At 40.7% G+C, this 121,896-nt stretch overlaps 3 long non-coding RNA genes across 3 annotated transcripts; 2 read left to right on the top strand and 1 right to left on the bottom strand.

Annotated features, from left to right (window-relative positions):
• Positions 1-5,450: 5,450 nt before the first annotated feature.
• LOC133235238 (uncharacterized) lies at positions 5,451-49,288 on the bottom strand. Its single transcript, XR_009732494.1, has 3 exons — positions 48,913-49,288; positions 7,106-7,223; positions 5,451-5,947 (listed from the first exon to the last, which is right to left on the bottom strand). It is a non-coding gene; the product is annotated as an uncharacterized LOC133235238 (long non-coding RNA).
• On the top strand, positions 38,766-46,191 carry LOC133234943 (uncharacterized). The gene is made up of 2 exons (XR_009732374.1): positions 38,766-39,239; positions 45,929-46,191. It is a non-coding gene; the product is annotated as an uncharacterized LOC133234943 (long non-coding RNA).
• Positions 49,289-55,481: 6,193 nt separating the features above from the next.
• Positions 55,482-72,524, top strand: LOC133235237 (uncharacterized). The gene is made up of 4 exons (XR_009732493.1): positions 55,482-55,780; positions 57,325-57,454; positions 64,543-64,630; positions 72,183-72,524. It is a non-coding gene; the product is annotated as an uncharacterized LOC133235237 (long non-coding RNA).
• The last annotated feature ends 49,372 nt before the right edge of the window (positions 72,525-121,896 follow it).

The raw sequence follows: 121,896 nt of genomic DNA, 5'->3' as shown, positions 1-121,896 counted from the left end.
GCCTGGTGTGCTGAGATTCATGGGGTCGCAAAGAGTCAGACACGACTGAGCAACTGATCTGATCTGATCATATGCATTTCTACAGGACAATTGAGGTCTTTAAGACTTTTCATATGTGGCTTCTATTACAACAGAATGCCTATAATATATAGTTTTTCAGAAAAAAGAGACTTTCAGCTTCTCTCATGGTAAGTTCCAAGTCTTTTAAAGAATGATTAGTGGCCTGTAATTGAATTAGGGCAATATCTCCAGCTCTGAATGGAAAAGACTGAAGTCCAGATTGGGACAAGGAACTATCATAGGATTGCTAAGTGTGAAAACAGCCAAGTTAGAGCTGGACTTTCAGTTTCCTGTGTCTTCCCACTGACCTCTACCTTAACTACTCCCTGTTGGAAAGGCAAGTGTGATGATTACTTTTAAATGTCACCTTGACTGGGCTAACTGTGGAAAATTCTTCAAGAGACAGGAATACCAGACCACTAATCTGCCTCCTGAGAAATCTGTATGCAGGTCAGAAAGCAACAGTTAGAACTGGATATGGAACAACAGATGGGTTCCAAATCGGGAAAGGAGTACATCAAGGCTATACATTGTCACCCTACTTATTTAAATATAAAGAGTATATCATGAGAAATGTTGGACTGGATGAAGCACAAGCTGGAATCAAGACTGCTGGGAGAAATATCAGATATGCAGATGACACCACCCTTATGGCAGAAAGTGAAGAAGAACTAAAGAGCCTCGTGATGAAAGTGAAAGAGGAGAGTGAAAAAGTTGGCTTAAAGCTCAACATTCAGAAAACTAAGATTATGGCATCTGGTCCCATCACTTCATGGCAAATAGACGGGGAAACAGTGGAAACATTGAGAGACTTTATTTCGGGGGGCTCCAAAATCACTGATGGATAGGGAGGCCTGGCATGCTGCAATTCATGGGGTCACAAAGAGTTGGACACGACTGAGCGACTGAACTGAACTGAAAATCACTGCAGATGGTGACTGCAGCCATGAAATTAAAAGATGCTTGCTCCTTGGAAGAAAAGTTATGACCGACCTAGACAGCATATTAAAAAGCAGAGACCTTACTTTGCCAAAAAAGGTCTGTCTAGTCAAAGCTATGGTTTTTCCAGTGGTCATGTATGGATGTGAGAGTTGGACTATAAAGAAAGCTGAGCACCGAAGAATTGATGCTTTTGAACTGTGGTGTTGGAGAAGACTCTTGAGAGTCCCTTGGACTGCAAGGAGATCCAACCAGTCTATCATAAAGGAAATCAGTCCTGACTATTCACTGGAAGGACTGATGCTGAAGCTGAAACTCCAATACTTTGGCCATCTGATGAGAATAACAGACTCACTGGAAAAGACCCTGATGTTGGGAAAGATTGAAAGCAAAAGGAGAAGTGGGTGGCAGAAGAAGAGATGGTTAGATAGCATCACCGACTCAATGGACATGAATCTAAGCAAACTCCGGGAAACAGTGAAGGACAGGGGAGCCTGGTGTGCTGCAATCCATGGGGCTGCAAAGAGTTGGACACGACTGAGTGACTGAACTGAACTGGACTGGACTAAAGGATACATGGATCACCGGTAAAACATTATCTCTGGGTGTCTCTGTGAGGGAGCTTCAGGAAGAGATTAACATTTGAATCTGTAAGTGGAGTAAAGATGGCCCTCACCACTAGGGGTGGACATCATCCAATTTGTTAGGACTTGAGTAGAACAAAAGAGCAAAGTAAGGGCAGATACGCTCTTCCTTAGCTTGAGCTGAGACATCCATCTTCTGCCCTTGGACACTGGTGTTCCTGGTTCTTAGACCTTCAGACTAAGACAGGGACTTAAACCACTGGCCCTCCTGGTTCTTGAGCCTTTGAACTCGGGCTGACTTACACCACCAGCTCCCTGATCTCGACTATAGGTGGCAAAATTGGGGGACTTCACAGTATCTGTAACTGCATTAGCCAATTCCTGTAACAAATCTCATATATATTTATACGTGTCCTAGAGGCTCTGTTTCTTTGGAAAATTTTGACTAATACAGGGATATCTCAGGCTCTGAGGTCACACAGATTCTACTTTGAAGCCTAAATTCACTCTGTACATCACTCATCTCACCTGGAAAGTGGGTTCACAGAAGGTACCATTGTACTGGCTGGGATTACTGTGGTGGTTAAATGAGAAAATGTATGGAAAATTCCAAATCAGTGCTTGGCACATGGTGACTACCCTACAGACGTCAACTGCTTTTAACAACACAGAGTAGAACCGGCTGTCACTGTGTTGGGTTTGTCCCCATCCCAGAAAAAAGCCTAGGATCCCTATAAACTGAAACAATCAGACATTACCAGATTGTGACCTGTTTGTTTTTCAGACGCTGCTGATCAGTTTCAACTGAGACCCAGTCATAGCCATAATCAAACATCAAAGGCATGTGGGCAATAACATACTCCCTTTTTGTTGTTGTTTTCCACATAAGTGTATCTAACTGAATTAATTGGTTGGCTACGAGCATATGGGAGCCTTGACTAACTGGGACCAAATCTCTGAGACTGCTGAGCAGAGCAGTTAGGATACAGTATCATGCCTCTGTCCTACTGAACACTCCTGGTAAATCACTCAACCTCTCTGTGCCTCTGTTGCCTCATCTACAAAATGGGGATAAAAGAGGACCTACCTCTTTGGTTGTGAAGATCAAATGAGATGCTACACATTAAGTGTTGGGCTAAAGAGGCCCCCTCCTAAGTCCTCAGTAGTTGGGCCATTAGTATGATTTTTATTTCCCCTGCCGTCCCTACCATCTCACTGAGGAGCTTGGTTCTAACCAGGAACAGGATATACAAATGTCATCTGAGGTTCATGGTGTTGTAAAGTTGGATTAACAGCATCATGCAGGCTGAGAGGAAGTCCAAGATTTCTCCTCTACCATAACATCTCCACCTTGTGACTAAGCAGGTGGGGGTGTAGAGGGGGAAAAGACCTACATGTTGGGGTCTCTGGGCCATTGAGTTTATAGGCTTGGATTTCTCACATTAACTGAGCTTAAAAGGATTAGAGCATGAGAGAGGCTTGGTCTCTCCTGACTAAAATTTCCCATCCTCTCTGTTCTCAGACTCTCCTTGACTGGCTGGTTGTAAGAGATTTCCTATTGTCTCACTTCTTATTTGTAAAGAGCTCCAATCTGATTCTGGATGCCGGTTCTACAATGAGGATCAGAAAAAGTCATATATGAAAATGAGATGTTCCAACTTGTACTGTGCCTGTGGACCCCAGGGTGTACTTATTACACTGTGGATGGCTGGCTCTGACCTCCAAATCTCTGAATTCAGCCAGTCCTGCCCAGCAATCTTTACCTTTCTTAATTACCAGACAAAGGAATTTAATGCAGAATCATGTCTGAACGTCACTGTAAGAAACTTGATTCTTACTCAGGCCTGCATCAATATTCTGCTTGTTTTGAAACTTGTTGCTTAAGTAAGACAACACTGGCTCTGGTGCTGCAGGGCCTGCCTTTGTTCAATCCATATGGGCACACCTCCCCACCCTCCCCTGCAAAGTCATTTCCTGAGACAGGCTTTAATATCAAGAGATGCACTTAAAGCCTACTTTTAAAATCACTTTAACTTTTTAACTAAGAGAAGAAATAGGAAAAAAGCATAGCACTGGAGAAAAAAGATACCACTTAAGTAAAGAAATTAAAAAAATCATAATCTTGAAACGCCAAGCTTACTGATTTGGTCAAGTGAAGAACACAAGCTATTCAAAACCCACTGGCCAATTTGGTAAAAATTTCACTGAAATGTGATTTCTACTATTTAGACCAAACTCTCAAGGAGGAGGGCCTCCACGGTGGCACAGAGATAAGAGGATCTGCCTGGCAATGCAGGAGACACAAGAGATGTGTTTTCGATCCCTGGATTGGGAAGATCACCTGGAGAAGGTAATGGCAACCCATTCTAGTATTCTTGTCTGGAAAATTCCATGGACAAAGGAGCCTGGCAGTCTACAGTCCATGGGATCGCAAAGACTTGGGCACTACTGAGCATGCGTGCACATATTCATTCACTCAGCCTCAAGGAGGGAGGTAGCTTGGTGTAATGGGAAGAATATAGATATTCCTATCAGACAACTTTGGTTTGAAATTTGGCTCCATCAATCCAGCCAAGTGACATTAATCTCTTTGAGGCTGGTTCCCCAATGAGAATAGTGATAATGTATATAACCTGCATAGCCCAATTATTATTAATGATCATTGCTATTGTCTTTATCTCTTCTGACCCTCAATCAGTAAAGTGTTCAGTTCAGTTCAGTTGCTCAGTCATGTCTGACTCTTTGCAACCCCATGGACTGCAGCATGCCAGGCCTCCCTGTCCATCACCAGCTCCCAGAATTTACTCAAACTCATGTCCACTGAGTCAGTGATGCCATCCAACCATCTCATTCTCTGTCGTCCCCTTCTCCTCCTGCCTTCAATCTTTCCCAGCATCAGGGTGTTTTCCAATGAGTCAGTTCATCACATCAGGAGGCCAAAGTGTTGGAGTTTCAGCTTCAGCATCAGTTCTTCCAGTGCATATTAAGGACTGATTTCCTTTAAGATGGACTGGTTGGATCTCCCTGCAGTCCAAGGGACTCTCAAGAGTCTTCTCAAACATCATGGTTCAAAAGCATCTATTTTTCGGTGCTCAGCTCAGTAAGGTAGGGAAGATAACACTATTATTTCATAACCCTGTTGTGAAGATTATTAAACTAGATAATTCAAAGGCTACACATTTAGTGTGTATGATGTGTCAGGTACTGTTCTAAGTACTTCACATGGATTTATTTATTTACTTCTTACAACAAGACCATTTTACTGAGGAGGAGGAATCTGGGGCTCAGAAAGATTAAGTACATTATGCAAGGTCGCACGCCTGTAAGGGGTGAAGCTGGATTACTGTATGTGAAGGGCTCAGCCAGGACCAGGCATACAGTAGACACTCAATAATGGGGCAGTATTCATGGTGCCATGTGTATAGAGAACCTTTCCTAAGGGGCTGCCTTGGGAGTATCAGAATTTTGGCTGGCTGGAAATTCCACAATGGTTAGTGTGTTAATATTGATGGAAGTTCATTCTTTCATGGAATATGGGTTTGGGGTTGCAGTGGAGGACAAAAAGAACTATCTCTGAGCTATAAACAGGAGTGGAGATATCTTTAAACAGGGGTTGAGTCAGATTCATTCAGTCAGGTGGTCCCCAAATTAGTGTCACCTGTCTACAAAGAAACTGAATAACTGTCATACTTAGAAAATTTCCTGTTTAGTCCTGAGAGAATGATTATGCTGCAAAGAAGCAGTTGTTAAGACTGGGTAGGGGGAAAAAAATCTTCTCTTGTAAGTTACATTTTGATGGGCCAACATTAGACACAATAAAGGCAGTGATATTTAAATTGATCAGGGACAGATGTTTAACATATTTTATGTAAGAATTGTAGACACAGTTAACTGCCAAAACAGACTGTTTCCTGAAACATTGGACAGATGGAACTAAGAAGATGTACTCCTGAGGAGTGGGAACTCCTCAAAGTGACCCTAATTTAAAAAAAAAAATTTTTTTTTTGATCAAAGCACTTCGGTGATTTTTAATTCTGTTTCTGTACTTTGTTCACTTTGTCGTGGCTACAAAGGTATTTGGGATGCAACATTTTTCTCTTTCTCTCTCTCTGAGCATGTATGTGCTACACATGTGTGAGTATTCCTGGTTTCAAAAGCATGCTTTGTTTTATTTTCTATCATTCACTGTGGGAAATTGAGTGTGCTGTACACATTGTTGGCTGTCTCCCCAGCATCTGCTCCCCTCCCCCTCCTCAGCAGTCCCTGATTTCCATTTGGGAATCTGGGGTTCCAGAGATGCTGATTCTACTTCCATTTCCAGATCTTGTCACCATTCTGCTGGAAAGTCTTGCCTTTGATTGTTCCTTTTCTCATTCAGAGTAAAAAAAACAAAAAACAAAAAAACAACAAAGTCGTCATACTGGTGCTGCAAGGCTTGACGCAGTGGGGCTCTGTTATCCAGCCTCATCTCCTACAGCCTCCCACCCATCTGTGCTCCTTTTTACTGCCCCCTCTTACTCTTCCTGAAACATTCCAGGCACTGCTATATCTGCCAATATTCTCCCACCTCTAGGACTTTAACTCTCTGATCTATTAGAATAAAGCAACTGAAGACTGAGTTGACCAGTTTCCCCTAAATCCCTCATTTGGCTCACAGGGGGAAAAAAAAACTCCCGATACAATCAGTAATGCTAATTAAGTTAATTAATTAAATCAGATTACTTTCTGTGAGAAATGGGAACACATTTTCATTCCCATTAATGCTTTAAGAGGAATGTTCACCAACATTCTGCCCTGATGTGTATGAAGTCTTTCTTCTTGTGTTCTTAAAGAACAATATACAATTCAGTGCTGCAGAGAAAGCCTGGTTGAGAGCAACTGCAAGAGTTATTTACTGGGTGGGGTTTCAGTCTTGCGTTGGCTATTCTGCTGATATTCACTTAATGAAACTGACAAATAAAAACAAAATCTGTAAAGTATGCCAACCAATGCCTGCTTCACCAATCCAGCTTTTTGGCTTGCCTCAAGTAGTTTTAATAAAATATGTTAACTACACCAGTGTCTTGAAAGAATTCATGCTCTGTAAGCTAGCTCTCTCAATTGCTCTAAGTTTTGGAAATAGGCCGGTGAATTTAATGAACTATTTAAAATAATACTCCAGGAGACTTAAATCTTGATAATTATGCAAGGAGTTGTATTTCAGGTATATTACATGTTTTGAAAATGACGCATTTTGCCTAGAATTCTGATCATTGTATGTGCAATGAGCTATGGTCACCAGGATCGAATTTAAATCACGTTTTCAATTCACAGATGACCAAAAATGAAATTCATGCAACTAACAGTAGGGAGGGATGGTGCTACCACTCTCTTGAGTTTGCCTTATAATGACTCTGTTTAATTTCCTGTTTTAAAGAAAGAACCTGAATGGAATTTCTTCTTCAGGGATTATTTGGTTTAAACCTGATCCTCTCACATGCTTTCCTAAATCTCTCCTTTGAGGATTTGGACTCCGGACTCACCTGAAGGTATCATTTCAGTTTTTGGATGAGAGACACGCTCTTCATCATCCCAAAGCAATCCGAGAAAGTCCTTCTCTGCCACAAATGGCACCAGCAAGTGTACAAAGCCCACTTTGTTCTGTGAGAAATGAAAACAGATTTTAACAGTGCATCTTTGGATTGAAGTAGGAAGAACTTATACAGGGACATTAACGCAAGTCAGAATCATTAACATTCATAACAATGCCACCGTTGCTGTTATGCAGTTGGTGTCCAATGTATCTGGGTCTTGTTTCATTCAATAACATAATACCTGCATTTGCCCGCTCTCCTGCTCTGGACATTTTTGCTATTAAATTCAGTGAGGACTATTAGTAGTCAAACAAGTGTAAGGCTAAAGCTTTCATTACTTCTTTTGCCATGGGTGGTTAGGGGAGCAAAAGACCTCCTGGCCCATCCACCCTATCTTTCCAGTGGAAAGATAGTTCCTTGATAACAATGAAGGGTCAGTGTCTGAGCAATTTCTTTGGGATTGTGTGTAGGTTGGTTTTAGCAATTCAGAAAAGGATGACTCATTTTGATTCACAACACAAAAAATACATGCAAGTCGACTTATTGAAAAGTTTATTGGCTAGACATAGTTATATAGACAGGAATTTCTATACAGTATCAAGTTAAGCAAGCAACTCCAACAAATTCAATTAATCATTGTGAGGCTAAACTAAGAGTAATTTAAGATTAAAAATAAAACACCACTAGGAGAAATAAAAAATTATAGTCTGATAAGATAACAGTACAATGTATTCTACTCCTTTAGCTCAGGGTTTCCAATGACTAGATGGTGCCTATGCACACAGCAAGAGCTTCACAGCTCTGTGAAACCCTGTCTGGCACATAGCTTTCTTAGAAGAATTCAGAATTAAAAGCCAGAGTAATCTAGTTCTAATAATGAATATCAGGTTTTAAATGAATATTTGAGTAACTCACTTACTAGGTTACTATGAAGTGACCCTTAATTACACATTGATATAACAGTCCATGGAATTTCAAATCATTCATCTAGAAGCCACAGAGAGAAAAACTACTAAAAATGTTAAATTTTGAGACAATCATAGATTCATACACAATTGTGAGAAATAGGATGAAGAGGTCCAGTGTACTTTTTACTCAGTTTCCCCAAATGGTAATATCTTGTAAAACCATAGTTCAATGTCATAACCACAGTATTGACACTGATACAATCAAGATACAAAATATTTCCATCAACACAGCAATCTCTCAAGTTGTCCTTTTGTAGCCATACCCACTTCTCTCCTACCTCCATCCTCTTCATCTCGGGCTACCAGTAATCTGGTCCCCATTTCTACAAGTTTCTCATCTCAAGAGTTCTAATCAATGGGATAATATAGTAAGTAATCTTTTGGGAAACTGCCAAATTATTTTCCAGAATGGCTGTACCATTTTACATTCTTACTGAAATATACAAGTGATCTATCTCTGTATATGTTCTCCAGCATTTGGTGTTGCCTCTATTTTAATTTTAGTCATTCTGATAGATATGTAGTGATACTTTATTGAGGTTTTAATTTGCATTTCTCTAACAACTGATGTTGAATGGTTTGCCTTGGAAAAGAATTGAGATCATTCTGTCATTTTTGAGACTGCACCCAAGTACTGCATTTCAGACTCTTTTGTTGACTATGAGGGCTACTCCATTTCTTCTAGGGGATTCTTGCTCACAGTAGTAGATATATTGGTCATCTGAATTAAATTTGCCCATTCCCACCCATTTTAGCTCACTGGTTTCTAAAATGTTCACTCTTGCCATTATATAATAATAGTTTCTATAAAGCCTTGGCCAGATACTTTCAATATGTGTATCAATTTGGTATTGAGGTCTGTTGACTGCTTTTTCCATACAGTTTAAGGTTTTTCTCATCCTCTGTATGGCTAGTAATTTGGATGTATTTTGAATATTATATTATAAAATTCTATGTCTTGTTTGAATCTGATGAAAATTATTGATATTTTTGTTTTAGCAGGCAATCAAACTGGTTAGGTTCAGACGACAAATTTCAATCCATGAGCACTGTTTCTAATATCTTTTTAATTTTCAAAGCCTTTACAGTACTATTAAGATCTGTCCCCCATCTGCATCACTCAGTGGTTAGTCTGGAACCCTATCCACGGTCTATCAGTTAGTTCAGTTCTCACAAGTCTTCGATCTGCTGATTAGAATCAGACTCCTGCATACATAACTCAGGGGAAGCCCACGTGTTCATAAACCACTTTATGGGTTTTTGTTTTTCTTTGAGCTCTCCTCTCCAGTCTCCTAGGTGCTTTCATTTGCCTTGGGTTCTTCTTTTGGCCTCTGGCCTGGGAGTTGGGCTTTAGTTACCCTTTCTGTCTTGCACATTTGTGACCCATGTTCTAGGCCCAAGTGGCAAAGGACAGAGGAGGAACCAAAGGCAATGGAAGCACTGTCCCACTCTCTTGGGACCACATTTCCATCACTGAAGAGAAAGGTGCCCTTCCCTAGAGTTTTGGTTCCTGCTAGCTCCAGGCCCAGTTTTTGTCACTGTTATCATGGGAATGTCTACAGAATATGGTGGGAATGAACGAAGAAAAGGAAAAGAAGGTAAAACCATTTTCTACACTGTCTCCAGCATTATAAGTCCCTTTTCCCTTCTTCTCAAGTTTGGAGGAGAAGGCTTATTCTGGAGCACTCTCTGTACCCCCAGGGCTCTCTATGGGGTTTCAGGTTGTACTGGGTTCAGCCACGGTGATGTTCAAAGGGAAAAAAATAATTAACACAACTATTCTGGTGGCATTTCAAATTCTAGTCTCCTTCCCTAAACTACCTGGTACTAGTTACTTTTCAGAGTCCTCAGATAGCTGCTCCATGCATTCTGCTTATATTTTACAGTTGAGTTCAATGGGAGATATAGCATAGAATGTACTTACTCCTTCTTAACTGGAACATGAATCTTAAAATATGCATTTTCAAAAAAATTTAGTGGAATATAGTTGATTTATAATGTTGTATTAGTTTCAGGAGTACAGAAAAATAGTTTCATTTATCAGATCAGATCAGATCAGATCAGTCGCTCAGTTGTGTCTGACTATTTGTGACCCCATGAATCGCAGCATGCCAGGCCTCCCTGTCCAACACCAACTCCTGGAGTTCACTCAGACTCACATCCATCGAGTCAGTGATGCCATCTCATCCTCTGTCGTCCCCTTCTCCTCTTGCCAGCATCAGAGTCTTTTCCAATGAGTCAACTCTTCTCATGAGGTGGCCAAAGTACTGGAGTTTCAGCTTTAGCATCATTCCTTCCAAAGAAATCCCAGGGCTGATCTCCTTCAAAATGGATTGGTTGGATCTCCTTGCAGTCCAAGGGACTCTCAAGAGTCTTCTCCAACACCACAGCTCAAAAGCATCAATTCTTCGGTACTCAGTCTTCTTCACAGTCCAACTCTCACATCCATACGTGACCACAGGAAAAACCATAGCCTTGACTAGACGGACCTTTGTTGGCAAAGTAATGTCTCTGCTTTTGAATATGCTATCTAGGTTGGTCATAACGTTCCTTCCAAGGAGTAAGCGTCTTTTAATTTCATGGCTGCAGTCACCATCTGCAACATCCGCTGGATCATGGAAAAAGCAAGAGAGTTCCAGAAAAACATCTATTTCTGCTTTATTGACTATGCCAAAGCCTTTGATTGTGTGGATCACAATAAACTGTGGAAAATTCTGAAAGATAGGAATACCAGACCACCTGACCTGCCTCTTGAGAAATGTGTATGCAGGTCAGGAAGCAACAGTTAGAACTGGACATGGAACAACAGACTGGTTCCAAATAGGAAAAGGAGTACATCAAGGCTGTATATTGTCGCCCTGTTTATTTAACTTATATGCAGAGTACATCATGAGAAATGCTGGACTGGAAGAGACACAAGCTGGAATCAAGATTGCTGGGAGAAATATCAATAACCTCAGATATGCAGATGACACCACCCTTATGGCATAAAGTGAAGAGGAACTAAAAAGCCTCTTGATGAAAGTGAAAGTGGAGAGTGAAAAAGTTGGCTTAACGCTCAACATTCAGAAAATGAAGATCATGGCATCCGGTCCCATCACTTCATGGGAAATACATATATCCACTCTTAAAAAATATTCTTTTCCCATATAGTCCATTACAGAGTACTGAACAAAGTTTCCCTGTGCTATAGAGCAGGTTCTTTTTAGTTATCTATTTTATATACAGTACAGTGTATATGTCAATCCCAATCTCTCAATTTATCTGTCTCCCTGCTTATACCCTGGTGACCGTAAGTTTGTTAAACCATGCATTTTTAAAAATCTATTAAACATCTATCATAAAAAGCCCTACACCATATTTGAGAATTATTACCAGTCAAAAGCAAGGTGGCTTTTTCCTAAGAAAAGAACAATGATAGGTTTATCAGTCTTTTAGTCATGACGTGCTGCTGCTGCTAAGTCGCGTCAGTCGTGTCCAACTCTGTGCAACCCCATAGACGGCAGCCCAACAGGCTCCCCCATCCCTGGGATTCTCCAGGCAAGAATACTGGAGTAGGTTGCCATTTCCTTCTCCAATGCATGAAAGTGAAAAGCAAAAGTGAAGTTGCTCAGTCGTGTCTGACTCTTAGTGACCTCATGGACTGTAGCCTACCAGGCTCCTCCATCCATGGGATTCTCCAGACAAGAGTACTGGAGTGGGGTGTCATTGCCTTCTCTGAGTCATGACATAGGTACCATTAATTAAAAACTTATGGCTGAAGATCTTAGATTTGCTAAGCATCTTTAAAAAACTATATACCTGGATGATACTATTTTAGCTCTTGGTTGAAATTTACTCAAGACAGTGATTAAAAACAGGCTTTGGTTTTTATCCAAAGTTGAGAAGAGAAAAAGTAATCTAAAGTTTGCTTTGTTATCTTCTACAGTCCTACTTTGGAGGACACTGCCCGCTTGTTCCATGCTGTTTAAATAAAACATTCCTCTTTGAATTTCATGTAAAGAAAAGGTTCATCACTTCTTATGAACTCACATGCCTCTTATACAACTTTTCTTTTTTCCATGCCTTTCAGGAATATAAGAACCTCATATAGAACCTCATATAGTCTTTGTTCTGGCTCTTGTGTCACTGGCTCTCCTTAGCTAGTATTCTCAGAACAACTGCTTTTCCTTTATCATGTTACAGGGGGCTTATTAGTTTATACTTATTTTATTGATAGACACTAAGTCATAAGTGAACAAGATGTAATGGTAGGATTATTAATCTCTCCTTTTTCTTTGCCATTTCATTTTTGCTTTTTCTAAATTATGCTTTTAAAATAATGTTTTTTGATGAATACACAAGACTATATAATTTTCTCTCTTTTGTATATTCTTAAAATTTCTCACAATAAAAATTAAAAGTTGAAAATTAATGAAATTATAATAACAGTGTAGCACTGGTACAAGAATAAAAAGATAATCATTGAAATAGGATAGGTAGTCTTGATGCAGATCTAGCTAGCACATTGCTGACATAGATGGATAGGTTGAAGATACAATCTACAATCATAAGTCAGTAGGAAAGTTACAGCCACTGTGGAAAAGAGCGTAAGGTTCCTCAGAAAACTGAAAACAGAATTACTATATGATCCGGCAATCCCTCTTCTGGGCATATATCCAGACAAAACTCTAATCTAAAGATACACGCACTTCTATGTTCATAGCAGCACTAGTCACAACAGTCAAGACATGGAAACAACCTAAACGTCCATCAATAGATAAATGGATAAAGAAGATGTGGTGCATAATATATAGTGGAATACTACTCAGCACAAAAAGAATGAAATAATACCATTTGGAGCAATGTGGATTGTCCTGGAGATTATCATGCTAAGTGAAGCTAGTCAGAAAGAGCAAGACAGATACCATAAAACCTATGATATCACATAGGTGGCATCTAAAACATAATACAATGAACCTATCTAGAAAACAGAAACAGACTCACAGACAGAGAGAACAGAACTGTGGTTGCCAAGGTGGAGGGTGGGGAGAGGAATGGATTGGGAGTTTGGGATCAGCAGATGTAAATTAATATAGATAGGATAGGTAAACAACAACGTCCTATTGGTAAACCATAATGGAAAAGAATATAAAAAAGAACATGTGCATGTGTATTTATATGGTAGATATATAATACATACACATAACTGAATCACTTTGCTGTATAGCAGAAATTAACACAACATTGTAAATCAATGATACTCTGACCAAAAAAACAAAAACAAAAACAAAATATATCAGTGGGAAAGATTTTTTTTTTGTATAAATAGATATATGGTAATGCATTAGTTATTTGTGGGAAAAAGTTTTTCTTTTCATTGAATACAAAACCTGAAAATCAATTCTAGGTACATGTAAGAGTTAAATGGAAAAAAAAGTTAAACCATAAAAATCTGAAAAAATAAGTGATTACTGACTCTCTATTTGGGAAAAAATTTTTTAAGGTAAGAACAAAAGACAACAATCCCAAAGATTAAAGATTTTATCACTTAAATTCACACTTTATATTTTGAAAATAACTAACAACAAACTATGAGTATCTGCAGCAGATATGTTCACCTAATAAATGGACTAAATGAACAGTAATATTCAAGAAGATAAATAGTCAAATACCCTGATAATTTACAAAATAAAATGGCTAATAAATACATAAAAATTCTTTAATAATAAGGTGCTTTAGAGAAATTAAAACTGCTAGACATAATTATCTACCAAATATGATAAATGGTCTTACAGAGAATGTGATGAAACTCTCTTTCTAATAATAAAGACAAAGTTGTTTTTTTTGTTTTTTTTTTTAGCCTGCGAAGAGGGCGCTGGACTTGGCTTCTCTGAACGCGCAGGGACAAACGGGTCAACAGCCCCACACTGCAAGCCGCCATTGTCAAAGCGCAAGACAAAGTTTTAATCAGTCTTTTTGGTTAAGAGCACTAAAGCTTTAAAATACTACACATGTGATTCAATATATTCACTTCCCTAAGTTTATTTCAAGGATATAAAATTAATGTATATATTATTATGCTATGTATGAATTATACATATATATATATGAATGTAAGTATGGAATCATGTGATACTTTATAGCACCTCTTACACAATGATGCAATAAGAAATTGCAAATATACTTGAAACAAATGAAAAATAGAACATCTGAGCATAGAAACAAGAGATATGAAGAAGAACCAAATAGAAACAAACACAAGCACACACACACACACACACACACATACACACACACATTCACTCACCCATCCCAATGTTCATGTAAGTCTTAGAAAGAAAAAATCTGGAAACAGTATAATTGTCCCAAGTTATAACAATAGTTCGGTAAACTATAGCATATCCATATAAGGAATATTTTGTAGTTAATATGAAATGATGTTTTAAAATATGATTTTTCTCCAGGGGCTGGGGATATGAGAGGCATGATTTGTAAAGCTTTTTTTTGCCATGATGAAAAAGCTCTGAAATAGATAGTGGTAAGGTGGTTCATATGGTAAAGAAACTTCCTGTAATGCAGGAGACCACAGTTTGATCCCTGGGTCAGGAAGATCCCTGGAGAAGGGAATGGCTACCCACTCCAGTATTCTTGCCTGCAGAATTGCATGGACAGAGGAACCTGGTGGCCTACAGTCCATGGGATTGCAAAGAGGTGGACATGGCTGAGCGACTGACACTTTCACTCTTCAATGATTATACAACAGTGTGAATTTTCTTAATACCACTGAATTGTACACTTCAGTTCAGTTCCTCAGTCGTGTCTGACTCTTTGCGACCCCATGGATGCAGCATGCCAGGCTTCCCTGACCATTACCAACTCCCAGAGTTTATTCATACTCATGTCCATTGAGTCAGTGATGCCATCCAACCATCTCATCCTCTGTTGTCCCCTTCTCCTCCTGCCCTCAATCTTTCCCAGCATCAGGGTTTTTTCCAATGATTCAGCTCTTAGCATCAGATGACCAAAGTATTGGAGTTTCAGCTTCAACATCAGTCCTTCCAATGAACACTCAGAACTGATCTCCTTTAGGATGGACTGGTTGGGGACTTTAGGATGTCCAAGGGACTCTCAAGAGTCTTCTTCAACACCATAGTTCAAAAGCATCAATTCTTTGGTACTTAGCTTTCTTTATAGTCCAACTCTCACATCCATACATGACTAATGGAAAAACCACAGCTTTGACTAGATGGATCTTTGTTGGCAAAGTAATGTCTCTGCTTTTTAATATGCTGTCTAGGTTGGTCATAACTTTCCTTCCAAGGAGTAAGCATCTTTTAATTTCACGGCTGCAGTTACTACCTGCAGTGATTTTGGAGCCCCCCCAAATAAAGTCTGCCACTGTTTCCCCATCCATTTGCCATAAAGTGATCGGACCGGATGCCATGATCTTAGTTTTCTGAATGTTGAACTTTAAGCCAACTTTTTCACTCTCCTCTTTCACTTTCATCAAGAGGCTTTTTAGTTCCTCTTCACTTTATGCTATAAGGGTGGTGTTATCTGTATATCTGAGGTTATTGATATGTCTCCCAGCAATCTTGATTCCAGCTTGTGCTTCATCCAGCCCAGCGTTTCTCATGATGTACTCTGCATATAAGTTAAATAAGCAGGGTGACAATATACAGCCTTGACGTACTCCTTTTCCTGTTTGGAACCAGTCTGTTGTTCCATGTTCAGTTCTAACTGTTGCTTCCTGACCTGCATACAGATTTCTCAAGAGGCAGGTCAGGTGGTCTGGTATGCCCATCTGTTTCAGAATTTTTCACAGTTTATTGTGATCCACACAGTCAAAGGCTTTGGCATAGTCAATAAAGCAGAAGTAGATGTTTTTCTGGAACTCTTGCTTTTTCAATGATCTAGCGGATATTGGCAATTTGACCTCTGGTTCCTCTGCCTTTTCTAAAACCATCTTGAACATCTAAGTTCACGGTTCACGTATTGCTGAAGCCTGGCTTGGAGAATTTTGAGCATTACTTTACTAGCGTGTGAGATGAGTGCAATTGTACACTTAAAAAGGATTAAACTGATAAATTTCATGCTATGTATATTTCACCAAGATAAAAAGGAATTTGGTGATACAGGAAAATACTTATAATAAAAAAACTCAAAATGACAACAACAAACCCAGATACTATGTTAAAAATGACTTTCTATTCATATTACAGCAAATACATTGCTATTTTTTTTCTATTAGAATGCACTGATTCACAGTTGGTGATGTGGATCTGAATCATCAGAGGAGCTATATGGCCAAGGCCCATTCACTTTATATATACTAAATCATCATTTGCAGGGAAAGACTTGTTTTTATTTGAAGATTATATTTTAAAAAATAAATTCTACAACTGACTTTAATGTATACTAAATCATCATTTCCAGGGAAAGGCTTGTTTTTATTTGAAGATTATATTAAAAAAAATTAACTCTACAACTTGGAAGGAAAATTATGACCAACCTAGATAGCATATTCAAAAGCAGAGACATTACTTTGCCAACAAAGGTCTGTCCAGTCAAGGCTATGGTTTTTCCTGTGGTCAGGAAAAACCTGTGGTCATGTATGGATGTGAGAGTTGGACTGTGAAGAAGGCTGAGCACCAAAGAATTGATGCTTTTGAACTGTGGTGTTGGAGAAGACTCTTGAGAGTCCCTTGGACTGCAAGGAGATCCAACCAGTCCATTCTGAAGGAGATCAGCCCTGGGATTTCTTTGGAAGGAATGATGCTAAAGCTGAAAGTCCAGTACTTTGGCCACCTCATGCGAAGAGTTGACTCATTGGAAAAGACTCTGATGCTGGGCGGGATTGAGGGCAGGAGGAGAAGGGGACGACAGAGGATGAGATGGCTGGATGGCATCACTGACTCGATGGACGTGAGTTTGAGTGAACTCTGGGAGTTGGTGATAGACAGGGAGGCCTGGCGTGCTGCGATTCATGGGGTTGCAAAGATTTGGATACGACTGAGCAACTGAACTGAACTGAACTGAATTTTAATACTAAGACCTATTCTTTCAGACTAGGTAACCTTTAAGACAGTGACTAAGAAGAAAAAATAATTGTACTATATCATTTCGAAACTATCCCAGGTGAAAAAGATGGGCACACAAACCAAACATACACAGAGATTTCCTGAAAAGTTAGGGCTTCCCTGGTGGCTCTGACAGTAAAGAAACTGCCTGTGATGCAGGAGACATGGGTTTCATTCTGGGGTCAGGAAGATCCCCTGGAGAAGAGAATGACTATCTGCTTCAGTGTTCCTGCCTGGAGAATTCCATGGACAGAGGATCCTGGAGGGCCATAGTCTTCAGAGTTGCAAAGAATCAGATGAGACTGAATGACTTTCAAAGTTTTTTGTTTTTTTTTTTCCAATTTTACTGAAAAGTTACACACAGAAATATTTCTGAGATGGGATAAAAACTGATATTTCATTATTTTTGTTTGTGTTTATGTCAAGTTTTCTACACAGGTACTAGGTTCAGCAGCAAATTCCAAGTAAATAGTCAATGAATTTCTTTTTTGAATAAGAGGTTTTCCATTTTAAAACCAGAGGTTACTCCAAATACCAACTTCTACTACACTGAATGTGCTCCTTGTCACTGCAGCCAAATGTGTTCTATCTGTGACCAGAGTCAGCTGAAAACTGAAAAAGAATATCTACCTTTGTTTAGGGATTTGAGAGGACAAGTGACCAGTCTGCTTCCTCCCACCATCCAACTCCAATCCCCTTTTCTCCCTTTCTTTCTCAACTCCTGTCCACTGAATCTTACGACCACTGAATGTATGGCCCATTTTGGTTTCAGCCTTATGTTTAGGGTCAGGGATACATCTACACAGGTTCTTGGGGGTGCTTCTATGCGGGTGGCTTCTTTGTTTTGATTTTACCTCTTTCTTACTTTAAGGGTTTGATATTAGTCAGGGAGAGAAAAAAAAAAAAAAACAACCACCAGGTCCAGAGACTAACACATTTTGGCTAACACTTCGCATTTGTACCTTATTTTCTAGCGTTCACTATACAATCCTTATGCCCACCTCCATCAGATTTCCATTCTATAAAATAATTTTTCTTGTAAATCACTTCTTTCAGATGAGTGTTAACTACCGTCTAATGTTAATAATGTAAAGCCTAACCTGGCTTTCCATTATAACACATTATTGTAACATTTATGTTTATATTGAAAATGATGAAGTTCAAGCTTAATTTCCTCCTTTCCTTTAGTGGATAGAGACTCTAGGCTCACAGATGTAGGGTTAACTATTGTTAACTGCCTAGCACCATGTCTGGTTTACTATAGGGTGTTTGCTAGTTCTCCTGTATTGGCTTCCTAAAGTATACACATTTTTACAGCCCTCTGCTTCTCATAAGATTATGGGAGTAAAGTCTTTGAGTGATGAATGATACAGGAAGAAGGCGGGCCACAGCCTTTAAAAGAATGACATAGCTGTTGAGGACATGACAGACTGGTTAGGATCAACTAGGTCCAAGATGGTGGACAAGCTGACTTTAGCCACTAGACCTCGAGCCCCAGGACATGCTGTTCCACATCAGCATGCCAAATGACACACCCACTGTACTATGACAGTTTTGAGGCTACTTATGAAAATCCAAAAAACTTGGTGGTGGTCCAATTCCTGGAAATTCCTGCTACTTCCCCCAAATAGTTGGAAAAATCCTCTACTCATTACCCTATGATATTATTCACCCCAATAAAAACTGACAACCCCATACCCTGGTGCCTCTTGCATTCTGATATGGCCCACACTCTGTATACAGAATGTGTATTTCCCTGAATAATCTTTCACTTAAAAAAAAAACAAAAAACAAAAGAAAAAACAGCAACAAAATACTTTCCAAATTTAGGAGCTAGACAGTCAGTCATTTAAGAAAGGTTTTGAAATCCATATCAAGTGATCTTTTTTGCTGGATATTTTCCATTTGCTCCTCCAGATCCACTCTATACCTTGACAAAGCTCTGTGCTCTCAGGAAGCTGATCATGGCCTCCAGCAATGGGCTCCCTTGCTCTCTGACTTTCTGTTGAATATGGCCAAATCAAGAACATTGCCAAGAGGTCCGAGAGTGAAACTATTATGTGTATTTCCCTTTTCCTGTCCTTGTTCCTCCCTCTACAGGTGGCTGTCTTTACACTGAATGATCCATCTCCCATGAGGCAGCCTTCAAGGGCACTAGACTACCCGTCTTCAATTCCAGTGATAACCAGATTCTGCCTTCTTGCTCCTTTACCTTTGGGCTGGTACAGCTCCTGAGTAGCTAAGCACAGGTTCCACACCACCCCTTGCTTGTTCCCTTAGTCTATCTTCACTTTTATAAGCTGCTTTGCACTTTCATTAAGTCCTCCCCAAATCTCTCATGGGAGAGAGCCACATGAATCTTGCCAAGATTTTGAGTCACACTACTTTTGAAGTAAAGCAAGTTTTTTCCCATTAAGCCTTCACTGAAGAGTAAAGCACACTCTGCCAGCTGAATGGCGGTGATGGCTGCAAGATGAGGCCTCTTTCTGCGATCCTGTGGGATGAGGAATGCTTTAGAGCAAAGAGCATGTGAACGCAGATGGGCACACTGAAGTCAATCAATATGCACAAAAGGCATGGTGCCAGTGTTCACTTCAACCCTCAATGACTTTTCTGATCTAAGTAAGCATAGCTTTAAAACGACTGACCCCTTAGACCTTCCGTCCAAAGGTCACAGCAACATCCAAATAACTCAACATCCACCTTGCAAGTATGGTGGCTGTTCTGGCTTAGGTAACCCACACAAAGTGGGTGCTGACTGTCAAATACTCTGTTACTCAGTCTACAAATCCTCTACATTTAACCTCCCTGACTCCCCATGAGGCTGATACTATTGCTGTTTTACAGATGACTAAAACTCAGAAAGGATACTGAAGGAGCAGCAGAAGCAGCACAGTCATATGCAGGGCTGAGGCTCTGAAGGCTTAGAGAATGTTATTAGAGATACAGCTTTGGTGATGAAAGCCTTAGAGTTAAGTCCTAGCTCTCCTGCTCTGGTTGGGTGACCTTACCTAACTTTTATGAGCCCAACTTTTCTCATCTACAAAGAAAGAGAAAGCATTTCTATATTACAGGTGAATTTTGACTACTATAAAGAATTAACATGGAGGAAATAATTCTTCAAATACTTAAGAACTGTAAAAATATGATTTATTCTTTTGTTGCCTTCTTAATCCTTTTCCACCTTGGAGGTAATGAATATGATTCCAGTTTCCATTTCCATGAGAAATCCAAAGACAGACCAGTGAGGCTCGACTTTCTCAATAGAAATAGTAAAAGTAATAATGACACCAGCAAAAACAATAGTAAGTTTGCTTCTAATAACTCAAATTCATTGGCCAATTGTCACATACTGAGCCCTTTACTTGGATTATCTCATTTAATCCTCACACCCATTCTGTGTATAGATATAGTGAAGTCACTGTTGTTTTCTTGGATGGAAAAACCAAGGTGCAGAGAGTTGAAATAACTTGCCCAAGGTCACACTGCTATACACACATATAAATATGGTTTGCATTATCCATTCACTGGATCGTTCTGGAATACAGCAAAAGGTATTTCATAAGTCTCTGTTGGGATTATTCTAGAACTCTACTGCCTACAGCAGTAATGAAGAAAAGTAGACTTTTGTTTTCAGTAACATTTACCCAGAGTAGCAGTGGAGGAAGCAATCAAACCCATTTTTGTGTGGCCTGGAGAAAGCTACAGCTTTGCAGGTTTATCTTCACCAAGAAAGAGGTCTGTTTTGTGGGGCTAAGGCATGTGCTTCTCTAAATATTCTGATGGTTGAATCCAGCCTGAAAGCAAACATTTCAAAGCCTTTGGCAGAAGTAGTTTAGAGAGAGGCTTCCAAGCCATCAGGCCAGCAGATGATGTTTACTTCTTGTGACATAATAGTCAAGTCAAATTTTATTTCATAGCAGTCACTTTCATGTCCTGAAAATAGAAACATCCCTTCAGATGACCATAACACCCCTGCACAACCCAAATCCCATTAAATAAATCTGTGGCTTTCCCTCTTTTGTGGATAACAGGCAAGATAAGTCCTTTAACCTCCCGAGATGCTTCTTTCATTAGCAGCAGTGTGTGTGCCTGTGTGTGCACGTGTGTGTATGTGTGTGTGTGTGTGTGTGTGTGTCTGTGCAGGCTTCTTTATGCAGATCGATTATGGTCAGGTTCAAAGGTGTGCCACCTGATTCAATAAGATGATTTGCAGAGCCCAAGTGGCCTCCTGTAAAATGCCTGACAGAGGACAAAGATGGGTAGAAATACGAAAAGGACGTGCTTTCACACAGGGACCATACACTTTTCCGAGTCCTTATGCAACTGTGATTTCACTGTCTGTCTCCCCACCCCCAACTTCTCAATGAGGGAGTGAGGAAAACTGAGCCCAGGCAGTGTTCCAGCTCAGTACTGGGGAGAAAGGACAAGATTTGGGATCAGTGGACTTGCACTTAAATTTCTGCCCTGCTTTTATAGCTGGGTGACCCTGGGCAAGTTACAGAACTTCTCTGAGCTCGCTCTGACTTATTCATGCAATATGCCTAATATAGACTTAAAAGCCTATACATGGTACAATTTCATTTATATGACATTTCAAAGGAGGCAAAACTTCAGGGACAGAGCAACAGTGGTTTTCAAGGGACAAGGCTAGGTGTGGCAAGTCAGTCTACCAAGTTTTAGCTTAAGGAAGAGTTTCGAGGTGACGGAACTGTTCATTGTGGTGGTCACGTGACTCTGCATTTATGAAAACTCATAGAACTAACTGTAGAGAAAAAAACTGAAGTTTACTGAATGCAAATTTGAAAAGATTCAGATGATAAAAAGATAACTGGGCTAATAAAGATGCTTTTTTCATGGGGTTGCTGGGTGTTAGCACACTCAACAGTAAAGTAACAGTCAGAACTATTTTTTTACATATTCCTAACTAGATATTTCTAGGTTTGTGACTGCTGAATCGAAGGACAAGAAGTGGAACCATATTTAATGTCAACTCTTCAAAATGGTGAGACGGAAGTCGAGCAAAATCCTGGGCTGTAAGTGAAATGCTGATGTGTTGACAGTTGAAAATAGACAGGGGACAGGAATCGGGGGAGAGGAAGAATCCATATAGACTTCTACGCGATGACTTTACCAATAAGAGAACTCGAAAACCTCTTTGTCCTCCCTGTCTGCCCATTTTCTCTTCCACTGGAGCCCCCCCTTTCCTGTCCCATCAACTCTAAACTTTCTCACCAAGTTTCACACAGATCTAGTTGTTTCTTGGTTATTTGTTTCGGGCACAATGCCAGCTGGCTTGATCTGCTTACTGCCACAGAAAACAAACCTCTCCTCCATTTCTCATGTGTTACCAGCCTAACAAATAAACTACTGTCTACGTTTTACACTGATTCCTGCAAATGACCCGGCCCCTTCCACGCAGAATGCTTTCTGCAGGCTGAGGTTTTAAAAAGATGAAATATAACTGACAGGCAGCAGTGGGGTCCCCTGAGCTGGCAAAGGGTATTTTTAGCTGCTAGGTTTTATTAATTACACTGGTTGCTGTTGGCTGTGGCTCTTGGTTTCTGCTGTCTTGCTGAAGAGAGTGTGTGGCTTTGAAATATAATTAAATCTGTCTGAAGGGTCCCAGCTCTGGTGCTTAGCAATTTCATCGTCACATCTTTGTATTTAGGGTGTTGTGGATTTTAGATGTTTTTATGGTAGGATACAGGGAGAGAATGGTTTCCCCTCTCTTTGCACAGTTTGAGTTCTCTTCTGCCTTTGCCTGGGAGATTGGCTCAAGCTTTGCAGCTTCTCCCCACTTTGTTTGAAGGACATGATTACCATGCACAAAACATAGAGTCTTTGTCATATTCTTTTCCATTATGGTATATTCAGGATGTTGAATACAGTTCTCTGTGCTATATAGTAGGACCTTGTTGCTTATCCATCATCATATTAGTTTGCGTCCGCTAATCTCAAACTCCCAATCCTTCCCTCCCCTCGTCACCTCCCCCTTGGCAATCACAAGTCTGTTCTCTATGTCTGTGAATCTGTTCTTGTTCTGTCGATAGGCTCTTCTGTGTTGTATTTTAGACTCCACATTTAAAAGATATCATATGGTATTTGTCCTTCTCTTTCTGATTTACTTCACTTAGTATGAGAGTCTCTAGGCCCATCCATCTTGCTGCAAATGGCATTACTCCATTCTTTTTATGGCTGAGTATATTTCATTGTATGTACTGGGTTGGCAAAAACATTCGTTCGGGTTTTTCTGTTAACATCTCATGGAAAAACTTGAATGAACCTTTTGGCCAACTCAATATATACCACATCTTCCTTTTTTGAGAGGCAGATCTGATTTTTTAAATTTATTTTTATTGGAATATAGCTGCTTTACAATGTTGTGTTAGTTTCTACTGCACAGCACAGTGGTTCGGCTATATGTATAGATGCATTCCCCCTTTTCTGGATTTCCTTTGCATATAGATCCCCACAGAGCACTGTGTAGAGTTTCCTGTGCTATATGGCAGTTTCTCATTAGTTACCTATTTTTATACTATATCTTCTTTATTCGCTCAGCTATTGGTGAATGGTTCAGTTACTTCCATGTCTTAGCTGTTGTAAATAGTGCAGCTATGAACATTGGGGTGTGTGTATCTTTCAGAATTAGTTTTCTCCATATATACAAGCTATATAGGGAGAGTTTTCTCCACTCCTGGGAGTGGGATTGTTGGATCATATGGCAGCACAAATTTTATTACAAAATGTAGAGTTTTAGAGCTCAAGTAACCCTCTCTGTAAATGGGAGTTGGGGATGTAGACTTGTTCTGGTGATGCCGGGGGTAAAACTAGAAACTGGGATCTGGGCTGTGGAGGCTTCTAATTGGGAAGGCTGTGACATGTGGTGATCTCCCTGTCATGAGAGGCATTCAAGTGGATGGCCACTTGCTGAGGATCCTTGAGAGAAGTTTTATGCATTCCAAAGGGATTGGTGCTTTCAAAGTTCCCCCAAGCCCCAAAATCTGTGAATCCATATGATTGCTTCCACTGAAAAGTAAGATGCTGATTCAGGGAGGGTGTGGAATCAAACTGTCTTGCAAGTTACTTAACACAGTACTGGGCTGGATAACTTCTGTCTGTCTAGGTCTACTTTCTACACTTTCAGATTTTTTGGTCTTCCCAGAGGTTGACAAATACGGGTCTTATCCACAGGTTTCTGTGCTCTCTGGTTTCCAGGTGAGTCTAGCAAGTAGGGAACCCAGGATGGGCAGAGGAGAGTGAGGTGGAGGGTTTATTTCCTCCCCTCTCCCACTATGGATTTGACACATAATGGATGTATTCCTTGGACAAAGGTAGCTCACCTCTCTCTGTCCTTTCCACTTCCTTTACATGTCCTTTCAGGCTTAACAACAGTTCTCTTGTCACTCCTCTGAGGTCCTGCCCTACCTCCTACAATTTCTCTACACCTGCCTACTCCTTGGAAACTGTCCCTCTGTTGGACTGCCCTCAAGGATTTCATTTGAACAGATCACCTCTTTGCTGGCAAGACCCTGAATGACACAAATATTGGGTTGGTCAAAAAGTTTGCTTGCATTTTTCTGTAAGATGTTATGGAAAGACCTGAATGAAGTTTTTGGCCAACCTAATATTAAACATCTACTGTGTGCAATGCCCTCGAGTGCTTTCCAGTGTAGTTATGGAGATAAAGTGAAGATCTTGGGGGATAAACAGACACATTTTTATTGTGGTGCTTGTTGCTACGTAAGCTCTTGTAACCCAGGGAGATGAGGACTGTGCTATGTGAGCTAACAAGACCAAATACTGTTCAGAATAAAACCAACCAACTCTTACAGGAATGTAATCAAATAAATGTGTTAGTTTTTTTGCTTTCTGACAAACCAGATTGGCTGAATATTCCTTCTGGACTAGCTGTTTGGCATGGTGTTCAGATATAGTCTCTGACAGCATCTGTATAACGACAAGGCTAACTCTGGGAGAGCAATGCCCAGGGGGTCCGGTGCTTCCTGGCAGCTACAGGGTAAAGTGGGAGGGCAGGGATCAGAACACAAGGTGGGGCTGGATCCCTGGATAAGGTGAGGATACTGACCTGCAGGACCTCCCAGCTGCTCGATCATCAAGCAGAAAGAAGGTGAATTCCCTCAGGAGGGAAGTGCCTGCAGAATTGTTCACAGGAAGAGAAAGACAGTGTTCCTTCTGGGAGGAGTGCAGTGAGGAAGAAAGACGTCCCCGTGTCTTCACGAGACACGTGATGCAGCACAAGTCGTGTCCCACCAATACCCTGTTTTGTGGAATCCGGCAAAGTGCCTTGTACTCAGTTCGAGCACAAAACTATCTGCGTGCATAGCTTTGATTTTTCTGTCCAGCCCTTTCACTTTTCCTCGATACTAAAAGCTGTATCAAGTCAGGGGTTATGTCATCTGTGTTCACTTTATTTTTTAAGATCTCCAGGTCTTTACAAAGTTTCTGATACATAGAAAGTGTTTAATAAATAACTGTGGCTCATGCTCAGTTGCTAAGTCATGCCTGACTCTCTGTGACCCCATGGACTGTAGCCCTCCAGGCTCCTCTGTCCGTAGAATTCTCCAGGCAAGAGAATTCCACTGGAATTCTCACTGGAATACCCACTAGAGTGGGTAGCTATTTCCTTCTTCAAGGGATCTTCCAAATCCAGGGATGGAACCCGTGTCTCCTGCACTATAGGCAGATTCTTTACCACTGAGCCACCTGGGGTGAAAGTCACTCAGTAGTGTCTGACTCTTTGTGACCCAATGGACCACAGCCCACCAGGCTCCTCTGTCCATGGAATTCTCCAGGCAAGAATACTGGAGTGGGTTGCTATTCCCTTCTCCAGGGGATCGTCTCGACCCAGGGATTGACCCCGGGGTCTCCTGCATTGCAGGCAGATTCTTTACTGTCTGAATCATGAGGGAAGCACTAAATAATTGTGGAATGGAAGGAAAACTGATATGCCTTCCTTCACCTTCACATCTCTCCTTCTAGTCAAACTGTACAAGTATGACACTGTCTTTCCTCTGATGATTTCTAAGGAGTGTCTGGGGGTGAGTCTGAGAATTGTAGGAGTGTTCATTAACAAAAGAGGTCCTTCTTGATTGCTGTCCTATAGATAGCACGAAAACCCTATGTACATTCATCTGTACATGGAGCTCCCACTGGGCTACTGCTTTGTCATCATTACTGCATAGTGTGACCCTTGAAAGAAAGAGGTCCAGGAATGTGGAACAGAATTAAATCATTGAAGAAAAGCCTTCAGTTATCAGGGCACATCCCATAGTTGGCCCAGCAGCAGTCTCACTGGTCTTACAAATGGGGAAATGAAGCCCTTCTCTCTCTTAGTTACATTTATCATATCCTGTTCTGTGCAACCTATAAAAGTGCCAGTCCCTTCTATTGTAATCACTTTCTATTCCCTAACCTTGTAACCAAACTCTATTTTCTTCATAGTGCTTATGACTACTTGAAATCATTTATGATTTATCTCCTCTTTCTCTAGGACCTAAGCTTAAGTGCAGGGACAGCTGTATCTGGCACCTAGAACATGTTGGGTGCATGGAAGGTACTTAATAAGCTTTGTTGAATGAATGAATGAGTGAGAGGGTCATTTTACAGTGTTATGTGGTGTTATGTTGCTATGCTGGTTCCTAATAATATATACAATTCTATACTACACAACTCTACACAACTCTTTTGCTATATGGATACTTGTTCATTTGGATAAGGAGGAATTTTTCACTTCAGCCACATAGGATATTTGGAACTCATTTTCTTCCATGAAAACATGACCCTGGCTTTGAAGTCAATTAGTAAGCAAGTCTATCTCATCCCTTTTGGTGAATTCTCCTCTAGGCTCTCCAGCTTCCTCTGATCTATCCTAGTTCAGCAGAAATACTGTGTAATGTAGAACAGCGGAAGGTAAGGGGTATCACCACCATTTGTCATAAAATTCACTTTGGTCCCTAAGTCAGAGATGACCACTGGCCTACCAAACTCATCAAGCTGTCTTTCTGTGCAAACAGGTGCTCCATTTCTCATGCCCCTGTGCAGGTAAGTGTGGTCACAAGGCTGAGGCCTGCCCAATGTAACATGGGTGAAAGTCAAGTCTATGGAAAGCTCCCCTCTCTCCTCCTCTGTCTGCTAGACTCAGACCTACCAAGGGCTACAGGGGAAGGTGGACCCATAAGACAGAAAGAGCCTGGGTCTCTGATGGAGCCCCCGCTGAAAGCTAATCTTTATGTGAGTGAGAAATAAAATTATGGAGTCGAGCCACTGAGGTTTATCTGAACAGGTAGTTAGGCAGGTAGTCAGATACCCTAAATAGTATGTTCCTACACAAATTTGTCCTCTAGCCCTTAAATATTCTATAAGCTTTGCAGAATAGGAGACAAGAGGAGTGCCGGCCTTTTTCCAACCACACTTGCCTTACATCTGCTAACTCCAAAGGGCCACCCTGAGTTCTCCCCAAGAAAAGAAAGTGTGACTGGATGTTTCCACTACAAAGCTTCTGGCAAAGATGACATGGATTTTTTTTTTTTTTTTTAAGTTTCTTCAAGCTAGGACCTCATAGCAGATGAATTAATGTACAAACTTTTAGTGATGGAAACACATGCTGTGGGGTAAAACTATATGATACAGTGAAAAGCATCTTTGGACCAAGAGAGATACTATCTATTTCTAGCCCGTATGGTTCTGTCCTATCCAGCTGTGAGTGGCTTGGACCCCTCTCCTGCTCTTTCTAGGCTTCATGGGGGTACTGAAAGGATCAAGCAAGACAAAGTACATTAAAATAGGTTCAGGTTTTACCAAGCACAATGGGAGAGGTAATTTGATTTAACAAACCTTTATCAGGATTTGTTTGAGGGGGTTGGATTAAACGGGACAAAACGTAGCCTCTGCCCTCTAGTATCTTCCAACCTACTGGAGGAAATAGATCACTGAATAACAACCAAGCCCTAAAGGACCAACTGATAGTAAACAATCAGCAATGTGGTCTGGGTGTGTAAAAGAGATTCATCTTGAGAATAAGAAAGGCTCCAATTGTGTTCCTAATGTTCTTAAGAATAATGGCAAAATTTCTTAACATGACTTACAAGGTCATGTATGATTTGTGCTCTTCCCATCACTTCTTTGGCTGTTACTCCTGGCACTCTATAAACAATATGCTATGCTTCAGCAATAACCACCTATTTTGAATTTTTAAACTTCCCATATTTTCTCCTCTAAGTCTTTGGACCCTCCTTTATCATCTCTCCTATTACAAAATGTGTTACATATCTTCTATGCTCATGAGTCATCTCCTCCAGGAAGTCTCCCTTGTCTGCCTTAGTCCAGGTTAGATACTCATTGTATCATTTAGCATACTACTGGCTATAAGTAACAGATAATGAAATACAATGGCATTAGCTCATAACTGGATATCACATATCTGGATATAAACAGATCAAAGACTAGTTCTGTGCTACGATAATGTTGAAAACTGAATACAACTTTTCTGTAATTCTCTTAGCTTTTGCCTGATGGATACTGCTGCAGCTCCAAATTGTGGCCTCTCACAAAACAACCAAGAGCACAAAGGGAATCAGACACCTGTTTAAGATGATCTTACTCTTCAAAGAAAATCCTTCCCAGAAGGCTTTGGCTTTCCCTAAAATCTCCCTGGGCAGAAGGGGCCTATAAATACATACCATAGTTGGAATGGAGGCTGCATTTTCAGGGAAAGAGTCTCCTCAAGCATGGAAGAATGCAAAGGGTATGATTATTGGGTAAGCCGTTGACAGCACCTCCCTCTGGACTTTCACAATCACTAGTTTCCCCAAGGTCTGTCATTATATTGTATGTGATTACTTACTTGACTATCTACTAGCCTATTATCTTTGTTAGAGAAGGACAGTTTTATTGAATGAATGAAAAAAGAAACACAGCATTATTATTACTGGTACTTATAATAACAAAACAACAAATTGAAATCACTTCAGCCTATGAATAGCTATTTTTGCAACTCTTTAGTGACCAGTGGCTCCATAGTGAAATCCTAACAGGTTAAGACCTCAACCTTAAGGGCTATAAGTTATGAAAAAACAAAACCGAAATAAAGCACAATTCCTGAGTCTCTACCAGGTGGTAAGATGAGGTGGGGACAGTACTTGAGACCTAGTGGGAACAGAGAGACCTGAAACGACCTGGTAGAGGCCAAATAGGAGTATATATCATTTTGGATTCTACTGCATGTAAGAAACAGAAAACCCAAGTTAGTTTACACAATAAGGAACATTTATTCTCACAGCAAGACATCTCAAAGCAAGGCAGTTCCAGGGTTAATTCTGCTTCATTACCCATAGCCTGCTTTTCCCTATAGTTGCAAGATGGCCACCATAGCTCCAAAGCCACCAGAAGAACGCATTTTCCCCTCTGCCTCTTTTTCAGGGAAAAGATACTTTCACCAGAAGCTTCCCAACAGCCTTTTATTTTTCATTAGGCAGCACTGGGTTACATGCTCATCTATAAACCATTCACTGGTATGGCCAAAGAGATGACCATGATCAAATGAAATCAATAAAGACTTATCTTTGTTAAATATGGACACTGCAACATGATTATGAGCTCTTCTTCAAACAAAAAAGGAAAAACTGGAGTGGCCGCTGGACATGCAACCAATGCTATCTATTACAAATGACTTCCTTGCTTTCAAGACATGGAAGCAACCTAAACGTCCATTGATAGAGGAATGGATAAAGATGTGGTACATATATACAGAGGACTGTTACTTAGCTATTAAAAAGAAAGAAAGAATGCCATTTGCAGCAGCATGGATGGACCCAGAGATTGTCATACTGGGTGAAATAAGTCAGACAGAGAAGGAGAGATACCATATGACATCCCTTATATGTAAAATCTAAGAAGAAATGATACAAATGAACTTACTTACAAAAGACAAAGAGACTCACAGATTTAGAGAATAAACTTATGGTTGCCGGGAGGAAGGATGGGGGTAAGGGCTATTAGTTACAGAGTCTGGGATGGACACATACACACCGCTATATTTAAAATGGGTAACCAACAAGGACCTACTGTATAGCACATGGAACTCTGTTCAATGTTATGTGGCAGCCTGGATGGGAGGGGAGTTGACGGGAGAATGGATACAGGTACCTGAATGGCTGATTGCCTTTGCTAGTCACCTGAAATTATCACAGCATTGTTAATCATCTATACTCCGATACAAAATAAAAAGTTTAAAAAATGGCTACCTTGCAAATTCCAACTTTGGAAATGAGTAAGTCTTACAAGGCTGAATCTCACATCATACCCGGCACTATAAAACCCCTCACATGAAAGAACAGCCTGGATCACAATGTGTGTCCATTGGTTTCTTCTGCTGCAGTCTCACAGAGAGGTTCATATCATTACTTTAGAACTAGGACATCAATACAGAGTAATTTATTACATTCACTTCCTCTCAGTTACTTCTTTGCAGAAGGGGTTGTTTAGTTATTTCTAAACACTGGGAGTTATGTGCCCTGAACTATTCTAGAAAAGTAAGACAGTGGTACTCACTCTCTGCTCCTCTGGTTTAAGTCAGAGCCCTAACTTCCTGCTTCACAGGAATCTAAACAGCATTTCTGGGCTTCCTTGGTGGTCCACTGGTTAAGAATCCACCTTGCAATGCAGGGGACAAGGGATCAGTGCCTGGTCCAGGAAGATTCCATATGCTGCATGGCAACTAAGCCCATGCACCACAACCACTGAGCCCATGCGCAGCAAGTACTGAAGCTGACACACCCTAGAGACTGTGCTCCACAAGAGAAGCCACCAGAAGCCTGCGCACTACGACTACGGAGCAGCCACGCTCACCATAACTAGAGAAAACCAACATGCAGCAACAAATAGCCAGCACAGTCAAAAACAAAAATTAAAAAAAAAAGCCAGCATCTCCATTTTTATCTCATTGCTCAGAGGAAGACTTCCTTGTTCCAGATTAGGAACTTGCTTTGATTGGTTCCAAACTATGAGGTGACACCTTCATTAAAAGTTTTTAAATTGAGAGGTGTTTTCTCACTTTCAGAATCTGAAACTGGCCTGCTAGTGTTGTTTATCTTCCATTACTGAGGCATGGCTCAGCTTATGCCAGGATATACTTCTAAGCCAGAACTTTACACGTGAATGGATTCTTCTGCCTGGTCATCTGGGTCCTTTTGTTAGATGTTTTGAGATTCCAAGTTAGAAGTCAGCAAATTACAGCTTACAGGCCAAATCTGGCTCATTTCTGGTTTTTGTAAATAAAGCTTTATTGGCACATGGCCATACTCGTTCAATTATGAATTATTTATGGACGCTTTTGAGTTACAGAGACAGAACTGAGCAGTTGTGATAGAGACTTTTTGGCCTCAAAATATTTGCTATCAGGCCCTTTATAAAAAAGTTTGCTGCCCTTTGTCTAAGGGAGAAAAAGCAAATGAGAAGTAAAAAGTCCATCAGCAAGATGAATGGCCAAATGCATATAAATACTGAACAAAAGGTGCAAAGAAATTAGAATGGATTCAGATGGTTTGGAACTGGCCACAGGGGGTCACGTCAGGCCTCGATGGGACTCTGTCCAGCCCCAGATATATATGGGCACTTCCCAGGGAGCTGAAGCAGTGCCACATCTCCCTGGGAAGAAGCACTGCCCTTTACGAGTATTTGTGTTCCCAAATGTGAAACCTGGAGGTGATTTTCTAAACCATCCAGTTTAACGGCTCCAGGCAGGGGTGTTTTGCAATCTGACACACACATCCATCAGAACTGTTCCCTTGGAGCCTCTGCACTGGCTGTAAAACACTCAGGCACAGACAGACCTCCTTGGTTTTCAAACAGGAGCCCAAGAAAGACCACAGCAGAAACCTGTTTATACAGTTCAGGTTTTCTTAGTAACATAAGGCAGACGTCAGACAAGACTTCGTCACTAACTAAGAATCGGTTTCTCTATTAATAAAACCTATGGCAGACAGAGCTAGCTGCTTAGGGTTCTGGTTTCTTACTTTTCCTTAAAGTAGAATCAAGAAATAAAATGAAGCCATCGAAGATAAGAATTAGGAAGCACGCTTATTTTAGACATCACGTTAAGTATGTGATGTATATACTGCCTCCCTTAATCTTTACTATGATATTGTGAGAAGGGCATAATTACTATGCTATCTCCTTTTTAAAGATGTAGAAGGTGTGGTCTGGCATGGTGTTTCCCAAACCTGGAAAGGTTAAAACACAGATCCCTGGTCTCTGTCCCTAGAGATTTCTATTCCATCAGCATGGGGTGGGGCCCTCAGACTTTGCATTTCTAAGGAGTCCCCAGATGCTGCTGAGGCTGCTGGCCAGGACTGCTCTGTGATGACACTGGCCAAGCATTTAAGTGAACAACCAAATCTCATGATCACCATGGCAGGGCCAGTTCTCAAACTCAGATGTGAATGTCATTTTTGACTCAGTCTTTTAATCATTTCTGGTAAACCACCTCCCAAGAGCTCCAAGAGAAGCCAGTGAAAGATATCCAAACATACACTCAGAAAATCTTATCAAGAATTTAATGGATGCTATCTCCCAAATGCCTGAAGTCTCTCTCATTGGGTCTTGCATTTTGGGTCATTTAGGGAAGGGATGTTTGCATACCACATAGCCACACAGCCATGCAAATAATCTGTCACAATCCTTTGGCCTAGGAGAGTGGATCCCTTAAAATTAATCAGTTCTAAGAAGTCTTATCCAAATGACCTCACCTCCATGCCTTTTTAAGGCATGAAGCCTTTCAGGGCTTCAGAAAGAGGTTACCGCCACTGCAATAGTCTCAGTGCTATACATCATACCCTGGCTTCCCACACAGAATGGAAATTGCTTAAAGAGATTAGCTTCTCCTGTCCTGACATCCTAATGTTATATTGCACCTGAGTATACAATATTCAAGGTCCAGTACCATGGAGAGTTTCTGGATAGTATGACACAGTTTTGAGAATAGCTTTGCCTTCAGTTTTTTGGTTTGCAGAGAGTCATTGCTCCCCACTATGTGACTGCTCGGATTGCTAAATTGTCTCTTTCCCTATCAATAAAATGGAGATTAAAATAGTCCTATAAAGTTAGACATATTGAATGTGACGTATTCAACTGTGGCATGTGGATAGACATAAAAAATGCTACTTATACATTATTATATACATAAAAATGTGGACTCAGTCATGTCCAACTCTTTGTGACCCTCTGGACTGTAACCCACCAGGCTCCTCTGTTCGTTGGATTCTTCAGGCGAGAATACTGAAGTGGATTGCATTTCCTACACCAGGGGATCTTACAGACCCAGGAATTGAACCTGCAATGTCTCCTGCCTTGGTAGGCGGATTCTTTACCACTGAGCCATCCAGGAAGCCCATACATAACAATATCACATAAGTATATTCTTATATAGTTACAATTATGATATAACTTACAATTATATATTAATATTAACCTACACTTTATTAACATTATTAATCATATTACTTATTATAAAATATCAATAAACCTATAGGAATTATATATAATGCATACTATATAATATACAATTATATATATTTATGTAATTCTAAATTATTATTTAAAGCTCTAGAGAATGGGTTAACTCAATGCATCTTTTAATTTTGTATTTTAGCAGAAGAATGGATGCATTAGTCAATGTATGTAGTGAAAAAGGTTCCACGCCCATTGGTGCTTTTTCCTATAATCAGATCATTTTCCTTCTAGAACAAGCTCTTTTTCACTCTTTGCCTCTCCTATCTTCAAGCCTCTCTCTGCTTGCTATGTATGAGACCTTCTTAGACCATGGCTATGCCCTTGTCACCCTTCAGGGCAACACTAACTTTTGGACAAATTGTACAAATCCTCTTTTCTACTTTTTGCTGTGTACAGTCTTATTCCTCTAGTCAGAACAGACTCTTCTTGAGATCAATTATTCATGTCTGACTTGTTTTGTACCTGCCACGTGGCTTGATAAATACTTGAACTATGTAAGTGTGGAGAAATACAATCAATTTAAATGTATTCTTTGAAAAGAAGCAGAGTCCAAATGGTGACGCAAAACATGCTAAGTCCCTGCAGAATAATCACTAGTCTTATTTTACAAAATAACATTGCATTCAAACCAGTGCAAGTACAAAGTGTGTTTAGGCTGTATAACTCCAAACAGGTTAGAAAGAGAAATAATGAGGCCATTCTTTTCGCCTGTCCACAGCAGCAACACAATTAGGCACATGCTGGAGACGGGTGGCATAAACATTTCTTAATGCAGATCATAAACACTTCTTAATGCATTTCTTAATGCAGGGGCTGTAATCCTAAACTCACCTCTCCTTTAACAAAGTTATTCTGTTTTGATGTTGGCCTAGATTAAAATGTCCCATGAATTTAGCAGCTACACTATGGTTCTGGTAGCAATGGATGTTATGGACAAGATCTAGAAGGCACAATGAATTTTAAAACTACCTTTCAGCAAGGTTTTGCATTTTCAGCCTAATGCATGATTCTCCAGCTACAGACTTTTCAACTAACTTGGAAAAGTGATGTTGAGAGAGAAGACTGAACACATGGTGGGTGGCAGTGATGACAGGCCACGTGGTGACATCACTGATTCACCTGAATCTGAGTCTGACTCATCTTGACTTCTTTACTAATAGTCACAGGAGAAGAAGTTCCCCTCTGTGTGACAGTGACAAGCAGGGTGGTGTTTCTCAAACTTTAATGCACACATGAATCACAAAGGGATACAGTTCACATGTCAATTCTGATTCAGCAAGTCTCGGGGGCCCCGTGACTCTGCATTTCTAACATCTGACCTTATGCTAAGTCTCCTGGTTGAAGGACCATACTTTGAACAGCAAGTAGGTAGAAGATGGTGGATAACTTAATGAATGGCTGCACAGACCAACCAGCCTGGGTGTGAGAGTGACACACGTGCACCATTCCAGAGGGAATGGAAACAAGGACCTTCTAGAAATGAAGATCAGAGAAGGCTCAGCTGACTTTATAACAAGCATTCTACTCAGGGTCTCTTGTCAGAAACGTCAGATTAACCAACCCAAAGAACACACTTCCCTTTCTAAATCTGTAAAGCAATAACTCCTGAAAAGTTGCTAGTTAAAAGGATGGAAAATGAGTGACTGCACGTAATCATGGGTTCTAGAGACAGGGAGTCCAAGTCTGATTCCCAGCTCTGCCACTCATTCATTAGCTGTGACTTTGGGAAAGTCACCTTCTCTTGCTAAACCTCAGGTTCCACAGTTGGAAAGTGGGGCTAATACTTATAGGATTGTTGCAAAGATCAAAGAAAAAACACATGTAAGAGCACTTCATGCTATGCATGGCCCATACTAGCTACTACCTTGAAGCTTTTATTTTTTAAGTAGGAAATTAGCTAGCCAAGAATCATGGAGAAATTGCTCAGTAAGCTTTGAGATGTTTCTAGGGAAAAGAAAGTGAAAGAGAGAAGAGGAGGAACACAAGGAGACACAATCACAGTTCTCAAGAAAGTTCCAAAATATATGTGGAAAGGCAAATGCATACGCATGTGGAATGATTTAATATTTCCACAGTTACAGGCCAGGAAGCATCGCAAGTAGAGTTATACAGAACACACAAGCCATTTGGAGAAAGCATATGTTTTAAATGATATCACTTGAGACAGGAAAACTGGAGGAGTCCCTAGACAAAGCCAGGGCTGTAAAACCTTTTGAAAAATGTTTCACATCTTTAGTAAGATATTGACAAGAGCTGCTGTCATATGGAAACTATTTTTTAGAAACACCTGGCAGGACTAATTTGGAGGACTGATTTTTTTTTCACATGAATTTATTAACACACAATAGAATACAAGGTGTGTCTGAGATGCAAGCCTGGTCAGAGGTTAGATCACTAAAGATAAATGATAGTAACTCTCATATTATTTCTTGTTATGGCTTGGATGAGCCACCATTCGCAAATAACCCAAAGAAATTCCTGTAAAGCTAATGATAATCGGAAGGCTCTCTGTTTTGATATGTGTGTGTGCTCACTCACTCAGTGTGTTGGACTCTTTGTGGCCCCATGGACTGTAGCCCGCCAGGCTTCTCTGCCTATGGGATTCTCCAGGCACGAATCCTGGAGTGGGTTGCCATTCCCTTCTCCAGAGGATCTTCCTGACCCATAGATTGAACCCATGTCTCTTGAGTTTCCTCTATTGGCAGGCAGATTCTTTACCACTGAGTCACCTGGGAAGCCCTAAGACATTCATATCTGTTAATTTTGTCCCTCTGACATTATAAATTCAATAATATCTTGTTTTGATATTTTTCTCTTAAAGGCAACTCTACAAAAGAAAAATAAGAAAAGCTTCTTATTTTCTCCATTATTTATTTTGTGATTAAACTTGACCATCTTCCTGGTTACACAGGCCAGTCTGCTTTCTGAAACAGAGACAGACTCAAGGATTTTGAGGAAGATGGAAATAGAAGTCTTCAGGGAATGAGCCTGGCCAACTGATGATTCTGATGGCTGTAACTCAGTCTGTAGGTACACATGATCATTCTTCCTTGGAGAAAGTAGCATTAGAAGAAATCACACTTCCAGTTGACTCTCAATTTGATTCCATCTACTAGTTGGGAACATTCAACTCTATTTCAAGTAAACTTTTCACATTAGTGGTTTAAAGTCATTGGTTTAGTTTTCTTAAGGAAAATGCTAATTTCCTCTTAAAAATACTTTCACTACCTCTTCTCTCTCTTTCTGTTTATGGTCCTATCCCTAGTTTCTCTCTAGTCTTTCTTCATTTGGCAATTGCCTAAAGCTTCACTTGGCTGTTCAATAGGCACCACCAACTTAGTTAAGTTCAACCAACACGTACTGGCTGGGTAGTGAACTGGCACAGATGACCTTGAGGTCCCTGCGCTCAAAGAACTGATTAAAAAAAAAAAAAAACAGATACAAAAGTAGGTGGTTTCAAAACAATACACAACTCCAAGTTAGAGTTACACCCAGGAAGTGATGGGTGGCATGGAGGTGGGCATCTGTCTTTAGAAGGATGAAGTTTAGTGGAAGAGATGCCATCTGAACTTAATCCTGAACTCTGAGGTTAGGGTCACACCTTATTCATCTCTGCCTGGCAGGTGGAAGGGGGATTAATAAATGTTTGATGAGTGAAAAATTTGCTTTTGTGGCTGAGCCTCCATAAACTGCCAATAATGAGGCAACTTACCACAATTTGCTATGCTCTTTATTACTCTCTCTTTGGTCAAAATTTTATCATTCAACTATATAAATAAACTATATGAATAATCAAATGAATGTAATTCACTGTAGTTCCCTAAGCTCAGTGTCACAGTGTTTTACCTCAAATAGAAAAATAAAAACAATTTAATATTTACAGGTCTGAAAAAAAAACTCTTGATATACATGGGAACAATAGTTTTTTGTGACTCAAAGCTCCCACTGTCAAAGCTTTGAGCCACTGACACTGACTCAAAGCTTCACTGTCCAAAGACTGTTTCCTATATTGCTGGCCTGTGTGGATGCTGCATAAATTCTCATAAATCCTATTTACTTAATCCCCATAAGAATCCTAAAATCAGGGAATACTATCATTGCCATCTTATGGATAGAGAACTTGAAGCTGAGAAGAATTGAGTAACTCACCTAAATCTGTACAGCTAGAAAGAGATGGAGCTGGCATTTGAACTAAGAGGCCATGCTCTAACAGGCTACCCTGTGTTACTCCATTTCTGTAGGTCAGCAGTTTGCTTTCTACATGTTTGTGGGGAGCACTGCATGCTTTTGATTTATTTTTCCACCAGCATTTGCTCTAATCAGAGACAGGACCCATGAAAGAAGAGGTGCTTTTCTTCCTGGACTTGCAGGGTATGTAGGAATGCTCTTCCTAATAGCTCGGGTATGTTTCTATGTGCCCAGCCTGATGCTCTTTTCCCAACACAAACTCTCTGTTTCTGTCTACTTCTGTCTCTACCCAAACTTTCCTAGAGGACAACCCAGTGCAAGAGTGCATCACAAGCTTGATGTAAGAGTACACGTAGAAAGACCTTGGACACCTGGAGTTATCTTATTTCTAATCTCTCTATTAAGAGGCCTGAGAATCAGTGTGGTGGAGGAGACAGAGTGAATGCAGTTCAGGCCTCTGTCTTCATTAACAGCAAATTGTTTAATCTATCACAGTCTCCATAATTTGTAACCTTTCAAAGCAAATGATGTTGTATTTTCATTGCTGTACCCTCTAGCACACTGCAGAGAGCTCAGAAATGGCTGACCTGCAGCTCAGAGTTCCAAGTCAGTGCTGTTCACTAGAACTTTCTGCAGAGATGGAAATGTTCATTATTTGTGCTGTCAGAGGTGATTACTGAGCACTTGAAAATTGGCTAGAGGGACTAAGAAGCTGATTTTTAAATTTTATTTAATTTTAATTGATTTAAATTTAAGTGAAGAATTGACGCTTTTGAATCGTGGTGTTGGAGAAGACTCTTGAGAGTCTTTTGGACTGCAAGGAAATCCAACCAGTCAATCCTAAAGGAAATCAGTCTGGAATATTCATTGGAAGGACTGAGGCTGAAGTTCCAATACTTTGGTCAACCTGATGCAAACAGCTGACTCATTAGAAAAGACCCTGATGCTGGGAAAGATTGAAAGCAAAAGGAGAAGTGGGCGGAAGAGGAAGAGATGGTTAGATAGCATTCCTGACTCAATGGACATGAATCTGAGCAAACTCTGGGAGACAGTGAAGGACAGGGGAGCCTGATATGCTGCAGTCCATGAGGTCACAAAGAGTCAGACATGATTTAGCGACTAAATAATAAAGCCACAAAGGTCTAGTGGCTATGTACTGGATGGCACCTTGCTTGACTATAAAGTCAGGAAAATAATTCACAATCTGTTTCTCTTATAGGGCTGTGGTAAGGAATAAATGAAATGATGGAACTATAAGGCAGTATCATGTGATGAAATCAGATAACCTGGTTTAAATATTAATACCAGCTCCAGCCCTGGCTATCTTGACTTTTGGTAAGTCTAATCAACCTCCTCGAGTATCAGTTCCCTCATCTCAAAAGTGGGTTTAGTAATAACTATCTTTTATACAATGGTCAAGTGGATTAAATAAGATAATAGACATAAATTGCTCAGCACATTGCTTGGCACACAGTAAACCCTCAACAAATGGTAAGTTTTGTTTTGCTTGTTTTGAAATTGAGAGTACTCTGGAAAGCATAGAATTCTACGTATGGGGGCAAGATATGATTATTAGCAGGAAATGACATGGCCCATAACGGCTCCCCTGAGCTGAGCCTTCTCTGGAGGGGACGTGGCTGTGCTGGACTCTTCCCCTTTCACAGCCTTTGTGGTCATATACCAGATAGCTCATGAATATATGATGCTTCAGACGTATCCCTGAAAGATTTCTCAGCTCCTGGAACTAGCCTGGGCTCCCCTGGGTGACAGGATACTGTCCCTGTCCTGCGTTGGGGGCTGGGATGAGGTCAGCTTCGTAGGTCTCCTGCCTCCCGGCACTGATAGTTCTCCTTGGAGACTCTGCAGCTGAAACAGGCTTTGTCTGGACAAGCAGCGGCTGGTCTGGCTAGCATAGCGGCAAACATCCTTGATTGTTTCTCTCCATGTTGGCTGCTAATCCCCTTTTCTGTTTATCCCCTCAGGAGCCCAGGCTCTAGGCATGGGCTCTAGACCCTGGGGCTTGGGGAGAGAAAAAGCAGATGTTCCCAGGACTGTCATTGCCATGGGCACCGGCCATGTTTGCAGTAGTGTTATTGATATGGTCCTGAGATGGCATGAGCTTCAGGCTGTCAAGGACAGCCCCCTGGCTCTAGTTACTGAAGCTGTCACCAGCACTTTATAGTTCCCTGCCGGCTGCCAGCCTGGGAGAATTCAAATCGCTGGAAAGAAGCACCTCTTTCCTTCCAGCCTGGTGCCAGAGCAAGAGAGCGTTATTGCAGTGTCTGGGAATCTATCCCAATTCTCACGGCTTTATGGTCCCAGCCTTACCCTGAGACCATGGTACAGATCTGTTCTACAGGAGGGAAGAGGAGGGAAAGAGGGCTTGGGTTGCTCTTTAGCAAATGCTTGATGAGGGAGAAGCAATAGCAAGTGCTGATAGTTGGGAAGAGAGCCTGGAAGCCAATCATTTTGCACCTTATCATACACTGACTTGTTTGTTTATTGGCCACCTTTGCCAACAGAATGTAAGTGCCATGAGGGCAGGGATTTTTGTCTACTTTGTCCATCACTCTATCCCTGACTCTACCCCTGAATCATGGCACATCGACACTCTTGAATGAGTATATGCTGAGTGAATGAATGGCTGGCTCCTTATTGCTGAATCTTTTTTTCTTAAAATTGAAGTATGTAAGTCAGACAGAGAAAGACAAATATCATATACTACTTATACATGGAACCTTAAAAAATGACACCAATGAATTTATTTATAAAACAGAAACAGACTCATAGACTTAGAAAACAAATTTATGATTATCAAAGGAGAAAGGAGGAGGGAGGGATAGATAAATGAGGATAAAGGAGGGCGGGAGGGATAAATGAGGATGTTGGGATTAACATATATACACTATTGTACACAAAATAATCAACAAGAATATCAAAAGGGACTATACTCAATACTCTAATAATCTATGTGGGAAAGAATCTGTAAAAGAATAGACACATGTATATGTATAACAACCACTTTGCTGTCCATATGAAAGTAGCAGTGTTATAAATCAGCTATACTCCAATATAGAGTAAAAATTTAAAAACTGAAGTACAGTTGATTTACTATGTTTTAGGTATATAGCAAAGAGATTCAGTTTTTTATATATATACATGTATATGTATACATATATATATATGTATTTCACATTCTTTTCCATTATAGGTTATTGCAAGGTACTGAATATAGCTCACTATGTAATACAATAAGTCCCTGTTGTACATCTATTTTATATATAATAGGGGGTATCTGTTGATCTCAAGTTCCTAATTTATCTCTCCTCTATCTTTCCCCTTTGGTAACCTTAAGTTTGTTTTCTATATCTGTGAGTCTATTTCTAATGTATCTTATAAACTGAACATATAACCAGAAGCCCCTGACTACAAATCTACCTGTAAAAGAATCAGAACACATTAAATCACTGACTGAATGATGTACCATAACTTTCCTCCTTTGTTCCTTGTTCTGTCCTCCTTTTTCCTCCTTCACTTGTTCACTTTTTCATTCATCTAACATCCAGTGAACACATGGATAGCCTGATAAACTCAACCAGTGAGTTTGCTCAACGAGTGTATTTGAAAAAAAACAGGACCTCTCTACTGTGTAAAAGATGAAGGTTTATTGGTGCTTGGGAAATTTGTTGAAAGATGGGATTAAAACTAGAGATACAAGTTGAACTAGGTGGTTTATAGCCATGTTCTGAAGATTTCCCAAGGGATGAAAATGTCAGAAGAGAAAAGATAGTCTTACTCTGATATTTTTATAGTAGGAATATTTACTGTACTAAGTCACAGATTCAAAAACACCCAATACAAATCTATTCTATTCAAAAGACAAATTAATTCTTCTTGAATAGGAAGAATATGATGTCAGCTGGTAACATAAGTAGTTCAGGGTCTGGGGTGACCAAAATAGAGACTATTGGTCCAAAACAGGAGTCAGCAAACTGTGGCCCACGGCCTAAGTCTGGCCCACAACCTGTTTTTACAAATACATTTTATTGGAAGACAGTCATGCTCATCCGTTTACAAATTATCTCTGGTTGCATTCATGACAGCACAGTTGAACACTTTTGATAGTGACCGTATGGCCTGCAAAGCTGAGAACATTTACTTACTATCTGGCTCTTCACAGAAAAAGTTTCCTGATCTCTGGTCTAAAGGAAAGATGCTCTGATGCCCAATGAGAGCCTCTAAAGGAAAACACTCCTCACGCTGAGCCAAGTTCATGGATGTTTATACACCTGCTCTCCCTATCAACAAAAAGTAGCCAACAGTTCATCCCATAACGTCATCAACCCCCAATATGTAACTGCTTTCTGTAACTCTTGCTGCAATATGGCCACGAAGTTAATGATCTGACATCACTTTCCATAAACTAAATTGTTGACAGATAAAAGTATCCTCCCTTCAGGCTTCCTACTGCACTACCCTTTCACTCTCCCAAGGCAGGGTTGTACAATACAACCACACTGCCTCAAGTGTACTCTGAGGTTTTGACTTGGCATTCAGCCGCCTTAAAACTGAGTATTTCTTCACCTGTGCTTGCTTTGTGGTTATAGGTCTCCGAATGCCCATAACCGTGATGAAACTTGTCCTTTTTCTGCCTTCGCATTTCACATGCAGGTTGTTTATGATGTGGAGTTACATAATTCTTGGTTTCCCAATAAAGAAATCAGCAGGCGGTGTGCCTTTATTGTTTTTAAAAGTTACCTCCCTGTGTAAAAATTTGGAGCCAGGTGTCCCTCACTGAGTTCATCAGACCCAAGTGTCCAGACCTCCTAGACCTTCCTTAAAACCCAGCCTTGACTTTTAAAAATTTTAAATAAATATTTTCAAAGAAGGGCTGAAGCTTTTGGCCATTCTCTCTCCTTTACTGCAATGCAGAAACTGAAAAACGGGATCCTCCTTCACTGTTCTGGTGATAAAGCTTTGCTTGGAAAGAAAGTAATTTAAAAAGCAGGTTTCAGATACTCATTTAATAAAATCCTCCCAATCTAATACAGTTCTTTTCACCCTTCTACAAATGAGAAGATGGACACTCAGAGAGTTCCAATAACTTATCCCAAGGACACACAACTATTGAGATGCACAGGCAGGATTCAAACCCATGCTCTTTCCATTCTGCTGTTCTTCTTCCCAACAAAAGTGCAGGAATGAGGACCACAGAGCTCTCGGTGATTACTATCTAGAGACAGAGTTGACATCCTGTGCTCAGAAGTTTAGAGAATTCTATTATAAGTGGAAGCTGGCTTTCCTGATCTTAAACATTGTGCAAAGAACAATTACTTTGGGTGTCATTTCAAATGGAAATAGAGTTGGTGAGCATTTGGAACTTTGTGTGAGAACAGAGAGGAACAAATAAATTTCGTTTTCACTGGAGAACCATGTATAGGAAGAAGCCAAATGTGGATGACAAGGTGTGATCAAAGTTAGCTTTAAGTTATGGAGAGTTGGTTAAAAGGTAACGGATCTCATCACTTTGCCAACAAAGGTCCCTATAGTGAAAGCTATGGTTTTTTCCAGTAGTCATGTACAGATGTAAGAGTTAAACCATAAAGAAGGCTGAGTGCCAAAGAACTGATGCTTTTGAATTGTGATGCTGGAGAAGACTCTTGAGAGTTCCTTAGACAGCAAGGATATCAAACCAGTCCATCCTAAAGGAAATCAATCCTGAATATTCATTGGAAAGACTGATGCTGAAGCTTAAGCTCCAAGATTTTGGCCACCTGATGCAAAGAGACAACTTACTGGAAAAGACGCTAATGCTGGGAAAGATTGAGGGCAGGAGGAAAAGGGGGCAACAGAGGATGAGATGGCTGGATGGCATAACTGACTCAATGGACATGAGTTTGAGCAAACTCTGGGAGATCGTGAAAGACAGGGAAGGCTGCCTTGCTGTAGTCCATGAGGTTGCAAAGAATTGGACACAACTTAGTGACTGAACAACAACAACAATGGATCTCACCCAAAACTGGGTGCTGCTGCTGCTGCTGCTAAGTCACTTCAGTCGTGTCCGACTCTGTGTGACCCCATAGACGGCAGCCCACCAGGCTCCTCCATCATGGGATTTTCCAGGCAAGAATACTGGAGTGGGTTGCCATTGCCTTCTCCCAAACTGGGTGCTACCTGCTTTATAATCTAAAGCCTCCTACCCTTTGGCTCTCTTGCCTTTTTCTTTTTCATCTCTTTGCTTCTCCCATCCATTCACACTGCTGACTAAAGGCCAAGTTTTAAGTGAGATCTGGAAGATAAAAGGACAATATGACATATATCCTGCTCTCCAGAATCTTAAGTTTAAGGCTTTCATATTCAAATATTCTCCCCATTTTTCCACCTGTGGGGACAGAGAATGCAGGGGATACCACTGAAATACAACCCAAGGTATTTCTAGCGTCCCAAACACGATGGCATATACCTCAAATTTTGCCCCTACAATTTGAAGTTCTGTCCTAGGAACTGCCCACTAGACATCTCCTTCTGCCTTGCCATTACCCTTTCTTATCTTCTCAGCCCCTAAAACCATGACTCCAAGTTCAGTTTCTTTTGATCCCAGGGATACAGTCTAAGGGAAAGGTGGGGAACAATCGACTTACTTTAGCTTCTCAAGCAAACCAAAGGCAAGGAGAATACACGTAAATAAAATATTGCTGTAGTCAAACTTATCCTCTCTCCCTTCAAATGCTGCTGCTGCTGCTGCTGCTGCTAAGTCGCTTCAGTTGTGTCCGACTCTGTGCGACCCCATAGACGGCAGCCCACCAGGCTCCTCTGTCCATGGGATTCTCCAGGCAAGAACACTGGAGTGGGTTGCCATTTCTCCTCTAATGCATGAAAGTGAAAAGTCAAAGTGAAGTTGCTCAGTCGTGTCCGACTCCTAGTGACCCCCTGGACTGCAGCCTACCAGGCTCCCCCTTCAAATGACTCACTTTCATTTAGGAATTGCAAAGAAATGGGGCTCGATGGAGATGACATCACAAACATCCAGTTTCGTTCTAGTAATAACTCAGAATATTTCATTAATCCATAAAAGCTTTAAATTTTGTTAGTTTTTTTTTTAAATCACACCCATAGAATATATAGCACCAATACTGAATCCTAATGTAAATTATGAACTTTTAGTGATAAGGATGTGTCAGTGTAGGTTCATCAAGTGTAACAAATGGACCCTCCGGTGGGGGATGTAGACAGCGGGAGAAGCTGCATGTGATGGGCTGTGAATCCAAAACTTAAAAGTAAAGTCTATTTTTAAAACAATGATATATATTCATAATCTCACTGGGAAAACTTGTCAAAACTGTAGAAAAGTACAAAGAAGCAGGCAGAAATCACCTAGCATCATTCTGTCCCTAATGTCAGATGAGTAGGGTGAATGACTTAGTGACCATCTCTCAAAGGCTCTTCTCTGGCCATACCTGTATGTGCACAGATTTCCATAAATAGAGATGCATGTGTATGCATGTGTGGATGTGAATGTACATATATGTGGGTTTCACCTGGCATGTTTTTGTCTCAATTAATACTGATTTTCTTAATTTTTAATAGCTGCATGGTGTTGCTGATATGAAATGTCTCATAATTTACCTAGCCAGTCTCTTCTTTGATAATTATTTTGGATTTTTTTTTTTTGCTTACATAAATAATGATGCAGTGAACATTCCTGAATGCACATCCTTTGCCTGTTATGATCTTTTTCGAATGCATGTATCTTTCCAGTCCATACCATATCTTGGGGGAGGTTATGAGTTACATACTCTTTACCCACACTATGTGGATAGTTCTTTATACAAAGTAAACTTCTAGACAGAGAACACTGAAGAATTCTAGGTATAACCTTTCTGTTAGAAAGAAAGAGGAAGAAGGTTTGACTATGAAAACACATACATGATCGGTGCCTGCAGCTCAGAGCTTCACACATGGTATAGGGCCAGTAAGTAACAGCTGCTAATAGGATCATAGTTGTTTCTTTTGTTTTGGTCCAGTTTCTCTGCTGAAAAAGATCTGAGCATGGCACATGGGGGCCTGAACCACAGAAGATGAACTGTATTTTATTCCCTACAAGTTTCTGACTCTGGCTGTAATCACGTGTGAATTTCAGAAACCGATGTTCAAGCCAAGAATGCAGTTCATACAACCACCCTGTTCACTCAGTGAGCAGCAACATGGAGCCCCATACTCAACGGTGGGCATAATAATGGTCAGACGTCCTTTCTCTTATGTAATAAAGAAGCGAGTACAACTTTTCTGGGGTTTTTATATATCATTATATGTGTTCTGACTTTCCTATTCAAAGGAAACAATAGGAAGGCATGTTGGACTTTTATAAACATTATTCCCTGATTCCAAGATAGTCTTAGAGCTATCAGTCTTAAAGCTCAAGGTCAGCCCCAGATTGGTCCCAGAGATTTCAACAAAAGCCTCTTAGTACTGTCTGCTTTATCCTCTTCAATTATGACACAGTTGTAAAAAAAAAAAAAAATCCCCCAAACAAACAAACACCTAACACCAAACTGCTTCTGCCTACATCTGCCACACTTTTTATAAGACAGTGTGTGGCTCCTGGCTGTGCTGATTTTGAACATCACTTTCAGGAAAATTTTTTGCTATAGGTCAAGGCTCAGATTTACAGCTCTGTTTTTTGCTCTGAGGTGAGATGGAAGCAAAATCAATGAGGTTAGCTTTGGGGCCACTAGAAGTAAGTAACATGAGCCAATTATCAGTGACCTGAGATCTGTGAAGTAGGGAAAAAAGGTCCAATGAAAAGAGGGAAATCAAGAAGGCACTCTATCTCTCATTACTGTCTATGACAGAATTCATTTAAAAATAAGTAATCATGTTTTATTGGCACTAGAGAAAGAATGGTGGTGATGGTTTTGTCACTAAGTCATGTTGGACCCTTGTGTGGGTCTCCTGCACGCAGTTAGTTTCTTTACTGACTGAGCTACCAGAGAATCCCAGAGAAAGAGAAAACAGCCTTAAATATGATAGTGGAAATTTTGAAATATCCAAACAGTTTTGTTCCTTGACCCCTGATTAAAAGCAGTCCACGGTCATGGGACCTCTACCACCTCCTTTGTGAATGGAGGGAGATTTTCTAGATCAAAATCTTGTGTCATTTCAAAGAAATTTAAATAAAAATAATTACCATTTCTAGCATTTATTGAGCACCTATTGAATGCCTGGCACTGTACGAGGTCCTCGGCACATGAGTCACTCAATAGTCCCCGAGACCTTACTGTGTGCCAGACATCATTCCAGGGGCTAAGGACACAGCAGTGAACAAGATACCCAAAGTGTCTGCTTTCCTAAAGCTTCTATTCTAGTAAGAGGAGATAATCAACAAGTTCTTAAACAAAACAAACAACAGAATCAATGCTATGCACAGAATTAAAATCCAGTAATGTGACAGAACCACTGTGTAGTCAGGAAAGGCCCCATGAAGGAGGTAGATTTAAACTGAAACTTCAATGAAAAGAAGATTCATCTCAATGAAGGTGAGGGGGCAGAATTTAAACCTCAAGAAAGCTCTAGCAACTCTATTGCAAAGAGGAAGAAAATGAAGCTCAGAGAGGCTATGCAACTTCCATATGGTAGGGCTGGGATTCAGTTATTGCTCCCTTGTCTGTAAAGCTGCACTGTGAAGCCCCACTGTGAAGCTTCAGTAGGGGAATAGGAATATCAACCTGAATTGTGTCTATAGAAATATGTAATCCCAAGTTCCCAAGAGCTACTCTTAAACATTAGTCATACTCCATCCATTTATCAGAAGAGTTATTTTACCAAATAGGTAGCATTTATGCCTGCAGTTGTTTTAACAGTTATATGAGTCTAAGAATTCTTGGGGAACTTGCTAAATGGCAGACTCCTGGGTCCCACTTCTAGGCAGCCATTGAGTCAGCAGAGTCAGGGTGAGGCCTGGGAAATTGTTTATTTTTAACATGCATCTTGGTTCAACTTTAAGAATGCATAGAGTGCTTTTCAACTAGGAGTGATTTTTTGTTGTTGTTTTCATGGGACATTTCGCAATAGAATGAGGAAATGTTGGTTGTGACAGCTGGGGTGTGTGTGTGTGTGTGCATGCACATGTGTGTCTCTCACAGGGATCTAGTAAGTAGAGGCCAGGTGTGTGTGTGTGTGTGTGTGTGTGTGAGTGACAGGGATCTTAGAAAGTAGAGGCCAGGGATGCTGCTCAACATTTTACAGCACAGAGGCCAGCCTCGGCAATGAACTTTCTGGCTCTAAATGTCAATAGTGCTGAGGTTGAGAAACCCTGCCTTGGGATTAACATCTCTTCTTCATCAATCTCCTTTTCTACTCACCTCAAAGAAAACTCCTTAGAACCCTCTTTAGAACTTCCATAGCTCCTCTCATGTTAAAAACGATCTTTCTTGTTGGGTCCTCTGCCTGGTAGAAGAAAACTTAGGCCAGGATCCCTGCTTCATTCATTTTTGAGTCTGGCCTCATCCTCACTCACTCCATGAATGTTTATGCCATTTCAAGCAAAATTCATTTACAATACCCTTGGGACTGACCACAAAATGGTTCTGTGAGTGATAACCACAACTAGTGTTTACAGAAAGAAGGAAGACTCAGGGGTGTAATTTCCAGTCTAAACATCTAATACAAATCTTTCAGGTTTCATTTAAGAAAATGGCTATGTATTATTATTATTTTTTTTAACATTCGCCAAATATCACAGTTGCTTCCGGACCTGCCTGGGGCTGTGCAGGTGAGTCAGCCATGTGAACACGACGACCACCCATGGTGCTCCACCATCACACGAACAACCTCATTGGCTGTGTCCGCTGTAGTGTCTGGCTACCAGTTGGCAGCTCTGAGCAAACTAACTCAGTCCCTAAGCCAACTCTGAATTCCAGGAAATTAAAATCCAGCAAATAACTCTGTACAGATCTGAGAGGAAACTGAGCAAGGTAACAGTGCCCTCTAAAAATAGCCAGGCAATTACCTTTGAAGATCTTTCAAAAAGATTCACTTAACTGCACAGACTGAAGCAGCAAAGGGCTTATTTGTTTGTTGACAGAAGCTGTCCCTATGTAGTCAGCAGACTTTGGAATGTTGGATACCCAATCAATATTTGGATGCCATGGAGTTACTATGCTACTCAGCTGACCAGACTTAAAAACAAGAGACCAAGAGACTACCTTTGGTGAGGTTTATTTGGCCACATTTTTCTACTCAATTGATCATGTTAGTTTTCCTCACTTTGCTTCTTATTCCAACTTTAGTACTTGGCATGAATATTGTGGTGAAATGCATTCATTGCTCTTTCACTTTACGTGTTGGAGCAATCTATCAGCGCCATTAATTGTGTAAAGACTCCTTTTAAAGGTATTCTACCTCCAGCAAGTTGGTGAATACAGAAATGATTATATCACAGATTGGTTATGAAGTTCAACCAATTTAGCAATTTTCCTCTTGTGGTTAATTATCCACAGAATGTTTGCTCTTTTTCTTCTTCGTCTTTTAATTTTCAGTCTTGGCAATCTGAGCGAAAGTGACTGGAAGTTATGAAAAGTATGAAAATGTGTCTGTTTCAAATAGTTGGCTGAGTTCTTCATCAGCTAGAGGCCCAGCACAGGTGTGAATATTTGTTTATAATCCAAACACAGCAAAGTAAACAGTTCCATTTTGCACCTTTTTTCCTCCATACAATGATATGAATATTTCCTTTGTGATGGTCAGTGACTTTGTTTAACTTGAAAGAAAGCCTGAATGGAAAGGAAGGGCCGAGAGACTCGTAACTGTTTGTACAAGGGCCTGAAGTGACTGACGGCTCAACTAATCTGGGCGTAGAGCCCTGACATTTTGTCAGCTCCCCTGAGGAGTCAGACGTGCTGTCCACGACACACCTGTCAAGTGCTGATAGAAAAACAACTCTGTCACACAGAGCCTTCAAGGCTACATATGTGACCCTTAACCCTGGAACCCCTTCTGGAGTTTTCCACTGGGTACCAAAAGCTTTTCAATATTTCCAGCTGGACATCTCCGTGAGCTGTAATGGCAGCTCAGCATTCTAGCACTGGTGGTCATTGTTGAGGGAATTCCCCTCTCCCCGGTGTTTTTCTCTCCCGCATGGGAAGGCCCAGTTCTGAAATCTCTTTGGTAGCAAAAGAGAAGAGCTGCTCTCATCATCTAAAACTCAATCTTTGCCTCCCAGTTGAACCCGTGTGTCTTCCTGAAAGTGGGATATCTTTGAGGCCACTTAAATTCCTGTCTTCATCTCCAAGGTCTGAAACCCTTGAATGAGCCTACAAGACAATAAACTTTTCCATGCCATGGTGTTCAGTGTCTTCCAAGGGCTTGGTCTGGTTTCCCTTCTTGCACAAGAGACAACAACAAACAGGAAGAAACACAGACGCCCCTGACGCCAGGGGTTGATGTTAAACAAACGAAGTACTGAATTTAAGACAATCTGCAACTCTTTGCTACTGTCCTGATAGCCACCAGTAAAGATTATGGGAAAAGAAAAAGAAAAGATGAAAAAAATGGGAAAAGACCCAATATAGGAGCTATATCCAGGAGAACTGAATTCATAACTGAAGCAATAAATACCCTACAAGTGCACAGATGCATCTTCATTCAGCATAACAAGAAAATAAGACAGTTGACTGAGTCTATTCAGAATAATAATCAGTTTCAAGGAGGAAAACAAAACCACCTTCAAACTACATCAGTTGAATTCCAAGAGAGATCTTGGAATCCTTGGGTTGGTTACAGCTTTTCTTCACATAAACTAAAACGGCCTTGGACAGACCAAACAAGCACATCAGCAACAGGCTAGTTTAAGCCAGAATATTTCCGCAGCTTCTTTCAGGGATGGTTCCTTTTTTCTCCGGTTTCCCAGATTGTCAGACTAAAGGACCCAAGCATTTGATGAGCACATTAAAGCTCACACTCATAGTTCCTGTATAGAAATTTCCACCGAAATGAGACAAAAATAACTAAATGAAAGGAAAACCATGGACTGGATCTTTAGACAGTATTAACATCATTTCCCTCATTTTATAGATGAAGAAACTGAGATCCAAAGAAGTGAAGTGCCTGTGCCCCCAGGTTACTAAACTAGTAAATGACAAACTCTCAATGAAAACATCAATTTCCTTCATTTCTTTAAAGCCCTGGGCACCGCTTATTTCTAAAGCTGAATGTACACATTACTGTAGCTTATAGATACAAATTATTTTATAATGTGTGATTATTTAGAAACAAACAAGTGGCTCATAATAATTACAGTTCAGGGAAAAATAAACTCTAAAAAATTATTATTCTCGGGAATTTTTTTGGATGCCATTCATGATAATGTCTCCTTAGGATAGGAATATTAATTCAGCTAGCCTCAGTGCCTGAAGCAGCTGAAGTCACTGTTTAATCAAACACCTGGAATGTCATATTTTTCAGACAGTCTTTTTCCAGGACAACTCTGTCTATAATAAGCTTTGTGACCTATCCAGCTTCCTTGGAAAGTAAGGTTAGCTCCCCCACCCTCTCTGATGGAGCCCAGTCTTAATCTTAAGGCATTTCCCTCAAATTTTCTTTAATTTTTTTTTTAAATTTTATATTGAAGCATAGTTGATTAACAATGTTGTGTTAGTTTCAGGTATACAGCAAAGTGATTCAGGTATACATATATATTTACCGATTTTTTTTTCAAATTGTTTCCATTTAATTTACTACAGAATAGTGAGCTGAGTTTCCTGTACTATATAGTAGGTTCTTTTGGCAATCTATTTTAAATATAGCAGTGTGTACATGTCAATCCCAAACTCCCAGTCCATCTCATTTCCTTTTAAAAGACTTGTGTACCATCAGCCTAAGGTAGCTCAGTTTCCTCAGTTGCCAAAGCCCTAGACAGTTCAGCCTAGTTCTTGTCACCCTGTCCAGGGATCTGCTTAGGCCAAAAGTCAGCACAACTCTCTTGTAACAGAGCAGTGGTCTCCTACCTTGTTATTCAAAGACTCGAGTCTCGAGATCTGGGAAACTGCAAAGGAGTGGGAAGGATTGTGCTCTGGAAGGAAGGAATGAGAGAAATGTGCAAGGTCAAAGAAAATTTTCTGTAGATCTGTTGGTTTCTGAATACTTTTTCTGAGATCACATAGTTTATCTTGAGAAAAGCTGTTAAAATTTTGACTGCAAAGGATGGTGCACAATCTCACTGCTCCCTACACCTGCAGCACAGGCATCACTTGGGAATCTGTTAGGAATGCAGTATCTTGGGCTGCAGATCCACTGAATTACAGTATGAATTTCAACAAGATCCCCAGGCAATTCAGGTGCACAGTAAAGTTTGTGAAGAGCCCTGTGGTGAAGAGATCCATACAAGTCCCTCTTCATTTTTATCTCCTTTATTTCTGGCATTCAGAGTCACTGGCTAAGAGGTAAGCCTTTTCCAAACATTTCTTTTTTTTCTCCACCTGCACCTGGCTCATTCCTCACCTCCTCTTTAAGATTCCTTGTCCTGCATGTCCCTCGCCAATTCTCTTCAACTTGAATCCTTAGAATACTCTTTGTTTGACATAATATATCACTTTATATTAGTTTTTTTTTTTTCCTAGAAATCTCTCACCTCTTAGAAGTCTTCTTTTCAAGTATAGGTCACTCACTCATCCTTCCTTTTTTTTTCTGATGGCTCTCTTTGATTCCTTTATTTTTTTAAATATAAATTTATTAATTTTAATTGGAGGCTAATTACTTTACAATATTGTAGTGGTTTTGCCATACATTGACATCATCCTTCCTTTCTATAACCTATGACAAAAAGATTTCCCCTAACTTATCACAGATGCTTCTAGATCACATTCATTCTAAAACTTTTCTTTTGAGAATTTTTAAAATATGGCTTAGAGAAGCTTGATAAATTTGTCTGGGTTAACACATGTATACCTGTGGCGGATTCATTTTGATAGTTGGCAAAACTAATACAATTATGTAAAGTTTAAAAATAAAATAAAATTAAAAAAAATTAAGAAGATGGGTCAATCAAAGATAGCAAAAGCAAACAAAAAAACAGAAGTTTTCAGTGCATATATCACTCAGGATTAGTGTCTAGAATATATGATGAAATGCTATATATTAGTAAAAAGGTAAATCATACAATATAAAGAAAATGGGAACAAGATACATTGAGGCAATCCACAGACCAGGAAACATGAACATCACACCAAACATGAGGAGATGCTGAACTCCACTTCTAATTAGGGAAATACATGCCAGAACCTTAGTAAGTACCATTTCACACTCAATTAAGAAGTTAGACAATACCAAGTGGGGATGATAATCTGAAGTAATGGAAACTTAGACTCCTGGATGGAGTATAAATGTTTATGACCACATCTGAGAACAATTTGGCAGTATCCAAGTCCGTTAAAAAAGCCCTTTCTCTAGGGCTCAACAGCTTCATTGCTAGGTGAGCCTAGAGCAACTCTCACCCAGAGGCACAACAAGGTATGTGTAAACTGGGGCAAGATTGGAAATGACTAAGTTGGGAAACAACTTAATGTTCACCAAAGACAATGAGAAATGAATTTTATATCCATATAGTGAAAAACTATGCAGTAGTTACATGTGAATGAACCTGAAGTAGGTATACGTATATGTGGGTGTATATGTGTATGAGTGTACATATATATATATATATATACTTATATATATATCTCAACTTGAGTGAATCTCACAATTCAATGTTGAATGAATAAAAGGAAATTATAGAAAAATGTACAGTATCATCTCTGTAAAAGTTTAAAACATGGAAGTCAAAGCTGTAAGGATACATGTAAATTTAGCAAAAACACAAATGATAGGCAATGATAAGACCTATTTAATAGTAGTTACTTTGGTAGGGGCAGGAGTAGGGATGAATCTATGAGGATTTACCTACGAGGCTACAATGGTGTTGGTATACAGCTTTATTTCTTAAGCTGACTGATGGATACAAAGGTAATGATTGCATTTTCTTTGTAAACTTGTGAGGGTCTAAAATACTAATCGAGGTGAATTAAAACAAAATAACTTTTCTTTACGACTATGTAACTCAGTCATGTCACCCTCTTCCCACCTTCATTACCACAGTATGCTGATGAACTAGCACTCATATCCAGCCTACAGTTTTCCTCTCCATCCTCCCTACCACCAGCTGCATGATTTCAGCAGCCCTGGTGCTCCTGGTCCTCTTCTGCCCCAGCAATCTTGACCATCACTTGCCCTAGGAACTCACAAGATGGATTTTAGATCTTGTCACCCAGCACATCTCCAACCAACATTTCCTGATTATCTCTTCTGTGACATCTTTCATGCTTTTTCCAAGCCTATCTTCAGTCAAACCTCCTCGTGGGCTCAATGTTCTTGCCCTACTTTATTCCTCAAATCCTCTCCTGAGTTTTTCTCTTTTTCAACAACCCTGGATCGATATGTAGCCAACATCTTAAAGCTTTTGTCACACCCATCTTGCCTAACTCTAACCATCCACTTTTTCTACTCCTAGCTGAGGATGCTGAATAATGCTAACGGAAACCATGTAACAGTCCTGCCCTGCATCATTTCAAACCCATTTCCTCCAGAGAACCTGGCCTCCAGCCTCTGACACCAGTTTTTTTATTCACTCCTAGCTGAAATCATTCCCAGCCTTCAATACCAGCACTGCCTTCCCTTTGCCAGGAATGGAAAGTTAACTGTGTCCTGTACAGCCAGGGAGGTGCCTGGGGAGTAGCTTAGGAGAAGTCTCCTCAGACCAGCTCAGGGTCCCCTTCCTCAGTTCAATCAGAAAGGTCTGCTTTAATCATTTAAAATATGTCTTCCGAATAAGGTTTCATTTAATTAAAAAAGGGCAGGGAGCTGTCCTGCTTTTTAAACCTTAGCTTTCCATTGCACTGGGTATAAAACACAAACCCCTTAGCCAGGTGTACATGGGCCATGATTCCATCTCGGCTCTGACCTGAGCTACTACTGCTCAGCCCTGGTTTCCCACCTGCGGGCCTAGGCCCTTCTGCTGTCACCTCTAGGCCCACGTGTGGTTCCACCTGCCAACACACCTGCCCCTTTGTCCTTTGTGTGACTGATCCCTTCCTTTCAAATTCCATTTTAAATGTCACCTCCCCTAGCACTTCTCCTTATTCTTTATCACGCTACCTTCTTCATCCCTCTCATAGCACTTCTCACACCTTTATTCAATTTGGGGTTTACTTCCTCATTTAGTGTCTGTTTCTTCCACTAGAAGACTGTAACTCCCTTGCCAGGAAGCATCCTCTTTGTCATGGTTCACATTCAGGGGCAGGGCCAAAGCCGGGGGTGGGGGTGGGATTCAGACCCTCTTTAGGTCCTCAGAGAAGAAGCTGAACCTGAGACCACCCCAAATAAGTAGGTGATTAAAGGAGAAACCCTGGCTGTGCACCTCTGGCTTCCCAGAAAGGGCCCCAGCCCTCCCCTTCCAGCCAGATGCCCCCAGGACCTCTGCCACAGAGAAGTCCAGGAGCTGCACTGGAGCCAGCACCTCCCTCGTGGATCCTGTTCCTGTGCAAAGGAAGCAGGCAGGAAATTTTTTTTTTTTTTAGGAAACATTTTTTGATGAATCAATAAATTTGTGACAGTTTGAGAAGCACCAGGCTAGGGAAAAAAAAACACGTCAGCTACCCTAGACTGATAGGAACAAGAAAAGTAGGGAGGTTAACCTTCCCCATCCTCTCCATCACTGGCTACCTACCCATGACAGTCTATTTCAGGACAAAGGGCAATAAAGCCAGACCAGCCTTCTGAACCAGCCTGCCTTTCAGCATCTGTGCTACAAAGAATCTTCAGATACGAAGATCGGGATACTTGCGGAGGTAAGTGTTGAAGCAGTTTAACTGATTTTGTAACAAAATGATTATTTAAGCATCCTTGGTCCATCTTAAAACAAGTGGCAAGTCTTTGAAAAGACTGTCATTATATGATGGCTGTCATTATAGCAGGAAGCAATGGCACTATGGGACACAGAACAGAAGTTAGTCACCTCAGATATATGAGACAGGCAGATGCGGTTAGGAGTAAAGGCTGTCAGACTCCTAACCGATAAATCTCAGTTATCCTCCTGTGTGTACCTGGGTTGCCATGGGTGCACCTTTGCTTGGCAAATGTGTTCAAGTACTTTTTCTCCCTAAGCTGCTTTGCCTGTTGTGCTTGTCCACAAGGCTTGAATGGAACACAGAGAGACAGCAAACATGTAGTCTGTGTGGGTGTACTTGCTTTTCTGTGCAAACATGATTGAGTTATTTAGAAGAAATAAACAGCAGGAGCTGATTTCAGGCAAAACACAGGGTAGTACAGTATGGAGGAGAGAAGCCGTGTGAAGGTGGGGGCGTGGTGGCAGATACCAGGGCATGAAGTCATCAATCTGGGTAGGCACAGGGTGGTGAGGTGGAGGTTACAGTAGGAGGGTGGGTGAGCATGATGACTATGTAGCTACTCTTCCTGAATAATCATCATAAACCAGCTACTGTGCCTTTTACATAGAATTGATTGTTACTTTCATAAATGCTATGAGACAGGTCGTTGTTTCTAGTTGCTAAGTCGTGTCCAACTCTTTTGTGACCCCGTGGACTGTAGCCGGCCAGGCTCTTCTGTCCACAGGATTTCCCAGGCAAAAATACTGGAGTGGGTTGCCATTTCCTTCTCCAGGGGGTCTTCCAGAGCCAGGGATGGAATCCATGTCTCCTGCCTTAGCAGGCAGATTCTTTACTATTGAGCTACCTGGGAAGCTCATGAGATAGGTACCTTTTTTAATAACCACTTTTTAAATTATATTTAATTTACAATATTGTGCTAGCTTCAGGTATATAGCAATGTGATTCTGTTATACATATATACATATAGCTCTTTTATTAATATATATACTCTCTTGTGCATATATACTCTTTTTCAGATTCTTTTCCACTATAGGTTATTACATGATATTGAATATATTTCCTTATGCTATATAGTAGGTTCTTGCTATTTATTTTATATATATAGTTGTTCATTATTGAACAAAGGGGCAGGTGTGTGGGCAGGTGGAACCACATGTGGGCCTAGAGGTGAGAGCAGAGTTAAAATCCAAAACTCCTAATTTATCTACTTTCTTTGCTATCCCCTTTGGTAATCATGAATTTGTTACCCATGTCTGGGAGTCTATTTCTGCTTTGTAAATAAGATCATTTGTATCATTTTTAAAATTCCACATGTAAGTAATAACATATGACATTTGTCTTTCTCTGCCTGACTTCACTTAATATGATAATCTCTAGGTTCATTCATGTTGCTGCAAATGATTTTGTTTCATTCTTTTTTATGGGTTAGTAATGTTCCATTGCATATATGTACCATATTTTCTTTATCTATCCATTTGTTAAAGGACATTTAGATTGCTTCCATGTCTTGGCTACTGTAAATGGTGCTGCTATGAACATTGGAGTGCATGTATCTTTTCAAGTTAGAATTTTTCTCTGGATATATGCCCAAGAGTGGGACTGCAGGATCATAAGGTAATTCTATTTTTAGTTTTTGAAAGAACCTCCATATTCCTCTCCATAATGGCTACACCAACTTACATTCCAACCAACAGTGTTGTAGACTCCTTTCTCTCTACACCCTCTTGAGATAGGTACCTTTATTATTCCTCTTTCACCTCTAATACCTCTGTGAAGACACCGAGGCTCAGAGAGGTTAAGCAATTTGCATAAGGTCACAGAGTTCATATGAGAGCCTGGATTGTAATCTAGGTTTATCTATCTCTGAAGTCTGGGGTCATAACCACCATTCCATGCTTTGCTGCCAGTTGGCAGAATAGCCTGGAGCCCAAGAGAGGGGTTAAGCTTAGAGCTGTAATTACAGGGAAAATTTCTTAGAAGGTAACAAAGAGAACAAAGAAAGAGCCAATCTCTGTCAGCATCACTAAAAAAGGAAAGGACTGAGGAGCACCCAGGTTTTTTATGTGAGAAAGATGTTCTACTATTGCTTAATTTGAGGACAGAAAAAGGAAAAAACTGTAAATCTGAGGCTGTGGTAAAGAAAAGAAGAAAAAGGACACAGAAAACAGACCAAAAAGGAAAAAAAAAAAAACCTTTAAAAATTAGTTTCAGCACCCATTTATGATAGCAACTCTTCAAAAAATGGGCATAGAAGGAATCTACCTCAACATAATAAAGGCCATATATAATAAACCCACAGTAAACAATATTCTCAACAGTGAAAAACAAAGCATTTCCTCTAAGATCAGGAGCAAGACAAGGGTGTCCAGTCTCACCACAATTATTCAACATAGTTTTGGAAGTCTGAGCTGTGGCAATCAGAGAACAAAAAGAAGTAAAACAAATCTAGACTGAAAAAGAAGTAAAACTCTCACTGTTTGCAGACAACATGATACTATACACAGAAAATCCTAAAGATACTATGAGAAAATTACTAGAGCTAATCAGTGAATTTTGAATTTAGTAAAGTTGCAGGATACAAAATCAATATGCAGAAATCACTTGCATTCCTATACACTAACAGTGAAAAATCAGAAAGAAAAATTAAGGAATTAATCCCACTTATCATTGCAATAGAAAGAATAAAATATCTAGGAATAAACCTACCTAAGGAGACAAAAGAACTGTATACAGAAAACTATAGGACCCTGATGAAAGAAATCAAAGACAATATAATGTCTTTGATGAGGAGATATTCCATGTTCCTGGGTTGGAAGAATCAATATTGTGAAAATGACTATACTACCAGATGCAATCTACAGATTCAGTGCAATCCCTAACAAATCACCAATGGCATTTTTCATAGAACTAAAACAAAAATTTTCACAATTTGTAATGGAAACACAAAAGATCCTGCATAGCCAAAGCAATCTTGAGAAAGAATGAAGCTGGAGGAATCAACCTTCCTGTCTTCAGACTATACCACAAAGCTACAGTCATCAAGACAGTATGGTATTGGCACAAAAACAGAAATATAAATCAACGGAACAAGATAAAAAACCCAGAGATAAACCCACACACCTGTGGACACTTTATCTTTGACAAAGGAGGCAAGAATATAAAATGGAGTATAGATAATCTCTTCAGTAAGTGGTGCCGGGAAAACTGGGCAGCTACATGTAAAAGAATGAAACTAGAACACGTCCAATTACCATACACAAAAATAAACTCAAAGTGGATTAAAGACCTGAATGTAAGACCAGAAACTATAAAACTCTTAGAGGAAAACATAGGCAAAATACTCTAAGATATAAATCACAGCAAGATCTTCTATGACCTACCTACTAGAGTAATGGAAATAAAGACAAAAATAAACAAGTGGGACCTAATTAAACTTAAAAGCTTTTGCACAGTGAAGGGAACTATAAACAAGGTGAAAGGACAGCCCTCAGACTGGGAGAATATAATAGCAAATGAAATAACTGAAAAAGGATTAATTTCCAAAATACACAAGCAGCTCATGAATGTTTAAACTACTGCACAATTGCACTCATCTCACACGCTAGCAAAGTAATGCTCAAAATCCTCCAAGCCAGGCTTCAACAGTACGTGAATCGTGAACTTCCAGATGTTCAAGCTGGATTTAGAAAAGGCAGAGGAACCAGAGATCAAATTGCCAATATCTGTTGGGTCAACAAAAAAGCAAGAAAGTTCTAGAAAAACATCTACCTCTGCTTTATCAACTACACCAAAGAGTTTGACTGCGTGGATCACAGTCAAAACTGTGGAAAATTCTGAAAGAGATGGGAATACCAGACCACCTGACCTGCCTCCTGATAAAATCTGTATGCAGGTCAAGAAGCAACAGTTAGAACTGGACATTGAACAACAGACTGGTTCCAAACCAGGAAAGGAGTACATCAAGGATGTATATTGTCATCCTGCTTATTTAACTTATATGTAGAGTACATCATGAGAAATGCTGGACTGGATGAAGCACAAGCTGGAATCAAGACTGCCAGGAGAAATATCAATAACCTCAGATACGCAGATGACACCATCCTTATGGCAGAAAGTGAAGAAGAGCTAAAGAGATTCTTGTTAAAAGTGAAAGAGGAGAGTGAAAAAGGTGGCTTAAAATTCAACATTCTCAGAAAACTGAGATCCTGGCATCTGGTCCCATCACTTCATGGAAAATAGATGGGGAAACAGTGGCTTACTTTATTTTGGGGGGCTCCAAAATCACTGCAGATGGTGACTGCAGCCATGGAATTAAAAGACGCTTGCTCCTTGGAAGGAAAGTTATGACCAACCTAGACAGCATATTAAAAAGCAGAGACATTACTTTGCCATCTAGTCAAGGCTATGGTTTTTCCAGTAGTCATGTATGGATGTGAGAGTTGGACTATAAAGAAAGTTGATTGTTGAAGAATTGATGCTTTTGAACTATGGTGTTGGAGAAGACTCTTGAGAGCCCCTTGGACTGCAAGGAGATTCAACCAGTCCATCCTAAAGGAAATCAGTCCTGAATATTCATTGGAGGACTGATGCTGAAGGTGAAACTCCAATACTTTGGCCACCTGATGCAAATAACTGACTCATTTGAAAAGACCCTGAATCTGGGAAAGATTGAAGGCAGGAGAAGGGGATGACAAAGGATGAGATGGCTGGATGGTATCACTGACTCAATCGACACGAGTTGAGTAAACTCAGGAGCTGGTGATGGACAGGGAGGCCTGGTGTGCTGCAGTCTATGAGGTTGCAAAGAGTCGGACATGACTGACTGACTGAACTGAACTGAATATGCAAAACAAACAACCCAATCAAAAAGAGAGCAAAAGACTTAAACAGACATTTCTCCGAAGCAGACAAAGAGATGGCAATAAACACTGACCAGTTTACCGAAAGACCAGAATTGCTGAGGCTGAGTTTTGAAGTGACTTGCTTCTTACATGGGGAACACCATGGTGCAAGGTGGGTTGCTTAAGGAATGTGTGTATTTAGTGAAGATATTCCTGTGCAGAAGGAAAGAGATCAGCTGGTTCTTCATAAAAGAACAGTCAGGAAATATCAACATAATGTGTAATGCATGCCTCACTATGGGTAAAATGGAAACTTCATTTGATCCATTATAACCAATGTAATTTTTACCTCTAGAGCTTTGCTACTCAAAGTGTGATTAATAAGCCATCACCTGAGAGTGTCACCCAGATTCACTGAAACAGAACTTGCATTTTATTAATAGGATCCCCAAGTGATTGTATCAGACATGCATTAAAGCTTGAGAAATGCTTCCCTGCCATCTTGGTAATTTGGTGAACTTCTATTCATCCTTCAAAGTCCAGCCCAGATATCATGTCTTTCTTAAAACTTCTCCTACCAGATTTAATCACTTCTTCCTCTATGCTATTTCTGTGGACTGCTTACTTATCTCCATCCTGTTCGCATCACATTGTGTTGTTGATATATTCTTGAGGAAATGGGTATCTTTGTGTTCTTACTTTTGCAGTGTAGTGGCAGTTAATCATGTTATCTCTATAGATACGTCTCTATACCTCTAAGATAGATTCTAAGGAGTATTCAATTACTCACTTTAGTTGTTGTTCAATTTAAATCATTCTGGGGAAAAAGTTTTACAATTTTCCCATGACAAAAATCACCTAGTAAGCTTATTAACCTTATTAATTTTATGTGCTCTGCCATAAAATCTGATTCTGCTCTTTTTAGCTGGGCTCCAGGAATCTGCATTTTTAGCTAGTAGCCTAATGATTTCTGGTGCATATGGTCAATGTAAAATTCTGGTTTAGAAATATTTCTGAATTGGAGTCTAGGATGCTGAGTCCTGGTCTGGTGGGCTGCTACTGCCCTGCTCATTGCATTGGTCTCTATGTCCTCTACCAAAATCACGGACCAAATACATCAGTGAGGGAGCCACCCAAATTCATTTGGACTATGTTTCTGTAAGGATGCCTGTATAGAGAAATGAAAATGTGCTCAATTTCAGGCCAGATCAGTCTGAGTTACTCAATACTGATGAGCAACTCCACCATCAAGAAGATCTCCCGGGACTTCCCTGGTGGTCCAGTGGCTGAGACTCTGTATTCCCAATGTAGAGGGCCTGAGTTTGACCCCAGGGCCAGCACAGATCTAGCGCAGCCAAATAAATAAATAAATAAATATATATATATATATATATTTTTTTTTTTTAAAGGATCTCCCTCTTGAAATTGATCCACTGACTCTTAGGATCCATTCCAGTATTTTGGAAACACATAATGTTATCCACATGCATAGCTCTGATTGTGTGAAGCCTGCTTTGGGCAGGCAATAGATAATATTCCATTTGATTCACACAATGCTAGAAGGCAAAGGACACTATCAGCTTTTAATGATAAGGTCATTGAGCCTCAGTGACATTTTGTGACTTTCTTAGTCACACAATTAAGAAAGGGCTGAGCCAGGAGTCAAAGTCTGATTTGTCTACTTCCAAAGCTATTGCTTGCTTCCTGTTTGTCAGACTGTTTGTTTCTTTAACTACACTTTTCACACAATAATCCCCCAGGGGCTGGCACAGCTGAGGATGGTGAGAGCCCTTCAAAACATCCATTCACTGCACTCCTGTTCCAAGTGGTGCATATAACCATTTATATAACCATTTATCTCCAGCTGTAGAGTACATCTATACCAAAAGAATGCCTGGAAACACAAAGAAGTGATCTGGTTCTCTCCCTAAAGGAACTTTCAACTAGCTTGACTTTTCCCTTAACTGATGCTCTGAGTCAATGCACACCTCCATGGAGTAAGACAAACATGGACACATAGTTTCAAGTTGTTACAATAATTCAATCAAATCATAACAGAGTATTTTTGCAGTTGATTGGGAAGACAAGAAATTGGATGGATGGCACTTATTTAGTTAATGGTCTAAAGCTCTCCTCAGATCACAAAGCAAAGTTGTTTTTTTCTTGAGAAGGGTTATTATTTTAGCGGTAGGAGGAAAGAATGGGTTAACTAAATTATGATATATCCATAAAAGAATACTTTTATGCTGAATGTTTTCAGTCAACTACAGCTAGGGCATAAAAATGAGCACAGCACATACACTGCCTGCCCTCACAGAACTGATTGTATACTTGATGAAGCAGAATGATCTAGATCTATATATTCTATCAGTGACTCAAAAAATGTTGTAAAAATGCAATATGTGATTTGCAGAGAGTACATAAAAAAATAAAATGCTAAAAAAAGTATGTGTGTATATAAGTGATGTTGCCAGAAGGTTCTACACAGTGTCATTCATTGCAGTTATCTTTGCAGACTAGGAATGAGTTTGGGTTGGGATGGAGGAATGGATGGGAATGGTGGACTTAATAATACATTTTTGTGGCAGGGAGACAACTGCCTACCCTCAAATCCCTTCTTCAGTCAAAAAAAAAAAAAAAACCAGAATCTTTCCTAGACTCCTAGTGGCTCAGTGTAGGCATGTGACTAAGTTTTGGGCAAGCTATAGACTAGAAGTAGTTGTGTAGGACACCAGGGAATCCTCGTTAAAAGGGAAGTGACTAGCCCTTTTGTCCATATTCCTTCTTGCTGCCTGGAATGTGGATTCACGGTTGGCTCCAACAGCCATCTTGGACCATGAGGACATCTTGAGCGTAGAAGCCACAAGCAGGATACTAGGATGGAAGAGCATGAGTCTGCTCCATTCAAACCCACTACTCCTCTGCTGTCTACTATGGGAGCCATGAGCCGCATGTGAATGTCTCAGTAGATTAATCAAAATTACATAAAATTTTTAAAAATTCAGTTCCTCAGCCCAAGCAGCTACACTTCAAACACTCAATAATGACCCAGTGCTGGCCAGGGGCTATCAAATTGGACAACACGGATTTTCATCACAACAGAGTTTTGTTGGCTAGTGCTGCTCTACTGCTTGTTTCCAGACTCTAGAGAATAAATCCCCCCAAATTTATGTCTTTTTACCTGTATTTGAACACACTCTATTCATGTTTTTTACAAGAACATGTATCAATTTTATGATATAAAATGAATAGAATTTTAAATATACAATTGGACATCAACATGGATTAAAACAAAGATAACTATAAATAACGTGGTTTGATTATTTAAAAATAGAAAAACATTGTATCAAAAATAGATTTTAAAAAACACTAGGTACATGAGAGGTCTGGAAAACTATAAACTTTTAGATTTGTTTCTTTGTTCTGAAGTAAAAGGCTGGGCACCCAAAGTTTATACAACCTTCACTTCGAGTTGACAAAGACCACACACCAGGTAGGCACATACATTTCTATAGAGTTGTTGTCTACACACTGAGCCACGGAGCATATTAAGAATTTTCTGAGAGATACAGTTAACATTCATGGGAGACACTTTTATAAGGATAAGATATGGTCTGGTGCTCTTTAGCTATTCATCAAACTCTCTGCTGTTTGCATTTTGAAAATATACACTGCCATTACATTTTAAATACATTGCGTTATATTGTGCTCTCTTTGAACCTGCAGCAAAATTATGATTCCATTGTGTATTTTTAAAGATTAAATACTTCTCATAGTTTTGCACTATAGCAAGCAAACTGAAGGCTTTTAGCATTCCAGGTCATGTAGATGATTTCTTTCTTTTTTTTTTTTTTCATGTAGATGATTTCAACAAGGTTGTTTATTCTTCATTCAACGTGTGCGGGATTCAGGAGAATCATTTGCATTCTTACAAGAAGGTGCCACCCAGGTAATCTTTGGCAAATGATTGTCAGTGAATATTCTGATCTGCCTGGAAAATATGGTATATAACACCCAGGCCAAGGGAACCAAGGGCAGAGAAAGCAAGATTCTGTGGGGGATGTTTATCACAAAGCAGAATAACCTTAACCTTTCTATCAATGGGGTACTGAATGTACTAAGTCCTAAAGCCCCTCATCTGGTACTCTGCCAGCACAAACCAAGGACATGGATCTTCTTCCCCCTCCCCTTAGTGTGTGTGTGTTTATGTATGTGTATTTTATCCTGTAGATCATAATGATATGACATATATGCTGTTTGTGCACATTTTAATTTTCTAATTCCACTGAAAGTCTGAGGCTTCTTCAGATGAGAACTGAAAGCCAGGCAAGTGTATTCTTGGTGGGCAATTGGTACTGTTATAGAATCCCTTTTTCACCTTACTAGGAAAGAAGTGATTTCAAAGGTGGGCATTCTCTGATTGCCATCTCCTTTTTACCTCTGTCTGAAGGATGAAGGGATGAAAGCAAAGAGTGAAGCTGGCTGAGGGGCACGACTGGGAGAGAGGGTTCCAGAAACCACTCCTCATACTGACAACATTTCTGAGTGTTGTGTATTTCCTTCTAGTTCCCTCAGCACAGGTGATTTTTAGCGCACACTTTAGGATGTTGGGCTACTGTTCATTCAACAGAAAACCAAGTGTGACATCCAAAGAATATTAATGAACCACTTAAATTTTTACTGAAGTGTTTTGAAATGTCATGAAAAGGGGATTACATTCCAAACCCACAAAAACTTTGGAAAGTCCTCTTTCCCCTCTTTGTCCCACTGTCTCTGAAGTACTGCCAACTCTTGCAGCATCCCCCAGACCCCCACACTTTCCAAACTACCGTGAGTCTGGGTCTTCTCTGAGATCTGGCCCTCAGCTTTCATGAGGGTCTTAATCTTTTTCTAACATAAATATTTCTAGATTTTCTGGCTATCTTTCAATTCTCCTTTTGCTATTATTAGCAATAACACAACTGAAGGCCTCAGAGGGTGAGCAGGCAAATACAAAAGCTCCCTGGGAAGTGATAGGAAGCAGAGAGCCTGAGGAACTTGCCTGCTGATTTGGATATTTTTGGATCTTGATTACAAAAACTCTGAAGACCCTTCTAACTCATTCCCTCTTCTTCCAACCTCCTTACCCCCTTAACTTTAGCTGATCTTCAACTTCACTAGCTCTTTTACAACCCCACTTGTCACTTGTTCCCCTCTTTCTCTCTCAGATCCCTCTACTGTGTGACCTTGAGCTTGTCATTCCCATGCTAAACGCTTGGTCACCTCTCCTACACTGCTGGTGGGAATGTAAGTTGGTACAGCCACTATAGAAAGCAGTGTAGAGGTTCTTCAGACAACTAAAAATAGAATTACCACATGATCCAGCAATCCCACTTCTGTGCATATACCTGGACAAAACTCTAATTCAAAGATACATACACTCCTAAGTTCATAGCAGCACTATCCACAATATCCAAGACATGGAAACAAGTTAACTGTCCACTGACAGATGAATGGAAAAAGATGTCTCTCACACACACAATGGAATACTACTCAGCCAGAAAAAGAATGGAATAATGCTATTTGCAGCTATGTGGATGCAACTAGAGATTATCATGCTAAATAAGCCAGAAAGAGAAAGACAAATGCCATATAACTTTAACGTGGAATCAAAAATATGGCACAAAAGAACCTATCTACAAAACAGAAACAGATTCACAGACATAGACAGCAGATGTACAGGTGCCAAGGGGGAGTTGGTGGAGGTGGAAGGGACTGGGAGCTTGCGATTAGCAGATGTAAACAATTATATATAGGATGGATAAACAACAAGGTCTACTATACAGCACAGTGAAGGTCCATCTAGTCAAGGCTATGGTTTTTCCTGTGGTCATGTATGGATGTGAGATTTGGACTGTGAAGAAAGCTGAGCGCCGAAGAATTGATGCTTTTGAACTGTGGTGTTGGAGAAGACTCTTCAGAGTCCCTTGGACTGCAAAGAGATCCAACCAGTCCATTCTGAAGGAGATCAGCCCTGGGATTTCTTTGGAAGGAATGATGCTAAAGCTGAAACTCCAGTACTTTGGCCACCTGATGTGAAGAGTTGACTCATTGGAAAAGACTCTGATGCTGGGAGGGATAGGGGGCAAGAGGAGAAGGGGACGACAGAGGATGAGATGGCTCAGTGGCATCACTGACTCGATGGATGTGAGTCTCGGTGAACTCCGGGAGTTGGTGATGGACAGGGAGGCCTGGCGTGCTGTGATTCATGGGGTCACAAAGAGTCGGACACGACTGAGCGACTGAACTGAACTGAACTGAACTATATTCAATGTCCTGTGGTAAACCAGAATGGAAAAGAATATGTAAAAAAAAAAAGAATATCTCTATGTGTACAACTGGGTCTTGTTCTGATGGGCAGGGTCATGCTCAGTAAATCTTTAATCTTTAAGTTTCCCCCTCAGTCAGTCTCTCCCATCAGGAAGCTTCCATAAGTCTCTTATCCTTATCCATCAGAGGGAAGACAGACTGAAAGTCACAATCACAGAAAACTAACCAATCTGATCACATGGACCACAGCCTTTCCTAACTCATGCTGTGTAGGGCCACCCAAGACAGATGGGTCACGGTAGAGAGTTCTGACAAAACATGGTCCACAGGAGAAGGGAATGGCAAACCATTTCAGTATTCTTGCCTTGAGAATACCATGAACAATATGAAAAGATAAAAAGGTAGGACACTGAAAGATGAACTCCCCAGGTCGGTAGGTGCCCAAAATGCTACTGGAGATCAGCGGAGAACTAACCCCAGAAACAATGAAAAGACGGAGCCAAAGCAAAAACAACACTCAATTGTGGATGTGACTGGTGATGGAAGTAAAGTCTGCTGTAAAGAGCAATATTGTATAGGAACCTTGAATGTTAGGTCCATGAACCAAGGCAAATTGAAAGTGGTCAGACAGGAGATGACAAGAGTGAACATAGACATTTTAGGAATCAGCGAACTAAAATGGACTGGAATGGGTGAATTTAACTCAGATGACCATATATCTACTAGTGTGGGCAAGAATCCCTTAGCAGAAATGGAGTAGCCCTCATAGTCAACAAAAGAGTCCAAAATGCAGTACTTGGATGCAATCTCAAAAACAACAGAATGATCTCTGTTCATTTCCAAGGCAAACCATTTAATATCACAGTAATCCAAGTCTATGCCCCAACCAGTAACGCTGAAGAAGTGGAAGTTGAATGGTTCTATGAAGACCTACAAGATCTTCTAGAACTAACACCCAAAAAAGATGTCCTTTTCCTTATAGGGGACTGGAATGCAAAAGCAGGAGGTCAAGAAACACCTGGAGTAACAGGCAAATTTGGCTTTGGAAGAATGACGCAGGGCAAAGGCTAACAGAGTTTTGCCAAGAAAACACACTGGTCATAGCAAACACCCTCTTCCAACAACACAAGAGAAGACTCTACACATGGACATCACCAGATGGTCAATGCCAAAATCAGATTATATTGATATAATATGCCAAAATATTGATTATATTCTTTGCAGCCAAAGATGGAGAAGTTCTATATAGTCAGCAAAAACAAGACTGGGAGATGACTGTGGCTCAGATCATGAACTCCTTATTGCCAAATTCAGATTTAAATTGAAGAAAATAGGGAAAACACTAGACCATTCAGGTGTGACCTAAATCAAATCCCTAATGATTATCCAGTGGAAGTGACAAATAGATTCAAGGGATTAGATCTGATAGACAGAGTGCCTGAAAAACTATGGACAGAAGTTGGTGACATTGTACAGGAGACAGGGATAAAGACCATCTCTAAGAAAAACAAATGCAAAAAGGCAAAATGGTTATCTGAGGAGGCCTTACAAATAGTTATGAAAAGAAAAGAAGTGAAAGGCAAAGGAGAAAAGGAAAGATATACCCACTTGAATGCAGAGTTCCAAAGAACAGCAAGGAGAGTTAAGAAAGACTTCCTCAGCGATCAGTGCAAAGAAATAGAGGAGAACAATAGAATGGGAAAGACTAGAGATCTCTCTTCAAGAAAATTAGAGCTACCAAGGGAACATTTCATGCAAAGATGGGCACAATAAAGGACAGAAATGGTATGGACCTAATAGAAGCAGAAGATATTAAGAAGAGGTGGCAAGAATACACAGAAAAACTGTACAAAAAAAGATCTTCATGACCCAGATAATCACGATGGTGTGATCACTCACCTAGAGCCAGACATTCTGGAAGGCGAAGTCAAGTAGGCCTTAGGAAGCATCACTATGAACAAAGCTAGTGGAGGTGATAGAATTCTCGTTGAGCTATTTCAAATCCTGGAAGATGATGCTGTGAAAATACTGCACTCAATATGCCAGCAAATTTGAAAAACTCAGCAGTGGCCACAGGACTGAAAAAGGTCCGTTTTCATTCCAATCCCAAAGAAAGGCAATGCCAAAGAATACTCAAACTACCACACGATTGCACTCATCTCACACGCTAGTAAAGTAATGCTCAAAATTCTCCAAGCCAGGCTTCAGCAATATGTAAACCATGAACTTCCATATGTTCAAGCTGGTTTTAGAAAAGGCAGAGGAACCAAAGATCAAATTGCCAACATCCACTGGCTCATCAGAAAAGCAAGAGAGTTCCACAAAAACAACTACTTCTGCTTTATTGACTATGCCAAAGCCTTTGACTGTGTAGATCACAACAAACTGTGGAAAATTCTTCAAGAGATGGGAATATCAGACCACCTGACCTGTCTCCTGAGGAATCTGTATGCAGGTCAGGAAGCAACAGTTAGAACTGGACATGGAACAATAGACTGGTTCCAAATTGGGAAAGGAGTACATCAAGGCTGTATTTTGTCATCCTGCTTATTTAACTTAAATGCAGAGTACATCATGAGAAATGTTGGACTGGATGTAGCACAAGCTGGAATCAAGACTGCCATGAGAAATATCAATAACCTCAGATGTGCAGATGACACCATGCTTATGTCAGAAAGCAAAGAACTAAAAAGCCTCTTGATGAAAGTGAAAGAGAAGAGTGAAAAAGGTGGCTTAAAATTCAACATTCAGAAAACTAAGATCATGGTGTCTGGTCCCATCACTTCATGGCAAACACATCATGGCAAATAGATGGGGAAACAGTGGAAACATAAGAGTACTTTTGGGGGCTCCAAAACCACTGCAGATGGTGACTGCAGCCATGAAATTAAAAGATGCTTGCACCTTGGAAAAAAAGTTATGACCAACGTAGACAGCATATTAAAAAGCAGAGACATTACTTTGCCAACAAAGGTCCATCTATTCAAAGCTATGGTTTTTCCAGTAGTCATGCATGGATGTGAGAGTTGGACTATAAAGAAAGCTGAGCGCCGAAGAACTGATGCTTTTGAAGTGTGGTGTTGGAGAAAACTCTTGAGAGTCCCTTGAACATCAAGGAGATCCAACCAGTCCATCCTAAAGGAAGTAAGTCCTGAATATTCACCTGAAGGACTGAGGCTGAAACTCCAATACTTTGGCCACCTGATTCGAAGAACTGACTTATTTGAAAAGACCCTGATGCTGGGAAAGATTGATGGCAGGAGGAGAATGGGATAACAGAGGATGAGATGGTTGGATGGTATCACTGACTCAGTCGACACGAGTTGAGTAGACTCAGGAGCTGGTGATGGACAGGGAGGCCTGGCGTGCTGTTGTCCATGGGATAACAAAGAGTCAGACATGACTGAGCGACTGAAATGAACTGAACTGAACTGATGTGTATAACTGAGTCACTATGTCATACAGCAGAGACTGGCACAACATTGTATATCAACTATACTTCAATAAAAAAACACGAAAACTAAACCATTGGTCAGAGAAGGCGATGGCACCCCACTCCAGTACTCTTGCTTGGAAAATCCCATGGACGGAGGAGCCTGGTAGGCTGCAGTCCATGGGGTCGCTAGGAGTCAGACACGACTGAGTGACTTCACTTTCACCTTTCACTTTCATGCATTGGAGAAGGAAATGGCAACCCACTTCAGTGTTCTTGCCTGGAGAATCCCAGGGATGGCTGAACCTGGCGGGCTGCTGTCTATGGGGTCGCACAGAGTCGGACACGACTGAAGCAACTTAGCAGCAGCAGCAGCAAACCACTGGTTCCCTCAGCTGAGACAAGGGACCTGTTCTGGAAGGTCTCTCATGGCATGTGTATTCTGAGGTTGAAGATTCAGGACATGCTGCTCAAGAAAAACACATCTGACTTAATTAAAAGTGAGCACGTGAGCACAGGTTACCCTTTTACCTTTAAACTATTTTTTTTATTGCACAAGTGACACATGAGTATTCCTGTACAAAATCAAAACAGAATTAAGACTTAAATGGTTCCTACCTCCTACCCTAACCCTATCACCTCCATGCTTTAGGATAAAAGAAACACAAACAGACACACACACACACCCAACCCCAAATTTTATTCACTTCACTTCTTTAGGGGTTTGATCTGTCCTTTTCCTGGTGGTTTCCTGCTTTTATACACATATAAATATCCAAAGAAACTGTATAGTATTGTTTTGTGAGGTTTTACAAAATGAACACATGCTGTTTCTGCACACTCTACTGAATGTCAGAAGCTCATCAAAATGAGAGTTGAAAGCTGGGCAACTGTATTCTAGCAGCACTTTGGTGCTGCTATGAATTTAATAATAAAAGTATAAGTGGAATACTGTGTTCAGTGCCTTTCACTTGTTTCTGTCCTTAATATCAGTTGCTACAGAAAAACCGTAGATCATTCTTTGTAATAGCTGTATAGTATTCCCTGTAATAATAATAAGTACAATTTATTGACTGTTGACAGTTTGCCAAGAACTGTTCTTACTTAATCCTCAAGAAACTTCATGAAATAAGCAGCCAATACTGTTCCCACTTCACAAACAAGAAATCTTGGAACCAACATAAAAATGCCATGCTTTATTTCATCTGCTGCTAGACATTTATGATGTTTCCAATTCCCTACTATAACAAACATGCTACGAAATCTCCTTGTCCAGGTGTAGGTAGGATGAATAGGAGCAGGCAAGAGCTGAGGGGGAGGGTATGTGCATTTTTAGCTTTAAGACATACTCCAAACTGTGATGGGGTATGGAATGGGGAGTGTGCTGAAAGGATGGCCAGAAAGGGGTGGCTGCAGGGACAACCGAGATTCCAACTTCATCCACTTTTAAGTTGTTCCTAAGAACAATCCTGGGTAGAAGAAGGAATTTGTCACTATTTCTCCTAAGTCCCCTAAGCCCCAGGGCATCGTCTCACTTCTCTTCTTTTCCCCCAGCCCTGAGGACCTTCCACCCACCCAGCTGGTGCATCTGGGCACCAGCTGTGCCAGCTTTGTTAGGCTTAGGAGAGATGTCAAGCCCTTCAGTATTTACTTTATCCCAAGAACATTAAGGAAGGTAGACAGGCCTCCATCCTTGTGCACCATTTATACAGATGTCAGGCTGGGGATGTGGGTTCATTTTTCATTCTTTAATCCGCAGGTATGAATTAAACCATAACTTGCCTCGCTGACACCATGGCATCAATATTTTCTCAGACTGGAACATGGTCTCCCTGTTCTTGCCCACCCTTTAAAAATAAACTTAACATATGGTGTTTGTCTTATGGCAAAGGAATGCAATGTGTTTTTCTTGACATGTGACTCAATTCAAACACTAAGGAAAACTTTGATATTTCAGAGGAGGTTTGCAGTTGGAGCGAATATGCTTGCTACCTTCCCCATTAAACAGGGTAATTCCTGGAGCACAAGATGTCCCAAGTTTCTCAGATGAGTACCTTAAATCATCATACATGTCATGTAGATCCTAGAGTAGTGCTGTAGACTCCATGTGATGTCTTAAAATAGTCAGAAACTAACAAGTAAAATGCATCCAGTTTGAGAACAACCCTGATGATGTTTATACAATTTTCTCAATGACCATACAATGCTTGACCAATCATCAAACACACCCCAATGTCACAACACAAACAGACAGTAAAAGTTTGAAGGCAGAGACAACATTAAAATACAAACAGACAATGATTTTTAAAAGTGACTGAACAATCATACTGGGCACAATGCTTAATTGCTACTAGAGCCTTTCTGGGTCTTTGAATCAGTTTCTCTGAGCTCCCTGCTCCTTTCTCCTCACTGAAAAGCATATATGCTATATACGGTATATGCATGCGATGTTGATCTAAGGTTTACATAAAGAAAAAGCAAAATTATTTTGATAATTTAAAATGCTTTTTATCATCTTCAGAAAGGGTAACACCATAATGTAAGCCAGCACTTCATGGGCCCTGTCTTGAGCAGTATCACATTGAAAGAAACCAGAAGTTTAAATCAATCTAATGTTAACTCACATCTCTTGAGAAACCTTAAAGAAGATTTACTTCCTAAATGAAAGCAGCATTTCCTCACAGATGCTAACTCTCTCACAACTTCAAGCTGGCTCATGACTTCCTTCTTCCTAATACGCACTCTCTACGTTCTCCCCAGACTCTTCTTTGATATTCCCAGATGGTAGCTCAGTCTTTTCTGCCCTCACTCTTTGCTCTTCCAAGTGAGTGCTTCTTTGTTTGTTTGTTTCCCCTCTCTAGAAGTGGCTCTCAGAGCTCTCAAAGACAACTCCTCACTGAGTCTGTCTTCCTCTTGATGAGCTTATGGTTTCTTCACTTTCACACTAATGACACTTGGGTCCATACAGTTCCTCGTTGTGGGGCTGTCTTGCGCATTGAAGGATGTTTATCAGCATCCTTGGCCTCCACCCACTCGAGGCCAGTAGCACTGCCCCTTAGCTGTGAAACCAAAAATGTCTTCAGACACTGCTCAATATCTCCTAGGTGGTAAAAGCAATCCCAGTTAAGAAAGAGTGGATTACTCCAATCTATGTATTAAAAGCCCTGGGAGATTGGGGAGGAGTGGCTTTGCCCAGAGCAGTGGCTAATGCCAGAGCTTTTCATGGTGGGAGGGGAAGGGAAATAAATGAAAAATATATTTAATAATGTGTGTCTTTATTATAGTACATGATCCGACACTGTGGTCAGGAAATGAAAATGACTCAGATATGAGTTAAAATCACGTGTTCTCAGTCATCAAGACAGTATGGTAGTAGCCCAAAGACAGAAATATAGGTCAATGGAACAAAATAGAAAGCCCAGAGATAAATCCACGCACCTATGGTCACCTTATCTTTGGCAAAGGAGGCAAGAATATACAATGGAGAAAAGACAATCTCTTTAACAAGTGGTGCTGGGAAAACTGGCCAACAACTTGTACAAAAATGAAACTGGAACACTTTCTAACACCATACACAAAAATAAACTCAAAATGGATTAAAGATCTAAACGTAAGGCCAGAAACTATAAAACTCCTAGAGGAAGACATAGGCAAAACACTCTCCAACATACATCACAGCAGGATCCTCTATGACCCACCTCCCAGAATATTGGAAATAAAAGTAAAAATAAACAAATGGGACCTAATTAAAATTAAAAGCTTTTGCACAACAAAGGAAACTATAAGCAAGGTGAAAAGACGGTCTTCAGAATGGGAGAAAATAATAGCAAATGAAGCAACTGACAAAGAATTAATCTCAAAAATATACAAGCAACTCCTGCAGCTCGATTCCAGAAAAACAAACGACCCAATTAAAAAATGGGCCAAAGAACTAAACAGACATTTCTCCAAAGAAGACATACAGATGGCTAACAAACACATGAACAAGATGCTCAACATCACTCATTATTCAGTGCAGTTCAGTTCAGTCGCTCAGTCGTGTCTGACTCTTTGCGACCCCATGAATCGCAGCACGCCAGGCCTCCCTGTCCAGCACCAACTCCCAGAGTTCACTCAGATTGACGTCCATCGAGTCAGTGATGCCATCCAGCCATCTCATCCTCTGTCATCCCCTTCTCCTCCTGCCCCCAATCCCTCCCAGCATCAGAGTCTTTTCCAATGAGTCAACTCTTCGCGTGAGGTGGCCAAAGTACTGGAGTTTCAGCTTTAGCATCATTCCCTCCAAAGAAATCCCAGGGCTAATCTCCTTCAGAACGGACTGGTTGGATCTCCTTGCAGTCCAAGGGACTCTCAAGAGTCTTCTCCAACACCACAGCTCAAAAGCATCAATTCTTCGGCGCTCAGCTTTCTTCAGAGTCCAACTCTCACATCCATACATGACCACTGGAAAAACCATAGCCTTGACTAGACGGACCTTTGTTGGCAAAGTAATGTCTCTGCTTTTGAATATACTATCCAGGCTGGTCATAACTTTCCTTCCAAGGAGTAAGCGTCTTTTAATTTCATGGCTGCAGTCACCATCTGCAGTGATTTTGGAGCCCAAAAATATAAAGTCTGCCACTGTTTCCACTGTTTCCCCATCTATTTGCCATGAAGTGATGGGACCAGATGCCATGATCTTCATTTTCTGAATGTTGAGCTTTAAGCCAACTTTTTCACTCTCCACTTTCACTTTCATCAAGAGGCTTTTTAGTTTCTCTTCACTTTCTGCCATAAGGGTGGTGTCATCTGCATATCTGAGGTTATTGATATTTCTCCCAGCAATCTTGATTCCAGCTTGTGCTTCTTCCAGCCCAGCGTTTCTCATGATGTACTCTGCATAGAAGTTAAATAAGTAGGGTGACAATATACAGCCTTGACGTACTCCTTTTCCTATTTGGAACCAGTCTGTTGTTTCATGTCCAGTTCTAACTGTTGCTTCCTGACCTGCATACAGGTTTCTCAAGAAATGCAAATCAAAACCACAATGAGGTACCCTTACACGCCAGTCAGAATGGCTGTGATCCAAAAGTCTACAAGCAATAAATGCTGGAGAGGGTGTGGAGAAAAGGGAATCCTCTTACACTGTTGGTGGGAAAGCAAACTAGTATAGCCACTATGGAGAACAGTGTGGAGATTCCTTGAAAAACTGGAAATAGAACTGCCATATGACCCAGCAATCCACTGCTGGGCACACACACCAAGAAAACCAGAATTGAAAGAGACACGTGTACCCCAATGTTCATCGTAGCACTGTTTATAACAGCCAGGACATGGAAGCAACCTAGATGTCCATAAGAAAGCTGTGGTACATATACACAATGGAGTATTACTCAGCCATTAAAAAGAATACATTTGAATCAGTTCTAATGAGATGGATGAAACTGGAGCCTATTATACAGAGTGAAGTAAGCCAGAAAGAAAAACACCAATACAGTATACTAACGCATATATATGGAATTTAGAAAGATGGTAACAATAACTCTGTATGCGAGAGTGCAAAAGAGACACAGATGTATAGAACAGTCTTTTGGACTCTGTGGGAGAGGGCGAGGGTGCGATGGTTTGGGATAATGGCATTGAAACATGTATATTATCATATGTGAAATGAATCGCCAGTCCAGATTCGATGCACGAGACAGTGTGCTCAGGGCTGGTGCACTGGGATGACCCAGAGGGATGGGATGGGGAGGGAGGTGGGAGGAGGGTTCAGGATGGGGAACACGTGTACACCCGTGGTGGATTCATGTCAATGTATGGAAAAACCAATACAATATTGTAAAGTAATTAGCCTCCAAAAAATAAATAAATTAAAAAAAACCAACCAAACAAAAAAAACAGCCCTGGAAGGATAAATTACCTGGTCAGTCATCCCCAGTGTGTTAAATTATCATCTATAACACTGTCTTTTCAAAATATGGCATGCAAGTCAAATCCAGTCAGCCATTTGTTTTTGTAAGGTCTGCAGGCTTAGAATGCTCTTTATATCTTTTTGTGATTTTTTTAAAACCAAAAGACTATATAGTGACATGTGAAAATTATATGAAATTCAAATGCCAATGTTCATAAATAAAGTTTTATTGGAGTAAAAAAAAAAAATCACGTGTTCTGAGCTCTGTGTGAGAAAAGCATGTGAAGCTAACCTAGGGTTATCACCTTGTCCTATAAAACAACCAGGGACCTTGGGTTCAGGTCTGAGAGCTGCCACTTGTTATTGGGTTGAGCAGGTGTGGGCTGGGTCTTGGGCATGAGTACTTGAAAAGGCACATTAGGTGTTTCTGATGTGCACCTCTGGTTAAGAACCTCACTTCTAAGGACTCAATAAATGGAGGCAGCTACAGTGCAAAGCATGTTAGAATGCAGAATCTCTATCAGGTGGATCACTAAATGACCTTGACAAAGGCACCCCACCCTCTGGGACTCATTCTTCTCATCATCTAAACAAGAGTGTTGGACCAAATCAGTGTTTCTTCAAGTGTGGTTCAGGATCACCTTGGCTGTTGGTTAAAATGAAGGTACTAAACTTCAATGAACATTGAAACTGGAACTGCTCAAGGTGAGGACCTAGGGATCTGTATTTTTAAAATGCACCCTAAACTGTTCCTATGATAAGGCATTTAGAAATTATTTATATGTATCAGATTGTATAAGCTTTGTTGTCATTATACTTACCTGTGATGTAAAGTGTTATTGTTATTACGTACACTTGACAGATGAAGGAACTAAGAGTCACAGTGATTAAGTGATTCTTTCAAGGCATAGTAACTGTGGGGAGCCAAGTACCAAGCCAAGCAGAACTCCAGCTGCTGCAATGTATACTCTGTCTCTTTTGAACACTGATGTTTCACAGCCGCTGGATCCTAACAGTTTCTAAGGCTCCTGATACCTTGCAAATTTAAAGACTAATTAAAATTCTTTCCAGTGACCTGTCTCTACTGTAAGCACTGATAGATTAATGAAAAGGCAATTGTGGGGAGGAGGGGGGAGTGAAGAGGATTCACTAACATAAACATGAGAAGAATGTGGATTCTAAATATGCAGTTTTTCTTATTAACCACCTTTCTCCAGGCCATCATGGCTAATTCATTGCCATATTTCATTATAGAAACTAACTGAAAGGTTATGAGCAAATACTTTTCAGTCAGAGGTTGCAGTTATTTTCAACTTCAATACTTATTAATGTTTCTGACTTAATGCTGATGGATGGTGAAATTCCAAGAAGTCACGTGGAGACTGGTTCACAGTTTTATACTCACGCCCATCCTCTCTCCCAGATAGACCATTTCAAACAGCTTTATTGTAGAGTCCAGCAGAGGCATTTGTTTTGATTTCCCTCATTAATGTTTTCTCCTTTTAGGATAAATCACAGAGAATGCATACCAGGCTGAACATTTGCAAGCAGAATCCACAAAATAAAGTCAAACTCAGGAATAATTTGGTTATATCTATTCACCATGTCTAGTGTTACTGACAATATTCAGACAATGTAATTCCTATCACACCTGCTTTCAGAAAAAAACCTAGTCAGTAACCCTAAATTAAATTAACATTTTTAGTGTATATAATTTGTAGTTCAGAATGAGCTATAATTATCATTTAGGGAAACCATATGGAAAACATTACCAGCCTTTACTAAGTCTTGGGTTTTAACAGTGATCCATGACTCAAAATGCTTTATCCAAACAGGTTGTAAATTCTAAGACAAGCAAGATGCATTTCAGTCATTTTTATATTAATTCCAAATGAAGAATTCATTGTCTTTTCAAATTATAATAAATTGGAGAGCAATTTCCCGCTAAGCAAATCAAGGAAATTGAAAAATTACTTCTCTGGGAGCTGTTTTCTATATCCTTTTTCTTTTTTAAAGGCTCTTTAAAAGACCTACTTTTATTATTCTTGATGTGTATAGTAATAGGCATTTGCATTGCCACAACAATTTTCTTCCCCTTCCTTAAACTGGAACGTACACTCTGAATAATGTTTAATGTTCAATGTAATTTCATTCTGGGGGGAGTCTGGAGCCTGCAATGAGAGCTCACATTTAAGAACCTCAATTAATATGTAGAAAATGAGCTTCCAAAGCTACTGCCCTTCTCTCTCAATGATACACTTTACTTCTTGGGGAACCACAGAACTGGTAGTGTCACAGCGAGGCCAAGGATTCACCAAAGCTGTGCCTTGTGGGCACTCAGGTGTCCTTGAAATGCTTGGGATTGTTAAAAATGAATCTGAGATTCAGAATCTTGTACATAATAATCCCTTAAAAGAGAGAGGAAATGGTAACAAACAAAGGATACTACTGAAAACCAAAATGGGGAGAAGAAAGAAAATACAAGAAACAGTGTTGTTGCATAGAAGACAACCAAAAGCAAATAAAACAACTCTTAAAAATGAGGTTTGCTTTGCCTTTTGAAAATCTATTCCTGCCCCTGCTCTCCTCCACCCTCTGCACCTGCTCTATATAGAAACATGGGGAGATTCTCTGATGAGAAGAGAAGGGGGCATGTCTACAGACTGATAGTTTTTGCTCACCCGGCAGAACATTTTGATTTACTCAAGATAGATATGATCTCTGTTTAGGTTATCTGGACCCAGAACTCTCTGTGCAAGGCCTGTTTTAGGTGAACACTGACACTAGGGATCCTTTTGACTTTGTTTCATAGGATTTTGAAAATGAGTCAGGAGCTTTCCATCCTATAGGCTGCAGTTTCTGCTCAGAGACTGGTTGGTGAGAGTCAGGATCAACCAGAGCGCCGTTACTCTAAAGAAGAGTTTGTCCAGGAGCAGGGGGTGGGGGGTGGGGGGGTTGGGGGTTGGGGGGTGGGGTTGGGGGGCTGGGGGGTGGGGGGTGGGGTTGGGGGGCTGGGGGGGTGGGGTCTCATGTGGTAGGAGGAGCTTACCAAATTTTAAACATCTCTTCTGAAGGTGTCGTGTGGTTTCTCCAAAGGGTGCCCTGTTGGCAGGATTTGGGCTTGGGTTAGTCACTGAATACTGAGATTTTTTTTTAAACTTGTTGGTTCCCAACTCAGCACAAATCAAGAACAGACACAGGATATCAAACTACTGAATGACTATTGTCCTGTTTCTGTAGTATAAAATACTCATTTCATTTTGTTTTTATACCGTGGAGTCAGATAAAGAAGAGAGAAAACTAAGAATAATTTTTATACAGTAAAGAAGTGATAGTCACCATGTGAAAAAATTTCCTCATTGTTTCATCATTCACATCAATTCTCCCAATACTTGTGCCAATACATACACAGACACAAACTTTTAGGTGTAATGGTCAAAGTCACCTCAGTCCTCTCCATTTGTGCCAATACAAATACAGACACAAACTTTGTAGATGTAACAGTGAAAGTCACCAATATACCAAGGGCAATTAAGTCCAAAGCCAAGTCACAAACTGTCTTAAAGATCAGTTGAAGAACAATATTGTCTCCCAAAGTCAATTCCAGAAGGAAGCCAAAGAGGGTTGGCCTCAGCTAAGCACAAATATGGCCTATGCTAGCAGACGCTCCCCGGTAGGATTCTATGCAGTTTGGAGAAAGATCATGAAAAAGTTCATCGTAGATCTTTACCAAGCACAAAAAAGAAGATATCCTTTCCTAATCTTTTTCTTTTCCTTTCTTGCCTCTTTTCCTTCCTCCCTTTCTCTTTTTCTATTCTTCCACATATTAAGCACAGTTTACTTATAGTACAAATTTAGAATCACTGGAAAAATGTTTAACATTTTCCTCTTGATGATTCTCAGAATAGAGATTCATTCAAAGATTCCATCCTATTTCTTCTCTGTCTATATATAAAGTAGATCGGTGCCTGTATTAGAAATATGTTCATTATTTTAATGATTATTGTGAAAAATAAATGAGATGATGTATGCAAATCTTTTGGCTAAATGCCAGCTGTATAAAATGTGTTCAATAAAGGGTACTGGATACAGATACAGACAGTTACAAATTATATAATAAAAATAAAAACATATTATTCTTATTGTTTTTGCTTGGCAAGCTTCCACTTACCCCTAAAACCCCAACTTGAGTTCAACCTTCTCATCACTTCAAAATAGACCTGATTATTCTATCTTCTACAGCACTCAGGTGCTCACATATTAGGAACTTATTCTGTTGTATTACAGTGAGTTGCCACTGGTGTGTCCCCTTTGCTAGGTCATGCGGTCCTTGAAGACAAGGATTCAGCATCAGACTTCTACAGCCCACGGGGCAGTGTCTGGCCACGTGGCAGGTGCTCACTGACATCTGTTAAACTCAACAACAGTACTGGCTAGAGACAAAGGGAATGTTCCCCTCTTCATGCCCAAATGAAGACGGGAATGTAGAGAATGTTTTTCTTCGCAAAAAGAAATCTCAGGGGCTTACATGAAAATAGGTTCAGTGCTTACAGAAACGAGTGCCAAAAGCAATGCATAAGCAACTCAGCCTGGTGCAGCCCCAGTGCTAGAAACTATCCCAGCCTCTTTCTTTGCCTCGGCAGCTGCAACACAGATGGGGATGAGTGTGTCTCAGTCACGCTGCCACTGGGCTGGGGAGAAGGGGCCAGATTCCAAAAGGAAAAGAATATTTTCTCCCATATGTTCATTTGAAAATACAACTTTCTTTAAAGATCACGGTGCCTGTATCAACATGATTCCATGTGAGTTTGGTGCTCATGGGGCGGAAGGAGAAGGAAGGGTCTCCCAAGTGCTGAAATGATCTCCACGGCCCCCTCACGGCAGCTGTGAGGCTGCCATGGAAGCCATCTTGCCTAAAGATGTTCTTTCATCTTCCCCAAGGTCTTACATTTTCTTCAACCCACAGAGTGATGTGATGGGGACAACTGTAGTCAGAGTGGTGGGAAGCATCTGAGCAGAGAGCTGTGAGCCAGAAATGTCCATTTATGGGGCTGAGTCTGCAAAAAGTGCAATAGCTTGGCCCCACATGACTGCTACACAAGCAAAATTCTGAGCAGCTGTGTGTGGTACCCCCTACGCCTACTGCCTCCCAGGCTGAGAGAATGGTCTTCATCTCTACTGCCTGGCTGCAAGAAAGTTCTCCAAGTCAGCTGGTTGATGTTACCCACATCTTCCTGAGTCCCATCCCCAGTCCACAAAGCAAAGGGCAGCTTTTCTTCTTTCTCTGAGTAATGAACTAGGTGATGCATTCACTTAACATCAACAGGGGTGCCCATCAGGCCAATAGGTTAAAATAACTATTGACAGGGCACAGGAAGAGGAATTCTGTCTACTATCCTGCTGAACTGGTTAAGATGAGGGTCTCTGGTCCACTGGCAGCCTCTGAAGGTGATTAATACCAAGTATGGATTTTAGAAGAAGAATTTAGTACCAGTGGAAACCATTTTTTTACAAACTGTTCAAACAGCCAACAATGATTCTGATAGGTCTCAGAGAAATAACTTGTTTACACTGAGTTTTTCCTTATAAAAATGGGTGGGTTGTTTACTAGATTTTAATGGTATTTGTCTAATATCACCATAGCCTTAATTGCCTCCAGGTATTCGGCGTCTACACACATGGTCCAGTCCAGAAAAAATTCTGTATGATAAACATGTTCTTGTGCCTCCCATTCCTTGAATAGTTCAGCAAAAAGCACCTAAGCTTGGCAGTCCATCTCCACACTTTTGGATGGCCATTTACTCTAGCACTGTGAAGGTGTTCCAGGCACTGTGAAAAATGTCTATGTTTTCCTTGGGAAGCTGATAGTGAGGGCAGAGGAAATTCAAGATAGTTGGTAAAAAGAATGTGTTGTCTTGACCTCCAAACACAAACTCTGCTAATATCACAAGGGGAAAGAGGAAGATAGAAAATGGTTCACGGATAGAGGAGTTTGGGAACCTAGTCTAACCTCTCGGTTGGCCTCAAACTATAATGGGTTTGTGACCACTGCAGATTATTGTGTCCCTGAGAATTTCTGATTTGTGTCCTTTGGAGTCTTTATATTGAAGCATCTTTTAGGGCAAATATACCCATGGGCAGTAAGAATCATCTTTTATAGAAACTGCATTGATAAAATAGGATGTTACCATGCCTTTGTTTTGTTTCTGTGTCTTATCAAAAAAGCCTTTTTCAGATGCTCAGCATCAACAATCATCAGGAAAAAGCAAATCAAAACCACTGTGAGCTATCATCTCACACTTGTCAGAATGGTTATCATGAGAAAGAAAACAAACAACAAATGTTGGTGAGGATGCAGAGAAAAGGGAACCCTGGTACACTGTTGACTGTTGGTGGGAATGTAAACTGGTGTAGACACTGTAGAAAACAGTATGGAGATTTCACAAAAAGCTAACAGTAGAGTTACCATATGATCCAGCAATTCCACTCCTGGCTGTATATCCAGAAAACCCCCCAAAACACTAATTTGAAAAGATACGTGCAACCCAATGTTCACAACAGAATTAGATAGGGAAGTAACCTAAATGCCCATTAACAGACAAATGGACAAAGAAGAGGTGGTGTACATATATAAAATGGAATATGACTGAGCCATAAAAAAGAATGGAATTTTTGTCAGTTGCATCAACATGGATGGACTTGAAGGGTATTACGTTAAAGTGAAAAAAGTCAGAAAGAGAGAGACACACACTGTATGGTATCACTTAGATGTGGAATCTACAAAATGCAATCAACTAGTGGATATAACAAAAAGGAATCAGACTCGCAGGTAAAGAGAACAAACTGGTAGTGGTTACCAGAGGGGAGCAAGCGGGGAGGCAAGAAAGGGGTAGAAGCTATAAACTACTGAGTGTTAAGATAGGCCCAAGGGTGTATTGTACAACGTGGGGAATACAGCTAATAGTTGTTACTAACTGTAAATGGAGAGTAATCTCTGAAAATTGTACATATTAAAACTCTTTCTCTTTACCAAGGATATAGAGGTGGGTAGGAAGGAGTAAGACAGCTGGAAAGAGAGAGAGAAGAGAGGGACAATAAAAAGGAGAGGGAAACTGGAGGTGGTGAGAAGGAACAAAAATGCCACATTGACCCAAATGTATCACACGGTAATCTTGCCAGAGCTAAATACTGTAGCCACAAGGATGGTCCTTTTCCAAAAACACAGCCAAGAACCTTGGGGAATTAGATATAATTTGCCCAGAGGACACATGGTCTAGTTTCTGTCCCTGTAAGAATAGCTCATAATGTGGCTTCTCATTTTCTCACTAGAAATTTTAACCTTCAAAGACTACTTCATTTGAATTATATATTTATGCCAATGTGTGTCCTTAAGTTCAGTGAAATTCTGGATCAGTCATCAATTACAGAACCTAGTTTGCTAATGGAGAAAATACAGGGTTCGGCAAGTTGAGAGAATGTCTCTTTTAGGGGATTCCAGAAAAATAGTGTCCTGAGCATATTGTAAACCATCCCTAGCACTGTCTCTATGGCCTTTGCTTTTCCTTTAGCAGAGATGTTAAATTAGAGTGACCTCTATGTCAGATATAACCTATCTGAATTTAACCAATTCAAATTACTATGTTGCAGAGATAATCCATAAAGAGCAAAAAAATATTTCCAAGCTTCAGCCACTGGTATATTTATTTAAAACAATATTAGATAAAATAAAATTCTTGCACAAGAAAAGGATTCCCACAAGAACCTCTGAGGTAATTTCAACAGGATTTCTGGGCCCTGGCAAGTTTAAATGGTCCGTGTATATCAAAAGAGACATTTCAAAGAAGAATTTTGTTTTAGTCACAGCAATGACTCACTGTGAGAACAAGCAGGGACAATGGTAACCCAAGAACCTAGCAGTTATCACAGCAAGGAAGGGACATTTTGACACACAAAATCCTTTCATGATAATCTCAACAATGTAATCTGTACATGTGTGTGGTACTCCACCTCAGAGACAGTGTGCCAAGTTTAGGGGCTGCCCAGAGGATGTGCTGGCTCCAGAACTCTGTAGGTCACACACTTTTATTTTTTCACCAACTTTCTGCCTCTAAAGATGAACAAGGAAATTTCTCATACAGATGACATTTTGTAAAAACTTCCTTAAACTTCAGAAATAGCAACAAATATTGGAAAAGAAAGCTGTATTGTTGGAAAATACCACAATATTGTACAGACCCTTCCAGCAGCCCTATCAGTGGTTGAAATTTCTTTTCTATTCTCAGTTCAGTTCAGTTCAGTCGCTCAGTCGTGTCTGACTCTTCGCGACCCCATGGATCACAGCACGCCAGGCCTCCCTGTCCATCACCAACTCCCGGAGTTTACCCAAACTCACGTCCATTGAGTCGGTGATGCCATCCAACCATCTCATCCTCTGTCATCCTCTTCTCCTCGTGCCTTCAATCTTTCCCAACGTTAGGGGCTTTTCAAATGATTCAGCTCTTTGCATCAGGTGGCCAAGATATTGGAGTTTCACCTTCAACATCAGTCCTTTCAAAGAACACCCAGGACTGATCTTCTTTAGGATGGACTGGTTGGATCTCCTTGCAGTCCAAGGGACTCTCAAGAGTCTTCTCCAACACCACAGTTCAAAAGCATCAATTCTTCGGTGCTCAGCTTTCTTTATAGTCCAACTCTCACATCCATACATGACCACTGGAAAAACCATAGCCTTGACTAGATGGACCTTTGTTGACAAAGTAATGTCTCTGCTTTTTAACAAGCTGTCTAGGTCGGTCATAACTTTCCTTCCAAGGAGTAAGCATCTTTTAATTTCATGGCTGCAGTCACCATCTACAGTGATCATGGCCCTGTTAATTATTTTCCAAGCAAACTTTATATATATGGGAGACCTGTGCAAAATGTAATTGCTTGGCTCAAATTTTTAGCAAAGTGAAAACACAAAATTAGCCAGTATCAAGATAAAAAAGTATTACTAGCACCCTAGAAATTGCCCTTTGGGCCACTCCCTGCTACCTGCCACTCTTCTAACATTGTGGATTGCTTTGTATAGGATGCTCAACTCAGGTTGACCTTCCCCCCCAGGGTATTTGGCAATGTCTGTACACACTATTGGCTATCAAAACTGGGGAATGGGTGCCACTGGCATTAGTAAGCACAGAGATGTTGCTACACATCCTACAGTGCACAGCACAGCCCTCGACAACAAACACCTGACTTCAAATGTCAAATGTCGTATCTTCAAGGTTGAGAAACAATGGTTTACAAATAGAATCATGCCATATGCTTTCTTTTGTATCTGGTTTCTTTTGTTCACCATGATTTCTGTGAAACTCACCCCAGTGGTCGTGTGGATCATGAGTGCATTTATTCTCATGCTTCCAGGTAGTCCCTCACTCACTCTTTATATGGTCCCCCCACCCCCACATTTTCACTTGAAGATATTCTTCAAAATATGCCAGTCTTTTTAAAAATTTCAAATCTTCATTTTATGCTTTGCTTTTAGGCACCTTAAAAAAAATGAAGTGCTAGTATATTTTGTCATGATACACTGCTTGACTGCTTGTTTGGCTGAGTGACTGATTCACTTGTTCTTCTGTTTTTTCCATTTAATCAAATGGAGATGACTAAAGAAGTTACATCTTTAGGCCAACAGCAGTACTCTCAGGTGCTAGGATCGGGGAAATCATGCTTGGGAGAAGAGCAGGGTGGTTTTGGTGGTTGGTAAGCAGGAAAAAAGGATGTCACCCTTGGTTACCTTCTCAAGATAACATGAGTTTATTTTCACATGGTTTCCTCCTATGTCTTCATTATTATCTTACACATCACCTTAAAACTATTGAAAAGACAACACTTTTAGAGTATATACTGAGGGAAAAGCATCACTTCCCAGAAGATACTTTCTACTCCCTGGCCACATCCTTCTGACACTATACAATGGATTTTACCTGATAGGCAAAATAATGAAGTTCATTGGGTCCTTCAGTCTCTACATGACCAGAGGGGATGACAAATTAACTGTCCCTGTGTAAGTTTTATGTGAGTTCTTAAAGCAAATTGCATTGCTGTGATGTTCTAGACCTGGGTTTCTTGACCTCAGCACTACTAACACTTTGGGCCACTGAATCATCCACTGTGGGGAGCTGTTCTGTGCAATGTGGGATAGTAACATTATTCCTGGCCTCTACCCACTAAATGCCAGTAAGATCGCCTCCTATACCTACTTATGACAATCAGAAATGTCTCCAGACACTGCCCAATAACCCCTGGGTAGGTGGGGCAAAATCAAGCCCCATTGAGAACTACTGCCCTAGCGGACAGGACACATTTCTTTGCCAAACAAAAATTTCATTATTCTACTAGTAAATAGTCCAGCTTAATAAAATTTTCAGGCTTCAAATGCCAGCAGAGGGAATATCTTTAGTATTCATTCTCTTTAAGACACAAAGCAGATTTAGGAACTGGAATGAACACACTAATCAATGAAATTATCATCTGGAGATCAGAGTTGGAACAGCTATGGCCTGGCTCCATGGTTGTTTTCTTCCAATGGGCCTTTGGAATGTTTAAAGGTCAGCTTTGGAAGATAAACCTTTCAATTCTTAGCCTCTGTTTTGGCTTGGACGCAGGTTGAGTGTGGGATGGCGGGAAGCCTGATATCTGGGGACACTTCCCTTTCACTTAACATTTTGGCAGATAGCATTCCTATTATGCTTGAATATTGCATCCTAGGGACATGGTTTTCAATGTGCAGGGTACTGACCTTCATAACACTGGGGGAAATCATGTCTCGGTCGATAGGGAAGAAAAGAGCTAAAGTTTATTGAATAGTTACTATCTTCGTGACACTGTGCTCATCACTTCATATGCTTAACCAATTTAATCCTCACAGCAATATAAAGTAGTAAATATTATTATGTGTGCATTATTCCTAACAAGGGAACTGAGGTTAAACATTTTGTTCAAGGAGAAAGAGCTAGCATATGGCAGAACTAGAGGCTGAACCTAACTCTAATCCACCTAAGTGTGGTGGATTCAAGGAGACTGCATAAAACAGAAACACTCACAGACTTAGAGAACAAAGTTACTTGGGAGTGGGGTGGGGAGGGGAAAAAAGCCAAAAGCTCACCTGATACCTCCCCACACGACACACAGCCAAACAGGTGGTTCATAACAGAGTGGGGCAAGAATCCTCCTGCACTAATTCTTGCCCCTGCAGAACTTGTAACTTGGCACCACAGACACTTCACCTTGTGGATTAGGAGTATCCAACACTGGTTGTGTTCTGAAATGGACCCCATGCAGGAGACTCCTTCGCCCACTACTGCAATCTGTCCACCAGTCACACACAGCTACAACTGAAACAGCCCTTCTCCTTCCATGCAGAACCTGATCCCTGATGGTTATCTGTGCAATGTCTACCAGGTTATATTGTATTTTGCAACAGGTTGGCCAGTCATGCCCTTAGTCCCCCTAGCTGCTTTAGGAAAAAAAATGAATACACAGACAAATTTTGTGTTTTATACACGTATACACACATATATAATTTTTTCAGTTGATTTGCCTATAAAGTACAGGAAGTAGAGAAATCACAGTCGTTCAGTGTAAAGGCTTCTAAAGAACTTATTTCCTAATGGTACCATACCTTCTTAGGAATGCACTGTCCTTTGGTATCCAGGGGCCAGCCCCTCAACAAAGAATTGTCCAGCCCCAAATGTCAACAGTACTGTGGTTGAGAAACCCTGATGTAGATCAACTATTTTGAAATACATATATTCCACATATATATATACATTTCATAAGTATATAGATAGATAAGTTCTACTATGTAAAATAGAACTTATAATTCATTTCCAATAAAGATCTCTGAATACACATGGGATAGAAGTAGAGCTTCTATCATGTAAAAACTATTTAATGAATATGATTAGGAAGTTGAAAAGATTTCTTAAAAAGATACTAAAATTATTAATTCAGATAACATGAGGGAAGGTATGTACAGCTGCACACAGTAATGACAAACTGCTATAGAAATAGGCATGCTGTATGTGAACAATGTTTTCATGTTATTGTGCTGAATTTCCCAATAATCTGATCACAAGGAAAATGAGAACCACATATTTAGATAACCAAAGACCTGCTGGTTCCATAACATTGGAACACCACCATTGCATATTCTGGGGAGCTGAAATTATGAAGTCCAATTTCTGTAAAATCAAGGAATCTTTGTAGGTAAAACTGATAACTCAGTAAGACAGTGGCATAGCTGATCCTACTGTTTTCTTTTTCAAGTAAAGAGAGAAAGTGGAACTGAGGTTATCATCCTGGTCCTTGCAACTATGACCCTGTGGGCCATCTGGTTACCAAGGATGGGGTTGTTAACCAGGGCTTGGTGCAACAGCTTTCTCAGGCCAGGACCCGTAAGAAGTGGCTGGTCCAACTGAATTTTTCTTCTTTTTCACTGTAACATGTCAAGTTTTTTTTCTTAATTACAAATTTTGAGATGCTCATGAACTCCCATGGAAACAATGAGCAGGAAATTAAATAATAAGGGATCAGCAGCTGGGAATAAATTTTAACTTATTTACATTCAGAAACATGCATGACTGTAGATAAGTTATTTCCTCTCCTTGGCCCTTAATCTCATACATAAAATGAGAGAGGTGGATTAGATGCCTTACGCGTGCATGCTAAGTCCTATGAATCACATGCTGACAGAATAAATTATATTTATTGTGATTTAGAAGTGATCAGGATGATCCCTCCTCCTCCTCACACTCTTCCTCTCTTGATTTTAAAGACTATTTTTTTAAACCAAGTAACTTTTATTTTAATGTTTTTATTGAAGTATAGTTGATGTACCAATGCTGTGTTAGTTTTAGGTGTAGAGCAAATTCAATCGATTCAGTTATACATACACATGTTTACAGTAGATACATGGACATCTACTCTTTTTCAGATGTTTTTCCATTAGAGGTTACTGCAAGATACTGAGTACAGTTCCCTGTGCTACATAGTACAACTTTGTTATTGATCTGTTATATACATAGTAGTGTGTATCTGTTAATCCCACATTCCCTAATTTATCTCTCTTCCCTCCTTCCCCTTTGGTAACCACATTTGTTTTCTATATCTGTGAGTCTATTTCTATTTTGTAAATAGACTAGAGAGTTCCAGAAAAACATCTATTTCTGCTTTATTGACTATGCCAAAGCCTTTGACTCTATATGTGAACAATGTGTATGTGTATGGATCACAATAAACTGTGGAAAATTCTGAAAGAGATGGGGATACCAGACCACCTGACCTGCCTCTTGAGAAACCTATATGCAGGTCAGGAAGCAACAGTTAGAACTGGACATGGAACAACAGACTGGTTCCAAATAGGAAAAGGAGTATGTCAAGGCTGTATACTGTCACCCTGCTTACTTAACTTATATGCAGAGTACATCATGAGAAATGCTGGGCTGGAAGAAGCACAAGCTGGAATCAAGATTGCTGGGAGAAATATCAATAACCTCAGATATGCAGACGACACCACCCTTATGGCAGAAAGTGAAGAGGAACTAAAAAGCCTCTTGATGAAAGTGAAAGAGGACAGTGAAAAAGTTGGCTTAAAGCTCAACATTCAGAAAACAAAGATCATGGCATCTGGTCTCGTCACTTCATGGGAAATAGATGGGGAAACAGTGGAATCGGTGTCAGACTTTATTTTTGGGGGCTCCAAAATCACTGCAGATGGTGATTGCAGCCATGAAATTAAAAGACGCTTGCTCCTTGGAAGGAAAGTTTTGACCAACCTAGATGGCATATTCAAAAGCAGAGACAGTACTTTGCCAACAAAGGTCCATCTAGACAAGGCTATGGTTTTTCCAGTGGTCATGTGTGTGGGAGTTGGACTGTGAAGAAAGCTGAGCACTGAAGAATTGATGCTTTTGAACTGTGGTGTTGGAGAAGATTCTAAACCAGTCCATTCTAAAGGAGATCAGTCCTGGGTGTTCTTTGGAAGGAATGATGCTGAAGCTGAAACTCCAGTACTTTGGCCACCTCATGCGAAGAGTTGATGCATTAGAAAAGACTCTGATGCTGGGAGGGATTGGGGGCAGGAGGAGAAGGGGATGACAGAGGATGAGATGGCTGGATGGCATCATTGACTCGATGGACATGAGTGTGAGTGAACTCTGGGAGTTGGTGATGGACAAGGAGGCCTGGTGTGCTGCGATTCATGGGGTCGCAAAGAGTCGGACACGACTGAACTGAACTGAAATAGACTCTATTTTGTAAATTTATACAAATAAATTCATTTGTATCATTTTTTAGATTCATATATAAGTGATACCATATTTGTCTTTGACTTACTCCACTTAGTATGATAGTCTTGAGACAAGGTTTTTAATAAAATGAACAATTTCTTTGGAAAAAGCAGGCTGACAACACTAGGCTAGAGGAGCTCTTATCTTTGGGTCAAGTGCTAAAATCAAAATCAACAAAAATATATAAAGAAAAAAAGCTGAGAGTTCATAAAACAAGGCCAGAGGTTGTGCCCCTATCTTATTTTACTCTGCTTATAGTCAAGGTTGCTCTTTTTCACAAGTGAGGCTTAAGAAAATTGCACTGAGGGTGCTGTTCAATCCCTTTACCATGACTTGAGAATCATTTGAAGACCCTCTAAGTGGAGCCATGTTCATCACCCATCAGGGGAAGAGGCTGTGGGTCAGCATAGAGGCACATTCAAGCTCTACCTGGAAGAGTTCTCTTCTCTTAGGTGTTTGTGTTTTTGCTTATAGCTGGGTTGATGTTGCTTTATGAAGGTGTGTGTATTTGGCATGGCCTCAAATCCAAATCAGTAACTTCTGTTCATTAAATTCCAATCTGCATGTTTTTTTCATGGGGACATTTTCTCCAACTCAACTGAAGTTCTAAGGAGATTTCAAAAAATGACCACCAAGTTCAAGAGGAAAGATGCTGTCACTGCGTCTGCTGGAGGTGGCAGGGGTTCCTCCTTGCATGTAAGGAATTGTCCTGGCCAGTAACGGCCTCCCCTAGTCCCACCAGTGTGAGTACAGGAGGTGGGATATCCTTTGGGACATTCTTCGTGTTCAGGGCCCTGGGTTTGTTGCCCCACAGCTGAATTCCAGAGCATTGGTTCTCACATCCTCACTGAGGTCTGGAGAGTTTCCTGGAGGAGTTCTCCCAGCAGAACAAAGCTTATTGTTTGTCCAGATGGTGTTTCTATCAGTCTCCAGACCAAATCAGTGAGGAAGCAACTCTCACTTCAAGAATTAATGAGGAAAATAAAGTTTGCCTTTCCTGGGAAAGGAATATATTAGGCAATTTATCATCCAACAATAAGGCCCAGGTAAATAAATGCCAGTCATGAGGCTTTGACTCTTAAAGAACCAGGTCACGTGAACTCCATGCTCCAAGTAACCTCCAAACCAGCTCTTTAGGCTCCTTTCCCAAAATCTGGTACATCAGCTTCCTGGAGCTGGCTGGAAGGAGCTGAGACTGTTGGAATTTGGCCTGGGTTTGTAAATCTTTAGCTAATCAGGGCCTATTCTCATATTTCTTTAAAAATTTGGAAAGATAATGAGTATTATTTTAAATTACCGTGGCAAGGTTTTTGACTTCTCACTTTCCCTGTGAAGACCTTGGTTTTCCTCACCATCTGTGGCACCTCTGTAGGTGAGCTGCGGAAGGTGGCCATGCCTTTAAAATAAGGTCTTATTGTTTGAGTCTCTCATCCTTGTCTTTCAACATGCTGATGTGCTCTGGCTATACTTTTGGAAACTGGCAGCCTTAGGGAGGAATTTGTGACCTGTATTATGATTTTTGCTGTGTTTGCCAGTCCTCCCCTGATTCCAGTTGAGTCAGTCCTGTTGGGTCTTGATGCTTATTCTTTTTTTGTTTACTCCACAGGGGATTTCATCACAGGGCCTCAGGGCATGGACTGCATATGATTTCTGTATATATGATGAGACTCAGCCTCAAAGTGGATTCCAAGTATTGGGCAATCTCTCTTCAACCGCCTTCCCAAATGGTACTTTTACTCTACTTTTTACCTGCATTCAATGGTAGGTTTCACCTTCTTGCATATAAAAGAAGTTTATGGTGAATTTTTTAGCCCTGAATTGAGAATGATGGTGTGGAGGGCTGGAAAGTGACTTTCTGGGGAGGTTTTTTTTTTTTTTTTTTCTTTTTTCAGGTCATTCTTTGAGTTGCTTTCATCATGAAGAATCTAGTGTTGTGACCAACTTGAGAAGTAACTGCTGTAATTTAATGGTCGGGCTCAAGCACTATAGATTTGGTAGAATAAGGACTGTAGGCTGACTCTTGGGTTAGATCCATCTAAACTGGTTATCACAAGAGCTAGTATCTTTTTCTACTGTGACCTTCTCTTTCATGACAAACTACAACCAATCCACAGATCATAGCACCTGAAGATGGGGGATTTTCCTTTTACTCATAGGAACAGAACAGAGAGACCTTTTTATCATTCATCAACATCAAGTGTACTTTGGGAAGTCCCAGTTGGTATTTCTGGGCTCACAAAAACCAAGACTGGGCTAACTCCAAACCCCAAAGGATCTTGCAGCAAGAATGCTTCAGCCCATTTGAAATACTTTCCAGGAATCTGAAGCGTGCCCTCAGTTCAGTTCGGTCTTCATTTCCTGAGTATGATGAAGACATTAAGATTGATATTGTGGACTTAGCTCTCTGTCTTATTTTTCCTCTTCTATTCCTACTATTCCTTTTAGAGAGATTTAAGTCTTCTTACATGGCTTTGGAAACAATCATGAGCTCAAGTTACTTCTTCCTTTTAGCTCCAAAATGTAATACATAAAAGTGAATTCACAGGGTGAAAATTCCTAAAACATGTCAACAGTCACTGTCCTGTTATTCTGCTGCTCCAAATTCCACAGTGCTTCCCTGCTTCACTCAGGGTAAAAGCTACAGTCCTTATAGGGGTGTCAAGGCTCAAGGCTTCTGACCATGTTGTGCCTTCTGACCTCAATTTCTTTTCTGGTTCACTCCTTGCTCTCTCTTGAACATCCTAGGCAGGTGCCTGCCTTACAGCCTGTGCCTTAGCTCTTCCCTCTGCCCCAGTCACACAGCTCATTTCATGTCTCCTCCAAGGCTTTGCTAACATCTCACTGTCTTAAGGAGCCCCCACCACCTGACCAACCTATTTAATTCTGCATTATGTCTCCCTAACCTTCCTCAGGACTCCTGATTGCTCTACTCTGCTTTATTTTTTCCAAAGCATTTAGAAATACTGTGTAACATTTTAAAAAATGCTATTCTTTCACCCACTCAAGTATTAGCTCCATAAGGGCAGCAATTTTTGTCTACTTGGTTCAAGATAAATACAACATGAATACAATAGAATAGTGTCCTAGTACTGGGTACACAGAAGGTACTAAATATATTTTAATTTTTTATTTACATTTAAAAAAATACCTAAAGTGAGATCATGTAGTATTTATCTTTCTCTGACTTATTTCACTTAGCATAATACCCTCAAGGTCTATCTATGTGGTGGCAAATGGCAAAACTTCCTTCTTTTTTTTAGTGGTTAAATAGATTTCCATTGTGTGGACACAGATGCAGATATATACACATTTTCTTTACCCATCCATCTCTTGATGGACACTTAGGTTGCTTTCATACCTTAGCTACTATAAATAATGCTGCAATGAACATGAGTGTGCAGGTATTTCTTCTGCATAGTGATTTCATTTCTTTTGGCTATACAGCCAGAATTGGAATGCTGGACCATATAGTAGCTCTCTTTTTAATTTTTTGAGGAACCTCCATACTGTTTTCCATAGTGGCTATATCAGCCTTTTTTTTTTTTTCTTTTAATAGATTCAGTTTTTTTAAGCTATAGGTCTTTTACTTCAAAACAACCTCTCTGCTCCTCTAAGCTTTAAGAAAATTCAGAATTTCAGAGTTTTGTGCAGACACAGTCACTTCAGACTGGGGTTACCCTTGTTAAAATAAAAAAGAAACAAGAAAAACCTTCTGCATTTCTCAAATGAATGCAAAACACATAGTAAACAGTGTTCTTAGTAGTGCCAAATATAAAGATTTTTTATAACTTTGAGCACACATGTCTCTATGCAAAACCATCTGGTGGCTTCCCACCTTGCCCACGAGCTACAGCCCTGACACTGACAGATCTGGGAGTCTGCATCTTGGCAACTTCATTAAGCCGGAATTAGTTTTCACAGAATCCTCTTCCCTAAATGGTTCTCGGTCAGAGTTGGCCAGAGAGGAATTTGAGCAAGATCTGGAAGGCAGAAGGACAAAAGTGGCCACAACTCTTTGGAGATTTTTCCAGTCAAATACGGAGAAGGACAAATACAGATGAGTCTAGAAGACTCCAGGTGTTTCTCACTCTCCTCTGCCATACACCTAGCTTTTCTTGGTTACTGACTGACAGCCGCCCCAGGTCCAACTCCACATGCTCGTTTGTGGACACTCAGAGGTAGGGGATACATACGCATGGGCTATAGACTCCTGTGGACTTCTTTGCTAGCTCTTCTTTGTAATCCCATCCCAGCATCTGGACACACACCTGGATCCTAGCTCAGATCCTCATGACAGCTCCAACTTATTCCCTACACCAGGCTGGTTAGTGACTCTGCCCTGACAGGCAATACTCCTTGCCAGACTTTTACTTACCCAGCTGCTCCCACAAATATGAAAAGTCTCATTCCTATAATAAAGCCCTTATTTCAAAGTATTCATAAAGGTTCTGCTTTTCTGACTGAACTTTCACTAATACAATCAACAACCTAAAAGGTAGGATCCTCTTAGGTTACACCCTAAGGTTACACCCTAAGGGTTACACCCTAAGAGGTAGGATCACATTTGGGGCTTCCTCTACCTAGAACATTCTTTCTACACATGGTCACAGGGCTCACTTCCATTATCCTTTCAGGTCACTGTTCAAATGTCATCCTAGAATGTCAGTCCTAAGGTAAGAGTGGCTCATCCCCCTCCACATGCTTGGCTGTCTCTTTCTCCCTTACTTTGAGCTATTTTCCTCTATAATATTGATCATCAGTTGGCATGTTATTATTTACTTATTACCTGCCTTCCCACAGGGATTCTTTCCTAGAGTCAAACTGGGAGTCTAGGAGTCCTTGGAAAACAAAATAATCATATCCTTATTTTTACTGCCCTCTAACTGAAATTTAACGTTTCTTTCAATTATAAGTACAGACAGCAAACTGAATGTGTAGCAGTGCCTGTGACTTGTTAGCAGCAAGAAATTGCAGGTATGTTTCCCATGACATTACAGTTGTTGACAATATCTTAAAGTAGCATTTATGCCCACTGCTTAGAAATTATGGTCGTCAATGGGCTTGCAGCTAGGTGGCCCGTGATAGAGTCTTCCTGGATACAGATGCTCACAAAATGGCTGATTATAGAGCAACTCTATGCTTGGCTGTCATTCAGCTACCAGTGAAACCACAGCTTCTTGCATTCTGGTATTTCTCACTTACAGTGTTAATCAATATGTAGAAAGACTGACAAGCAAGACTAACAAGCAAGACTATTGCTTGTTAAAAGTGTCTAAGAATACATAGTTCACGCAAGAATTCTTAACTCTCTATAAGGTTTCATGGCCTTCTATAATAAGGACAGGCATGCAGTCTAGGAATAAAGACCAGATAACTTCAAATACATGTGATGGTTGAGATAATTATCCCAGTTATTTAAAGTAGCCTACAGCTAAGAGAGTGTGCAGTAATAGGGGTCAAGTACAGCGCAAGTTACTGACTTTCAATATAATTGCTTTTCTTTGAATTCTGTGTATTTTTATTTTCTACATTTGAAAACACTACTCTGAGAAAGGATCTCTAGACTCTACCAAACCACCATAGAATTTGTGGTGCAGGAAGAGATTAAAATCCTGAACTAGAATGTGTTACAAGAGAGTAGAGACTTTTTCTAACTGTTCATTTCTTTTGCTCAGGAATCTACCATTTGGCAGGACTTGATTAATTTCAAGAATAAGCTAGGGCCAGGCAGGACTCTATTATTTATATTCTTTTCTCACCTTGGCATCCACCTCTTCGCTTTTTCCCAGGGCCACCCTTCCCCATATTCTCTAGGCGTGGCATATTCATGAAAGGAAGGCATCTCTTGGAAGTGACAGGAGATAACATTCCTGAAGAGTCTACTGACAGGTAAGGGTTTTTCAGGACACAATGCCAAACCTACTTTTTAAAAAAAAAGCTTAAAATATCCTAACAACAAGAAAGAAATCCTGTAATAGCTCATACTTTGGGGATTTCCATGTTGCTCTTTTTCCCCATGAAAGATACAGGACACTGTACTCAGAACTGGCACTTGCACTGTTTTAGGAATACTGACTCACCACCTCCTCTCATAAAGGTCTCAGGAATTCTGAGGTGATGGATTTTTCTCTACTGAAAACCGCTGGCCCTTGTGAGGCCCCCAGTGCTCTACTATTTGGACAAGAAACTTGTGAACATTTTGCATATTAAAAGAAAAAGCCATAGGAAAAAAAGTAGTTTTAAAGTATTGTAGTTCATGTCAATGAATGCAACCAAGATGCACAAATCAACTCACACAGCCACAGTGGGATTAAGTGGAAACCCCACTGTCACTCCATCTGTGTGAAGACTTCCCAGTGCACTTCCAAACCTGCTACCTCACATGATCTTCCCAAAGTCCAGACAAGATGGGCTGAACAGTTCCAAACATATGAAAAGGACCCAGTTTCTCAGGATGGGACAAAATTATAAAAAAGGGAATTGTCTAAAGAAAGCTATACTAGATTTGATTAACACCTGATTGGCAGGGTTCTATTACCTAATTAATAGATTTCTAAAGGCCTATTAAAAGATTTCTTATTTACTTATACATATTTCAAGGGAAGAGAACCAACATTTATTGATTTTTTTATTACTTCTAGGCAGAATGCTTGTTGCTTGACAAACATTTCATTTGAATTTCCTAGCTACTTTAAGAGGTCAATATCAGGGGAACCAAAGCTCAGAGGGGTTAGGTGATCTACGCAAGGTCACACTCTTTCCATCCATCAGAACATGCTGCTCCAGAGCTCACAGAATTTCCCAGACTTGAGCCATTTCATACTATCTTTACGGTTCTATTGTTTGCTTTATGTTGTTCTTTACATTGGCTTTGAAGATTAAAGAAGAAACTTTACATTGTTGCTGATAGATAGTACCACTTGTCACAGATTGAGGGTAATTGTAAAAAATAAATCAATGAGAACAGGACAATGCTGGCACATTTTATCCAATTGCAGTCATTAGTAAACGTTCTGAGCCCGAGGCTGACACTCCTCAACCCGAAGCTAGCAACTGCTGGAGATGGATTAAAGCCATCATGACTGCATTACTTTGCTGGGTTGCCATAACAAAGTATCAAAGCCTGGAAGGATTAAACAACAGAAATTTATTTTCTCACAATTCTGGAGGCTGGGGGTCCAAGGTCAAGGTGTTGGCAGGTTGATTTCTTCTGACACCTGTCTTGGCTTCTACATGGCTCTCCCCTTGTGTCTGTACCTGGTCTTCCCTCTGTACTTATGAGTGTGTGCAAATCCCCTTCTCTTATAAGGACACTAGTCATATTGAATCAGGGCCCACCCCGAGGATCTCATTTAACTTATTTAACTTTAATGACCCTATTTCCAAATTTAGTCACATTCTGAGATTCTTGGGGGTTAGGACTTCAAATTATGATCTTGGGAGGGACTCAATTCAGTCCATGTGTACTGTGCTTAGTCGCTCAGTCATGTCTGACTCTTTGCAACCCCACGGACTGTAGTCCACCAGGCTCCTCTGTTCATGGGGGTTCTCTAGGCAAGAATAATGGAGTGGGTCGCTGTGACCTCCTCCAGGTGAGGCTTCCCAACCCAGGGACTGAACCAAGGTCTCCTGCATTGCAGGCGGATTCTTTACCAGCTGAGCTACCAGGGAAGCCCAAGTCAGTCCATAACAGCAGCAAAATGAAACATTCGCCTTGGAATAATAAGAAAAGTTCCCTCATCACTTGATAAATATTATTTAATGCCATGACCCAAAACCATCTAAAGTTGTCTCCTAAACCACTGGTGATACTCATCCTATGTTCTGGAAAACACAAATACTGGCTCTGTGATAGATATCTTTGTCACATGCTGTCAGCATTTCCCCTTGGCCCTGCCAGGGTAGATGTCACTTGAAATTTTCTTAAGTTCCCCTGTATGCCGCTGGCTTCTGAACTCAGCCTGGGGCTTTCTGTGGCCTTTAAGAGTCTGCTTGACAAGCTCACAGGGTGGCAGGCCAAGGTACAAGGAGTTAATTTTCCCAAGGAATAATCCTTAAATAGTTGATGAAAAAGTACTCCTGCTTCCTTATAATTTGCCAAGCCAATTTCAAGGGTTTTCTATACAGACCCTCAGAGTCTCCAGCAAAATGTAGCCCCAGTGGCCCAGGACATCAACCCACTCATTAACCCACCTCTGATGACCTTCTCCCCTTTCTTGGTCTCACCCCTACTCCCTCATTGTGCTCTTCCCAGTAAAATAACTTCATCTAAATCCTTTTCTTAGGGTCTACTTTTAGGGAATACAATCAAAGAGTACATCTATGATTTTCATCTAAAAATGAATAAATAAGATGAAACTTTATTTCCAGCTAACCCAACTAGAAATCCAGCTAATTCCAACTGTTACTTCCAGCTAATCAAGCCCAGTCCTATATTACTCTTGCTCCTAGAACAATGAGGTGAATGCAGATGTAGAAACCGACATGGAAATACTATAAAATGACCTCTTAGATACTTTTCAATGACCAAAAATTTCTACAGTCCTAATTCAAGTCTTGATCATCCCCTTTGATGATTCAATCTCCCTCCTCATGCTGGAAAATTGCAAGCTTTTAACTTGGCCTTACTAACCATTGTAGGCATACTAAGTATGTCTTTTCTTTTTGGCCTTCAGGCAATTTGGGGGATAATCTCTTGACATCTTTATCTTTCTTCTGCAGACTGGACTCCTTGGAAGTGGATTTTCTGATGATAAATTTAAAAGAAAACCCTATCCCTATAAGGGGAGAATAACCTAATTGCTCATTTTACTTAAAAATGAAGAGGTTTGCTGATGATGTGTCGATGTGACTTTGGAGAACAGTAAGAAGAGAATTCCATGCATACCTTTAGAACATTATCAGCAAAAGTTGTGTACCAAATGTATAGCTAGATCCACAAATAAGGCAATAAACCATATGGACACACTGAGGCTTCTGATTCTTATTAAGCTTTAAAAAAATATATGTCAACAGAAAAGCATAGAGAATGATGTACTGGGCGCCCACTTACCCACAGCAAAACTTAAAGAAAGCTTAATTTGAAATAGCCCTTTTTCTCCTTTTAGAGAAATGAAACATCACAAATATGCTTGAGACTCCCTAGTACCCCTATTTCTATCTCCCTCCTTCCCCAGATGGATTTTGTTTTTTATGATTCCTAAGTCTGTTTTAATATTTTTATTACACATGCAATATTATAAACAACAGTATTATTTTGCATGTTTTAAAACTTTCCATAAGTGGATCATTCCGTGTGGATCATTTTACAACACGATATTTTTTACTCAATATCATATTTTAGAAATTTATCCATGTTTACATGTCTAATTTAACTCACTCATTTTAGCTGCTATAAAATATTCCACTATATGAACAAATCACATTTTGTTTTTCCATCTTCCAGCTGATAAACATTTAGGCAGTTTCTAATGCTTTCATATAGCAAACAACACCTCTACAAATATTCCTGGATATGGTTCTTTGTATATATGTGCCTAGAAATAGAAATGCTGCTTGTTTACAATGTGTGGTTCAACTTTATTATAATCTCACTAGCACATCTGAATTTTTTCTTTTCCCCACATTCTCACCCATATTTGATATTAACAGATTAAATTTTTTCCAATTTGTGGTCTGTGAACAGTATTTTATTTTAATTTGCATTTTGCTAATTACTAGTGATGGGAAGGAGTTATTTATGTAGTTTGGATGCTAATCCTTTGAGGGTTTATATACACTGCAGATATTTTCTCTTAGTGGGTAAGTTTCTTTGCATCTTGCTTTTGGTGTCCTTAGATGAGGAGAAGTTATGAATTTTAATGTAATCAATTTTATCCAGTTTTTTCCTTCATAGTGATTTTTGTGTATTGTTTAGAAAATCCTTCTTTTGATTTCTCATCTCAGGAAATCCCTAAGGTCATTCAGACATCCTCCTATTCTGAAAATTTTAGTTTAACTTACACAATTAGGTCTAAAATCCACCTGAAACTGGAATGGAGAATTCTGATGTAATTTTTCCTTTGTAGATAACCAAATGTATCAGTGCCGCTTACTGAAAGTACTTCATTTCCCCACTGCTCTGTCTGGCTACCTTTATCATAAGTCAAGTAGCATATGTACATGAGTATGTATCTCTTTATTCTCTAGTCTGTTTTATTGGTATCCAACTATCCATGTAACAATTCCACAATATTTAACTGCCATAGCTTTATAATGTTAATATCACATCAGTTGCTCAGTCGTGTCCGACTCTTTGCAACCCCATGAATCGCAGCACGCCAGGCCTCCCTGTCCATCACCAACTCCTGGAGTTCACCGAGACTCACGTCCATGGAGTTGGTGATGCCATCCAGCCATCTCATCCTTTGTCATCCCCTTCTCCTCCTGCCCCCAATCCCTCCCAGCATCAGAGTCTTTTCCAATGAGTCAAATCTTCGTATGAGGTGGCCAAAGTACTACAGTTTCAGCTTTAGCATCATTCCTTCCAAAGAAATCCCAGGGCTGATCTCCTTCAGAATAGACTGGTTGGATCTCCTTGCAGTCCAAGGGACTCTCAAGAGTCTTCTCCAACACCACAGTTCAAAAGCATCAATTCTTCAGCACTCAGCCTTCTTCACAGTCCAACTCTCACATCCATACAATATTTCCCTCTAAATCTTACTCTATTTTTATTCATAATTTCCTTAGTTTTTTTGTGGTCATTTCCTCCCATGTATGAATTTTAGAACCAGCTTGGCCAGTTTTATGAAAAGTGCCACATATTAAAATGGTAATTACAATTTTTGAGTGTACAGATTAATTTATGTATAATTAATACTTTGTATGACATGGGGTCTTCCTATCCATAAACATATCCCCTTTTATTTTCGTTCCTTTTCAATGTTTCAACAACTTTATAATTTCTATTATATGGATGCTATATTTCTCAGATTATACCCAAACAAAGGATAATAGACCTCACCTCTTAATGGGAAGTGGTAAAGTTATGAATGAGTATGAGGGACCATAAATATTGCCAAGGCCATTTTTGAAAACTGCCCACAATCTTCCCTCTGGCTGCAGTAATTCAAATCCCTCTCATTAGACAAAAAGAGGCTACCCTATCCTCCCAGGTTTAATTCTATTATAGCTTTAAGTTCTAGCTTATAGTCTAGGACCTTGCAATATAGATTATGATCACGGGCAATTGAGATTCCTCAAATAGAGCTTCTAGAAGCAGTTTCATTGATCTTAAGACTAGTGAATTGGAGAAACAATTTGGCTCAAACACACACACACACACACACACACAAACATACAATGGTGGAAAAGGTACACAGTAAGTGCATAGAGTCTTTTCTTAAAAAATGGTAGCAGAGTTCCAAAGGCAAATGTCTAGGAACAGAGAGCACCCAAAGAAATGTATTACCTTTTATGAACTAGCCTTTGAAATTCACAGAATTACTTCCACTACAATCAATTTGTTGAGGCACTCACAAGTCCCATCTAAGGAGAGGGAAAACAGACTCCACCTGTTGGCAGATGGGCAGTGGCAAGTTTCTGGAAGATCATGTGGGACAGGAACTATTGGTATGGCTCTTTCTGGAAAACACATTTTGCTATAATTACTACTTTATCTAGGACTTCCAGGTAGGGTCTTTAAAGGTGATATTTGAACATATGAATGTACAGGAATGAGTCATGCTTAAATTTGGAAAACAGTAGTGAAAACAAGTGCAAAGGCCCTGGGGCAGATTATGATTGATAGATCAGAAATAGTATGCCTGAAGTCAGGTGAGCAAAGGGAAGTAGGGGTAAATTCAGAGAATAACCAGTGGCCTATTATCCAGGGTCTTGTAGGCCATTATAAAGACTCTAATTCTTAATCCAAGACATAGAGAAGGGGGTGGTTGACAGAGGGAAGGCATTATCAGACTCATGTTTTAAAAGGATCACTCATCGAGGCTCAGTACCCAAGAGTCTGACTGTGAAGAGCAGTCACCTAAAGATAAATAGGAATGGAGTTTATTGCTGCACACTCAGAGTACTCAATTACATTTGAGCCAAGAAGATGAGTGATAAATCTTAGGCTCTTGTAAATGTCTTTCTGAAAACTTTATTTGGTTTAACGTTGAATTTGTACATTTTAGGCATTACTAATAATACTTAGTGGGCTTCCCTGGTGGCTCAGGGTAAAGAATCTGCCTGCAATGCAGGTGACAATGATTAGATCCCTGGATCTGGATGATACCCTGGAGAAGGAAATGGCAACCCACCACAGTATTCTTGCCTGGGAAATCCCATGGACAGAGGAGCCTGGTAGGCTACAGTCCATGGGGTAGCAAAAGAGTTGGTATTACTTAGCAACTAAATAACAACAATCACACTTAGCAGTTCAAGCAAGCATTTTCTCAAATTTGAAAACTTTTACATGTGTAGGGTGGCAAGTGTGCTGGAGACCTCTCTTTTGCTCTCCAGAGCCACTACTCTCTTTACTCTGCTGTCTGCTCAGGAGCTGACCTATGTGGACTTGTGCAATAGCCTCTGATGATTCTGAGGTCCAGGGAGGTAGAGCCAGTGGAAATTTCCAGCAGGTGGAAAGGAAGGAGGAGTGAGATTTGGCTATTAATTTCTCTGGCCTCCTTTGAGAGTTCCTCAACTGTGTCTCAACAGAAAGTCACAGTGCTCTCCAGGAAGCAGTTGTATGCGACCGTCTCTTTTTTTCAGCTCCAGCAACCTCACCCTCCCTTTTAGGCCATGATAGTGACAACTTCACTCCAGACATGCCCCAGTTTCTGCACCATCCCCTGTGGTACCCTCCACCCACACCACCATAAGTAGACCCTTTGTAAATAAAAACTTACCAAATGATTTCATTCAGCATGTGTCATCTGTTCTGATTGGGACTCTGAGCTAACTCAGCAATATTTAATCTCTTAGAATTCAAACCTGGGTATCCACATATTTAATTTTTACCCCTTTTTCTCCTCTATTTGTGCTTTCTTTTTTCCTCCTAGCCCTATGGCCTGTAAATATGAAAAAAAAAAACTATATATATATAGAGTTTCAGGAGGTAGTTTGGTATAACATTTAAGTTACACAATGTAACAAAAATAAATGTCCCCCTAAAAGGACCAGTTTGGGCACATACATTTTCCTTATACAAATGGGAGAGAGTTGTTCTTATGTCTTCTCCCCATTTCCCACACCAAACTAAACTATATCATCACCTTATGGACATTTTATAAGGATGCTTAAGCAGAGGGCTAAAAGAAATGAGCCAGCTTCATATCTGAGAAAAGAATGTCAAAAAACAGGTACAAAAGCGCTGGTGTCGGCGACTAGCTTGACACCCTAGGTTCGCAGATCTTAAACATCCTGAATCTCTCATCAGACAACATGAGCCTATTTTTTCACCTAGTATTTAAGCCATTATATCTTTCTCTTGGTTTGCTGGTCTTCCCAGCTCCCTTTCTTTTTCTGGAGAAGAGCATTACAGAGAGGCTCAAAGGGTCTCAACTTCAAGCATAGGGGGCATTTCTTTTTTTTCTTTTCCTTGTTTTTCTTTTTAAGAAAACTTTCATACAGCATCTTTTCACTTAATAAACTCACTTGGACAAAGCCCAGTATTGGTCTGAGTAATTTCTTAGTCCATAATTGTTGAAGGACTGGCTAGATCTTTCCTTAAAGAAGCCAATTTAACATCTGGCTTAAAATAGCATTTGGCTTGCAGTCTCTGAGGCAGCCTCTTAATTCCCAGCAAAGACCTGGGAAAACTGAGGAAAATACAAAACTTAAAGAATAGAAAGACTGATGGGAAAAGTTCTCCTGACACAATTGGATAAAGAAAAACCTATGCAAGAAACATCAAGCTTGGTGATATACCAGAGTGGATCAGAATAAATGTGGGGATGGAAAAGGAAATGGCACCCCACTCCAGTACTCTTGCCTGGAAAATCCCATGGGCGGAGGAGGCTGGTAGGCTGCAGTCCATGGGGTCACAAAGAGTCAGAAACGACTGAGAAACTTCATTTAGAGAGTCCCAGAGATCTTATTCCAGTCTTGCTATAAGAGTTAGAGCAATATTCCAGTTACTCTGGCTACATAGCAAATTTCCTAAAACTCAGTGGCATTAAACAATGGTCATCATTTTTTGCTGCTCACAATTTGTGTGGGTCAGGAATTCAGACAGGGCAAACTGAGAATAGCTCATCTCTACTCTGCGTGGTCTACAATCTCAAGAGGAGGTCTGGGGCTGCCCTAATCTACAGTCCCATGCACCCATGTGTCTGGGGGTCGATGCCAACTCTTGACTGAGGCTTCACTGGCCCATTAGCCAGAACATCATACAAGGCCTCTCCACGCAGCAGGGATTTTGTTTTCATGAAATGGTGACTTGATTCTAAAAGGAAATGTCCCCAGAGAGAAAAAGAGCAGGGAAAAACTGTATTGCCTTTTATAACTTGGCCTTGAAAATCAGACAATGTCACTTCAACGCATTCTATTATCAAGACAGTTACAATGGTTCACTCAGTTCCAGGAGAGGAACACAGACTCCCCACGGCTTGATGGAGGAGTATCCATCCAATGCTTGTACTTTTACATGGTCTACATTACGGACGTAGAGAAATTTCCTAATTGTCTACCTTTCTAGCCAGAGGAAAAGGCACCAAAATATTAACATTGGTTTTACTGGGTGATGAGTTAAAAGTGATTCTTGTTTTATTTTTTAAAAAACTTTTGCAAATCTTCCATCATTTCATAATTTGAGTAAGTGTTAGGGGAAAAAAATGACCTCTGGACACACAACAGCTGTGTTTCCCTGTCACTAAATGCTTCTGAGTATCAATTACCAACACACTCTCATCAGCATTTCAACAGGAAAAAATGGGCTGAACCAACCTCTGGAGCTTTCTTTCCTCAAGAGAGGGAAGAGCTTGCTGATCTTCACTTGAATCCAAATCTACAGAATAACCACGATGGGGTGACTTAAAGAAGGATGAAGAGGTCAGCTTCATGGCCTAGAGTGGGGTGACCCTAGTGACTGACCCCCACAAAGACCCAAAGACCCTCTGGATTTGCCTGATGATGTTTGCTGAAGAGCCCAACGGATTTCCCAGTGACCCAGATCCCTGTGGTGTGAACATGACTTCTGAAATTTCAACAGAAACCTCTGTAGCCTATAAAAAATACAGGACTGTGGGGGCGGGGAGGTGTATGAAAGATCGCAGAGCAAAGCCTGGCTGCACCCCCACCCCTCCTCTTTATTTCGAACAGCACACCCAGAGGTCCTCAGGGAGGGCAAAGCACAATAAGAAAACACCTGTGAATTCCTTGCAGAACTCCCCCAATGGCTACATTCCACACTTTCCTCTTTTATAAAAGATTCCAGTTGCTCCATCTCTGACCCCAGGGCATGGACAAATGGATGGAGATCTGGTGTGGTTTCTCTGCTCTTGGCTGTGTTCCCTGTACCAATTAATCACTGGACCCCGGTCGGATAGGCCCAGCTCTTTGCTTCTACTCATCCTCTGGCTGTTCTGGTGATTATTCCAAAGCCTACCCCAGATGCAAGAATTCCTCAATGTTTTTTTTTTCTTTCCCACTGCTCCAATTCACACGCTGGCTCCTGCACAGAGAGGGGCCAGTGTTCCCTCCCACACTGATGACTGTGGTCGGTTGGGAACCCTGAGCATCCCATAGGAGCTCGGGCTCTGTTACCCACTACTGCCATCTTGGGCATGTCACTTGACTTCCCCAAGCTTCCTCATCCTTTGAAAGAGGACGATAGTAACTACACCTTGCCATCTTCTAGGACTCATTGTGATAATGATAATCTCACCAGGTATTAACCTTTTTGTATTTTTTTTTTCCCCCCAGAGATCCCATCTGCAGTCCAGGAAACCTATAAATCCCTTGTCTGGATTTTATTTATTTTTTATTTTAAATATAGTTCAAAATTTATAGTTAAGTAACAGTTAAGTTTCAGGGCTACAATACAGTGAGTGATTCACAATTTTGAAAGGTTATACTCCATTTATATTTATTATAAAATATCTGATACATTTCCTGAGCTGTACAATATATCCTGTGGCTTACTTACTTTATACATGGTAGTCTGTGCCTCTGAATCCTTTACTCCTATCTAGCCATCCCCTTCTTTCATCTCCCAACTTGTACCACTAGTTTGTTCTCTGTATCTGTGAGTATGCTTATTTTTTGTCATAGTCACTGGTTTATTTTTTTCTACATATAAGTGATACTATTTATTTTTCTCTGTCTGACGTATTTCATCAAGCACAATATCTCCCAAGTCCAACCATGTTGGTCCAAAAAGCAAATTTCCATTCCTTTTTATAGCTGAGTAGTATTCCACTGTATATAAATACATCTTCTTTATCCATTCATCTGCTGATGGACACTTAAGTTGCTTCCATGTCTTGGCTATTATAAACAATGCTGTTATGAACTTGGAGTGCATGTATCTTTTCAAATTAGTGTTTTTGTTTTCTTCAGATATATACCCAGGAGTGGAATCAGAATAGTTTTTTTACACAATCGTGGATATAGAGATTAGACTGGTGGTTGCAAAGTGGAAAGGATGGATTGGGGGAAGGATGGAGTGGGAGATTGGCATTAGCAAATGTAAACTTTTATATACAGAATGGATAAATAACAAGGTCCTATTGCATAGCACAGAGAACTATATTCAATACCCTATGGTAAATCATAATAGAAAATAACATTAAAAAAGAATGCATGTATATGTATAATTGAATTACTTTGCTGTACAGCGGAAATTAATAAAACTCTGTAAATCAACTAAACCTCAATTGAAAAAGAACTGCATTTTTAAATGCATAAAACACCTAGGATTATAAACAAAACCAATCATGTTGAAGTAAAATTATCAATGTATTAAATTGTATTAAATGCATTTTAATATATTAAAATCAATCGATATAGAAATAAGTGTGGGACTTCCCTGATGATCCCACATGCCATCAGGCAGCTAAGCCTGTGTACCACAACTACTGAGCCTGAACTACAGAGCCCGGAAGGTACAACTACTGAAGCCCATGCGCCCTAGCATCCATGCGCCAAAGCAAGAGAAGCCACCACAATGAGAAGCCCATGCATCCCAACTCGAGAATAGCCACCAATGTCTGCAACTAGAGAAAGTTCGGGCACAGCAACGAAGACGCAGCATAGCCAAATATTAATTCAGTTCAGTTCAGTTCAGTCGCTCAGTCATGTCCGACTCTGCGACCCCATGAATTGCAGCACGCCAGGCCTTCTTGTCCATCACCAAATCCCGGAGTTCACTCAGACTCACGTCCATCGAGTCAGTGATGCCATCCTGCCATCTCATCCTCTGTCATCCCCTTCTCCTCCTGCCCCCAATCCCTCCCAGCATCAGAGTCTTTTCCAATGAGTCAACTCTTCACATCAGGTGGCCAAAGTACTGGAGTTTCAGCTTTAGCATCATTCCTTCCAAAGAAATCCCAGGGCTGATCTCCTTCAGAATGGACTGGTTGGATCTCCTTGCAGTCCAAGGAACTCTCAAGAGTCTTCTCCAACACCACAGTTCAAAAGCATCAATTCTTCAGCGCTCAGCTTTCTTCACAGTCCAACTCTCACATCCATACATGACCACTGGAAAAACCATAGCCTTGACTAGACAGACCTTTGTTGGCAAAGTAATGTCTCTGTTTTTCAATATGCTATCTAGGTTGGTCATAACTTTTCTTCCAAGGAGTAAGTGTCTTTTAATTTCATGGCTGCAGTCACCATCTGCAGTGATTTTGGAGCCCAGAAAAATAAAGTCTGACACTGTCTCCACTGTTTCCCCATCTATTTCCCGTGAAGTGATGGGACCAGATAAGTAAATAAAAGAAAAAAATGTGTTTCCATAACATTAAATGAGAAGACTAAGCAGTGGGTCTGAGGACTATTGTGATTTCAGACTAGTGATGAGACCAGATATGTTCAGATATGTGCAACAGTAGTGATGCAATATAAACATATCTGTGATTTCATCTCGTGATCAAGTCACAAGTACCTTTGATATAACAGTTTGTTATCTGGACTCAAAATTGAAGAAAATACTGAATTTTAGTAAGAGGTTAGTAAAACAACAACAACAACCAAAAAAAAAAAAAAAAACCTTTTCCCATTCAAAGTTTGTAGTCCCCCCCAAAATCTATCTACATATTTTGTGAGTCCATGGGCTTCCAATCAGAAAAATAAGATAAATATAAATGATATATGTATGTGAAAATGCACACCAGATTCAAGTTTCCTTGAATCGTTAGACTTCTTCCCTTTTGGTTGAAGAATTTCAACCAAATTTCAACCTTGAAGAATTTTTCAGTAGTTGGTTGGGGGAGAATGATCCTTAAGACACAGCTCGTTAATATCCACCTAAGGACTGAGGAATCATGTCTCAGAGTTAGTTCATTATAAACTTTACGCTCAGGTTAAGTAAGTATGTCTCCAGCTACAGTTTCTAGCCCATTCACACTGGTTGAGTGGTGGGGAGGGTGGGCAGTGTACATGGTAAAGACAGAGCCTCCGAGGGCCTGTCTGAGCCCTATTAAATTAGAGGTGGGCCCAAGTGACTTTCCTTTTCTCTTTTTTTCCTTTTCAAACACCTTCTGGATGATTCTAAGCCTCACCCAAGTCTCAAAACCTCCTGATTAAGGGGAATTGCATCTATTATTATCAATCTTGGGGCCTCCCTTGCGGCTCAGCTGGTAAAGAAATGTGCCTGCAATGCGGGAGACCTGGGTTTGATCCCTGGGTTGGGGAGATCCCCTGGAGAAGGGAAAGGCTATCTATTCCAGTATTCTGGCCTGGAGAATTCCATGGACTGTACAGTCCACGAGGTCGCAAAGAGTCAAACACAACTGAACGACTTTTATCTATCTATTGATCTATTATCAATTTTGTTTGAAGAAGCAGAACTGTTATCTGGGCAGCACAGATGATGGGAAGATGATTTTCTGAAAATTTCTCAGCTTGATTATCACCTGAAAGTGAAAGTTGCTCAGTCATGTCTGAGTCTTTGCGAACCCATGGACTATACAATCCATGGAATTCTTCAGGCCAGAATATTGGAGTGGGTAACCTTCCTCTTCTCCAGGGGATCTTCCCAAGCCAGGTATTGAACTCAGGTCTCCCGCATTGAAGGCAGATTCTTTACCAGCTGAGCCACCAGGGAAGCTCTGAACTCATATCAAATAAACCAGAATCCATGCTCCAAGGTGTCCTTGTAATCTCCTCAACATCTACCCCAGTTAGGATGGCAGGAAAAAGAAAAACATCTCCACTTAAAATGGAATCCAAATTTCACTGTCAGCACAATACTGCACAGACCCTTCTAAGAATAATAAAAAAAAATCCTCATATTTAAGTAAGCAAATCACCACCAGCTTACGTCTAGCATCCTACTATAGAGATATGTCACATGTTCAGTATTGGTTGGAGGAAAGCAAAGAGTGGAAGGAAGGCAGATCTCACCACAAGAAGCCTCCACCCAGTTTGGTGACCTTTTTCCCAGACACAAAGAGCCCAACTCAGGAACTTTTACAAATCAGGCACTCAGAGCTTCCTAATGTTTTCCTGATCTCACAAACAGAGCAGGTGGAGCAGAAAAGAGCATTAAAGGTAGTACCTTCCTTTAGAAGAAGCTGCCCTGGCTCACTCTGTGAAAGTATTTCTTTCTCTACTCAAGAGCTTGATGTGGGGAGAAGAGACTTCTCTCCTTCTAGAGAAAGATGGAGACAGAAGAGAGGCATGACTGATCTCCCTCAGTAGGAACTGATGATTTGAGAAGATACTTTCCCCTGCAGAAGAGGTGGCAGAATCTGAAAGTGTATGGCAGGCAGTGTATGGCAGGCAGAGTGGGACAAGCAAAAATGCTACAAAGTATTTTTTTCAGGTACTCCTTTCCTGATGATTTCAGCAAGCTTCTAGGAATATTTGAGACCTTTTCCATATGGCATAACCAACGATAGAACCATTTCAAACCTTCCTTGGTGCAGACATTTGCAGGCTCCGCGTCCCCTACCCGACCCCAGCTGCCAGGGATTTGAGCACTGTGGGCAAACAGCCTGGAGGGGTGTGAGGGGAGCACTCTCGGGCATCGGATGCTGTACCAAGCACCGTTTCCACCCCTCCCCCCAGCACACACACAGTAACATTGTTCCTTCTACTTTGAGACTGTCCTGTTGTACAAAGAGAAGCTAGCTAACTTTCTGCAGGGAGAAAGGACTCCATTTCTCCCATTTCCCTTCAATCCACGTAAGCCCAGGCTCCTTTCTCTGGTTCCTTCTGGAGCACACATGCTAAACACTTGGTTCTCCCAGTGGCCTCTCCTGCCTGCTTTGTGCACCTTTGGAGGAGAAACACAGCCTAAATCAGGGGGCAGAAACTTTGGCCTGAGAGCCGCATCCTGCTGCTGCCTGTTTTTTGTGAGTCAGGTTTTACTGGTGCACGGCCGCACCCATTTACTTCTGTGTCCTCTATGGCTTCTTTCTAGTGACAAAGGTAGACATGAGTAATGGTGATGGAGAATTTACAGTCCACTAAGGAATGTATCTGGCCCTTCACAGATAAAGGTTTCTAACACTTGGCTGACGTAATGGAGACGTGGGTCAGAACAGCTGAAAAACAGGGGATTCAAAGAGTTGAAGGAGGACATCTACATTTCTGATCATGAGAGCAGAAAAGCAAGAGAAATAACTCATTTTTTGCAATACAATAAGTAATATGTGCTGGACACTTTCCGTGTGCCTAAACACTGTGGCAAGTACTTTACACGCATTTTCTCTTCTCAGCTCTGTGAGGGAGGTACTATTATTTTGGAGCAGAAAGCTGAGGCCTGGAGATGCTGAGTCGCTTGCTATGGACATGCAGCTAGTAAGTGGTAGAGTGGGAATTGGAACCCGGGGTGATTCAGAGCCCACAGTTTTGACAATATGGTTGTCCCACTGTCTGGGTCCATGTCATAGAGAGCACTGGAATGGTTGCATCATTTGCCCAAGTCTATGGTGCCCTAAGTCTCAGTGTTTGCTGCTGGAGGTAGCAGTATTACAAGAAATTTGGATTCCTTACGTCTTCAATGACCCCCTGAAGCTGCACTTAAAAATGTCCTAGTGAAGGCTGGGGTGGGGAGGACTTTCACACCTAGTTGCACTTGACTTCCTTACTAGATTTTTAAAAAGAAAACTGATTAATCAGTCACACAGCTTTCCACTATTTTCAAAATTAGTTACAGGATGAGGCTGAAAGCTTGGAAAAGGAAGCCCCAAGTTGGCACAGTAAATCATACTGTCAAACATGTTTCTGCCTGGCCTTTCATCTAGAAATCTCAGTTGACTTCACAAGCAGTTACTCTTTACTATAATGCTCCTCTCTCAGGAACTAAAACACAGACTGCTTTGAGACTCTTTGAGTCCCTTCACAGCTGTCTAATTTTTTCCCAGATCTTTCTGGTTAAAGCAAGACTTCAATATTTGAAAAAAATGCTGTGTACTGATTTCTCTCTTTGTACAGATGCACATTTACCTAAGGAAGTATTTCAGGCAGATCCTGGATTCCAAAGACTGTTGTTTTATGGTACTGGACATGAAAAGTTCAAAGGAAAATAATCGTCAAGAGTCAAGTGAAAGCAAAATAGTGCTTAATTCACAATCTGCTTGCATGGATGGAGGAGTTCAGATACACAAGACATTTAGCTCAGGGTTGGCTATAGGCATGGTGGTTCCGTGTTCAGCTTTTATTTAACAAAGAAGTTAGACATCTTCATATCCCAGCATCAATAATGACATGTAAGAGTTAAGTCGTGAGCCCTGACCAGGTGCTAATTCTGTACAAGAAGCTGCCTCAGTGGCCCCTAGAGTGAAGGGTGGAGAGTAAAACTTCTGACTCATATTTATTTTGAATCTCATTCTGTTAAATTATTCTTGGTTCATACTTTTTAATGATGATTCAGTAAATCATGGACATAATTAATAAGCAGATGTCTAACAATTCATAAATGAAGGGGCGTGTGGACAAAACATTATTTTACATTCCACATCTCAGCATGTGAAAAGCAATAGACTCTCAGGAGTTGCAGACTGGGATATCATGGGGGCTGTGGACTGAGCAGAGAGCTCACACCCCATCTAAAGTAGGCAGCTGCTGCACAGCTCTGCCCACCCAATTTCCCGCCAAGTGTTACCACACGGAAATGACCCAGCTTGGCCCAACCTTTATACTTTTTAAGAGAAGCTGAAAAGTCAAATTTTATGTGTAATCTTGCCATCTGTATGTGAAATCTTGCTATACTTGAGAAGAGGAAATTTTTAAAAGCAACAATGCACTGGCCAAAAAATCTCTACATCTGTTAGCCAGATCTGACCCATGGACCGCCAGTTGGTAACCTCTACCCTGAATGTTAGATCCAAAAATTGCTGTGGTTGAATAAATTTGTGAAATGCAACAGAAAATGGTTCTTCTTATTCTTAATGCAACTCAGTATTTTAAATGCCCTGAAAAGCAGTTCAAGAATGCTGCTGCTAAGTCGCTTCAGTTGTGTCCAACTTTGTGCGACGCCATAGACGGCAGCCCACCAGGCTCCCCGTCCCTGGGATTCTCCAGGCAAGAGCACTGGAGTGGGTTGCCATTTCCTTCTCCAATGCATGAAAGTGAAAAGTCAAAGTGAAGTTGCTTAGTTGTGTCCGAGTCTTAGCGACCCCATGGACCGCAGCCTACCAGGTCCCTCCATCCATGGGATTTTCCAGGCAAGAGTACTGGAGTGGGGTGCCATTGCCTTTCCAGTTCAAGAATAGAAGCTGTTTTTAGCTTTGTTGAAACCACTGCTCCTCCAGATCATCTGCCTCTTTATCCTGCATCACAGTAACCTGCAGGAGTGTGGTTGCAGTGTGTGCACTGGCCAGCAGTGCAGTCTCACTCACTCTTGCCAGGAACTGCAAGGCAGGTCTTGCTTTTACTCCTATACTGTACACGAAAGCAAGTGCAGCTCTGGAAGGTTAAGAAAATTATTTAGGGTTGTTACTGAGAGAGAGATTCTGTCTCTGATTTTAGAGCTGAAACTGTGTCTACTACATTTCATAACTAAAGTCCCCTTGACACTCCCACCCCCACCCTCCTCACCCCCGCCAAGAGCCTGTGGACTTGTTTTTCCCATGATCAGTATAATAACAATTCCAGAATCCAGGGTCTATTCTTTGGTAAGATTAAGAAGAAAGTCCATATTCTACAGAAATATTTCAAATGGCCCCAGCTCTGTAAGCCACACAGGCCCAGAGGTGTCATGTTATGGCCAGGTGCTCTGAGCAACATCAACTCCCCTGGGGAGACTTTGTGGATCCTGCCCTCCACACCCTGCCCTGCCCTGGGTGTTCTGAAATAGCTCCTCTGGCCTTCCCCCATCTCTTTCCCTCCCTCCCTGAACTTCATCACCTTTCTCCCCACCCAAAGCCGGCCCTGGTTTCGCTGGCCTCAGTCAGTTCCCTCTGCAGACACCCAAGTGAGAGCCAGAGGGAGGGGTCGGTCAAGGTCGGGGATGGACAAGGAGGAGGTCTGGGAGGTCCAGCTCTGTGGCACAGGGGTCTGAATAGAAGCTGGGGTAAGGTCAGGCTGAGAAGGGTGAGGAAGGCCTGGATCGTGGCCTGGCTCCTCTCACACCATTTGGACACCAGATGCAGAGTGAAGGCTGCCATTTGGACAGCCTTGAGCCAAATTCCATTCCCAGGAGTGAGACATCCCTCCCTGCTATGTCTTAAAGATCCCCACAGAGGATCCTTCATGTCAAAAGGGGTATCCACCCCTCCCTTGGCAATCACTCCCAAGCTTAACTAACCAGCCATGATGGAGAAAGCTCATCCTCAGCTTGCATAGAAACTCTTCCTGCTGTATTTCTTTTCAGTGTCTCTCCAGAGGCCCCGAGGGACACAAGTTCTACCTTCCACATATTAACCTTTGATAAACAGAGAAGAGCAGCTAAAAGCATCAGGCAGAACTCACTTTGAGTCTCAGAGCATTAACTAGCTGTGTGTCCTTGGGCAAGTTACTTAACATCTCTGTACCTCAGCTTCTTCATCTATGAAATGGGATTAAAAACACGGTACCCCCAAGATAAATGAAAGTATACATCCACACAAAAACATGTACATGACTATCCAGAGCAAAAGTCTTCATAATAGCCCCAAAGCAGAAACAGCCCAAACGCCTATCAGCTGATGAATGGATAAGCAAAACGTGGTACATTAATAAATGGAATACTATTCAGACATAAAAGGAATATGGTAGTGATACATGCTCCAATGTGGACAAACTTTGAAAACATTATGCTCAGTGAAAAATGTCAGGCACAAATGACCATATATGATGATTCTTAAGAAATGTCCAGAAAATGCAGATCTATAGAGACAAAAAGTAGACTGGTGGTTGCCTAGGGCTAGTGGAAGTGGGGAATGGGGAGTGACTTCTAATGGGTGTAGAGGTTTTGGGGAAGATGAAGAAGATATCCTAACATTGATTGTGGTTATGGAGGCAAACTCTGAATATACTAAAAACCACTGAGTTATATACTTTGAATGAGTGAATTGTATGGTATGTGAATTAAAATACTGCACATGCACATATGCATACTAAGCCCCTTCAGTTGTGTCCGACTCTTTGCAACCCCATGGACTCTGGCCCACCAGGCTCCTCTGTCCATGGGATTCTCCAGGCAAGAATACTGGAGTGGGTTGCCATTTCCTCGAACATCATACGGTTATTATAAAAATTTAGTCATATAATGCCTGTAAAGTGTTTAGCACACTGCAAGGTGGTGCAGGGGTAAAGAATCCATTTGCCAATGCAGGAGATACAAGAGACTTGGGTTTGGTCCCTGGGTCCAGGAGGATCCCCTGGAGAAGGAAATGGCAACCCACTCCAGTATCCTTGCCTGGAAAATTCCATGGACAGAGAGGCTTGGCGGGCTACAATCCATTGGGTCTCAAAGATTTGGACACAGCTGAGTGATTGAGGATATAAGTACTGGTAAACAATCAATAAATATTATTTTTATTATAATAATAATGCCAACAATTATATACTTATATTTATATAACGTTATAGTATATAAAATAATAACTATGATACAGAATGTATATGCAACTGTGTTAAATATAAATTATCATAAAATAATTACAAAATAATTATTATTTTACCGTCTCCTCTTCCTCTTAAACTTTTCTGATCTTGGAATGGTTATCCAGTCTATAGCCATACGGTACTGACCACACCTGATCTCATTTGGATGGTCCTCCAATTTTATTTATTTTTTTTATTTAGTTCAGTTCAGCTGCTCGGTTGTGTCCGACTCTTTGCGACCCCACGGACTGCAGCACACAGGCTTCCCTGTCCATCACCAACTCCCAGAGCTTGCTCAAACTCATGTCCATTGAATCCATGATGCCATCCAACATCTCATCCTCTGTTGTCCCCTTCTCCTCCTACCTTTAATCTTCCCCAGCATCAGGTCTTTTCCAATGAATTAGTTCTTCGCATCAGTTGGCCAAAGTACTGGAGTTTCAGCTTCAACGTCAGTCCTTCCAATGAATACTCAGGACTGATTTCCTTTAAGACTGACTGGTTTGATCTCCTTGCAGTCCAAGGGACTCTCTCAAGAGTCTTCTCCAACACCACAGTTCAAAAGCATCAATTCTTTGGTGCTCAGCTTTCTTTAGACTCCAACTTTCACATCTATACAGACTAGTGGAAAAACCATAGCTTTGACTAGACAGACTTTTGTCGGCAAAGTAATGTCTCTGCTTTTTAGTATGCTGTCTAGTTCGGTTATAGCTTTTCTTCCAAGGAGCCAGAGTCTTTTAATTTCATGGTTGCAGTCACCATCTGCAGTGATTTTGGAGCCCAAGAATATAAAATATGTTACTGTTGCCATTGTTTCCCCATCTGTTTGCCATGAAGTGATGGGATGGGATGCCATGATCTTTGTTATTTGAATGCTGAGTTTTAAGTCACCTTTTGACTCTTCTCTTTCACTTTCATCAAGAGGCTCTTTAGTTCTTCTTCACTTTTATATTACTAAAATTATTTTTTAACATTTTGAGTATTGTCATGTTACATGTTATATGTATATATATGTGCCATACTATAATTACTACAACATATAACATATCTATAAGATTATTACTATATATTATACATATAAGAATACATATGTGATGGTATATGATGTATATATTACATTGTACATGAGATATTATAATTATTATGAAAGATTATATTAGTAGTAGTATTCACCCTGTGACTTTTCTTTCTCTTTAACCTTTCTGAATTTGGGCTGATTTCCCTAGTTCTTTGAACGTTTCCTGGCTCCTCATATATTTGGAAAGAAAATAGCTCTGAGTCTGGAGAAATTAAATTACAATCATGACTCTAATTCAACTGCCTTGTGTAGCTGCAGCCAGAAAACAGAAAAAAATACCTGGAGTGTGCACTCCCCGCTGGGACCTGGGAGAATTGAGGAGAGTGCGGCAGAGCAAAGGAGACCCTTGGGTATCCTGCTGGTCCTGCAAGGTGGCCCAGAAAGGGCTTTTTCCTCCCAGCCCCTATCCCCTTTGTAAAGGGATCTCAGAGTCCAGGCTGTGCTCTCCTGGCAGAGGAGATGGGGTCCCAAAGTGCGAGCACACAGGTGTCCCACGCTCACAAAAACGCAAACCAGAGTTCCAGTCTGAGCTGATAACAAAGACATCATTGAAGCTGGGGGTCTGCCTTCTAGGTCCAAGCAGGGAACCGGATATTTCTCCCCAGGAGGCGTTCACTGCCCGCCTTCCCCACTGAGAGCTCGGCAACCACTGGGTCATGGGTGAACGCAGGACTTCTGACAAATCCCAGCTGGACCCAGTTGCTGCAACTTCAGAGCTGTTTCTCTAAGTCGGGGAGGAGGGAGGCAGCAACAGTACCTCCGCCCCCAGCCCCAGTGTGGTTTCCAGAAACAGAAGCACAATGGTACTCGCCTGGAGAACTGTTAGCTGGACCTGAAACTCCCCTGTCCTCTCGATTTCCCTCGAGCCCTGCTCACTAGAAGCCTGAACAAGGACTGCTTTCCATACTAACTGGACAAACTTCACTGTTCATTTATCATATCAACTAATTTGGGCGAAAAAAAAATTGCAGCTATTTTTGGGGTCCTTGGAAGTTCTGCCTGACTTCATAACAATTTTCTTCTTATCAAATCAATCTGTCTATATACACATATATTTAAAAGTGCTTTTGAAGGGAAAGGAAAAATAGTTATGAAACCTTTTTTTCCTCAGAAAGACTGCTAGAAGCAAAATCATTTACAGCAGTGGTCCCCAACCTCTGGGATCTAATGCCTGATGACCTGAAGTGGAAATGATGTAATAATAACAGAAGTACATAATAAATGTCACGCATTTAAATCATTCTGAAACCATCCCCGGTCCCGGGTCGGTGGAAAAATTGTCTTCCATGAAACCGGTCCCTGATGCCAAAAAGGTTGGGGACCATTGCTTTAGAGGAAAAGGCCTGGCAAACTGGAATCACAAAGTATCCAAGCTGGATTATGCAGTATAATGAGTGCCAGGGGTAACTCATGTGGCTTTCCTATGTGGGTGAGGAAAAGGCAGACATAACCAGGTCCTGGAGTACTGGGCACAGGGCTGATGAGTGGATGGCAGGGCTGCACTTGTGGAAGGCACAGTCTGCCCAGTCTTTCATGGGAGATCTGATATGATTCATTCTTCTTTTTTCTACTACCCGCACTTAATTCTAAGAACAGAGGCTCAGAGACAAACTGATTGTCACATAGCCAGACAGTCACAAAGCTCTTCTTGACGAATTAACAGCCCTCTCTGATGGTGCCTCTTCAACCCAACAAGGAGTCACAGTGTCCAAATGCCTCCCAGACAGCAGCATCTATAGGCGCCTCACAGTGTTTTGTAAACCCTTGAGAGGAAGGCCCTGGAGGGAATCATTTCAATATTCTTCATGTAACATGTATAGTTTTAAAAAGAGAGAAGTAAAAGGACTGGACAAAATTAAGGAGAAATTTAATGGAGATTTAGAAAGAATGAAAGATTGCAAATATTGTGACCTAGACATATAGTCTCTTCCCTCACAGCTCAGTCCTAGTGGCTTCCCTTGTAGCTCAGTCGCTAAAGAATCTGCCTGCAATGCAGGAGTTCAGTTCAGTTCAGTTGCTCAGTTGTGTCCGACTCTTTGCGATCCCATGAATCGCAGCACGCCAGGCCTCCCTGTCCATCATCAACTCCTGGAGTTCACTCAGACTCACGTCATTCGAGTCAGTGATGCCATCCAGCCATCTCATCCTCTGTCGTCCCCTTCTCCTCCTGCCCCCAATCCCTCCCAGCATCAGAGTCTTTTCCAATGAGTCAGCTCTTCATATGAGGTGGCCAAAGTACTGGAGTTTCAGCTTTAGCATCATTCCTTCCAAAGAACACCCAGGGCTGAGCTCCTTCAGAACTGGTTGGATCTCCTTGCAGTCCAAGGGACTCTCAAGAGTCTTCTCCAACACCACAGTTCAAAATCATCAATTCTTCGGCACTCAGCTTTCTTCACAGTCCAATTCTCATATCCATACATGACCACTGGAAAAACCACAGCCTTGACTAGACGGACCTTTGTTGGCAAAGTAATATCTCTGCTTTTCAATATGCTATCTAGGTTGGTCATAACTTTCCTTCCAAGGAGTAAGTGTCTTTTAATTTCATGGCTGCATTCACCATCTGCAGTGATTTTGGAGACCCAGGTTCAATTCCTGGGTCGGGAAGATCTCCTGGAGAAGGAAATGGCAACTCACTTCAGTATTCCTCCTGGGAGAATTCCATGGACAGAGGAGCCTGGCAGGCTACAGTCTATGGGGTTGCAAGAGTTGGACACGACTGAGCAACTACACACACACACAGACATATAGTGAATGTGAATTTAGTCCTTATATTTGGTGTTTCTGAAACATCACATTTATTTAACTAAGCCAATTTATTTTTGATTTTGAGCCCTTATCCTGCCATGCTGGTGGGAATCTTAATCTCAGTCATGTGGAGATTCCTCATTCTTGATTTCTAGTGTCTAACTCTGTGCCAGAAGTGGTGTAATGGGGGTGGCCATATGGTTGTCAGACCAAGGAGGTAGTCTGGGGAATACCACTGCCACCATCCACACGGGTTGGTTCTAAAGCTTGTGGCTGCTTCAGCATGAGGCTTGGGAAATAGGGCTGATTTGCTGGACTGCCTAAGATGCTGCATTGAGTCATTTTTTTCTGGGATTCTGCCATTTCTTCAGGGCACTGCCAGGAAGGTGGACCCTGGTCTCTCTTCTTGCTGGCCCATGGCATTCTTCCCTCCATGCCTCTCCAAGCCCATCCTCAACCCCTGCCCTCTTTGCCTCTGCCCTCAAGAAGACAGGCTCTCTCTGCTTTCTGCCTTCCCACAAAGCTCTGTTGGATGCTCAGAGGCCCAGAACCTGCTACTTGCTTAAATGAGGGAAAGAGTAAAGGAAAAATGTATATTTATAGAACAAAATGAATATGTTAAACTACTCTCCGGTCCCATAAATGGAGGATCTTGCTCCCAGATGAAACTCTGAAATTATTCACCCTAAACCCTTATTCTGCAAAGCAAGACACAATGCTTTTCAGGTGGCACAGTGGTTAAAAAATTTGCCTGCCAGTGCAAGAGACACAGGCTCAGTCCCTGGGCTGGAAAGATCCTCTGTAGGAGGAAATGACAATCCACACCACCACACCAGTATTTCTGCCTGAAAAATTCCATGGACAGAAGGGTCTGGCAGGCTACATACAGTCCATGGGGTCACAAAGAGTAGGACACAACTGAGTGACTAAGCACACATGCAAACCCCTTATTTTGCAAAGCAGGGCAACGCTGAGAGGGAAAAGATGACTGAGCTGGTCCACATAGAACACAGGATGTAAAAGGGAAAATTTCATGTGAATCAGGTAACATTTTAACTGTGTTTCAGTACCTCATACTTTAACAAATTCTAGGAAAAACTTTGCTTTGAAGCTAAAAATGCCTTTTGTCAAGTGAATAAACATCCCTAATTTTCACTTTAAGGGATTGTATTTAGACACAGAGGGTTTCTTAAGTTTACCTGTTTCGTAAAGATTTATTTTTGTTGGCTATTGCACACTCTTTGAAATAATTTTCCTCAATAACGTAGCCATAAAGAAGAATTTATGTCCCACTAATTTGCACATGCAAAATACTGATACAGGTCTCCTTGGGGAGTTTTATTTAGTGGTTTCACCAGCCAGATGCCAGCATCTCCCAGTAATAAGACAAAATACCCTATATATTTCATTCCCTGTCCTTGTTTGGCGTTTAATATCTGAATATTCTTTGATGAGGCCCATTTGATTCACTTACACACTGGTGAACTGAATGGGAAATGTGAACTTGACTGATGCTTGCAGTAGCAATCAGCTTAGGAATTCTTGAGTGTGCTCTTGCTTTGAAGCCAAGATGGAATCTAAGCAGGGGGCACAAGAGGACTGAGAGATGGTGTGAAGATCATTAAATAACTTCAGATGGACACCTGTCCATTTGTCTTAAGAAATGGAAATGATTCCATAGGAGGGCTTCTGAAGACAAGGGAAGGGGGAGAGTGGTAAGAACAAGCTCACAGATCTTTCCTCATGCCCACAGTTGGACTTGTGAGAACCAAGGCAAATTCCAGATAAGGAACTTATTTTGTAGCTACCCTTATGGCAGAAAGTGAAGAGGAACTCAAAAGCCTCTTGATGAAAGTGAAAGTGGAGAGTGAAAAAATTGGCTTAAAGCTCAACATTCAGAAAATGAAGATCATGACATCCAGTCCCACTACTTCATGGGAAATAGATGGGGAAACAGTGGAAACAGTGTCAGACTTTATTTTTCTGGGCTCCAAAATCACTACAGATGGTGACTGCAGCCATGAAATTAAAAGACGCTTACTCCTTGGAAGAAAAGTTATGACCAACCTAGATAGCATACTGAAAAGCAGAGACATTACTTTGCCAACAAAGGTCCGTCTAGTCAAGGCTATGGTTTTTCCTGTGGTCATGTATGGATGTTGAGAGTTGGACTGTGAAGAAGGCTGGGCGCCAAAGAATTGATGCTTTTGAACTGTGGTGTTGGAGAAGACTCTTGAGAGTCCCTTGGACTGCA

This window comes from Bos javanicus, chromosome 22, assembly GCF_032452875.1.
Source record: "Bos javanicus breed banteng chromosome 22, ARS-OSU_banteng_1.0, whole genome shotgun sequence".
In the NCBI taxonomy this organism is placed as follows: domain Eukaryota; kingdom Metazoa; phylum Chordata; class Mammalia; order Artiodactyla; family Bovidae; genus Bos; species Bos javanicus.
The sequence above is the reverse complement of the archived record's forward strand: the minus strand, read 5'-3'. Positions and strand labels throughout refer to the sequence as shown.